Genomic DNA, 121,896 nt, shown 5'->3' with positions numbered 1-121,896 from the left:
CGAAGGGGTCGGTCCTTGTGAGTGTATAGATAGGTCAGTATGTGTTTATGTATGTGAGTGTATAGATAGGGCAGTATAGATTTGTGTGTGCTGGGTTCAGTTGGAAGAACTTAATGGACTTTCATGGAATTCATGATGCACAAAATAACACATAATGCATTGTTATGTGTCCAAGCCTTAGTTCTTGTTTTTCAGGTTAATAACCTCTTATTAACCTCTAAGGGTCAAAATAGTTATTATCGATCAATGAATGAAAATTAATGTTTTGTAGCCAATACAGTACATTTTGCAGAGTATAAAAATTAGCAAAAAAACAGGTATTTATAAAAATTATACTTTATTGCTTTCCTTTTAAAAAAAATACAGCAATATACACAAGATTTTTAAAAATTCAACTCTTTTTGGAAAGATATCACCACTGTTCATCTACCAGTAGAAAGCAATGGAACAATATTCACATGTATGTGATTTTATTACAGTGCTATGTATTACTGGGCCAAATTATTATTGGCACCCGCCCCACAGCTTAAGCAGAGGCTGGAGAAGCAGAGCTGTCAATCATTGTCCTTGAGCTCTTTTAGAACTGTAACTCCCATCATCATCACGTGGAAGTACAATACGGTACTCCCATCTCCTACCTAGACTAATAATGAGATTCTGTGTATGTCCATTGCACACTAGAAGTGGCAGCATAGCATTAAAACGTGAAACTGATTATAGATTAGTATTGGGAATCCAAGTCTAATGCAAGGCAGATACCGAGAGAGGCTTTGTCAGGTCCAAGACAAATCAATGACAAATTAAGTTTGATACAATGGGGCTGATTTACAAATGTGTTAAATTAAACAAGGGCTATTGCCAATAGCAACCAATCAGCAATCAGATCTGAGCAGTCTACAATGAAAGCAAATACCTGATTTGTTACTAGTGGCACTTACACAAGTTAGCACCTGTGTTTATAAATGAATAATACTGTAGGTGCAAAATTGCCATAGTGCAGATACCAGCAGTTGGAAAATGAGAGAGAAGGAGATCTAGTTGGTTGCAATGGATTACTTAAACATTGCAATGGTATACTTAAACATTGCATCTGGCATCTGCACTAGGACCACCCTTTGTAGTCATGTTGTATGATCATTTATAAAAGTGTTAAATGTATAACAATAAGGTCTTGGCTACTAAGACAGCCCCTTGTAACCACTACATAAAGCTGACATTTTTGCTTCCTCCTAGAGGTAATACTAAAACATATTCAGCTTTTCAGTCAATAAGCAAATGTAATGTATAAAGAACCAATCTCGGCAGCAACAAAGGTGCTTCTCTCCTGACCTATCCCATTTAACTTCAGACAGTACATCAGGACACTGCAGTGATTTCTTCAATGATTACCAAACAAGTCACGTTGCTTTAAATTTATTTATACTAGATATACCATGACCTGGATGAATGAAAATCTTCATAGACATTTCTTTAATGCCTGTCCAGCAGCCATTGTACAAGAAATTCTCCCTGGCCTTCCTCAGTCAGACTGATCTCCAAGAAGATTTATTACCACTATAGTAATGAGAGAAGTCCCCAATCTCAAGGTTGGTCTTTCCTTTTGCTCTTCTGGATATTCTAATTAAAACAACGTCCATTCCTTTTAAAACATCACTTCTTCAGAGCTGCCATAGTCACTTTCTGCCATATTAGTGGCCTGGTAGTTTAGAGGTGGCATGGGTGGTGGGCTACAGTTTGCATAGGAAGGCTGAGCTACACTAAGGCGCACACTAAGACGCCGGTAGCCATCATCAGGCTTATGAGTTAAGCACTCAGATTTGAGAAGCTGAGAAGGATAGTAGCTGATTGCAGTATACTGGTCTAGGCAGTGAGGAGGCTGAGGGAGAAAATCATCTAGGGTGCTGTTGCTGTAACAAGCAGGTATGGGGGATCTCTTGTTGATGGACTCCAGTGGAAATGGAAAGCCCCCATACAGATTGTCAGACTCTGTTTCCTTGGGAAGTGGAGGGACTGGAGGGGCTGAACTGTGCTTAGAAAGAGTATGTGTGCTCTGAACAGAATCATAGGCTTTGAATCCTTGTCCATTTGCAGGTGAATAGCTGCATGGCCAGTATGGATTATCCCCAGTGCTACCTGCAATACAACAGACAGAAAATACAGGCGATCAGTAAGATTATCAAACCAGGCTCTTTCTATAAGAACTATCAGTTTATAGAGTTCTCAGTTATATCTGGACAATCAGGGCTAGTCTTAGGCTAATCACACCGATTGGGCCATCTATGTAGTTTAATCTGCATTTGATCTTGAATTTTTGGTGTTTTTTTTAAATTGTTTAGCTCTTTGTTTATCAGCTCTCCAGTTTGGAAGACAACAGCTATTTGGTTGCTTTGGTCCCTAGCAGGGGTTTATAGATGCTCCCTCTAAAGGTTTTCACCTCTTGATGGCTGTACGCATTTCTTGAAAAGACTGGGCAGAACAGTTACAGAGACCCCCCAAGAAAATGTTTCATCCTTCTTGGCATGTTGGTAGGCTACCCTAGCAATGATGTTTTACAATGCTCATGTAGGGCAAAATTACACTGTATTCACCTCTCTGGGCTACAGTTTTGTTATTCTCCTTGAAGTAATTCTGAAGTAGTGTACTATAACTAGGCATCTCTTTTGCTAGTATGTCCCTAGTGTAAGTGTGTTATTTCAAGCTATGAAAATGTTTCTCAAGCAGTGAGGGGTTGCAAAGCTAGTTATTCCATTGCTATGTTTAGAGAAAGGGTCATGCTCCCAGACTGTAGTATGTAGACTGAGTGACAGGAATGTTCCTTGCCTGAACAGGAATTTTGGTCAAAGGTGGACATAAGCATTGCGTTTGGCACCTTAACAATAATGGTATTGATAATGAATGCAAGAATATGTCTCTTTTATGTTTTGCCTGTTGACTAGTGAATAAGAGTTAGGGGCAGATTTATTGTTTAGTGTAAGAAAACAGCAGCAAAATTCGGCACACATCACCAGGCTTCGCCATATAAAAAATGGCGAAAAATCAGCGTAATTTTTATGTGTTATTCCTTCTGCTGGAACTTAAAAAAACGTAAAATCAGTGTAAAATCTGGCATCTGTACGGCAAATTTCTCCATTTATTTTACACTGCTTTTTACAGCGTTTTTCAGCAAATTTCATCTTACACAGCATAATAAATATTAAATATATTATTGTCCAGACTGGGGACCCTACCTCCAGTACTTCTCGAGGAGGTAAAGGGGTGCATGTAGCAGTGCCAGCTGAATGTGGCAGCAAAATGTGTGAAATGTTTGAAGCACAATGTGCTTACTACATTAAAGGAGCCAAAATTCCAGTTTAAAAAAAACGGAATTTGGCTCTTACAGGTATCTGTAGCTTTTTGGCCAGAGAGCAAAAGTTCAGTGCTGCTTTAATTAGTGTAATGCTCCCCAATTATAATCCTTTACTTGTAATAATTAAAGACTTTTTCACTGTCTAATAATGACAGCAAAATCATCCATGACATTCCAAAAGCTAAAAGCGAGAATAGTTTTCAGTAGGCTCTATAGTGCAAAGCATTCCAAGCCTTCAGAGGGGAGTAAGTGGTAACAAACTGGCTATTGCACAACAACAGCCACTAGATGTCAGTAGTAAGTGTGCAGTGTTTCTTTTCTACTTGTCTGGATCTAACCAGAATTCAAAAGGTAAGGGTAGATTTAAAAACCATTAAGTATCAATGCTTTGTATTTGATGAAGGTTAAAGAGATTTGTAAGTGTCATCTTCACCACTCATGCAGAAGGATACACAATAATACATGGGGTGGGGGTCAGGGGATATTTTCTGGGTTTTCAATATGAAGAGACTGTAGGAACCATGGGGATGATTTGCTATGAGATATCTTAGAAAGGAAAGGTACTTACTGTCTTCACAGTCCCAGTGGTTCTTGGCAATGGATTCATTATCCGAGCTTGATGGAGGTGCTGGAGGTAGATTAGGGGCCACGCTGCAAACAGCTGGTTCTCGGCCACCTTGTGGCTTGCAAAATGTGAGAAGCTCTGGGATTGGCTGACGCCGTGGTTGCCCCTCTGCATCCAACTGGGTACGACCTAAAGCACTGAGGATGTTGAGTTCCAAATGAGGCACAGGTGTACCGACTCCTATGTCTCTGGACAAATGGTGCTTTAGATCTGGGTCCTCATGAGGGGCAGGCTTATGTTTCACATTTTTCTGACATATGCGCTTTCTGAACACCACAAAGAGCCCAACAAGAAACAAAACAGCAAGGAGTCCTCCAAGAATTTCAACAATCTCCTGGGGTCCAGACACCAAAATATATCTGCTGTTTGTAGTAGGGGTCACACTCTCTTCGCAACTGCTGTGGTTGCACTGATAATTGGGTTGGCAGGAAGTGTCCAAGCAGTCTTTAATTCCAACTTCACACCTTGACATAATGAGAAAGAGACACAAGTAAAACATTATTAAATAGAGATGCTGTAGGACATTTTAAGTAAAGAAGCTCTCATCTATCTCCATCAATTTCTTTTTTAGGTGCTCCCTATTTCCTTAGTTAAAGGAATACCTTATTTTATAACCTTTTATGCATAATGGGCCTTCTTATGCTGTAGCTTCCAGCTGTGGAATGTATCAGTGTTTGCAGATGACACAAAACTCTGCAGACCAGTCAATTCTATCCAGGATGTGACATCCTTTGCAGATGACACAAAACTCTGCAGACCAGTCAATTCTATCCAGGATGTGACATCCTTTGCAGATGACACAAAACTCTGCAGACCAGTCAATTCTATCCAGGATGTGACATCCTTGCAGCAGGATCTTGACCAACTGGCAATCTGGACGGCAAAGTGGCAGATGAGATTTAATGTGGATAAATGTAATGTCATGCACCTGGGATGTAAAAATATGCAAGCCACTTATACCCTTAATGGGACTGCACTAGGCAAATCCATAATGGAGAAGTTCACAAAGGCCCAAACAGCCTCCAGCAGGCCCAATAAATAATGACTGTCTATTGCATCTTACAGCAGCCGCCGAATCTACAGGTCCAGGTCTGGTTTTATTTCACAGGTAGGAGGGAAACAGATGCTGAAAAGAAGCAATGGCATAGCCAGAAGTTACTGGAGTAATACCAATAGTGCCGATTGGCTACTGGCATTACAGTTTTAAATGTGTGCAAACTGCATCTAGCATTTTCATAGTGGGGGTTGCATTACCTCAACAACGTTTAAATAGCAATTGGCACATTGGGTACAAGTCTGGTGGGCCTACACAACCCACTATGGAAGGTATCTCCAGCATTTCCCCAGTTCAGTTAAATGCCATCCATCAGAAGAGGCAGGATTGATACATTGGCAATAATGTGGAAGTGCAGGAATGCTTTTGGTTGCAAGTACCTTAATGAATTACATCAATATGCCCTTTGCATCGTGTCCATTTTAGAGCACCGCATTTGTAAATTACCTCTTCTGTTTTTGCCCTAATTAGAAGTACATAGAAGATACTTTAAAGGAACAGTAACTCCAAAAAATGAAAGAGCTTTAAAGTAATAAAAATATAATGCACTGTTGCCCTGCACTGGTAAAACTGGTGTGTTTGCTACAGTTACACTACTAAAATTTATATAATAAGCTGCTGTGTAGCCCCGGGGGCAGCCATTCAAGCTGGAAAAAAGGAGAAAAGGCACAGGTTATATAGCAGATAACAGACAAGTTCTGTAAAATACAATAGTGTTTTATCTGTTATCTGCTATGTGCCTGTGCCTTTTCTCCTCTGAATGGCTGCCTCCGTGGCTACATAGCAGCTTATTTATATAAATTATAGTAGACTTTCTGAAGTAAACACACAACTTTTACCAGTGCAGGGCAGCAGCACATTACATTTTAGTTACTTTTATACACTTTCATTTTTTGGTGTTACTGTTCCTTTAAAAAAGGATTGAGAAGCTGATAATATGGAACCTTCTAAATAGTACTTAGCTGTTTTTGTCTCCCTGACTACAGAGTAACACTGAGAATAAAGGAAGCTTCAGTACTCAATTCATGCCTGCACTAGACATTTACTTTCCTTTATATGCTCCTGGTTCTATTTTATGAAAATTAGACAACAAGAATTCCCATCCCAGAGCATGATGTGCTATCTGTTATGGTACATTGGATAATTAGCCTTATTTTATTACCTTTGTGTACTCTGCATATACATTTTAGCCATGTATTTACTATAATGTAATCACTAATTAGTGATTAGACATAATATTTGCTGTCTGGTCCTGCTGTTTCAGGTACATTTCCAGTACTAACAGAGAACAATACAGTTTGTATATTTAAAAGAGAAGGAAAGGCTAGTAAAGAGCTAATCTCAAGCTGCAGGCATACCTTCAGTTGTCTCAATAGTGCCCTTAAGTCTCCCCATTTTTCACCTGTTCACAATATCAGAAGCCAAACAGGAAGAAAAAACACTGAGCTGTGTAAAGAAAGTTCCCATAATGCCTCACTCCTGCACAGACACCCAGACCAAGTGAACATGCTCAGTTAGTAAGACTATGAGGAAGCTTCCTGCTGATTGGCTCAGATCCACATTCCTAAGGGGTCCTCTTAGAATGAGTTCTTAGCATTCTTGAGGGAGGGGGGAGCAGGAGAGAGCAGAGAGCAGAAAGCTGCGTGTCTCTGGCAGAGGAATTACAGACACAAGAAATCTTTTTTCAGAGAAGTCAGTGCAGCATTTCTGTGAGTGCTTATGGCTGTATTTACATAAAACTTTCTGATAAAGCTTACTTACTGTAGTTTTTACCTTTCTTTCTCCTTTAAAAACAAATCTGTCTGGGATACTCAGGCTTTCAGCTGTCACTGTCACTAAAGACCCTTAAAAATGTAAATGCAGCCTGTAGGTATAGGAGTGAGATTTTCAGAGGTGACCCCCCCAGATAATTTAAATACAGAATACTAATAATGCATGGAAATATGCATTCTGGGAGCAGAATTTATATATACGGATCATAATAAATAGTGCCCTTCCTATGAAATAGTGTTTTACTCTGATTATTATTTGACTTATTTGCATTTTTGTCATAGGATATTTTAATAGGAGAATAGATATCTATTTTTCATTTAAAGAATATGATTAGTGACTAAGCTTGCAGTTTGAGCATTGTCCAAGTTGTCATTTTCTCAGGCTGAATGCCGGAAGCCCAATATCTATTCCTATAGCAGTCCTATTTTTACTAATTCCTATAAGATGCTATCAGGGATGTGGGTTAGTGAGCCAGGAGCCATGGACTTTTAAAACTTTGAGCGGGGCTAACAGAAAATCACCTGCAAATCAGGTTCTAAGCATGGCATTTCTGCATTAGACAAAAGTTTGATACTGACATAAATGGTCAATAAACCCATTACCTTCCTTTATAAAAAAAAACTGTACCTGGCATTACACCTGTGTGTTAGGCTTACTGTGCTCAGGGACAAGTGTAAATTAGCAGCTAGGAGTGTAATAGACATTATTGAGGCTTCTTTATACTATCAGATTACTTATCCGCTTTAGACTGTATTACCTGTGGAACAGCAGATAGATCCATGCACATTTGTGGTGTTAACAGCATTAGAGGAACCAGTTGATAACTCAGTTGCTGTCTTTTTCACAATCCCTTTTAATTTTAAGCATGAGCTATATTATCTCTCCCATCAGTGTTGTTGTTCTGTGATGTTTTATGGAGCATTTGGCACAGGCGAGTGGTCAAAAAGGTGTACTGCAGGTCACATTGGGATCTTTGATCTATAGTAACTGATTTTAATCTATAATCTGGACAATTTAGCCATTAAAGTCTGGTGCCTTGACAAATGTCAGCCCATATAAGGCTACCCGTATGCAGAGCATAGATGTTGTAGTAGTGATCATTTCTCAAGGATACAGATAATTTTTCATAGGGAAGAATGGGAAACAATTCAAGTAGTTACAGACACTTGAGACGGGATCTACTTGAGGACCTTTCCACTCTCCAAAAACCCATGACAGCACCCAAATAGATTGGCCCTACTTGAAGTGGCAATAGCTGTGATGGTGTTACTGTTAAGTTCATAGTCTTTGTGAATTGTCTAACTGATTAATTCTCATCCTGATCTAGTCTGGTGTGAATACAGCATGAAAACCGTCTTTTTGCATGGTGAAGCTGAGATTGCCTTAAAGAACCCACCACCTATTTGTTCTAATTTCGGTTTTAGGAGCTTCATCCCAAACCACCATTTCATTTGCTAGGTTGTAAGATAAGTAGTCACTTGGAGTGTGTTTGCTTAACTGTGTAAGTTATGCCCATATTGCATATAAGGTTTGCCATTACCTCATGATGATTGCACTTTCCAACATTTTTTAATGATTCTTAACACCGAATATTGACAATATCCCTAATTCACACCAGTCAGTTAGCTACAAGCATGCCCCCATATTTCTCCTGAACCCTGCTCAATTTTGTATGAGCCCACTCATATTCAGGTCCACAAATTATGACAGTCTCTAAACATAGACAATTGTGATAGATAATCTTACATAATTCTCTCACCAAACTGCTAATGTAGACGGAAAGATGTGTTCCAAACTACAGAAAAAAAGCAACTGTGAGCTTGAGAGAAAATTGTGAGTTTTCCTTACCTGTCTCCAGTATGTCCTAATGGGCAACTACACATGTATCCATTGGACATGGGGGTACAAGCCCTACTGTGCAAGCAATGAGAATGGTTGCAGGGGTCTGTTCCTTGATCACTGAATAGAGAATGACTGAGGCATGAGTAACCTGGGGTGGAAGGGGAGAGCCAGTTACTGAATGTGTCCATACAGTGTTTAACTAGCAGGAAATAACAAATTTCTGGCACCAGTTTTACATATTTTTAAATAATGATTGTGAATTGACACCATTGCTCTGTGCCCACACATAGGGTTTTAGCAGGGGTCTATACAAAGATATCAGTTTGTACTAATATATATATATTTTTTTATTTGGATATATATATATACAAATCCTACCTCACAAACAGCAAAATAATACAAAATAATATTACCCTGTAAGAATGAGCAGAAATGCTATGGGCATTCTCTGTCAATGCCTTTAGACCTCAACCTCAACATTCCATATCCATTCTATGGTCTCACCTCCATAAGGCAACTCTGCACATATTCTGTCAGATGGGCAAGGATTCTTGGTACAGACTCCATGTTGCTCACAGCATGGTACAATGCCTTTCTTACTCACAGGCTGTCCAAGACTTGAAAGGGTCTGTCCATTAATACTGATGTCATCCACACAACCTTGGAATCCGTTGGATACATAGTCTGATTCTTGGATGACTCCACCAATAAACAGATTTAGCAATGTCGACTGGGCAGGACAGGGTTGGATAGGTTGCCTGGTGTCATTATCATCAAGTCTGAGCAGGACAAATGGTCCAGTTACCTCCAGTAGTACATTGTGCCAATATCCATCATTTAATGTTACTTCTGAGACCAATTCCTGGATGACATTGTCTATACATTGCTGTTTGAAATGTAGAGCCCCATTATGCAGCTGTAGGGTAAATCATAAAGGTGTGTTTGAGTAATTTATTATGGGATGCAAAATTTTACATTACAAAGATCAAGCTGAGACCACTTTTAAGTAATGCTTAAATTCTACAAAATTCAAGAATTTTGGTAGAAGTCTAGAAGTCTAAGGGTTTAATTGGCTTGCCAAAGTACCAGTATCTCCCAGTGAGCCTGAAACCAAGGGCAAGTCCCCTCTTTTCTTATTTTAACCATAACAGCTGATGTGACCATAGGGTTGAATCACTAAAGGTCGATAAGTTTTATCGCACTTTTTTTGCGTTAACATTGACGTGAAAAAAATGCGCGATTCGCGAAAGTATTATCGCATGCATTAAATCGCATATTGCGTGCGTTAATTTATTCGCAACCGCATGCGTTCATTTTATTTATTCAAGTATGTGTTGGGCCTAGAGTGATGCAGCCTCCAGTTTGCAGGGAAATGGTCATTTTCATAAAAGTAGCTTTTTTTCGCACGCGGCGACTATTTGTGCGTGATGCATTGATTACCACGCGTTTCGTCAAATACCGCACGAAAATAGTCTTCGCGACTTAAATAACGCAAGCAGCATCGCATCTAAATTAACGCAAGTATGCTTTTAGTGAATCGTGAGTCAAGACGCAAAAAATTAGATGCAATAAAATTTTTAACGCATGCTATAAATAGTGCACGGTTTAACGCACTTTAGTGAATCAACCCTCTTGTGCCTTAAAGGAGACATATTGGATAAATGGTAAAAACCCTAATTTTGTAGGCAATTATGAATAATATACGGTGTTGGTTTCACTTTGTGCTAAAAATTAATCCTATCTGTAAAAATGGCCCCTTTATTGGAGCTCCCTATAGATCCTATCACTTCTGTGTCAGAGTTTGAAATGAGGGGTGGGCGTGTCCTAACGGTCCCTGCCAGAAGCACAGTAGGAGGGGGAGAGCCAATCACAGCCCTGCACTCACACAAGCACAGACAGGCTTCAGTTCCCTATCAGGTCAGCCTAGCTGCTGATTGGTTCCTATCCTACAGTGCAGTGTACGGAGGGCCGCCGGCTCCCCAGCTCATCCAGAGAATTCAGCCAGCAGGAAGTGAAACGGATGGGCGGGGCTAGTGGGGTTTTGGGCAAATTTCTCAATAAATCCGAAACACAACTCTTTTAGCACAATATATCTAGAGGAGTACAATTCCCTGGTACATTGTTAATTTTTATAGGATATGTCTCCTTTAACACAACATTTGTTTTTATCTCTTCTGCTCTTATTGCTAAAGCTGGCCATGCAACATCTACCAATGTATGGCCAGCTCAAGTCTCTCAATGTGCTCTCCAGGCAGTAAATGTATGGGAACCTGTAACATAAAAGACAAATGCCTTCAATGTGATAGGTTCCCATATACACTGCTCAAAAAAATAAAGGGAACAAAAATAAGACATCCTAGATCTGAATGAATGAAATATTCTTATTAAATACTTCATTCTTTACATAGTTGAATGTGCTGACAACAAAATCACACAAAACTTATCAATAGAAATCAAATTTATCAACCCATGGAGGTATGGATTTGGAGTCACACTCAAAATTAAAGTGGAAAAAAAACACTACAGGCTGATCCAACTTTGACGTAATGTCCTTAAAACACATCAAAGTGAGCTCCTCATACCACAGAATCCTTGATTTGGACGCAAATGAAACATAGACCAATTATCAATAGCCCTACGCCGAGGCACTCATTGGCAATCTGGGACACTTATACTGCCCTATACAAACTGCACTCGCCTCATACCCCAGTATCGCCATTATTTAAGCACCCGCAATTTATACCGGGACAGCAATCTTGCTCATTTCAATGGTGGAGGGATCAAAACCTTAGGAGAGTTGGAAACTTGCTTACTGTGAGAGGCCCCTTCACAATTGACTACTTGAAAGAGAACTATAAGCTCCCAAATTCGGAATACTTCCGGGCATCCCAATTACTTCACTTTGTATCACAATGTTGGAAACAAAACACATCTCAATCCACAAAACAAACTTATTTTGAGAAATGGTGTACAGACGGTATCACAATCTTATATCAACACATTAACTCCCCTAAAGAACTACTAAACATTCAATATATCAAGTCATGGAACAAAGAACTAAATAAAACTCTCGGGGAATCCGACGAAGAAACTATGGGAAAATATACGGAAAAGCTCAAATAACACAATTTTATTGGAAGCAGGCTACAAAGTTCTTTTCCGATGGTATCTTACTCCTAAGAAACTATCACATATTTATCCTAACACTAGTGAGAATTGTTTTAGGGGGTGCTCTACACCAGGGACCATGGCCCATATATGGTGGACATGTCCACAAGCAATTAGATACTGGATACGGGTATACAACATGATATTTGCTGTTCTAAATGTTAATCTGCAAAAAGACCCATACGAGGCACTAATGGGAGCACCAGTTCAAGGGGTGACCAGCACACAACAGAGATTAATCAACCAAATATTTTTAGCTGCAAGGCAAGTCCTAGCAAGATCCTGGAAGTCCCCATCTATTAACAATAACTTACTTAAACCCAAGATTGATTGGATATTTACAAATGAAAAGCTAACTAGTATTGCATTAGATAAATACCCACTGTTTCTTAAAATTTGACAACCATGGATTGAATATAGGTTTGGAGGAACCCTTTCTACTTCGATATTATCTGCCTAATAATTAGTAGTGAAATGTTTTTAAGTTGAACTATGTTTAACACTATACTCCTCTGTTATTAACTACCCCTTTGTTTTCCCTGTTCTTCTCTGATATCGTTCAACATATCGGGTTCTATTAACATTAGGAGACATATTCGTTATTGTCACTCGCTGGACCTAATATAATGTTTTGTGATAAGAAAAAAAAAAAAAAGACCGCAACGTAGAGTACAGCAAAATTATGTAACATCATGACATTATTTCCTGAATGTTAACAATTGAAAAAAAATGCAACCTTATGTATGTAACGTAACATGTTTAACTGATTGCTATGAAACAATAAAAAAAAAATTAATGATAAAAAAAAAATAAGTCAAAGTGAGGCTCAGAAGTGTGTGTGGCCTCCACATGCCTGTATGACCTCCCTAAAACACCTGGGCATGCTCCTGATGAGGTGGCAGATGGTCTCCTCTCAGACCTGGACTAAAGCATCCACCAACTCCTGGACGGTCTGTGGCGCAATGTGGCGTTGGTGGATGGAGCGAGAAATGATGTCCCAGATGTGCTCAATTGGATTCAGGTCTGGGGAACGGGCGGGCCAGTCCATAGCATCAATGCCTTCATCTTGTAGGAACTGCGGACACACTCCAGCCACATGAGGTCTAGCATTGTCTTGCAGTAGGAGGAACCCAGGGCCAACCGCACCAGCATATGGTCTCACAAGGCCAAAGAAATGCCACCCCACACCACACATCATGCTGGAGGATGTTGCAGGCAGCAGAACGTTCTCCACGGCGTCTCTAGACTCTGTCACATCTGTCACATGTGCTCAGTGTGAACCTGCTTTCATCTGTGAAGAGCACAGGGCGCAAGTGGCGAATTTGCCAATCTTGGTGTTCTCTGGCAAATGCCAAACGTCCTGCACGGTGTTGGGCTTTAAGCACAACCCCCACCTGTGGCCGTCGGGCCCTCATACCACCCTCATGTAGTCTGTTTCTGACCGTTTGAGCAGACACATGCACATTTGTGGCCCGCTGGAGGTCATTTTGCAGGGCTCTGGCAGTGCTCCTCCTTGCACAAAGGTAGTGGTCCTGCTGCTGGGTTGTTGCCCTCCAATGGCTTCCTCAACGTCTCCTGATGTACTGGCCTGTCCCCTGGTAGTGCCTCCATGCTCTGGACACTACGCTGACAGACACAGCAAATCTTCTTGCTACAGCTTGCATTGATGTGCCATCCTGGATGAGCTGCACTACCTGAGCCATTTGTGTGGGTTGTAGACTCCGTCTCATGCTACCACTAGAGTGAAAGCACCGCCAGCATTCAAAAGTGACCAAAACATCAGTCAGAAAGCATAGGAACTGAGAAGTGGTCTGTGGTCACCATCTGCAGAACCACTCCTTTATTGGGGATGTCTTGCTGATTGCCTATAATTTCCACCTGTTGTCTATTCCATTGTTGCTACCTAACGAGTACAGGGCGGATATTTTCAGCAAACAGAAAAATTCCGCCCTACGCCTCCTACTTGTGCCTGCACCCGAATGAATGGGATACGTTTGGGTGCAGGCACATGTAGTGGAAATACGCATAAAAACGCAAGAGTTTGAAAGTGGACAGTTTGATTTTACAGAAGTGTGATTGACTTGGAGTTACATTGTGTTGTTTAAGTGTTCCCTTTATTATTTTGAGCAGTGTATTTACTGCCATGTATCTTGTGATTGAGACACTTTCCTTGACCCTAAATATGTGTACAAAATACCTTCCGCAACAGAGAAACAGTAATTTAATGTAATAGGGACCTTAGATTGTAAGCTCCTCTGTCAAAGGGACTGATGTCAATGTATAATCCAGTAAAGTGATCTAAAATATGTTGGCACTATATAAATAAAAGATAATAATGATAATAATAACAGAAGTAAATACATTTACACAAAAAGACATGATTATATAATTTTTTATTGTATGTAGATACCGAGAAATAAAAAGTAATTTTAAAAAAATGTCAACCCAGCCTTCAGCCAGCATAATAAATAGGTTTATAATAACCTGACAGAGAGAGAAATCTATAATTGCACATGAGCATGAATTACAGATCAAACCGCTTAAACCTGTTTCTGTTGAGTGTTCTATTCGCACTGAATTAGAAGAACAGCCTTATATTGGCTAATACACACAGAACCCAATCTGACTCAGTAAGTGTCTATATTGAAGCAAATCTGCACCTTGCTTGAAGGACAACTAGTATATATAATTTAAAAAAAAAAACTTTAGTTTCTATTGTCTCCTTCCAACTTAAAGGGGACCTGTCACCCTAAGAAATAACTCCAATTTATTTTCTATATTCTTAGTTAAGCAAAATAAAATTTACTTACTCTATATAAACAAAATAAATCTTGTTTCCTTCCATCTTGGAATTACACAATCACAGCAAACAGGCAGCAGCCATTTTGTGGACACTGTTATGAAGGCAAGCCTTGTATCATGCCAAAATCTTTTTTCTGTGCCAGAATGGGGGACCAGGTGCCCAGGCCCATGCACTCGTTTCACAATTAGATGATGAGGAGGGAGGGGGAATCTGAGATGTGCAGTGACATCTAGGTAGTGCTAAATGGAAAGCTAAAGTTATTGTCTGCCCCGCCTCTATGCCTAAGGCATAGAGGCGGGGCAAGCAATATATGATTGACAGCTGGGATTTTTAAATTCCTTTTATAATGGGTTTGGATGTGTTAATATAAAAAATAATTTGGGTTTCATGTTTAATTTGAAAAGGACTTTTACTATACAACTTTTTATGTCTGGGTGACAGGTCCACTTTAAAAAAAGGACACGGCAAAGCATATACAGTATATAATAATGCTACCAAGTTATCGTTCATATGGTTTCAACTGGTAGCCTTTTAATTGACTTGTTTAAACTCCTCTGACAGCATTCTTGTTATGGCATTTCGATCAATCTTAAGATTCTCAGAAAAAGTGTTTTTTTTAATTGTTATTTTTATAGCAGAGCTTAATTTATTTTCCCTCTAGGCATGATGAGGGAACATACCTTCTCTGCATATGTGCATTGATGCATATGAATGGGAGCTGCTATGATGAGGCCACTAAATACCTTTAGTAGCCAATACATTTACATCGGATGAAGCAAGCTGCATGTTTTTTTGCCGACTCACATAATATTACAGGTATGGGATCTGTTATCCGGAATCCTATTATCCAGAAAGCTCCAAATTACGCAAAGTCTTTCTCCCATAGACTCCATTTTAATCAAATAATTCAGATTTTTAAAACTGATGTAGGGACCCATAGGGTTAAGCTCCCTATGGCTTTATCCCCTACCTCTTCACACCTTTACTGTTATTGGGCAAAGCCCTTCTACTCAGGTTCAGTTATGTAACTCTATCCCTTATAGGTTTAAACCGGTTGACCACTCCCCTTGCTGACTGATATAGTGTCTAGCAAGGAGGAGTGGCTTCCTCTTTTGGCTGCATGTTGTGTCCCAAGCAGAGCTCCATCTGAGCCTGGGAGCAGACTGTAGGCCCCAGAAGCCGTTGTGCCCTAGAGGACATTTTGCCTCTAGTGAAAGTCGGGAACAGGGCCCCATGAATGAGGATAAGCAAGCGCAGCAGATTTATTAATAACACTCTCTAGGAGAAGTGAGCATAGTCAGCTCTAGCTAGAAAGGGCAGCCATTATCCCCACCAAAGGAGTGATTAGATCCAGGAGTAGTTCTCCTATCCGGCAATGTTGCCTCAGTGCAGGGCCACGGAGTAGAGATAGTGACAGGCAGGATAACCCCTGATCCTACTCACCCGTAGGACTCATCCACTAGAGGTTATCAACCTGAAGGAGTCCCTACTACTTGGACTACCTCCCAAGGGGTACCGGTTGATAAGGTGTGTATCCCGGCCCAGACTCTACCAAGAGGCCCACCTCTTGGTAGAGTCTGGGCCGGGATACACACCTTATCAACCAGTACCCCTTGGGAGATAGTAAAAAGGTGCATACTCTGTCTTCTGCATCAGAGCGTATTTCAATTGTAGCATCTATACTGCTTGTGCTTGTGAGTATATGATTACCCTGATTTCACCACTGCTTGTCTTGGACAATAAATCTGTATCATAGTTCACCATAAGAACCTCTCTGGCGTCCATTTATATCATCCACACCACACAACCTCAGCAAGTTGTAGTTCAACTACACCCTCAGCTCCTATTCAGTTTCTCCCACATAGCGGAGGCCCCGCCTAAGAATTAAGGGTCGCATGTAACACATGCTCTACACTACGCCTGGGTTTGGCCAATCTAAGCCAAAATAGTGTTACACTGATTTCCTGTTTCTCTGTAATAATAAAACAGTACCTTGTATTTGATCCCAACTAAGATATATATTAATCCTTATTGGATGCAAAACAAACCTAATGCATTTCATTAACATTTTATTGATTTTTTAGTAGACTTAAGGTATGGAGATCCAAAGACCCCTAATCCTGAATCCTTGGTCCCGAGCATTCTGGATAATGGGTTCTATACCTGTATATCTTTATTTGCAGTTTTCTTTTTGGTTTTAGATTTAGATATTGACATTTGACTGCACATTTGTTGTCCCTCTGCTTTATTTCTCTAAATTTACAGTTTTAACCTTTACATTAACGTTCTACATTAGGATTTATATGCAAAGTGCAGGGCAGGGTACAAAGTGCAAAAGGCAAAGTGCCCCCTAATGTCATTCAGATGATAGGGAGTGACTTATGGCAAGTGGTGAGGACCAGTTCCGTCTGCTGAAATCAGAATTTTCTCATAGGCTGGTCGTACACAGGCCAATATAAGCTACCTGTTCAGCCCCTCCAAACCAAGTTGTAGGTTATTGGCCTGCGTATGGTGGCTTTCATTATTATACATTAATCTTTAGGGCAAAGTATTAAACTAAGAAACTTCAGGGCAGTGGCCTTTAAAATGCAGATAATTAATTCCAATATTGAATGGAATAATAAAGCAAATATATTTATCCCTGTAAGGGCAATGGCACATACAGTGATTCTAGCCTTTAGCACAAATAAACACTCCAAATTTAGAATTGCTGCCCTTCAGTGTATCTGTTTGGCATTGTGAATAATTGACAATGAATGTGCAACCCACATCCTGACAGATGTTCTAAACTACTACAGGTATGGGATCCCTTATCCGGAAACCCGATATCCAGAAAGCTGAAAATTACGGAAAGCCTGTCTCCAATAGACCCCATTTTAATCAAATAATTCAGATTTTTAAAATGTATTTTCTTTTTTCTCTGTAAAAATAAAACAGTGCCCAACTAAGATATAATTAATCCTTACTGGATGTAAAATAATCCTATTGGGTTTAATTAATGTTTTATATATTTCTTAGTAGACTTAAGGTATGAAGATCCAAATTACGGAAAGACCCCTTATCCGGAATACCCTTGGTCCCAAGCATTCTGGATAACAGGTCCTATACCTGTACTAAATATTGAATGACAAGGGATACTGGGAATTGTAGTTCACTGTAGCAGGGATGCCAACAATGACTTCCTAGAGATACCTGTGTGGGTATCAACAATAAACAAATGCAAATAGATACTCAGGCTCAATATTGCTTAAGATATATATATTTGGTACACTATTTTAAAGAACAGAGAAAGAAAAATCCTGTTCCATTTTGAACTGTTCACTTCTCACCTAACAAATGTACGACATTCCTGATTAGAATAAAGGGACAAGTCTCAACTTCCCGTGCTGCAGAGACTTAGGGCAATACGCCCTGCTCCAACCTGCTGATCCGTACATCCTTGCTTCATGGGCACAAGAGCATAGCTTCCTAAAACCATGACAGACCCATAGGATCCCCCCATGGCAAAAAACATTACTGGTTATGGACTCAAATGATTAAAAATCCTATTTGTTTAAATAGTCAGAATGAAAAATGCAGCGATTAGCAAGGGACAGATGCTACTTTCAATAGCATTTATATTTACAAATAACTTGAAAGCCATTGAAAATGTATAATTAATGTGTATTGGAAAGTTGCTTAGAATGACATTTTCTTTCATTCAGATCAGGTTGTTAAAAGAATACTGTCATGGGAAAGCGTGTTTTTTTCAAAACACATCAGTTAATAGAGCTTCTCCAGTAGATTCCTGCATTGAAATCCATTTTTTTAAAAGCGCAAACAGGGTGCCACAGCCATGTGCTCTGATAAACTTCTTTCACACTTTCTGCTGCGCTGCAAGTTGGAGTGATATCACTCCCCCACCCAGCAGCTGAACAGCATAACACTCAAAAGTAAGAAATCCAAGTCCGACTTGGGACTCCTCCAGTTACATGGGAGTAGGAGAAACAATAGCTTAGCTGAAAGCAGTTTTAAGGTGTAAGCGCTGGCTCCTTCTGAAAGTGATGAGCGAAATTTTTTGGCAGACATTGATACGCTCTGAATTTCGTGATTCACCATTGGCGTATTGTTTGATGAAACAGGCGTGAAAATTAACTGCAGAAAAATTTGCAGCGCACCAAAAAAAATTGACACGTCAATAAAGATGGTTGCGCATATAATTTTTTGCCACACATCATTTTCCGTGTTTCGAGATTAGCTCATCAATAATGGCGCCTGCACACACCAATATTACAGCTATAAAAAAATTACATTTCTTGGTTTAAGAACAACATTTTAAATGGTAGAATTAATTATTTGCTATGTAAAGAGTGTAATTTAGAAATTAAAAGTACAGCATAAAAATCATTACAGAATCCCTTTAAACAGTCCCTTGGGCTGCCTTTGTGCAAGAATACTGACCCTGCTGATCTACCTAAAAACAACAAAAGTAATTTCAAATATGTGCATTTCTGACAACTCATAAAAACATTAAGACCAATATTTATATACATTGCAAAAAATAAGTGAACTTTTCCTTTAATTAGACCTGGTGAGGGAACAGATTTCAGAAGTGCAGCCAGAGGTAAAAAATAAAAGATAATAGATGAGCTCTGCAAACTTGGCACCGGCTTTTACAAGAGGAATTTGGCAGAAGCAACAGCGGTGCTGGGAGGGGCTCGGCATTTTATTACAGTACATGGAAGTATCATTATTACTCTAGCGCTTGGCTCATATTAGAGAAATTGGAAGCCATCTCTACTGGGCCCTGAAACTATTGAAAATAGGGTAAATCATAAGACGGGAATGTCCCACCTGTGACTCTTGAAAGGTTGCCATACTGCACCTTCACTGTTTAAGGGCTCATTTATGTTGGATACCGCATTTGAGTTGCATAAATTTCCCTGCAGGCTGTTGCATGTAAAACCCAGATCATTAAAAGGTGCCCTTGGCTCTTGCCTCCAGTTACAAACTGAGCACAGTTGCACCTATTGATGCAGAGGAGCCCTGGAGCTACTACCAGCTTTGGACAATGTGTTACCTTTAGGGTTCCCTCAGTACCCTCTGTAAATAGGCACATGCGTTACTCTCATGGTGAACACCAGAAATGCCGCCAAACAGACTTGGGGAACTTTTAGCACATATGTGGGAAGTGCAAGTGCAATTGCGTTTATTTTGACAGAATGCCACCTTGCACCGAAGCAAAGCTGGAATTCTGAGGGAAGACTGCTGCATTATGGGAAAAAATATAGTGAAATAATATTAGAAAATAGCAGTTTTCTAACTGCACTGCAGTTGTAAATGACCCCTATAGTTTTTCAACTCTTTAGGATGGTGCAAGTGGCAAATTAAGTGCTATCAAGACTGGAGGAAAAGAGTTTTTAAAACCAGCATAGAGAGGTTTTATTTATTGTGAAGGCAGTCTGCTTATATGGATTTATGTGCCAATTATACTAGTCAATAAAACACATAGCAACATTGCCAGTGACAGATTTACATAAAGGCTTTTCATGTAATCATCTGGGGCCCTTAAAGCCAATGGGACCCAGCACCAAGAGGGTGGATCTAAGTAGAGCCAGAGCTCACCTGGGCAGGACTGGGGTAGAGTCAAGGTAGAGCATGGGAAAAAAGAATAATACATCCTCCTCTGACTCCAGGCCATGTATGGGGCCAAAAACAACAGACTGAGTCTCTCCTGACAGGTCTGCCCTTATTATGAACTGATCATTGGCCCAGGGGCTAAATGATTGAATTAGCCCTATTTTGGCCCACCTCCTGGGTGGTCATATCAGGCAAAGATCTTAGAGACCTAGTCAAATGAGTAGATCTTTATATGTATCTTATGTTGCTAGACATAAAGTTAATTTCACAAATGTTAGAAACTTGAGCAACATGCACACATTTAACTCACTAGGGACATTCATTAGCACCTTACTCTCTTTCTGACACAATCTAGTGATTACTTGTCAACTATTTCTTTCCTTTCCCTAGCCCCACATACCTGTTGTACTTATGGGCTACACCCATGAAGACTGTGGGTGCTGAGTTTAAGGAAAAATAGGCATTACTTGTGTATAGTGTAAAAGACACACATAGGGGAACTGGTGACCAGTGGACATCAGAGGGAAATGGGTAGGTGGTTGCATTTCAAATATCCATGGCAGACAATGGTTGCAGAAAGAACAGGAAATATAAGACTGAAGTTTTAACTGCCTAAATAGGGCAACAGTTCCCAAGGAGACTGGATGCTTGAAATCTTAAATATGTTCAAAGTCCATTGGCAAATCTAGCTACTAAGGGAAAGTTCCTTCATCTTACCAGAGTACAGATTACATAGTGTGCCTAAAGATGTTTTTATGTTTATTATGAATATTCAGTATACTCGGTTCTTACCTTTAGCTCAAACATAGCTGACCCATTGGCGAAAATTATCACAGAGTCAGACTGATGAGTTTTAAGACGAAATTGAATCCTCCAGTTCCAGCCAAATTCACTGATGTGTTGCACAAAACTGTCACTGTCAAATTTTAATGCTGGGCCTACTGGCAGAACAATTAAAGAATTGGTTTAAAGCACCATAAAACATTAACACAGTTTTAAATAAAATTTAAGGTCATTTCTGGACTGTCCTATAAGTTGGTCTCCTTTATATGCAGACTTGAATGTCAGACTTTTTATTACTACATATGGATATCCCAATCTATTAATTTCAAAAGCAGCACTTTTCTGAAAAATGAAAGAATCACTATAATTTATCCCCAGATATATATATATATATTTGTATATATATTTGTTTAGATATGTCAATGTAAAAGATGAAGTTTCAGTGCGTACCATTGCAAGTGCAGGCTTGTTGCAGAGTGTGTCTGGGTGTTATAACACTGAGTCTGGCAGTACTGTAAGATGATAACACTGTGGGATCTAGATGTATCAACTCCTGGCAGGTACGGTTTTGGCACTGAAGATCTTGGCAAGGCAGGTAAAACATCTTCATGACTTGTAAACCAAGTGACTGAACTAAATCGTGAGTCGATTTAGTAATTTTTTCAGCAAGAACAAGTGGATTGTTGTCAGAGCTTTGGCCCACTCCTGCCAACAAAAGAAGGTCCAAATAAGATGCGTCTTCATCCTTCTGGAGGCTGGCCATCTGAATTTGCTGTCGATCCACTTTAAGCAAATTTCCAATAAACCTCTGCAAACTGCGCCAGTGGTCTCCAATAAACTCTTCTGGGGATAAGTCCTTGAACCGCAGAACAAGTGATAATTTGAGGGCCTCCTCGCTAAAGCACCACACGTAGATAGAGACTGGAGCCGAGGTGGAAAAAGTGCCATCACTGACTGTGACATTCAAATTGTAATATCCCTGGTTAAGACTTTGAAGAGCCATAATCTTTCCATCAGCATGTCCCACAGAAAATAGACGCTTTTTACTTTCCTCTGCAGCCAAGCTGAACATAAGAGTATCATGTGGGTCCTGATCTGTGGCATGTAGCTTGCCTAGAACGCTGCCGTGGAAAACTCTCTCGCTGGTGGTTATTAATATTTCCAAGGGTAGAACTACAGGAGAGTAATGGCTTTGATCAATTACTTGGATGCTGGTGAAGGTGGTGGAAAAAAGGTGAGGGATTCCATTGTCTGCTACCTGGAAACCAAGAATTCCACAGAAAGATTTATTAGTGTTGCATGTAGATTAAGTGTATAGTAGGCGTTAAAAACAAAAAAGGCGTTTGAAACTTAAAAGGCACTATACAAGGGATTGCACTCGGGAGACTGTAAGTACCCAGTGGCAATATGAGTTGCAGTATGATTGCTGGTGTTACTCAGTGTGCATCTTGCCGCATGTATGTGGTCCTGGAGCAGCAGTTCCATGCAGCATTTACTTGTGAGAGATGCAGGTGGGTTTTCCTCTTGGAATCTGAGGTGCAGAATCTAAGGGGGGAACTGGCAGCACTGAGGGCAGCTGCAAGCATGGGGGAGAACAGGAGGCTCACTGAGCAACCACTGGCAGGGGCCGGTGTAGTGGGGGGTGGAGAAGGGACAGTGGAGGTTAATGAGGGAGACAAATTTGTAACAGTTAAGAGGGGAAGTAGGGGACACAAGGGTAGGGGGGCTGGTTCACAGCTTGTACAATCCAACAGATTTGCCGCTTTAGGTGAAGATGCTGGGGAAGACAGCTCTGAGCTGGCATGTATGGAGCGGGCTGACTCTCAGAGCACCCTGGGAGCCGGCACCTCTAATACAGGTGGGGGGAATAGTGCTAGGAAGGGAAGGCAGGCTATAGTTGTAGGGGATTCAATTATTAGAAAGGTGGATAGGGTAATTTGTCGCAAAGACCCTACATGCCGAACTGTGTGTTGCTTGCCTGGTGCTAGGGTTCGGCATGTGGTGGAACGAGTGGACAGATTGTTGGGAGGGGCTGGGGAAGACCCGGCGGTCTTGGTACACATAGGTACCAATGACAAAGTTAGAGGAGGGGGGGAAGTCCTCAAGAACGATTTTAAAAAGCTAGGTGCAAAGTTGAGGGCGAGGACTTCCAAGGTAATTTTCTCAGAGATATTACCTGTGCCACGAGCAACATTAAGAAGGCAGCGGGAGCTTAGGGAGATTAATGCGTGGCTGAGAGATTGGTGCAGGGAGGAGGGCTTTGGGTTTCTCCAGAACTGGGCTGATTTCTCAATCGGCTACAAGCTCTTTGCCAGGGATGGGCTGCACCTCAATGATGATGGGGCAGCTGCTTTGGGGGAAAAGATGGCTAGAGGGTTGGAGGAGATTTTAAACTAGGAGTGGGGGGGGAGGGTGCAGAGGGAAATTCTGTGGTAGACAGGATAGATGAGGTAGTGGGCATAGTAAAGGAAAATGGGGGAGGAGACTTGCTTCGGGATACTGATAATGGCAGGGAGGCCCATAAGTTGTTTACACGTCATTCTCACGCCGGAACCAGTATTAAATGTATGTTTACCAATGCAAGGAGTCTGACTGGTAAAATGGGAGAGTTGGAGGTACTGGCGTTGGAGCGGAAATATGATGTGATTGGAGTTGCTGAAACTTGGTTGAATGAGTCTCATGACTGGGCAGTTAATATTGGGGGGTATACATTGTTTCGGAGGGACAGGGGCAATAGAAAAGGAGGAGGAGTGTGTCTGTTCATTAAGCAGGAATTAAAAGCAAATATTAGGGAGGAAGTGATGGGGTTAACAGAGGGAGCTGAATCCTTATGGGTTGAGCTTCTCACAGATAGTAAAGAATCTACCAAACTAATTGTAGGGGTATGCTATAGACCCCCTAATGTAAGCGAAGAGGAGGAGGCCCAGCTCCTGTTGCAAATAGAAAAGGCTACTAGTTTGGGGCAAGTGATAATAATGGGGGATTTTAATTACCCTGATATTGACTGGGGCAATAGTACTGCCAGGACAGTAAATGGGAACAAGTTTATAAACTTGCTGCATGACAACTTTATGTCACAGGTTGTTGAGGAGCCAACCAGGAACCATGCTATACTAGATCTAGTGATCTCTAATGTCCCAGAACGTATAGCAAATGTGCAAGTGGTTGAACCCCTGGGTAATAGTGACCATAATGTTATTTCATTTAATGTTTGGTGCAGGAAACAAATTTACACGGGGGCAACAAAGACAATGAATTTTAGGAAGGCAAATTTTAGCTCCTTAAGGGCAGCGCTTCAGGGCATAGATTGGGGCATTATGTTTTCTGATAAAAACACAGAGCAGAAATGGTTGTCATTTAAAATGATATTAAATCATTACTGTTCTCAATTTATTCCATTAATAAGAAAAAGTAGAAGTGTTAAGAATCACCCTATGTGGCTTAACTCTGAGGTAAAGAAGTTAATAGGGAGAAAAAGGAAAGCTTTTAAGAAATATAAGTCAGAGGGGACAGTAGCTGCGTTTAATGATTATAAATACTATAACAAGTGTTGTAAAACAGCAATCCGGAAGGCAAAGATAGAAAATGAGGAGCGCATCGCGGCCGAGGCCAAGACTAACCCCAAAAAGTTTTTTAAGTATATTAATAGTAAAAAGATGCAGGTTGAGGGTGTGGCCCCATTGAGTTATAATAACAATATGGTTACAGCGGATACAGAAAAGGCAGATGTGCTTAACCAGTTCTTTTCTTCTGTGTATACAGTAGAGGAGCCAGTGGGCCAAGTCCCACCCAATAGCTGCACTGTTGCCTCAGCTCCAACTACACAGTGGTTGGCACAGGATATGGTGCTTAAAGGGTTACACACGATAAATGTAAACAAGGCACCTGGGCCAGATGGCATACACCCTCGGGTACTGAGAGAGCTAGGGGCAGAATTGCAGTGGCCCTTGTTTCTGATATTCTCAGACTCTCTTTCATCAGGTATGGTACCTAGGGATTGGAAGAAGGCGAATGTCATTTCCCATATTTAAAAAGGGAGTAAGATCTCAGCCTGGCAATTATAGGCCTGTAAGTTTGACATCCGTGGTGGGCAAGTTATTTGAAGGCTTGTTAAGGGATCACATTCAAAATTATGTAGTGGAGAATGCCATTATGAGCAGTAATCAGCATGGCTTTATGAAGGACAGGTCATGTCAGACCAATTTAATTGCTTTTTATGATGAGGTAAGTAAGAAGCTGGACAGTGGGGATGCAGTAGATATAATCTATTTAGATTTTGCCAAAGCATTTGATACCGTTCCCCACAAACGACTGCTTTCTAAACTAAGGTCTATTGGTCTTAGTGAAGCCGTTTGCACATGGATAGAAAACTGGCTACAGAATCGGGTACAGAGGGTGGTTGTTAATGGTACATTCTCTACTTGGAATAAGGTCCTCAGTGGGGTCCCTCAGGGTTCTGTACTGGGTCCACTTTTGTTTAATTTGTTCATAAATGACTTAGGGGAGGGTATTATGAGTAATGTATCAGTGTTTGCAGATGACACAAAACTCTGCAGACCAGTCAATTCTATCCAGGATGTGACATCCCTGCAGCAGGATCTTGACCAACTGGCAATCTGGGCAGCTAAGTGGCAGATGAGATTTAATGTGGATAAATGTAAGGTCATGCACCTGGGATGTAAAAATATGCAAGCCCCGTATACCCTTAATGGGACTGCACTAGGCAAATCCATAATGGAGAAGGACCTTGGAGTCCTTGTAGATAATAAACTTGGCTGTAGCAAGCAATGCCAGGCAGCAGCTGCAAGGGCAAACAAGGTTTTGAGCTGTATTAAAAGGGGTATAGATTCACGGGAGGAGGGGGTTATTCTTCCCCTTTACAGAGCGCTGGTAAGGCCCCATCTAGAATATGCTGTTCAGTTTTGGTCTCCAGTGCTCAAACGGGACATTATTGAGTTAGAGAGGGTCCAGAGAAGGGCAACTAAGCTGGTAAAGGGTATGGAAAGTCTCAGTTATGAAGAAAGACTGGCCAAGTTGGGTCTGTTTACACTGGAGAAGAGGCGCTTAAGAGGTGACATGATAACTATGTATAAATATATAAAGGGATCATATAATAACCTTTCTAATGTTTTATTTACCAGTAGGTCCTTCCAACGGACACGAGGGCACCCACTCCGTTTAGAAGAAGGGAGGTTCCATTTAAACATTCGGAAAGGATTTTTTACAGTGAGAGCTGTGAGGTTCTGGAATTCCCTCCCCGAATCAGTCGTGCTGGCTGATACATTATATAACTTTAAGAAGGGGCTGGATGGATTCTTAGCAAGTGAGGGAATACAGGGTTATGGGAGATAGCTCTTAGTACTAGTTGATCCAGGGACTGGTCCGATTGCCATCTTGGAGTCAGGAAGGAATTTTTTCCCCTCTGTGGCAAATTAGAGAGGCTTCAGATGGGGTTTTTTGCCTTCCTCTGGATCAACTAGTAGTTAGGCAGGTTATATATAGGCATTATGGTTGAACTTGATGGACGTATGTCTTTTTTCAACCCAACTTACTATGTTACTATGTTACTATGTAGTGGACTATGATACATATTTATCTCATTGCTATTGTACAGAAATCTGCTGACAATCTAGTTAGATATTACTACATGTGTTTTAGCACTGCCATAAGCCTCAGCTGTTTTTGGATTAGTAAAGCTAAACACCAAAAGGCAGCAGAATTGTTTTTGGTCTGATTATTCATTTAATCAGACCAACACCAGCTCACAGAAGTTCCATTTGAACTTTTAGAGTACAGTTGAAATGTATACAGATGTACTAAAGAAACTACTACAAATGCCCCATCTCCCCTTTTACTGTACACATTGTAAATGAAATTTACAATTTCTGAAAAAAGAGATGTTATACTGAATTACTGCCAGTCTGCCAAGACTGGCGTGCCCCCATTGATATCAATGTAGAATAGACCTACATCACCTACATTAGCTAACTGCAGAAAACTAATGACTGTCACATGCTTTTGTTAGACTTTAATTTTGTGCATCTCCACTTAACACTACAGTGAAGCCAAACATGTACTTTAAATACAATAAATTACCTGGATTTCCAGGAGATACTTCTCTTTGGTTACTCTATTTGGAACAACAGTGTTAAACAAGACACCATCAGGACTAATCTTAAACATACTGCCCTCATTTCCTCCTACAATCTGGAAGTGGAAGGGAGGGCCGTTCTTGGGAGAATCGTTATCTGTTACGATGAGTTTCACCAATGTGGTGCCAATAGGGGCACTGTCCTGTGTAAAAGAACCAATGATGGAATAAAATGTAAGAAAAACCATTCAGTACTCCTATTATTAATATTCATTCATGTAAGTGTTAAATATGCATTACTGACAGCAAAAAAGCCAAGACACCTAGGTATCCTTGCCTTCACTTATTCATTAAAATATTTTTCAGGGTCAATATGTGCTTATCTCCATCTTGGGATACTTGTGTTAGTATTTTGCACCATGGTTGTATACGGCCATGTTGCTTGGAGAAGAACTTAATTATAATGACTTGTTAGTATTAGCATCTCCATAAAAAACACATGAGCAACCTCTCCATACCTGAATGACTAGGCTATAGTTGCTCTGTGAAAATATAGGAGGATTGTCATTCACATCAGACAAGTAGACCCGGGCTGACACTTCATTAAAATGAGCTGGTCGACCATTGTCTGTAGCACGGACTACCAGGTGGTAACTGGACCTCTGCAAGAAAAAGGAATAGCAAAAGCTTCTGTAAATATCAAGAATTCACAAAAAATAGATACAATAACTTTTGTTCAAATCTAGATATGCTACCTTGCATTTTCATTTGTATTATTCCACACAAGGCACTATATTACATCCAGAATCTTTAGTCTGCAACTATTTACCCAAGAGAATAATGAACACTGTTAAAGGTAGTAACCAAGAGTTCAGTAGTAAATAATTGTATGGCAATTGTAGCTTACAAATATAATAAAAATATTCTACAAACCATTCAGTAAGTACTTTTTTCAGATAAAGTCAGAGCATACTCTGACCTAGGAATTCTGACCTAGGGCTTTATAACATGATTTATATGAAATATGTGGGACTAAAGGTGGCCATACACGGGCCGACTATAGCTGCCGATATCGGTCCCTTGGACTGATTCGGCAACTAATCGGCCCGTGTATGGGCAGGGCAGAGCGGCCTGGCCGACCGATATCTGGCCTGAAATTGGCCAGATCTCGATCGGCCAGGTTAGAAAATCCGGTCAGATCGGGGACCGCATCGGCTCGTTGATGCGGTCCCCGATCCGACTGCCCCATTGCCGCCCACATAATCCAATCGTTTGGCCCCAGGGCCAAACGATCGGATTATTTTTTTTTTTACCTAAATGCTCCCCGATATCGCCCACCCGTAGGTGGGGATATCGGGGGAAGATCCGCTCGCTTGGCGACATCGCCAAGCGAGCGGATCTGCTCGTGTATGGCCACCTTTACAGAAATGTATTTCTTATTAGTGCATAGTCAAAATGTATATAAACATGACAGCATAAACCTTACCTGCTCTCTGTCCAAAAGGCTTAAGACTCTAATCTCCCCATGTTCTGGGTGTATTGAGAAATGTCCCAATGGATCTCCTTTCATTATGGTATATGTTATTTTATTGTTGTAAGGCCCATCCTGATCAAAGGCTAACACCTGTAAAAGGCAACCAAGTTTAAATATGATTTTAAAGTAAATATATATAAACATTTTTCATTTCAAAATCTTCAGCCACTTTATTGAGCAGTAGACGTATATTCTGGTTTCTTGTTATAATCATTTGGCTTCCAGAAATCTGAATGATCTGGGTACAGAATTCATTTAGTTCAACCGTCCTCATTGCAAGGACGGATAATATGGTGTTAATCATTAGGTCCTTCTTCCATTTGTGATCTTACAGCAGTGGTTCCCAAACTATGAGGCTTGGCTGGGTGCATGGGGTCTGGTCTAGCTGACAGTTATAGATTTGGGGAAAATGCCCATAAGTTTCCTAAACACTCCTAAAAGGCCATCTTTAAGATAAATTGGAGTAAGATGTGGGGTGAACACTTTGATTTAGAGTGAGCAATATTTTTAGATGTCTAACAAGATGCAATCTTGTTAAGAGCTAAGACAGGCCTGGTCAAATTATGAACCTCAAAGTAATGCTTGAACCAAGGTCCAACAACCACTGTCCCAAAAAATTCAGAAATATTGGGCTTCTGACAAACATAGTTCTTTATCACTTCTTTAACAGCTGCTGAAACCTAACGTTTTTAGTTTCTTACCACAAGAACAAAATCTCCCACCACAACATCCTCCCTTATCTCTGCATCATAATCCTCCTGGCTGAATCTAGGTTCCTGGTCATTAACATCAGAAACATTAATAATCACAACGGTGACATCACTAAGTGGAGGATAGTCATCACTTGTGGCTTCTATTGACAGATAGTACTGATGATCCATTTCAAAGTCCAAATTCTTGTTCAAGTATAAAATACCTGCATAAAGAAAGGACAAAGTTGTAATTCAACAAAAACTTTTAATTATCTGTAAAATATTTCCTTATTACAGATGCTTTCTTATGTCATTAACTATTATGGGTGCATGGTGATCATGGTGGTCACTTGTTATGTATTGTCACTAGTGATGAGCGAATCTGTCCGGTTTTGGTTCGCCGTAAAATTTGCAAAACGACAAGAAAATTGGCAAAACGGCAAAAAATTCGCTAAACTTGTTTGTTGCAGGACTTTTTTGTCGCTGGTGTCTTTTTGTCACTCGCGTCTTTTTTTTTTTACGCGACTGTGCTTATTTTGACCCAACAGCGCCCAATTACTAATTGTCACCATGGTTTTTCATTTACAAGATGAAGTAATGATTTTAGTTTGCAAAAGTATGAATTACCATACATATGTGATTGAATAATGTAGTACAGATGAAAACCTGGGTTGTAATTATCTATTAGCCTGAGCTGTGGGTGCCTAACTCCGTGATGGTTTTAATCGTTTGAATCAAAGTGATATTTTATGGAAGGATGTTCCTGTGCTCCGTCTACAATTTATCTATATTTCTGCCTGGATCGGGGGCGTGTCTGAGACATTGCAGCACGGAGCACATAGTTGCAGTTCAACCCATCTGGTGAGTGCTCCCCTGTTTTGCTATTTCATAGCCTGGGCTATAGCCTGACACCTCTATCATAATAGAATAATTCAATAGAGAATAATCCTCAATTCAACTAATAGCTTGATTCCTATTCATTTGAATAGGCACTATTTTTAAATTGACATTTAAAAATGAAATCCAAGCAATTAAAATACAAAGCCAACTTTTGATTTAAAAGTAAATTACATTTATATAAACAGTATGCCACCGTTTTACATTTAGATAGACCTTTAGTGTTACCTGTGTCTGGAGCAAGACGGAAAATTCCCTTTTCATTTCCATTCAAGATTTCATATTTAATTCCTACAATATCTTCCCTGCTTTGAGTGAGATCTGCTAGATTTAACAGTTCTGACCCCACTGCTTTGTCCTCTGGAACATCTATCATTTTCTCGGGGCTCCCGAAAACTGAACGACTCAGAGAGGCTACAAACACAGTAATGTCTGTGCAAGTTGAGAGTGGGCGGGGGAATCCGCGATCTAATGCACAAGCTTTTAGGTAAATGACAGTGTCCTCCATATCCTCAAGAGGCCTTTCTAAACGAATAATCCCAGTAGCTTCCTCAATTGAAAAGAGGCCATTGGCAGAGTTCGGAAGAGCGTACACAACTTCTGCATTTAATCCTGAAATCCAGAATAGACATATGTGTAACACTGTAGAAAGCAGTTAATAACACATTATTTTCATTCGATACAGGCTAATAAGTCATCCGTGGCATCTGTATAATCAGTGCTTAAAAACAACATATAGGTTCCAACATATTGGAATTTACCCTTGCCTGCAGGGGTAAAAGCATTGGATAAGGGGCTCAGTTATGGTGAGATTTAGGGTAAGTTACTAAGCTCCATAGCAAAATTGTCAACATAAAATTGTCTAGATGTTGGAACTCCACTAGGAGTACAGTCCTACTGAAACCAACCAATTTGCAGGATCTACATCTCCTCATATAAGGAGAAGCAACATGGAGTTTAGTATTATTTTTTAGTTTAGTTTATGAAGACCTATATAATTTATAATATGTGGTGAAGAATGAAAGCCAACCACATCCTTTACCACATTTGTCTGACATGATTGAAGACATCCTCGACATTGAGTCCTAATTTAGTGCAAATGTAAAAAATAATAAAAAATCACTGTGCCATAAAAGATATTTAGTATATATAGACACCTATATAAAAATGTAATTCATCTCTTTACCTTCGTCAGGATCCCTGGCAGAGACCACAACAATTGGAGTTTTCACTGTAGTGTTGTCAAACACTGTCACAGAGTAGTATTCCATAGAAAAAGTAGGGCTATTGTCATTTAAATCCTGAAGGTTTAAGATTACATCCACTTGACAGGACAATCCTCCACCATCAGTGGCTTTTGCAACAAGTTTGTATGATGACCTCTGTTCCCTGTCCAAAGGTGTCAGTGTTGTCAGCTCCCCTATGAAAGAAGGGGAAACAAATCGTACTCAGTAAAATATGAACGCAATGTTTTTTAACTATGGATTTTAAATAGAATTTTTAACTAAGGCCACAAGCAGTGCTGGGCTGCTATCAGGAGATAGTGGATTTTCTCAAGACAAAGGATGATGGCGTATCCTAATGGAATCTCCTCCATCAGTGTATTTCACCTAGAAAAGCTCACTTTGGTGCTTTCAGGCAGTTTGTATTATAGTCAAAGGGAGGTGACTGGGGTTGTTTTGGGTACCAGGTGAGATATGCTGGTGGAGAAGACAATCCATGGGCCTTCAGCAAAAATTCATGTATTGATATAAATATATTTGTATAATTTTGTTTTGGTAGACAAATGTACAGTATTTACAGGCACAACCTAATCTACATGCCTGTACTGGCCTGTTGGTACTTGCAGGTATCTCTGACCTGAAAAATCCACACTAGAAAGAAATAATTTTCTAACAGCAAGATTACGGTTGTGTTTCAATAACAGAGGAACCATTATAGAGGAAACACCATTTAAACTGCTGTTGGAAGCAGAAAGATCATGAGGGGCCAATAATTGAAGGAGAAGAGTAATAAAAAATAAAATCTTGTATATGCATCTGCAAACCATGTGAACCATTGGGAACAAAAGTGCAGTGTTGTTAGAAAGAATGTACTTTTTATTTTTCATCCAGTGACCCAGAATTCTTCAATATGTAATGCTTTCAACATTCCTTACTGTCTACCACAGGAAGCAATGTGAGTACCCATAGACGTCAGGATTATAAAATGCATAGGAAGATGTAGATCCCAGAAAATTACAGAAAATTAAATCACTTATTTTTCCCAAGAAAAGTAGCAGCAGTAGTAGTACTGCTGCTACTTTTCCTGGGAAAAATAAGTGATTTAATTTTCTGTATAGCACAGCACTTAGCTGCCAAAGATCCTGCTGTCCTTCCTAGGAGGCCCAAATTAGTAGACTTAAGGTGGCCATACACGTAGCAATAACAATCTTTTGTGCAACCATTGGTTGCAGGAAAGATCTTTCCCACCCTCCATTGACGTTCAGGGCTGAATTGTCAGTTATGGAGGTAGAAACAATAGAAATTCTACCTCCACCTACCGATTCAGCCCTTAACATAGATTATGCTCGGGCACCTTCAATGGTGCCTGATCAAAATCTTTTAATCTGCCCGATAGATGAGATGACCGATATCCACAGCCTTTGTGATATTGGTCGTTTCGTCAAGCCACCATACATGCACCGAATATCATACGAAACAAGGTTTCCTATGATAATATCGGTGCATGTATGGCCAGCTTAAAGGTAGATCCCAAAGGTCAGTTATGATTGGATATGAAATAAGACTGAAAATGTTAATGCCTTAGATGCCAGAAAACATCTAGCCTCTCAGTGAAAACCTTGGTAACAAAGATTATGATCAGCAGCTACAGCCAAGGCACTAAAAGTGGACAAATAATATAGTTCTCTTAGTTGTGCAAGAGTTGATGCACTACAATTTTGTTCTTTGCATCATAAGTTAAAGTCTCTGCTAGAAAAGGAAAGCAATGAGTGACTGCACTGGTGCATATAAGCACCTATGTTTGTAAATCAACCCTATAAAGAGAGAAGATGTAAAACTACACAGTAATAACAAATAAGAAACAAAGTATTTCTGTTGACTATAACTGCACATGACAACGTACCTGTATTAGGATCTAGTCGGAACAGGTTATCCCCAAGACCATAAAGTGCGTAGGATAATTGTGCATTATTTGCAACATCAGAATCCTTGGCTGATATTTTTGTGATAAACAGACCCGGAGGTGCATCTTCGGAAACTGTTGCTGTGTAAAGCATCTGATAAGAGTATAATTATCTTAATCATTTTGCATTTTATCTGTTCATCCGAAAAAGAATGTGACTTTTTAACTGGTGGTGATGAACGAGCTGTTATACAGATGTCTACCAGCTTTCTCCTCTCCATGAGAAGGAACACAACCATATTATCAAGCATGAAACAGCATAATTAGCAGAATTATGTGTAAAATCTATGCAAAACCTGTGTAAACAGGACCTTGGAGGGTCTCAGTGAAAGAATAAAGTTTGGGCCACCCAAAAAATGTGAAAATGTTCCTGAAAAATTACTCCTAAAACATTTTTTTAATGCCTTGAATAAAAAAAAAATCTATTTAATTGCCCTCTCCCACACTGTTAGCTGCTGTTATTCTACAATGGAGCAACTACATGAAAATATAAGGACGTTGTCCTTATATTTTCATGTAGTTGCTCCATTGTAGAATGCTTCTTCTTGTGTTGTGTTACTCTGTCATTACCAAATTAGTACCTAATCACCTGTTGAATTAGTACCTGTTGAAAGGTGAAAAGGTATTGTAACCCCTGGTTGGGGAAGTGCACATTGAGTATCTAGTGGGGACTTGGGGAGGGCATCTATACTAGGGAGACATTAAAAACTCAGCAGCTATCAGTACATGAGATTTACCCAAAATGTATTTTGCTTTGTATGTACACAAGGCCTTCTAGACACTCTGCCTGGATGTGACTCTCCAAGACATTTTATGATCCCCAAATCTCTTCATTGTCTACATAAACTTTGTTTGATATCATCTGAGTCCATTCCTTGATCATGTGGTATGGCCAATAATCAGCCAGCTATACTGACAGTAGTAGATTTCTAGTCTATGAAGGGTTTCAGCTTTCTAAAAAAGATCAAATCATGATTTATTATGAAACTCAATTTGCTTTTATTCATTTTATATAAAGTGTCTATTTCCAAGTCCAACAGAGGTGTACATGGATGTGAGTCAGCTACAGCTCAATTCCCCTGTACTGTAGAAACTTGCTTTTACGCATATAAAAATGATAATATCTTCCTGAGTATAAAGCTAGTATATTTCCATGACTCTAGGCAATGCTAATTACGAAATGGAATAGCCTTCAGTAACAGTCAGTGAATGTGCCCAACCTGGATTGTTTTACAAATGAACAACCTTTATAGTATGTTTAAGTTAATACATGCATTGTCTGCACATCCTACACACTGTTCTGCATTTCAGACAATTCCCTGTAGAGCTGCAAAACCTGATATTCTATATAACCTTATGTTATTTGTATCCCTTGGCACTGTAGAATATTCATCTATGTGTAATTGTTGCATGATTGTCTATTCAGCTCCAAATTTGATCCATCCACCTACCTGCAGGCACTCAGGGCTGTTATCATTGATGTCAAGCACAGTTATTTCAACGCCAACAGTAGCTTGGAATTTGCCGTCTGATGCAGTTACTTGCAGGAGGTGTTTCTCTTCTTCCTCCCGGTCCAAAGGCTTCTTAGTCTGAATAACCCACTGGTCTCCAGCTTTATCAATACTAAACTGGCCCAAAGAGTCTCCGTCTGTTTATTAAAAGTAAGAATTTATATAAAATTGAGATATAAATGTTTTCGCAATTCAGGGACTCCTGACAAATTATTTTGTCAATTCAGATTATTTTATGTTGTAAAATGCCACATTTTGCATAAGAGTATAAACATATTATTAATGCCATTTCATTTGTGTTTGTGTTATAACTCAACAACAGTACAGGGTTTAGGAAAACAAATGAACACCAACCCAGATTAGAAATCTTAGAAACATCCTATGAGATGTAATAGGTAACCCCTATAATAAATAGGGAATGTCCAACCCTGAACAATATTAGGAATGCAAATGATAAGGTCTCACCTGTGATATAACATGTCACTTTTCTGTTGTTCTCAGATATGTCTTTGTCCCAGATTATGAGGGTAGTTACAATTTGTCCTGGTTCACTGTTCTCAGTTACGGATCCCTTGTAAACTTGAGAGGTGAAATATGGGGGGTTATCATTATCATCAGTCACTGTCACTTCCACAAGGGCCTCTGAAGATAGCTGTATTTTCCTGCCATGGTCTGATGCCACCACATAAAAACGATAGACTTCTTGTTTTTCACAGTCTAACTCTTTTAATGTTGTGATCCATCCATTATCACTGTCAATGGTGAAGAACTGCTGGATTTCTGCTGAATCAGATTTTAGGCTATAAGTGACCATCCCATCACTTCCTGTATCCTGGTCATTGGCAGTAACCTGTATTACAGTGCTTCCAGAGGGCATGTTCTCAGCCATGGAAGCTTTATATAGATCTGCCTCAAAAAAAGGCTGGTTGTCATTAATATCCTTTACCTGTATGCTTACAGGCACTATTGATAATAACTGTTTTCCTTGGTAAGAGCAATTAGCCTGCACATCAATTAGATACCATTTAGTTTTTTCATGATCAACACCTTTTTTTATAATTAGGGCTCCTGTGTGCTTATCCAGAGAAAATACACCATCTTTGTTGCTTTCTGGAGTTGTTCCTTCCACAAGGCTATAGATGATTGGCTCTACAGCCAATGCTTTTACGAGACCCACCTCTGAACCCATAGGCAAGTCTTCAGGTGCTAAAAAACTATATAGAGGTTCAGAAAACCTAGGTAGAGGAACTTCTGTTGGCACTATCTGTAGATGAACAGGGACAAGTGAGCTCCAGTGTGGAGGCGCGCCATCTTTTGCTATGACAATAAAATTTATAACTTGGTTTTCTAATCCTAGAATGCTTTCCTTAGCTGTGACAACACCACTTGTGGGATTTATCTGAAATAAATCTTCATCAGATGTGTCAAGTGAATAAGTGACATCTGCATTTAGTCCTTCATCTGCATCAAAGGCAACTACTTTAATTATAGGTGTACCTTTATTAAGGTTTGACTGTACAGACAGTGTATACTCTGTTGCTTTAAACTGAGGTGGATTGTCATTCTCATCAGTCAATATTATTTTTACTGTGCAGAAGGCTGCCCTACCTCCTCCATCCTTGGCCATGATTTTAATAGCTATAACCCTCTCTGTGGAATTCTCACGGTCAAGTTTAGCCAGTGTAGCTATATGTCCTTTACTATCAATTGAGAACTTCTCAGAGGCCAGCTTATTTATTATTGTGTATTGTACAATTCCATAGGGACCATCGTCATAATCTACTGCCAGCACTTCAATTACTGCTGTGCCTGCATCTGCATTTTCTGCCAGTTCAACTTCATACATGTCTTGCTGAAATGAAGGGCTATGCTTATTGGCATGGGTGATATTAATATACACCGGAACACTGGCCCTAAAGACTCCATCTGACACTGAGACTAGAAGGTAGTATGATTGATTTATACTGTTCTTACAAAGGTTAGACCTAGATATTACACCAGAGGTTCTATTTATGTTGAAATGTCGATGGTTGTTGCCAGATTGAATTAGATACTCTAGCTTACCAGCATCTGTACTATCTTTGTCAAGAGCCTGGACTTTTATAATCATGTGGCCACAATTTGCAAGTTCACTAACATTGGCTTCATATAGAGGCTGACTAAACTCTGGAGGATTGTCGTTCACATCAGAAACATTAACAATGACTAGAGCATCTGCATGTAGAGGTGGATTTCCATGATCTATTGCCCTGACTTTAAACTGAAATTGCTGTCTTGATTCATAATCCAACTCTTGAGTTGTTGTTATTTCACCTGTTTTGGATTCGATATGAAAGAATTCAAGAGCATCATCTGTGTTATTTCCTAAAATGTGGTATGATACTTTTTGGTTTTGTCCAGAATCTTGATCAGTAGCTCCCACCTGAATAACTGGTCTGTGCGGAGGCAATTTTTCCATAACTTGACTGAGGTAAACCAATTTAGAGAAGACTGGAGCATGATCATTTACATCCTCAACCTCTACTGAGACTCTAGATTCGGAATATAATCCCATAGCTGTGTCAGTGGCTCTGACTGTTAATATATGTTTTGTTTTGCTCTCATAATCAAGTGGACCTGCAATACTAAGAGCGCCAGTTTTAAAGTCAATGTTAAACAGAACTAAAACCTCATTTTCCACTATATTGTAAATGACACGAAAGCCCTCTGGACTGCGGGCCTGTATGTGTAAAATAGGAGTGTAAACTGGAATGTTTTCTGGAACTGTTACTTTATAGTAAAGACTCTGGAATATAGGATGGGATTTATTTTTAACAATAATTACTACTTCCTCTTCTGCATGGAAAGGAGGTTGCCCATGATCTATTACTCCTACTTTCACAATATATTGATTCAAGGCTTCAAAGTCAAAAGGCTGCTTCAAAACAATATCTCCCAAATTTGGGTCAATCCTAAAATACTTATATTCCTCTGTTAACCAGTATGTTAATTCACTGTTTTTTCCAGAATCTTTGTCTATGGCGGTAACCTGAAAAATAACATCGCCAGGCTCCAGTCCATCCTCAACTATAATGTAGTATGGGGTGTTTATGAATTCTGGTTGATTATCATTGACATCTTCCACTTGAACTTCTACCTTAGTTTGAGAAAGTCGGGGTGGACTCCTGCTATCCTGTACCTCGATTACAACATCAAATTTCTCCTGCACTTCTCTGTCAAAGCCTAAACCCTTTGTCTGCAGGACACCAGAAGATCTGCTTATCTGAAAGTAATTTGTATATGTAAGAACTGAAAAATAAAGTGGCTCATTGAGATAAATACCCACCACACCTACAACAGTCAAAACCTGGACTTGAGCATCATTTTCAAAAACCTGAGCCTTGTAATTCTGATCAAATTTTATGCTGCTATCTTGTATCTCCGTTACGTTAATTTTTACCAAGGTTGTATCATAGTACAATCCATCTGATGCCTTTACTGTAAGTTCACAGTATGCATTCAGAAGGGAAGGATTATTCAAAGTCAGCAGTCCAGTGTTTTGCTCAACAAAAAAAGCATTATCCTCATTGCCTTCAGGGATACTGTATGTTACCATGGAATCTTCATCCTTGGCTTCTACATGGAGGATCTCCATGCTCTGGTAAGCTGGTAAATAAACATTCAACTCATAGATGTCTCTTAGGAATCTAGGTGGGGAATCATTAATATCATACACCTGAATAGTGACTTTTGCAGGTGTTGCTGCAAATAAACTTGGCAAGCCTCCATCATGTACATGTACAATAAAATTAAATTCCTTGGTAAGTTCATAATCAATTTCAGCAGCTGTGAAAATAGTTCCCATATTTGGATCAATCTGGAAATATTTGAGAACTTCTGGATCTATGATCTGGTAGGTAAGTAAAGCATTAGACTCAGTGTCATTATCAGAAGCTCGAATGATCAAAGGAGTAAGGTCTAGTTTAGTGACCATGCTTCCAACTATCGCATCTTCACTGATCTGTCCGGTATACATAATTTGGGAAAATACAGGCGCATTATCATTCTCATCAATAATATAGATAAAAACTGTGGTTTCGCTGTATAAACCCAGTGAACTGTTACCACGCACTTTGAGTTGGTAGGAAGATGTGGTTTCAAAGTCCAATTTCTTCAGGCTGGAAATAATGCCAGAGTAGCAGTTAATGTAAAAAGCACCCTCTGTATTGCCATCTCTGATTTCATAATTGATAGAGGACCAGCTTGTTGCGGATACCATGGTAACAAAAGAACCTATGGGCATTAGTTCAGTTATCTCAACCACATACTCAGCAGACACAAATTTAGGAGGTGAGGCATCAGAAGGCTTGATATAAACATTAACTGTGGTTGTGTCCTGAAACTGTGGTATTCCTTGGTCAATTGCCACTACATTCATTATAAATTGGTTCTTTGAAGGGTGCTCCAGTGCTTTTGCTACAGATATCACACCAGAAGTTGAATCAATTGTAAAATATCCCTCTGTGTTACCTGTTGGGAAAAACAAAAAAGTTTATCTCTTCTTCAAAGATGGCAATAGCAACCACAACATCTATCTATGTGTTCATTTAGATGCAGTCTATGAAAAATATTACACTCACACTAAGCAATATGGAAGCATTAATTATGTAATTAATTTGTGTAAATATGAAAGAAGAAATCACATGTACACAGAATAATATATAGATTCATACTTTAGTGTGTTTAAACAGAAAATGCATGAAACATACTTCTATTATGGAGACTTTTGATCATTTCTGTTAACTGTGAATCAATAGTTGCCTCACCTGACTGAATAGAGTAGTGGATCTTGGCATTGATCCCTTGGTCCAAGTCAGTGGCCCTGGCTTGCACTACTTCTGTTGTGATAGGAGCAGAGTTGGACAGGCTTACTTCATATACGGATCGAATGAAACAAGGGGGGTGGTCATTACTGTCTTGTACATGAATAATGACCCGGACAAAATTTCTTTTAATTGGGATGTCTTGATCTCGTACCTGAAGGTCAACAAAAAGAAGGACTTATGACCTTTAAAGAACCTGGTACCTCAGCACAATCTACATTTATTTTTCGCATATGCTTTTATATGCATTGCAACAAATATGGCTTCTTTGTGAGCAGAATAACATTTGCTTCTTAGAAATAAAAATTTCTCTGTCACTACCCTCCTTACTTTCATAAATTGTTTTAAGCCTACCATGACAGTCAAGATATGCATGGGAATGGTTTCGTAGTCCAAAGCCTCAGTGGTGAACAGGATGCCGCTGTTTGGATCAAGACGGAACATTTTTGAGCTCCTAGGATCAGCACTACCCTGGATGGTATAGATTAGCTTGTTTCCACTGTCCTTATCTGTTGCACTGATCTTAAGTATATCATCTCCAAGTGGTACATCTTCAAAGACTTGCACCTCATAATGGCTTTCCAGAAATTCCGGGCGGTGGCAGTTAAAGGGGACCACATCAATGTACACCTGTAACAAGATGGACTTTTATTTGGTTCTTCCTTATCTTTACTCCAGACTTGATTTCAACTACCCACTGAGAATGTCAATAGTGTATGTTTTAAGGGCTCTGGCACACGAGGGAGATTAGTCACCCCAAATCTCCCTTGTTATGACATCCCACCGGCGCAAATGTAAATCGCCGGTGGGATGGCATACGCGGCAGCGCAATCGCGCTCACGAGGCAACTTCGGCAATTTCCGCAAATCACGCTGCCGTGCGATTTACATTTTCGCCGGTGGGATGTCATATCGGGGAGATTAGTCGCCCGCAACAAGGGAGATTTGTCGCAGGCGACTAATCTCCCCGTGTACCAGAGGCCCTAATATATGAAGAGTTATTTATAACAAAGTAAGAAAGAAAGAGTTGTTGAAAATTATTTGAGAAGTCAAGGAATAATATAAAAGTGGAAGAAGAAGAAGACATAAGGAAATACTAAATGGAAAAACAAGAAAAAAATTGTTAAAGAAAGAAAAAGTTAGTACAAGAAATAAGCAAAGAAGAATGTTTTCTACAAAGTGGCTTACCTGTGTGGTAACAGCACTAGGTCCATCTGTTACCTCAACAGTGAGAATGTAATTGGATTTCTTGCTTGCTTGCAAAGGTTGGGCTATTACCAATCCCCCTGTTGTCTTATCTATGTCAAAGTCCAGTTCATCATCACCACCTGGAGAAAGAAATTGGAGAGGTAATTTCGTTTTTTCTTGTTTCAACAATGGGACCTTCGTGAACATCCATTTCTAAACAGAAAGCATTGAGCCTGTTTGCAACTTGAGTATGCATGTACCAATTACCTGCTGATCCATCTGCAGGCCATATTCTGTAAGCTATACCAGGTGTGTTCTGGCCACACAGGCTGAAAACATTATGGGGCCCATGTCACTTCTGACTCACCAATGGAAGCAGTTGGAAAGATCCAAGTCCATCAATTTCAATCCTTTACTCTATTTTTTGAACGTTTTGTTGTTCTGTTTTTGCAACCAATACAAATAATACCTTTTATATTTCTTAGTCTATGCCCTTAGCACCCAGATAAATAAAAGAGAAGATCATTTGGAAATTGTCTAAGAATATCACAGTTGACAAAAAAATACATACTGACAAAAAGAATACATATTCTATGTAAATATTTTTTAAAATTTTTAAATGTCTGCAGGGGAATTAAAAGAAGAGCAGTTAAGCTAGGGCCCTATGAATGTGCCTCTGCTGCCTTCTTTAACTGTGGCTTGGCATTGCAGAACTAAAAATGGTGAGTAAACAAGCACATAGGACGGACCAGCTAAAATGTAAATCGCAGGTGGGATGGCATACGCGGCGCTGTGATTTGCCAAAGTTGCCTTGAGAGGAAACTTAGGGTGACTTAGGCAAATTGCGGCACCACGTATACCATCCCACCGGCGATTTACATTCTAGCCAGTGGGATGGCATTGTGGGGAGATTAGTTGCCCGCAACAACGAAGATTTATAGTGGGGTGGGGTGTCATTGCCCTAAAAAGTGAGTTCCATCGACAAGTTGCTCGTCTTTTCCTAACAAGCGATTACTAGAGATTTCCACAATGAAGCGGTTCTATTTCCCACAAATCCAGGTATCGTATTCCCCGTCCACAATTAAAAATTACATTCAGTGCAATGGGGAAATGGCAGCGACTTCCCACTCAGTGGGTTTTACTTTCAGTGATTCCAATAGTTTTGAATGACAATGCTTTCTTTGTAAAATTGCTTGAAAAAGGGTCTCATAGCAATTCGGAGAAAAAAGCGTTTTAATGTAGTATCGTCGGTTTAATTACTGCGGATTTATATTCTTCTCTATGTAGAGGCAAAACAAGCGACTTGTCGCTGGAACTCGCTTTTTTAAAATCGCAGGGACTAATCTCTCTGTGGGACACTAGCCTAAAGGGTTTTGAAATGGTTTTACACCATGCTATGGTTTAAACAAAAACAATTCAGCAGTTCGTCATGAATAATTAGGAATGTTACAGGTAATATGGCAACTCCCAAATTCTATGTAAATGGTGCCTTACTTCTCCTGCACACCTGTGGCACCCCAGGTAAACCCTGAAAAGCATGTTGGTATGAAATTGAAACTGAAATAAACGTGCACGTTAATTAAACTGGTGTAAAAATTAAATGGGATAATTACAAATGGGAAATTATGTGATGATAGTTTTCCTTTGAACAATGACCTCAGTGACTGACCCTCAGTAAAACTTCTCTTTAACTTAACTGGACTGCAAAACAGATGGAGCTGACTGGCCCTAAAGCAGGGCCACCTGTATGCGATAGCTATTCAACATGCCTTTCATTTATCAAATTCCAAACATTTTCTCTAAATGGATTTAAAAAGATACAAGACTGCTTTATGGTGTCTATGCTGCTGCTTTGTGCTTGGCAAGCTCTTCTTACACATAAAAAACTCCCTATAGTTCCAAAAATGTGCAGGACCGTCAAAATATATTCATCCCCAGTGTGTTGCTAGAACCAGGTTTGGAGGACACCATTGTTAGGCAATGGTTTGGGGGCTCTGGATTCTCTGTCAGAAACCACATATGTTCCCCCACCATTAGGCTCAATGTGGGTCCCATGACACTGCACTCATTGTACTGTGGATACTACTTGTTTAACCTCAAATCTCACCCAAGCCCCTAAGCTTGGCTTCCAGGTATATCTAGAAGAACAGTAAATAAGTTTTCACCCCAAATCTCACCCAACTTAAACTGTATGATGCTCAACAGCAAGAGGGGTGGAGTGCAACTACTCAATGGAAGCCCAGTCTATGGTATCCAACAGCCCTGACCTGCTGTAAAATACTATTTATTGGGCCTGTGGGGGGCCTTTGTGTACTTAAAATGCCAAGGCCTATTTTGAATCTCAGTCCAGACATGGTAGCCCAGACCATACTTTTAGGCTGAAAAATGATGTGATATCCTGAATATTAATGTAATTAATTAATATAATAGGCCATATTGAAAATACATATACCTTGCCTATTACGGAGAAACAATTGAGCCTGAAACAGAAAGGGCAGGATATGCATAGGACATAGGCATACACAAGTATACCCATTGCTGTGCAACAGTAAGCACAGACAGGTACAACATGCAATGTGCTTTTTGAAATTATTATAGATAATTATAGATAATATAAGTATAAGTAGGTCCTAATTGTATTATGGGACAAACAAGAAGATATTGTGGTCCTTCAGTTATTCATTAGGTTATATACATGCAGAAGGGCTTTGTTCTCACTCTTACCTGTGATTTGAAACCAGACCTGATTATTTATGGACTCTGTGCCAATTAAGCCCACCATGTGGTTCACTGGATCTGTTTCCATGACTTGGAAGTTATAGCTAGGCTCATCAAATCCAAGGGGCTCTTCTAAAGGGTCAGGCTTTGGGATCCACTCAATGTGGAGTCGCACAGTAGAAGAACGAGCAGGGCTGCCACCATCTGCTGCTTTTACCTGTTGTTGTTAACAGCATAGGGAAAAAATTCATAACATAAAGTATTTAATCAAACAGAAAAAGTCCGAAAGTAGAACATTATACTCTCTGGTACTACTAGCTAAAAGTTCTCATTCTTACCGTCAGTATTGTGTATTCTCCAGCAGGAAAGGGTCCTTTAGAGGAAATGACACCAGTAGAAGGCTGAATGGTAAACATATCTCCTGTAGCCTCAGTAATGCTGTATGTTACTTTTGCATTTATTCCCTTGTCCCTGTCCATAGCTACAAGCCGGTAGACTGGGGCAGGATCAGGGCAGAGAGGCCTTTCTGGAAGCTGAACTGTGAAAAGCTTCTGAAGGAACATTGGGGGATTGTCATTCACATCAAGCACTTGTATGACCACACGGGAAGTGGACTGTAGCGGAGGCATCCCATTATCAGACACCGTAACCTACAGAACATATTATGAGTCTGTTAAATTGTTCACAATTATTTTAAAGAGATCCAAACAAAATAAATATTTTAGTAGGGCTACAGGTAACCCATTATATGATGTATGTTTAAAGAGAAACAAGTCAAAATACTTGAATAGGCTGTATGAGGTCCTCTAACTAGAGGCCCTGGCACCATATGCATATAATTTAAATAGCCACAATAATCCACCTAGGGATTCTTGGATTATTTTATGACATTGTACTATTATAAATTATAATTCAAACCCCCAAATACCAGTGATTAGAAAATGTGACCTACTGGACTGCATTATACTATACTGTGTTCTAAAAGAAATATAAGATCATTTAGATCACTTTGACAGCAATTCAGAAAATTCAACATTCCAGGATTAAATAAGAGAAAGGAGGGCATTAATCAGGGTGTATGGGGGTTCAGCTGTAGTGGGCCCAATTATTGGAGGGGCCCTGGAAAACAGGTCTTGCAGGGTTCAGTTCAGGCATAAGGGCTCCAAATATGGTGCTCCAGAGGAAAAAATAGATTGTAATGGCAAAAAGTGCTTGTACATTTTAGCTTTACTTGCTGGGCTACCACAGAATGCCTTGGGCAAAGCACACAAAATCATCTCTGCCGTGGCCCTTATATAGCATTATCTTATTACTGAGGAAGAACAGCATATCAGACATAAATAAATAATTGCTTTGTTGAACAAGCAATTTGTATTTTTGACTGCCCATGTCCAGATCTTCCAGCTCAATCTCTTGAAAGCCCCAAGGATACAAAGGGCATATGTAACCAACTGAATGCTATCTCAACTGAGCAATAAATCACCTAGTCAGTATACATTGCTGAATAGTTACAATATCCTTTGATGTAGGTGCTGAGCAACCTCCTACCAGACTGTAATAAACCATTTCATTTAGACAAGAAATAATTAACCCACTGCAAGTCTACAATTATAGAGTCACTGCTTCAGGGAACACTATAGATGTAGACAAACTAGAAGGGTAAGCACAAACCTCAAGGGTATGTTCCTCTTTATTTTCCCGATTCAACTGTTTTGCTGTTGTAGAGATCAAGCCTAGATGAACAAACACAACTTCTGTTAACACCATGTATAATAAAGTATTCACATTGAGGACAGGACTTGCCAGCCCACTGAGCATTGTGGCTACATTATCAGATGGCAGATAGTCACCCTGTCTGGGAATGAAGCTCAGGATAGTGAAATCGCAGTAACAAGATGTATAAGAGATAAGCATTGTAAATAAAATACTTCTAATTACTTGGCTTTGCAAAGACTTTGGTAGGGATTTGTAGTTGGAAAGGTTTTTTTTTATTCAACACTTGTTATTGAGTTTACAAATTAAAACAAGATAAACAGGGTTGACATCTGAGTTGCATTGTTTATACAGTAGTAGTTTCAAGTATGGCAAGACTTATAAGTGGATTATTTTGTTTTTGTGCATAGTTTTATAGATAGTTCATAAACAAATCCTGGGGTTGATTATGAGTTAGTAATGCAAGACACCGTGGTCGTACGGAGACACTAAGCATCTTATGGTGAGCATTTATGCGTGATTAATTTTCAGTGTGGGGGGTTTTCGAGCCGTGGACCCCAAACTTTATCATATTTGTCTGGATGCCCTTTGTTCTTGTAGGTGATTTCTCTATAGGGGAGTGCTTGGTTTACAAGTGTCTTCCAGCCATTTAAGGTTGGGGATTCTGATGATAACCATTTGCTTGTTATGTGTTTGCGGGCTAAATAGAGAAGTTCAGCTATTGCTGTTCTTTTGTATGTACTGGGATATAAGTGTTCAAGGATGGCCAGCAAGCATACCTTAGGGTCGAGTGGTACTGGGGATGCAGGGCCGCCATCAGAAATCACGGGGCCCCTCACAACAAAATTTTTGGGCCCCCCTCCTCTCACGCCCCCAATGGCCCCTCCCCCAGTGACCCCTCCCATCAACACAAACGACACACAGACTTTGGTAGCCAGGGCCCCCCTAAAACATTTGTGGCCAGGGGTTACATTTTGCATTGGTGCCAGAACAGGTGCCACTTAAAACATTGCTAGCCAGCCCAGGGCCCCCTAAAACATTGGTGGTCCTCCCCCAAATACTATAGCTGCTCCCGCTGCTTCCTCCACTCCCCCCCGCATCCTTCATCTCCCCCCCGGTACCTGCTTCCTCCAGGGCCCCCCAAGCATCCTCCAGCTCCCCCCAGCATCCTGCTGCTTTCTCCAGGGCCCCCCCCAAAGCAATCTCCAGCTCCCCCCAAGCATCCTTCAACTCCCCCCCAAGCATCCTCCAGCTCCCGCCCAAGCATCCTCCAGCTCCCGCCCAAGCATCCTCCAGTTCCCCCACCCAGCATCCTCCTGCTTCCCCCAGGGCGCCCCCAAGCTTCCTCCAGCTCCCCCCCCAGCATCCTCCTGCCCCTCCTGAAGCATCCTTCAGCTCCCCCCTCCTGCGCCGGCGACGTCCTCCGCTATATCCTGCTGCTACCCGCTCCATCTGCGCTTATATAAGGTTGCTCCCCGTACGTGTGACGTCACTACGCACGTGGCGCAACCTTATAGAAGCGCTGATGTAGCAGGGAACGCCAGGACATAACGGAGTATGCCAGCAGTGAGAGGGCCCGGAATTGATTAAAGGGGGCCCGAGCTAGGAAAACTCTAGCACGGCCGGGACGACTGTACCCCGTGCCCCCCTGATGGTGGCCCTGTCCCCCCATCATTGTCCCATAGGAACTTGCCCCTTCTGCCTACCCCCAGTTCTGCTTGAATCCTCTGCCCACTTGGGTCTCTGCCTCATTCCCTCCAACTCACCCCCTTGCAGCCAAATGCCCCCATCCCCAGCGCTACATACAGAGACCTCATTGTTGTGTGAAATACATAAATATTTACACCTTAAACCAAAACATTGAATCAAATTAAAAAATGTGTTTATTGTGCATAAAACATGGCTGGAAATTATTTTTAAAAATTGTATACACAAGAGGCAAAGGGGGACTTTCTGAATAGAGCGTGCAATTTAATAGTAAATAAAAGCATTTGTAGCGATCATTAAATTGATGTTTAATGTTAGGTTTATAATAATAAATACAAATTGCTAATGGGCTCCCCCCAGCATCCTTCAGCTCCCCCCCTTCTGTGCCGGCCCCCTGCGCCGGCTTCGGCGACGTCCTCCGCTATGTCCTGCTGCTACCCGCTCCACCTGCGCTTATATAAGGTTGCACCCCGTACGTGTGACGTCACTACGCACGTGGCGCAACCTTATATAATCGCTCATGTAGCGGGGAACACCAGGACATAACGGAGGAGTGAGAGGGCCCGGAATTGATTAAAGGGGGCCCGAGCTAGGAAAACTCTAGCGCAGCCGGGCCCCCTTTAAAGGCCGGGCCCGGGACGACTGTACCCCCTGTGCCCCCCTGATGGCGGCCCTGTGGGGATCCCATCACATCATGGATAAATTGAGTTATTTGTTTCCAGTAATCTATGAGGGTTGGGAAGGTCCTTATTAAGTGATAAAAGTGGGGATAATCTAAGTGGCATCTGGGGCATGTTGTGTCTGTGGTTCGTCGGAAGTGTTGGAGGGTTAAGGGTGTTAAATATGCTCTATGCAGGATATAGGCTTGGATTGTTCGTTCCCTTGCGTATGGAGAGGCATGTTTAGGGGACTCTAGGGCTTCTTCTTCCTTCTTCTTCTCTTGATCAATCTGTTTTCTTGCCAGGCTGTTTTGGAGAAGTCGGTGTGTGTGATAATGTTCGGGTTTAGGAGTGTACTGTATAGTTTGGATATCATGCCTTTGACATATCCTGCTTAAATGATAGTGATGTAGGGTTGAGTTTCAAGGGTTGGGTATCCTGAGGGGTATTGTGTTGAGAGGGTGTGCCGTAGTTGTAAGTATCAAAATAAGTAGTGATTAGGGATATTGTATTCTTGTTTTAATTGTTTAAATGATTTAACGGTGTTGTGGTTGAGGACTTGACCCAAGCACCAGGTGCCTTTCTCTTTCCAGAGCACGGTGTCTTGCATTGTACAGCATTCAGGTAAGGAGCGATTTTCCCATATTGGAGTGTAGTGTTCTATCACTCCTGTATGGTGAGGTACCAGTTTGTCCCATATTCAGAGGTGCCTGGGTCATAAGTGTGTTGGTTTGTCTGGGGATGGGACAGCCCGAGTGGCCTTTAAGTAGGTAGTAGACTCTGTCTCTAGTGGGTACTGGGCCAGTAAACCCCATCTCCTCAATTATTGTAAGTGCTCGGTCTAGGGAGTGGGTGGTGTCTTTCAAGAGTAGGATCATATCGTCAGCATATAGACCAATTTTGGGCGGAGGAGTATAACAGTTTGACCCATGTCACAAATTCTATACCACTGCCTATTTGTTCCAATACAGTCCAAAGGAACTTCCATTCTACGGAGTCAAAGGCCTTGGCTGCGTCCAGTGAGCCAAGGCCTCGTCCTCTGTTTTTTCGTAATGTGCCTGGATGATCTCATAGACCCTGCGTTTATTGAGTGCCGTAGATTTTCCAGGCATAAAGCCTGTTTGGTCAGGGTGTACGATCTTAAGTATTACTGAGGATAGTCTGTTTGCTAAGATTTTTGCTAGGACTTTAACCTCTGTGTTTAACAGGGAGATGGGTCGGAAGGAGCTGCAGTCTAGTGTGTCTTTCCCTGACTTAGGGCGTTTCTGACATAAAGGGTAGTAGGGCGCCCTGAATTTTAGCTGCATTATATGTCTCTAATAAATTGGGGGCCATGTAGCATTGCTCTGTGTGCTGAGGTAAATTTGGGGATTTGTATCTCAGATAGGAAGGATTGCGTTTCTGTCTGTGAGAAAGGGGAGTTGGTACTGTATAGCTGTTGATAGTACCGTTGGAAATGTGCATTAATCTGCTGTGGGTTTGTTCGTATCTGTCCTGTCTCATCCTTGATTTGAGTGATCACTGGGGGTGTATTGTTTGCTTTGGCTATCTTTGCTTAGTAGCTTACTTTGCTTACTGTATGGTCTCCGTGTTCCAGGAAATTTTGCTTTGCAAAGAATAGATTGCGTTTGGCTTTTTACGTCGTTCTACGACAAATACCGTTGAGAAGGCCTCCCTGCTGAAAGTGTTTATTCCAGGAACGCCTCTGGCTGGGCGCCCTCTGCACGTTCCGGTAGGCCTACGAGGCTGATGTTGCTGCGTCGCATGCGATTTTCTTGGTCGTCTGCGTGGGCTTGCGTGGCAGTAAGTTTGGCTATCGTACACTGCTGTTTGCATAGGGGAGATGATATCCTCTACTGTGCTGAGTCTGGTCTCCGTCTCAGTCACACGGGCCCGGATATCTTGGTGGAGTAGAGAAATGTCTATCTTCACCTCGTCTATTTTCGTTGTGAAGCTAGTTGTGAGTGTGGCAGTAACTGTATTTTGACAATTTGCTATAGCTTCCAGTATGGTGCTTAGTTCAGTTGTTTGGGCCGAGGGTGTGGTGTCTTGCTTGCCAATGTCTGGAATGGCGGGAGTTCCAGAGTTTTCGCTTTCGCCGCCATCTTGGTCCAGCCGTCGGACTTTTTCAAGTTTATGTCTTTATCCTGCTGGCGCTTAGGTGGTGCCATGTTTTGGATGCGGAAAAGGTTTTAAATGGGAATGCTCTGCAGAAATGCTATGTACTCCAATGTATGTGCTGACATGGTACAATAGCTTTCTACATGAAAAAAATTGTGCCCACAATCAAGAAATTGCAAGTACTTGCACTTTCTGCTAACTTGGTTTCATTTCTATACCCGTGCCTTATTATCAGTGCTATTTTATGTTTAGTATATCATTTTGAAACATGGAGATTTTAAAGGTCTTTCATGGCCAGATCTGCTTGTTTGGCAGGGTCACTAAAGAAGTGGATCTGGGCTTGATGTGTCCACCCACATTTGGGGCCTACAGAGACTGACAGTCAAAGATCAAATCAACATGATTATGTGCAGTTGAGAAAGTCTTTCAGTTAGCCCAATACACAGGAAGATAAGTTGCTGACTGAACTGAAAATCTGCCTGTGTACAGCCTTCCACGCTGAAATCTGCTCTGTCTGTGCACTAACAGGCCCTTATGCACAGTAATTTTAGTAGAAAAGGAAGCAGACCTGCAAACAGACAATGTAGAAAAGCTGGCAGAGAAAATACTTGTGTGTCGTGGCTCTAAATGCCACAGAAAAAACAGGAGTATTGTAAAATAGGGTTTATAATCTTTGGTTTGAATTTGTCTACTCCAGCATAAAAATTATCTCAGAAAAAACATTTGGAGACACAATTTTTTTTTTTTTTTATATCCGCCTTCACTATACCAAGGCCTGTTGTTTCTTGTAAGAAAGATTAGGAAATACATAGCCAGTCATCCTCAGAGTACTACAGAATCCAACACAGAAGGTTGCCTTTCCAAGAAAGGACTTGGGTGACTGAACATTTATTGGCTCTCTTTACTCTTCATATAGAGCCTGAGAAAAGATTATAGGTGGGGCATCAGCATTCCATTTTGCACTGGTCATTCTTGACTGGTAAGGAAAGAGGCACTAATTCACAAAAGTGAAAAATAGTCACAGTTCCTTTTATGCAGGCCTTGAAAGCACACAGCTGTGTGGGAGGAGAGCTTTATGCCTACAGCAACAGTGAATAGCTGATCTCTGCATTGTTAGACCTGCTGTCATGTTGGGACAGGTAGAAGGAAGATCAGCTGTGTGTTTTGTTATTTGTTAAGCAGAACATTTTCACCAGAGGTTGTTGTGCTGTCCTGCTTATGTGTTTAGGTAATGCAGCCAAGATTATTTAGTTTAACCTGTTTATCAGAGGTGGGGTCACTAGTGCCATATAAAAATTACCCAAGCAATATGGCGCTATGCAAACTAAAAATAAAACATAATTCCCAAGCAGAATGTATAGAAAAGCAAAAGTTGAGCACATCAGTTAAAACTAGAAAGGGAAGTTTGAGAAAAAACTTCATGTTGGTTTGAAAAACGTAAAGTCACTGAATGAAATCTGATCTGTTGTTGGCCCAGCCCACATTTTCTAACCTTGCACCACAGTTATATTGTAAAAACCAATGTTTGGGGACCCTGGTTTTAATAGTGTCTTAATGGCAGCAATTTAAATTTCCCCACTAAAAATCAACGAGTGACATCTGATTGGGGGTTGGTAGCTCAGTCTTCTTTTTCTAACCTGGACCTGCAGTTACCCAGTGACTCACTCTGTAAAATTTAGGTACCCTAGGATTAATAGTTATAGAACGGCAGCAGTTTACATTTAAACCAATAAAAATAAATTGTGATTGGTGGTTGGTGGGTTTGCCCACTTTTTCTAACCTTGAGTCAAAGTCACCCAGTGACAAACAGTGGGCACCCTGGCATAAATAGTGTGAGAATTACAACATTTTAAATTTAAACCAATAAAATTCAATGGATGAAATGTGATTGGCTGTTAGTGGCCCAACCCACTTTTCCTATTTTTGAACTGCACTGACCAACTGCAGTGACCAACTTTGCATTAGTTGGGGACTCAGGTATAACAATTGTGGGACAGACCGCATTTTACACTTCACCATTGAAAGTAAATAGGTGAAATGTGATTGGCTGTTGGTGACTCCACCCACTTTTCCTAACCCTGAATACGTGGTCAGCCAGTCACTGCAAAGGTTGAGGCCCCTGACATAAATGGTGTGAGAAAGGCAGCATTTTAAATTTATATAAAAAAAATTCAATAGATGGAGACTGGCTGTTGGTGGCTCCACCCACCTTTTAAAACCTAAAACTGCAGTCCCCTTGTGACTCTGGTGTTAATACTGTGAGAATGGCAGCAGGTTGAATTTCCCCATTTAAAATCAATAGGTAAAATCTGGTTGGCTGTTGGTAACTTCATCCACTTTTTCTAACTGTGAACCACAGTTTCCTGGTGACTAGCTCTGCAAAGTTTGGGGACCTTAGTATTAATATTTAAAGAATATCAGCAGTTTAAATTTAAACATATGAAGTCTATAGGTGTAATCTGATTAGCTGTTGTTGGCCCCGCCCACTTTTCTAAACTTGGAATGTAGTCACCCAGTGACAAACGGTGCAAAGTTTTTGGACCATGAAATTAAACATGTGAGAATGGCAGCAGTTAAAATTTCCCAACTGAAAACAATGAAAGAAATGTAATTGGCTTTTGGCGGCCCCGTCCACTTTTTCTAACCTTGAGTATGTAGTCACCCAGTGACTGACTGTGTAAAGTTTGGGAACCCTGGCAAATTCAAAATGTGAAAGCTGATTGGCTGTTGGTGGCTCTGCTCACTTTTCAAAACTAACACAGCAGTCCCCTAGTGACCAACTGTGAAAAGTTTGGGGAGTTCAAGTTTAGGGAGTTCATGTTCAAGTTTAGGTAGTGTAGCCTCAAAGCTGTAAGATTGGCAGCAGTTTCAATTTCCCCATTAAAGTCAATAGGTGAAATTTGATTGGCTGTTGTTGGCCCCTCCCACTTTAGGTCATCCAACAAATTTCGCTGTTGCATTTGGGGTGACCCCATGATTAAGTTATTCAAGTTTGGGGGGTGTAGCTTCAAAGCTGTAAGAGCAGCAGCAGTTTGGAAATTGTCCCTGTCAAAGTCAATGGGAAAATTGGGGTGTTCAGTGCGGTGCCACAAAAAGACAGGGTATGGGATCGCTTAGAAAAGCACAAGCAACATACTCCTCTATAGGGCGAAGAAGTGGAGAGTTTGGGTGTTGTACCCCTAAAACTGTAGGAGGAGCAGCGTTTAGAAAATGGGGGGCGCTAAGAAGAAGAAAAAGCATAGAATATGTTGAAGAACAGTATGTTGAGTTTTTCAACCTTGGCATCAAACCAATTGTTTTGACTCTTAAAGGTGATATAAACCCTCTATAAAACTCTTCCTTTTCAGCTACAGGTGCACCTGTTTCCTACTCTTCTATTACACTTTATATTTTTCAAGGTAGGTGACTCAAATTTAATTACAGATACACATGGGTTTCTCGTTAGAATTCTGTCTACCAGTGATACATTAGGCACCTTATCCTTAGAGATACTGATACCAGGAATGAAACCTTTTTTACATCTTTCATAACATTGTCTTTGCATGAGCTTTATAATTTTGCCATAAACATATTTCCTGAGGCTTTTTCATTGCCTACCTGATTCCCCATGTTCCTCTATGAGGGGGCTGCCATATTTGTGCAGCAGGAGTCTGTATACATTATTGTATACATACAAGCTATAACTGACAGGCTGAGAAGGGACAGTCAGGTTGGAAAAACAGTCAGGTTTAGGAACTTCAAGTAACAATTACTCACAAAAGCAGCCCTATCAGTGAAAAATGATCAACATGAACTATAGGTAACTTTTTATGTAGATTCATATTTTAAAAAGTAGTTTTATCGTGTCAGTATTACTTTAAGACCGATAAAAGTTCCTAACTTGCCTCCATAAGAATGCATGCACCCTCCCAACATCATGCTCACCTAATATCTGGCCAAAAACAAGCCAGTTATCTACAAGACTGGCTAGAAGATCCTAAAGGACTAGCATTGGTAAAAAAAACATAATGGGGGTTCTAGGAAAACCTGTTACGATAGGACAAAATCAACATGTTGTCATCTTCTAACAGGTCCCCCTAGACCGGTACAATAAGTTGGTGGAGCCAAACGATTGAATTAGAATGACAGGTATAGGCATCCATCAGTTTGGGCACTGCATCAACGAACCGATGCGGTCCCTGATCCGACTAAAAATCAAACCTGCCCGATCGAGATGTCAGTCGGGCAAGCCCGTCGTTAGTGCCCATGCACGGGCCAATAAGCTGCCGAATCGGCCTACGGGACCAATATCAGCAGCTAGAATTTTGGGTTTAAGCCCAAAGGGAAATTAAAATGTAGTTTTGCTTGTATACTACACTAATCAAACTTCATTGTGCAGAGAGGTATTGGCACTGAAGAGTGGTGCTTTAAAAATTCAGAAGTAATGTTGATGGACTACAACTGCCAATATGCACAACACAAAGATTTAATAGTAAATGTTAAAAGTGATTTAAAATAACAGATACAAATGGCTAATATTTATCATATATGCTCCATGCTCCTTGCACAAAGCAACGTTGGGTATGTTCTTTCATTAAAGAGATACTGACACCATAAATCATTCATAATATTATCTTTGCATGGTATTTATGAGTTTGCCTTTAAAGTATTTGCCTGATGTTCCTCTATGAGGGGGCTGCAATGTGCAGCAGTAGTCTAACCTTTTAGTATTTAGTGTGAGTCTTTTGAAATGTGGAATATATATAAATGGAGCCCTCTCTGTTGCATTTAGCCCAGGCAATTAATGCCATCATCTATTTATTGATCAGCATTTGCATGCCTCATGTAGAACACATTCTTCACACTTACTGCTCTGAATCATGCATGTCATTTTCCTTTGGGCCTTTTATTTTCCTGAAGGCTCATGCTTGTTTTTGTGTTCCTAGGGTCAAAACAAAAACTGAAAATCGAGAAATAGATATTTCCTACAAATATATTTTGTCCAACAAGTCCAAAATACACCTACACCTCTGCAATGCAGCATTTCCTCTAGAATCCTAGCATACTAGTGGGTGTTCTGCTAAAGTGTTTTCTGAAAGTTGCACTTGATTTACCAATGTGGGCACAAATTAAGCACAGTTGTGTGTGGTGTAAATAACAACACTAGCATACTTTTTACTGCTAAGCATGTATAAGTATAAGTCCATGGCTTATTTGCATCTAGGGGCCCTGTTGATTCAAGCAGGCTGACCTGGTGCATTGGCACGAAGTACAATGTATAAGTACCTTGGTGAAGTACATTTGTGTATGTATGTATAATTTTATTTATAAAGTGCCACAAGGGTACGCAGCGCTGTACAATCTTACAATATACAAAATTACACACAGGGAGGACAAGTGTTATAATAAATAAATACAATAAATATATATAAATGCAGAGGGAATAAGTGCCATGTGGTAAGAGACACAGTAGGAAGGAGGTTCCTGCCCCGTAGAGCTTACAATCTAAGTGGTTGGGTAACATACAGGCACAAATTGGAATGTAAGAGTGCACCAGGAACATGCAGGGAGACCAGTGAAGAAATGTAGTGAAGGAGCAGAGGAGTGAAGAGCTTTGAATGTTAGCAGAAGGATTTTGTAAGCTATCCTTTGTTTAACAGGCAACCATGCAAGAGAGCTTAAGTGAGGCTGAACAGGTTCCCTCTTTGGAGAGAGCAGGAGTATCCTGGCAGCAGAGTTTAAGACTGATTGCAGGGGAGAGAGGTGGGAGTCTGGGAGGCTGGTTAGTAGGAGATGGCAGTAATCTAAACGGGATAGGATAAGGGCATGTATTAGTGTTTTAGCTGTTACTTGTGAAAGAAAGGGGCGTATCTTGGCAATATTGTGGAGGAAAAAACAGCAGGTTTTGGCATTGTTATTAATATGGTTAGAGAAGGAGAGTGACTGGTCAAAGATAACCCCAAGGCAGCGTGCAGAATTAACAGGGTTTATGGTCATGCCATCAATAGTAATGGTGAAAGGAGGAGAAGGGCTAGGTTTGGGCAGGAGGACCATGAGCTCTGTTTTAGCTAGGTTAAGTTTGAGGTGGCGTTGGTTCATCCAGGAGGAGATAGCCAGGAGGCAGTTAGCAATCTGGGTTTGAACATCAGTGGTTAGTGCAGGGGTGTCTAAATATATCTGGATGTCATCTGCATATAAGTGATATTTAAGACCAAAAGAAGAAATAAGGTCTCCTAAAGAGAGAGTGTACAGGGAGAACAGCAAAGGACAACATTTTGTACCAATTTTTTTTTTTCAGACGAAAACACCTAAGAAGAAGCACTGCTAATAATGCAATTTGCTAATGAACCATAATAGTTCAACACTGTAATTAAAGTGATACTCCTAAAACAATGCTGCAGAACCTGGATAGGTGTGTCCCAGCAAGCTGAAAGTGATGAGCTAGTGGATCTGTGAGGGGTAGGGAAGCAAGGGAGAATGGTAATGGGAAAACTGCTAGTTAGATCAGTGACAGGTTAGGTAAAATAACATTATGATTCACCTTTTACCCAAAAAAGATCTAATGGAAATTCAGTTTCAGGGTCTTTTATATATAATTTATTAATCATTACTCATTCATATATCCCCAAAATATTCCACAGCCTTTACAGAGATTCTGCATTATTTCCAGTCCTTGACCTAGTGGAGCTTAAAGTCTCTAGACCCTATCTCATTCACACACACACACACACACTGTGGTTAATTAAACGAGAAACCAATTAAACTGCTTCTATATTTTAAAATACTGGAGGCATGAGGAGATCATACAAACTACTTACAGATACAGCCTTGGCTGAAACCAAGCTCTCTGACCCGAGTGCTTTTATACAGGTGAATAACCTCATATTTTACAATGGGGTATTTTTTTTTTTTTTGGTCGTTTTTATAATACACGTGACACACGTGACACAAATTACAACTGATGACATCACCATGCACTGTTTATAAACATATATTTTTCAGGATATTCATGGCTCAGTATTGTATTAATATTGTCATTGTCATTGACATCACTCATGACAACATTAAGCTATCATTTTTAACATCACAAAGACATTCTAAGGTTTACTTATCCATGCAAGAAGACAAGATGAAGTATTAATATTTGGTAGTAGGAGTTATTTACTCCACCCCAGTCTCTCAGTACTAATTAATATTTTGCAAAGCTGCCTATTGGATTAGTAATAATCATTATTAGGTAAATTAGGTGACATCATTTTGTATTTATTTGTATTATAAATATTTGAATCAGGAAAATAGTGAAACTGACATGATTAATATGGCCCTTGGTTGCCGCTCAGTATAGTGGAACATGGGACACATCTTCTAAAGAATATTGGGCCTCAGTGATGATCTGTTTTATACAAGGCCAACAAAAACACCTTTTAGCTCTGACATGTTAGGCTGTGCTCCACTGAGCATGTTTATCAGTCCCTGCATGAGTGGAGCTAAAAATCCAAGGAATCTATCACACACACTTGGGGCATGTTTATTAAAATTTGTATTTGTGTCATTTAAGTGTTTTTTTTCTACCATGACTAAGCTCAATCTGAATACACAGTTACAGAATAATTAACGATGTGGGGGCAGCCTGAAACCCTGACATATGAATAAAGGAGGGCATAATAGAAAGATAAGCAATAAAAAGTAACAATAACAATAAAACTGTAGCCCCACAGAGCAATAGTTTTTTGGCTGCCGGGGTCAGTGACCCCATTTGAAAGCTGGAAAGAGTCAGCAGAAGAAGGCAAATAATTAAAAAGACTATAAAAATGTCCATTCTATGAAATATTAAAAGTTAACTTAAAGCTGTATAATAAAAGTCCTTTGCAAATTAAACATGAAACTTAAAATTCTTTGTTTATTAAGCCATCTGTATCTGTAATAAATGTATTTAAAAATCTGGGATAGGGTAGGCAATATTTGACTGACATCTTAGATTTTTAATTACACTTACTTTTACTTTACATTTAGCACTTTCTAGATGTCACCGAGATGGTGCATATACAGGATTTTGGTGTTTTACAAAACTTGCTCAAATAACACTGCCCACAAAATGGTGCCTGTCTCCTTGCTGTGATTGTGAAGGAAGACCGAAGGAAATTGAAATAATGTATATAGTGTAAGTAAAGATTGGACGGCCTGGCCACTGACTGTGTGGGCAACTTTGATCAAATTATTTTAGTCCCTCTCATCTTGAAATCAGTATAAATTTTCTCTCTTTTCATATATGTCACGTGAATGAGCTCAGGAGTCAGCAGCAAGAATGTGCACCTTATGAACAAAAGCCTGAAGGATTTGTGAGATGGATACTTCTGGCAAGTTGGGTCTCGTCTGCCGGATAGGGTAGTTGCTGAACAGAAATCCAACCTGCTGTGTATTTAGTAAAAGGCCTGGAATTTGTCAATGAACAAATAGCAAGTTTAGCACTCACTAAAGTCCTTAGGGTTAATTTATGAAGCATCCGGATGCAAGTGCTAAAACAACATTTTGCCTTTGCCTGTTCTGTGACAAATGTGTAATATATACATGGATTACAGAATTTATAGTAGAGGGTGAAAAATGAAGCAATTTCATTTTTAAAACCTAAATTTCAGTAAAATTTTAAAAAAGGAGCATTTAAAGCAGTGTTCCCCAACCAGTGGTTTGTGATCAACATGTTGCTCCCCAACCCCTTGGATATTGCTCCTAGTGGCCTCACAGTAGGTGATCATTTTTTAATTTCAAGCTTGGAGGCAAGTGTTGGTTGCATAAAACCCAGTGTAAAGCCAAACAGAGCCTTCTATAGGCTCCCAGTCCACACAGGGGCTACCAGATAGCCAATATAGCTCTTATTTGCACCCCCAGGAACTTTTTCCATGCTTTTTCCATGCCAAGTTGGGTCTGGTGACATGATAACTATGTATAAATATATAAGGGGATCATATAATAACCTTTCTAATGCTTTATTTACCAGTAGGTCCTTCCAACGGACACGAGGGCACCCACTCCATTTAGAAGAAGGGAGGTTCCATTTAAATATTCGGAAAGGATTTTTTACAGTGAGAGCTGTGAAGTTGTGGAATTCCCTCCCCGAATCAGTCGTGCTGGCTGATACATTATATAACTTTAAGAAGGGGCTGGATGGATTCTTAGCAAGTGAGGGAAGATAGCTCTTAGTACTAGTTGATCCAGGGACTGGTCCGATTGCCATCTTGGAGTCAGGAAGGAATTTTTTCCCCTCTGCGGCAAATTAGAGAGGCTTCAGATGGGGTTTTTTGCCTTCCTCTGGATCAACTAGTAGTTAGGCAGGTTATATATAGGCATTATGGTTGAACTTGATGGACGTATGTCTTTTTTCAACCCAACTTACTATGTTACTATGTTTGTGTTGCTCCCCAACACTTTTTCCATTTGAATGTGGCTCATGGGTATAAAAGGTTGGGGATCCCTGATTTAAAGCTACTAAAAAAGTCATTATTTGCATCATAATATAGGAAAGCAATACATTTCATATAAGTTCACTATAAGTTGTGTTTTTCTCCATAACTGGGGTGACACACAGAGCTACTAGTAGCACCTACTTGCCACAGCTACTAAAATACCCTGTCATAGACAATACTGAGAACTGCCTCTGCTAAAACACATGAAGAGACAATTATCAGTAAATGATCAGCATTGTCTTTTTTTGTAGGCGAGACAAGTAGCTGCTACCAATATCTCTGTGTGTCTTCACCCTAATTGTGGTTGCTAGGTGGAGCTACGCCTGGCTCAAAAAGACATCTGCACATAATTCTTTTGACACAAGTGACAATAACAAAGGCTGCTGTGGGAACCCTAGAGCTACCACCGCCCGTGGAGGTGCTCCAATAGGAGGTGTGATGTGCCAAACAGTACTGAACACAAAGTGCAAAGAGAGAACTACATGGAGCAATTTTTTATCAGAATGCAAGTGCAAAGAGAGAACTAAATGGAGAAATTTCATCAGGTCAGCAGGAAAGCAACACTAAAATATGTTTTATAATGTCTACCCCACAATACAGCATACTTTAGCCATATGGCACACAATCTGCTCTAAGCCAGGCTGGATATCTAAATACCGTCCCTTAGCACCCCTATTTCAAAACCCGAATTTTGTACCGGGCCTAGAACCAAAACAATTCCAATGGTGGATAGATAAAGGACTTACTCATATTCATCATTATATATTACATAATAAAGTCATTAGCTGGACGGTATTGCAAGATAGATATAGCATATCCGACCGAGAATTATATAGATATACACAAATAAAACATTTTCTAACGTCCTTACAAAAGAAATTTTCTTTCACGACACATACTTTCCTGTCTACACTGACCCCTCATGAAAGGATCACTTAGTTTCTTATATAGACAAAGCACTAATACTCAATCTATGAGTTCCCTAAAGTATGTAAAGAGCTGGAACACAGAGCTGTCGCTTACATTAAACGAACAAGATTGGCAAAAAATTATCGCAAACACTATGCATAATTCCATAAATGTTTTAGCACAAGAAACAGCATATAAAGTGTTGAGTAGATGGTATTTAGTTCCAAGCCTTAAGGCAAAATGGATCTCTGGTGCAAACCCGAACTGCTATAGGGGGTGTAATAACCCAGGAACAATGGCGCACATATTCTGGTACTGTGGTACAGCACAGCGTTTATGGATCAGGGTCTACCATCTGATCTATACAGTTACAAGTTATAACATTACAAGTTAGCATACCCAAAAGACCCGAGGAGGCTCTCCTGAATAAGACAATACGTACAGTTTCTAGAGAACAACGTATTAACGTGATAGCAAAAGCTTGGTTATCCCCCCATTTGTCCTTCCCAGAGGTAAAGACAAGAATAGATACAGTTTTAATCATGGAAAAGCTGACTAGTATACTACTGGACAGACAGGACCAATTTGTAAAGGTATGGGATCCATGGATCAAATACAGATATCCAAATGGGTTTGGTAATTCCGCGTTAACCTATTAAAATATGTTTAACTAAATAAGTTCTGTTAAGTAGTTTGGACGGACAAAGTATATATAACATAAGCTAGAGCAGTGGCAAGGCAGCAAATTTAAATCTGGATTTTTCCTTTCCCCCTTTCCTTCCCCAGTTATAAACTTTCCTACTTTAAACCCTCTACCTCTTGCCCCTTCCTTCTTCCCCACTTTCTATAATTTTATCTACTTTATATTACATATACTAACAGATAACTGAAAGGATTATACGAAATAAATATTAAGAGAAACAAAAATATATGGTAAATGTGAATTTGTAATACTAATACTAATGCTGTATAGGTGGAAATGTATATGTAACTGATGCTTTTCTTTTCCTTCTGTATATGTTTAAAAAATGAAATCCTTTCATAAAAAACTATTGAAAGTAAAAAAATATGTTTTATAAAGTAATTTATGAAATAAATATGTACAAGTGAAACATAAAGGCTCATATGAGTTGGTTTTTCTGTAAGGCATTGCAAACCTGTGTATAAAAAGGGACATATTTCTTGCTGGAGGCTCTGAAACACAATTTAGAGTAATGGGAAGGAACATGCTTTGGCAAATGTTAATGTTTTGCATTAAAAGTTGGTGATGGGTTAAACCCGTATGCATGCTGGAAGTTCATGTTAAAATGAATCTATCGACATGCTCCAGACATTGATACTCATTCTTTTGCTTTCTAAATGAAAAGAAAGTAAATGGAACATTTTAGTCACGAAAAGTGATCACATGCATGTTTGCAGAAGAGGTTCTTGGGCAAACTGTACAAGTAATGTATGTTTTAGCAGTATAAAGGGTTGTCTGCTGAAGGAAGGTTATGGAATGTTGTGACAGATGACAAAGTGATAACAGATTCCCATCAAAATAATAGCACACTAAACAGTTATCCTGTTCATTGAATGACATTCTATGACAAAAACAACCAAAAAATACAGGGACTTGCTGTGAAAATGTGTGGATATCCAGGGAATAGAAATCAGTAGGAAATCAGTAGAAGCTGGAGCATCACTCGCTGACAATATTTCTCAGCTACGGTTACACCTTTGCCCTACTTGCAGCCCTTCCCAGTGGGAAATGATAAATAATCATGGTGTGATGACGAACAAGGATGCTAAAAGTGGATGTAAACCAATAAAACCCTCCAATTGCTCTTCCCATTTATCCAAAGAAACAACCCAAGTTGCTAGAGAATTCTCCAATACTAAATCTTCTTACTGGTGCTATATCACCAGTCATGCTGGTCTTTAACTTACATAGTAAGTTGGGTTGAAAAAAGACATACGTCCATCAAGTTCAACCATAATGCCTATATATAACCTGCCTAACTACTAGTTGATCCAGAGGAAGGCAAAAAACCCCATCTGAAGCCTCTCTAATTTGCCGCAGAGGGGAAAAAATTCCTTCCTGACTCCAAGATGGCAATCGGACCAGTCCCTGGATCAACTAGTACTAAGGGCTATCTCCCATAACCCTGTATTCCCTCACTTGTACTGAGAGCTATCCCCCCTACCCCTGTATTCCCTCACTTGTACTGAGAGCTATCCCCCATAACCCTGTATTCCCTCACTTGCTAAGAATCCATCCAGCCCCTTCTTAAAGTTATATAATGTATCAGCCAGCACGACTGATTCGGGGAGAGAATTCCAGAACTTCACAGCTCTCACTGTAAAAAATCCTTTCCGAATATTTAAATGGAACCTCCCTTCTTCTAAACGAAGTGGGTGCCCTCGTGTCCGTTGGAAGGACCTACTGGTAAATAAAACATTACAAAGATTATTATATGATCCCCTTATATATTTATACATAGTTATCATGTCACCTCTTAACCGCCTCTTCTCCAGTGTAAACAGACCCAACTTCGCCAGTCTTTCTTCATAACTGAGACTTTCCATACCCTTTACCAGCTTAGTTGCCCTTCTCTGGACCCTCTCTAACTCAATAATGTCCCGTTTGAGCACTGGAGACCAAAACTGAACAGCATATTCTAGATGGGGCCTTACCAGCGCTCTGTAAAGGGGAAGAATAACCCCCTCCTCCCGTGAATCTATACCCCTTTTAATACAGCTCAAAACCTTGTTTGCCCTTGCAGCTGCTGCCTGGCATTGCTTGCTACAGCCAAGTTTATTATCTACAAGGACTCCAAGGTCCTTCTCCATTAGGGATTTGCCTAGTGCAGTCCCATTAAGGGTATACGGGGCTTGCATATTTTTACATCCCAGGTGCATGACCTTACATTTATCCACATTAAATCTCATCTGCCACTTAGCTGCCCAGATTGCCAGTTGGTCAAGATCCTGCTGCAGGGATGTCACATCCTGGATAGAATTGACTGGTCTGCAGAGTTTTGTGTCATCTGCAAACACTGATACATTACTCATAATACCCTCCCCTAAGTCATTTATGAACAAATTAAACAAAAGTGGACCCAGTACAGAACCCTGAGGGACCCCACTGAGAACCTTACTCCAAGTAGAGAATGTGCCATTAACAACCACCCTCTGTACCCGATCCTGTAGCCAGTTTTCTATCCATGTGCAAACGACTTCACTAAGACCAATAGACCTTAGCTTAGAAAGCAGTCGTTTGTGGGGAACGGTATCAAATGCTTTGGCAAAATCCAAATAGATTATATCTACTGCATCCCCACTGTCCAGCTTCTTACTTACCTCATCATAAAAAGCAATTAAATTGGTCTGACATGACCTGTCCTTCATAAAGCCATGCTGATTACTGCTCATAATGGCATTCTCCACTACATAATTTTGAATGTGATCCCTTAACAAGCCTTCAAATAACTTGCCCACCACGGATGTCAAATTTACAGGCCTATAATTGCCAGGCTGAGATCTTACTCCCTTTTTAAATATGGGAATGACATTCGCCTTCTTCCAATCCCTAGGTACCATACCTGATGAAAGAGAGTCTGAGAATATCAGAAACAAGGGCCACTGCAATTCTGCCCCTAGCTCTCTCAGTACCCGAGGGTGTATTCCATCTGGCCCAGGTGCCTTGTTTACATTTATCGTGTGTAACCCTTTAAGCACCATATCCTGTGCCAACCACTGTGTAGTTGGAGCTGAGGCAACAGTGCAGCTATTGGGTGGGACTTGGCCCACTGGCTCCTCTACTGTATACACAGAAGAAAAGAACTGGTTAAGCACATCTGCCTTTTCTGTATCCGCTGTAACCATATTGTTATTATAACTCAATGGGGCCACACCCTCAACCTGCATCTTTTTACTATTAATATACGTAAAAAACTTTTTGGGGTTAGTCTTGGCCTGGGCCGCGATGCGCTCCTCATTTTCTATCTTTGCCTTCCGGATTGCTGTTTTACAACACTTGTTATAGTGTTTATATTCATTAAACGCAGCTACTGTCCCCTCTGACTTATATTTCTTAAAAGCTTTCCTTTTTTTCCCTATTAACTTCTTTACCTCAGAGTTAAGCCACATAGGTTGATTCTTAACACTTCCACTTTTTCTTATTAATGGAATAAATTGAGAACAGTAATGATTTAATATCACTTTAAATGACAACCATTTCTGCTCTGTGTTTTTATCAGAAAACATAATGCCCCAATCTATGCCCTGAAGCGCTGCCCTTAAGGAGCTAAAATTTGCCTTCCTAAAATTCAGTGTCTTTGTTGCCCCCGTGTAAATTTGTTTCCTGCACCAAACATCAAATGAAATAACATTATGGTCACTATTACCCAGGGGTTCAACCACTTGCACATTTGCTATACGTTCTGGGTCATTAGAGATCACTAGATCTAGTATAGCATGGTTCCTGGTTGGCTCCTCAACAACTTGTGACATAAAGTTGTCATGCAGCAAGTTTATAAACTTGTTCCCATTTACTGTCCTGGCAGTACTATTGCCCCAGTCAATTTCAGGGTAATTAAAATCCCCCATTATTATCACTTGCCCCAAACTAGCTGCCTTTTCTATTTGCAACAGGAGCTGGGCCTCCTCCTCTTCGCTTACATTAGGGGGTCTATAGCATACCCCTACAATTAGTTTGGTAGATTCTTTACTATCTGTGAGAAGCTCCAGCCATAAGGATTCAGCTCCCTCTGTTACCCCCATCACTTCCTCCTTAATATTTGCTTTTAATTCCTGCTTAATGAACAGACACACTCCTCCTCCTTTTCTATTGCCCCTGTCCCTCCGAAACAATGTATACCCCCCAACAATGTATAAAAAGATTAAAAAGATTACTGGGCAGTTTTACACTATAAGCAAATATCAGAAGGACGGACATAATGCTGTTTAGGTACTAGAAAATTCTTTGAAAGGTTTGAGCTCCAATCACCGAAACAATGAATATAGAGTTGGGTGTAGCAAAGGTAGGATTTTCGCTGAAGGATCCTTTTGCATTTGTTAGGCTGCTGGCACTAGAATACTGGGAAAACATTTTATTGAACAAATATATTCTTGCAGTTAGGCCCCATACTTTCTTATTCAAATACACTGCACAGCACATACTACCTCATGCCTAAACATTATGCAACAGTCCACATACCAGTCCTCACAAGCCTTACAGATCCCTCAAGACCACAAAAAATAATTATAAATACATCTTTTGTTCTGCAGAAAATCTTTAATTGGAAAAAAACAGATAGATGGATCAGGCTCTAATTAAGGGTATCTTGCATTAGCAAAGTGTCAGTCAATGCCAAGCTCTCTTGTGTTTTCATTACATCAGTTGGTCTCCAAGCAGGAATGTGCAGAGCATAATTAGTTAAAGGAGAACTGTCAAACCTGCATTAAGATCTTGCATAGAGCCAAGTAACGTAGTGTATTGATTTAAAAGAGTTTTAAACCAGTGCTCATTAAAGGCAAAACTACCTTGATAATCCGTATAATATCTTTTATTCATTTATCTTAAATAGGATATAAACTAGGAGGCTGTAGTTGAGTGTGTGCACAGAATATTCATAAGACAAATTTGCATGAAACTTCTACTGGGCCAACTTTAGGGAAGGGAAAGTGAATATATGTGTATATATTGATACATTGATGAAATAAATCCTTCATATTCAAAAAGAAATTGACCCCTTTTGTGGTGCCACCCCTAAATTTACCAGCATTACTGTGTCTTGAACTAGGGACACTGGGCAGTGGGAGAAATGTTGAAGATTAGAAGGATTAGAAGAATATAGAAGGAAGAAAGTAGGAGGGGAAGGTTGTCCTTATAATGATCCCATGCCTCTATCTTAATGTTAGGCAAGCAAAACAAAATACAAGTTGTAATTACCATAGCAAAAAACAAGAAATTTATGAGGGTTTTCATATTCTGGGTTGTGGTGGAAAGTGCCCCAGTGCTTAACTGGGAATGTAACATTTTCAACAAAATAACTAATCTACCAATATATAAAAACAGTTGCAAGACTAAAATTTTAGGGCAAAAAGCAAAGACAAGTGGTCTATGAAAACAGAATGCCAGCTCTGATGAACTTTAAAAGCCATCTGTCCTCATGTGTGTTTTTCACATTCATAAAGTTTTTATTTTCTTTGCAGATATTCATGAGATAAACAGGACACTGAAGGGTTACTATGTTACTATGTAATAGTGCTGATAAGTTCAGTAGCTTATTCCTTTGTTTGCCAAGCAGTATAGAAATATATGTTTACAGTATATGCTTATGAAGCAGAGGGTAGACATACACTAACAGATATTGGACCAAACCAGACTGATTGCATTATAGCAGGGTCCATCAGTACCTTATGGGGTATTCACCCAATCAAATTTCTAAACTTGCCCAATATATATCAGTCAGGGGATCAGTCATATAGCATTAGATCACGAAATCTGTCTGATCATCAGCAAGACATCTGTCTGGCAGGCCTTAAGCTAACTCCTTATTTTGACTGTCAACTCAGTTTCTCTATCAAATCCACATATAATTTGCCTTGATGCTGCTCCACTATTACTGCAGAAACAAGTCAAAGTCCTATGTACCACAAAGTTTTCTACTATTGGCCTAGCACTGATGGGGCCCTTGGAAGGAGCTTTGTACCTAATTGTGATCTGTAAAGGAGTATATATTGTGAACTTCACTCCTTGCCATTGTGATACAGAGAAAATGTTTACATGTAAGGGAAGAAAATCAATACTTTTTCAACCCATTCTGAATACATACCTGTAGATGGATTCAGTGCAAAGAATCCTTGACTATTCCCGTTGGAGAACTGAAAAGAATTTTTGCCAGCAGAAACAGAGTCTGAGTCAAAAGCATTTAGTTGTAGCACAGAGACATCAGGAGGTGAATTCTCAGTTACTGAAGCATAGAACACAGCCTGGGAGAGCTGAGGCATGTTATCATTAATATCAGTAACTTCAATGTAAACTTCAGCAACTGAGGTCAGAGGAATGGACCCCAGGTCTGTGGCATAGACCGTTAGCCAGTAATGAGAAACTGATTCTCTGTCCAGAGGAGCTTCAGTCCTGAGTGCACCTAAAATGAGAGAGTTTTAGTATTAATAAGTTCTGACTATGGCTGTACAGATGAGGCCACCTTAATTTAAAAACATTACCCATGCAATCACAAAATTTTCAAAGCATTTGAGAATACAGATGGTGGCTGGACAAATAAAACCCCAAAACATACAACTGACCTGTTTCTTCATTGATGCTGAAGACAGAGAGATCAGAGCCATCCCTTATTAAATATCGTACCTCTCCATCTTTCCCTTTGTCTTCATCCCGAGCAGTAATGGAAAGCACTTGAGTTCCTGGTGGAGAGTTCTCTTGCACTGACCCATGAAACACAAAGGAGTTAAAGTATGGAGTGTGTAGATTCTCATTCACATCCAACACCTCTAACTCAACATGACAAACTGTAGAATGAGAAAATGGGTATCCAACATCTGTAGCTCTCACAGTTAAGTTGTAAAAAGACCTTTTCTCAAAGTCCAGTTCTTTCTGTAGAGTTAAAGCACCTGTTAATTTATCTATTTGAAATATCCCATTCTCATCATTTATAAGAGAATAGGAGACTTCTCCATTGGGACCAACATCCAAGTCTAGTGCTTCCACAAAGTATAGTGTAGTCCCTAAAGGAATATCTTCTGGAGCCTTCACATTTGCTGTCACGGGCCTGCATAGTGGAGTATTGTCATTGACATCTTCCAAAGATACAACAACATCAGTAACAGAAAATAGTTGCCTGCCATTTTTAGGCTGATCTCTGGCTTCTATTTTAAGTTTATATGATGCCAATGTCTCTCTGTCTAAGGTGTTTTTGACTGTTATCTCTCCTGTGAGACCATCAATTCCAAACTTGTCTGTAGGTGTCAGAATTGAATATATTACTTTGCCATTGTCGTCTATGTCAGGGTCATCTGCTCTTACCTTAAGAACAGAGGTACCTATTTTAGAATCCTCTGGTATTGCAACACAATATCCTAATGAAGGAAAAATGGGTGCATTATCATTGGCATCCAGCAAGTTCACAGCTAAAATCTTCCAAGAAGACTTCTGCGGTACTCCAAGATCATATACTGTAGCATTGAGAATATAGGAAGCCGTTCTTTCTCTGTCCAATGGTGAGGACACCATTAACTTCCCTGTTTCCATGTCAATTACAAAACAACCATCATCATTCCCTTCAGAAATCACATAAACAAGGTGACCGTTAAATCCAGTATCAGTATCAGTGGCAAATAGTTGAATGATCAAAGAATACATTGGAGTGTCTTCAGCAACATCAATAGATGCTGGAAAACTGTCATCAAATTGTGGTGTGCAGCTGTTTATAAGGTAGACATTTAAGGGTGTGTCTTCCTCCTGGCTCTGGTCTTGTAAATGCCTATCAAGTGTATCAATGATAGTTGCAGCTATTTTATTTACCACTCCTGTGTCTTCACATTTTACAGAAACAGACAAACTCTTACTAGATAATGTGATATTAACTACAGTAGGCAATGCATAATTTTCACCATCATTGGCAGTGACGATAAGAGAGTAAATAGAACTTAGCTCAGATGAACCATAAAAAGAATCCCTAACAGTAATGACTCCTGAGGTAGGATCTATTTTGAATTTCTGTTGCTCATTGCCAGACACAATCTCATATTGGATATTCTGAAGTTCATCAATGTCAACAGCAGAGAGGGCAACCACTTTTTCTCCTATAGAGATGTCTCTTGGAATGTGTATATTGCAGTTCACTTGCTCAAACATTGGAGAGTTGTCATTTAGATTGTTCAGGATGAGAGATATAAACACCTCACTTTGTTGACGGAAAGGTGACCCCAAGTCTGATGCCCAAACTCGCAGGCGATACCACCTTTGAGTTAACTCATAGTCAAGCATCCTTTTATTGGTTATTACACCTGTGAATTGATTGATTTCAAATGGGGCACCTTTGGGGCTTGCAAGAGTATAGGTGATATTACCGTTATTTCCTAAATCAGCATCAGAGGCACTAACCTGTAAAATTCTTGATCCTACAGGGATATTTTCATTGAACGTTCCATGATATGAAGACTTTGTAAATACGGGAGCATGATTATTACAGTCTATGAGATCAACAATAACTGTGGATGTAATTTGTCCATGAAGTGCAATCACCTCCAACTGAAACTGAGACTGATCTTTAACATCCATATGGCTATTGGTAACAATTAAACCAGTTTTGGGGAATATTTTAAATGTATCTGTAGGAGCCTTAAAGTGATATTCCACTGTTGGAATGGCAGGAATAATTTTCAACAAAATAACATGACTTCCAGGAGGGACACATTCACTAACCTGGACTTTGTAAAGTTCCTGCTCAAACTTTGCTAAAGCATATCTCCAAGGGGGTATATAAATGGTTTCCACTGGTGAATAGATTGGTGGTTTGCTCTTGTCTTTTGCTCGAAGACTGAGATTAAAGCCTTGCTGGTTTTGCATCCAGTTAATCTGGGCAGTAGAGATTATTGTGAATTCATTTTTCCCTAAGTAAGAACGCACCACCTTAAAATATTTGAATGGGTCTCCAGCAACAATCTCCAAAGAATCTATGCTACATTCAGAATGTGCCTGGTCCATAATGACTGTGGCATACAGGAGCCTGTCTGATGAATCTGGCATAGCTGTTGTTACAGATGCAATAAAGGGAGGTTTTTTGACTGCAGGCTCCACTAGGACTTCCAGAGAAGCTACATTCCCAAACCCATCTCCAAATGAGAGCTTCTTCATGCGGTCAACTACTAAAATTTGAAGACTGTGATGAGATTTTTCTCTTGCATTCAATCTCCCAGTCAATATGACAATACCACTTGTTGGATGAATGCAGAAAAATGGATTCTTGGTACTGAAAGTATAAAAAAACATTGCGTTTTGTCCCAAATCAGCATCTGTGGCACTTATTTTACCAACAACTGTTTTGAGAGCAGCATCTTCTCTGACTTTAAATTGATAGGCTGATTTTGATAGGAGTGGCTTTAAGTCATTTGTGTCCAAAACTTGAATGATGACTTTAACCCGTGCTTCATACAGTAAAGACTTCTCTGAGGCATGGATTATAAGATGATATTTGTCTTTATCCTCTCTGTTTAGAAGTGCTGAATTACCGCTCCGTATTCTTATGCGCAAAAAGCAGAAGTCTCCAACCACCACATCCTCTGTTTTAAACAAGCCGGTGGCATCCCCTGATACAATTCGATATTTTATTGTCCATTGAAGATCTTTTAGATAAATGCCCATTTTTACTTTGCTAACCACATAGGTTTTTGGGGCTGAATTTTCATAGATGGTTGCATGGTACACACTTTGGGTAAAGTTGAAAGGAGGAGAATCTTCATTGCTTGGACTTTCTTGGCAAGTTGAATATTGTAACAGTATGACAAGTAGAAGGATTCCTCTGCTGGTAAAACCCACCATGGCGTGCATTCTCCCTAGAAAAGAGATCATAAAGCATTATTTACATACTAATTTAAAACTACAGTTAGGAGGGTATCCAATAGGGCAGTGCTGTCCAACTGGTGGCCCGCGACCCCCCTCTGTGTGGCCCTCTACCTGTCTGGCTGCTTTGATATCTTATCTTTGTGTAAGATTTAAATGGTATCAGTACTGAGATTAACTGGCCCCCTGCATGGTTCACACTTTATTTCAGGCTGTAATCCCCCTGTTTTGTTTAAAAATGTAATCCCCTGTTTTGTTCACACCTTTGAAACCCCGCATTGTTCACCCTCCACATTGTTCACACCTTAGGCTAAAACTGTAATCACCCACATTGTTCACCTCTTCAAACCTCAGACAGCAGTAGAAACCCACAAATAAACCCTGCACACTATAAAAAGAACATATACTAATGTCACTGCATGCTGCCTGTGTGTGCCATACTCTGCCTGTCCTATACTGCCTGTGTGTGCCATACACACAGGCAGCATAGGGCAGGCAGAGTATGGCATACACAGGCAGGATAGGGCAGGCAGAATATGGCCCACACAGACAGCATAGGGCAGGCAGAGTTTGGTATGCACAGGCAGGGTAGGGCAGGCAGAATATGGCACACACAGGCAGCATAGGGCAGGCAGAGTATGGCACACACAGGCAGGGTAGGGCAGGCAGAGTATGGCAGGTTTTTGCTGTACTACCACCATTAATATGAGTATGGTCATGCAATAACATGGGTGTGGTTTCAAGTGGGTGTGGTTTAAAAAAGGGGAGTGGTCAAAACTGGCTTCCATTATTGGCCCTCTACCATGTAGGATGGAAAAATTCCGGCCCTCCTTAACACAGAAGTTGGACAGCACTGCAATAGGGTATCCAGTAGGTAAAGACAAAAAAAGCATTAGATCATCAAATTAACTGATTACTTTGGGTTTATGGAAATATACAGAAGACCCAGGATGGTGGCATCTAAAGAGAGTGTACCCTATGCCCACATTTTACTGAGCATTAATGTGCCTCTATTTCAAGATTAGAAGTGAAGTCATTGCATCCAGCACTTATATATGCTAAGTCAAACACCTAATAAGATTTTATTTAGATTGGCTTTGAAATACATTTCTGGAACCATAAGCTAACTTACAATAGAAATTGTTTTTCTATAACCATGTTCTACGTAAAATCATTGCACAAAAGAACAACATAGAATTTGTAATTAACAAGTCAGAGTTTCTTTGGATCTGGATAGACACTGTGACCCCTCTTTTTCATACCATCTCTTTCTTAAAAGACCAGGTGTGTGCTTTTCCAAGCAATAGGCAGCTTCATACTTTGAAGAAGTATACTACTGGATTTGCATGCCAAGAATAGGTGTGGGCAGAGTGGATCATCAGTCTGGACATGTATTGCGATTGTCCATACTGATTCCATGATGCCCATAGAACATACATGCCAACATTCTAAGCTGGCCCTTCAGGTAATGCCCGCCACTTCTAAGATCTGCAAGTTAGTAGGCGTTATCATTATATATTTCAATGTTCCTTATATGTTCACCTGCTTGCACCAGACACTGCTTATCCACTATTAAATATGAATATCATTTCTTTGACTTTGGCTTTTAAAGGCATTTTTGGGAGCTGCTATATTACCCCAAGATCCCCCTGATGTCCTGCAGAAAATGCAACTTTCTCTTTATGGATATTCCTGTATTAATTTTTCCTTTGCAGTGCTTATTTTTTTTGATCAGAGCTAAGCCCTCCTATTCCATTTATTTGAAGTGCCCTTTGATGTGACAATGGAAATATAATTGCTTAATGTATATAATAACAGCAAAGTGGGAGATCTCTGTGAATGACCTAAGTGAAAGGCTAAAAGTGCCGTCAGTTATACAACAATCTATAAGAAGTGTTTTCTGTGTTGTAGAAAGTACTGTTTAAATGAAGCAGGGGAAAGGGTTCCCGTAATAATTGGCCTTGAAATTATAAAAGCCCCATTATCCTATTATTCATCAAGTGACTACTTGCCCTTAGGTTTGAAAACAATAATGGTTAAAAGATTTCTTTTCCTTCATTTTAAATAGTGATGAATAGTGTGCAAGTGTTTCAGCAATGGATGCACTGGCACCTAGTGCATTGGATGTTAACCCTTTTATTAACAATGCATACCAAATAGTGTGCTTTGAAACATGCTTAGAGTGTACCAAAACAGGCATCCATATTGTCCATGGTTCCTGCAATTATTCTGAAATTCTGAGAAAAAATGCTTGTAACCAAAAAGAAATGTGAACTCCTACAAGAGAAAACAGGCTGGCTGCAGGTCCATAGGGTCACCCATTTACTGCCATCATATGTCCACCTATAGCTTTCAAAGTTTGCATGCTGGCCTGATATAGCCCCATCCCACTACATTTTTAAAAAAATTAAAGAGGTAGTAGAAAAAAGTGCAGCCCCAAGGCTCCCTTACACAGAAGACAAGTTGTGCAGCTTTTGTTTTCATTAACATCATTTTTTTCTGACCATCAAATAATGTTTCCCTTTATTGTGAGCCTGCCTGCCTGTGCAAGCCCAGTGTACAACAATGTCAAAAAAGGTACTTGTTATGTATTATTGAGTGCTCAAGCTTATGCATTCATCATATTAAAGGGGACAAGAACTCTACTGGGTTTTCCAGAAACTCTAACATACACACAGCTGGAAACCCCTTAGTCTAATCCCTTACTCTTGGCCCCTTGAGAATACTTTTATCTTAACTTAAAGTAACTAAATAGCATGACAATATTATTGTTCTTTAATAAAATGTGGAAAATCTTGACTAGACTTGATCTTACTGACCCAGTATACAACAAGATGGTTTTCTCCAAGGGTCAATATCTGACTCTATGAAACAGTACCCCATGCATTCCTAGGATAGATTCACTGGACCCCTGTAATTACTACAGATCAAATAGAATATCTGAAGGGGTTAATATCACTGTCCAGCAGTTCCAATGAGAGGAGATGGGACTTTCTCCCCAGAAGCCATAGTTAATTGCCCCAACTTCAGAATTTCCATGTTTTTTTGACAGTCAAAATTTCAGGTATGTTAGGTATGTACATAGTCCACTTTGAAGTGCCTACTGGGAAGGCTACTCTTTGGTCAGGGCTTCCCTTAGTGACAGATATTGGAAAACATAAGTCATTTAACCATTGTTCCAAAAACACATATATGATGGAAAATAAATGCTTGCCTTTAATCCCAGTGTTTAAATCAACATCCCACATTTTACCCTTATTGACCTCTGACCTGGGCTTTCCGGGGTATGTAGGACAGCAGCTAGGCAATTGGCCTAACCTAACCCTAATTGGCCTTAAGTTTAAGCCCTCTAGACACTCCTTTAAAAACCCCCAGGAGGGAGGCCTCAATGCCCCAAATAAAGGTAAATTAACAAAAGCAACATGTATTTTTGAGAGTGTTAGAAATGTTTAAATGGAAAATAGCATTGTCATTGTGACAGCATGCATGAGGCAGTCCACAAAAGCAGGACTGGCACAGGGATGCAAGCAAGCATGGGATAAAACACCTATAGTTGGGTACACAACATGTTGGAGGCATGCCCATGACGAAAGGGCATGTTCCCAAAATGTTGTGTATCCAGCTTTGACACAATCAAGTGCAAGAGATTTTTCCTGTACATACTTGCATCCATATTCCAGTCCTGCTTTTTGTGGAGTTTCTCAAAAAGGGGGTGCCAATATCTTGCAGCAATGTGCGCCAGATTATAATTGGGAACGGTATGCAGGGAGTGCCTGGGCACAATACTGCTACTTGAAAGCAGTTTTTCCATGTCTAATTTCTAATTGCATTTTCTATTCCCCAGAAGGCTTTTATTCTATTTATTCTACATTATTATTCTGTGGTGTAGGATTCTTATTTCCATGTAAGGGGATGTTATGGACAGCGAATCTCAGAATGTAGCCCATATTCTTTTGTGCTCATCCAGAATTTCTATTCTCTATTTAAATTTCGCATCAGAACTTTCAGTGTGAATTTGGCCAGCTTAATAATGAAACCAATAAAAATGGCATTGTTGTACTCCTATCAGGCCCGGGTTTGTGGAAAGGCCACAAAGGCCCGGGCCTAGGGCGGCAAAAATTGGGGGGCGGCATGCCGCCCCGCCGCACCAAAATATTAAAGTTTATTGCGCATACGGAGCAATGGGGACCTCTCCCCCACTGCTCTGTATGCGATTGAAAAGGGCTGCGCATGCGCAATCGCGAGTTCGCGCATGCGCGGGGGGAGGTTCGCCGTTCGCGCATGTGCGGGGGGTGTTCGCTGTTCACGCATGCGCAGGGGGGCGCGACAGAGAGGGGGCGGCCTCGGGGCGCCCGCCCAACAAATCCGGCCCTGACTCCTATTACCCTTTAATAGCCATACGACGGATTTCTAATGGGGGCACTGCGGCGGGAAGCATGCCGCCCTAGGCCCAGCCTTTGTGGCCTCGCCATAAAGCTGGGCCTGACTGTACATTGGTTTACACTGGTTGTAATTGTTACAGGATTAACAAAGTTGCTTTTGCCCTGGAGAAATCTGATAATGGTTCTAAATAACCTTGGAAACACCATCCCCTACTACAATTAGTACTATTAGTAGGCTATTATCCCCACTGCTACTATAGGCACCATCTCCCCCTACTATACCTGCTATCCCACAGCCACAGTCCCTTCCCAGAGGCTATTATCTCCACTGCTACTATAGGCACCATCTCTCCCTACTATACCTGCTATCTCACAACCACAGTCCCTTGCCAGGGGCAAAAAGGCACCCCTGATGACTTTAAAAGCATATCATTTACTTTAAAAGAAATTCCATATTTAAACTGAAAATGTCTTCACCTCTGTAAAAATGCAAAACAATGTGATGTGTGGGGGATATAAGAGGGGGCAGCATTAGGAAGAACAGCACAGAGTGGGGGACAGAATCACCCCTGCCTACACAGACACAATTATGTGCTCTACTACTATGCACCAACTGTGATGCCTAAACAGTCAAATAGGTTCAACTGAAAATCGCCACAAAACGGACACAAAACTGAATGTATGTTGATGTTATTTGAAAAGGTACTTGCCTCTGTACATGCAATCTACTGTAAGCATCAATGCCCACACCTAACCATCTCTGGACATTAACAGCTTGGGTCCATAGGCGCAGATGACCTGTGTCATTTTTAACCAATACTATTGCTGACTAAGCATGACTGATTTGTTCAGGTTGAAACATGAAATAAACACGTTGTTACAGTCTATATATTTAGGAGCCCGAAACTACCTGGAATAACCCCTTAGGTAGAGCAGTAGAGCCCTGCCGGCCCCTTTTGGGGCCCCGGACTTTCTGCAACGGGATAGACAGGGATCCTACTTACGGTCAAGGTTATTCTCCAAAACGCAGTGCAAAAAAGGTTTAGACGAATTCAGAGTCAAGGTCAGGCAAGGGTCAATGGCAGGCAGCAAGGATCGTAAACCAAAAGGCAAGCGAGAAGTCAAAACCAGATAATCAAACACAAAATAGCTTAGCAAGGTACCAGAAATACAGAACCAGCTTGGGCAATGAAAACAAGCAAGGAAACCGCTTTTAGGGTTTGAATTTGGCGCCAAAGTGACGTCAGCGCGTCCGCTGACGTCATCGCGTCCGCTGACGTCATCGCACAGTGCCAGGAGAATATAAAGCTATAGCGCATACGCGTGCACAGGAGGAGACCGCGGGCCGGTCTCCCAGTACTCCTTACACACGTATTCTGAGACTAGTTAATAGCATGAGCACAGAAATACATGTAAACACTCTTAAAGAGCTTGTCACTGTTCAGACTAATTATAACATGCTTAAAGGAGAAGGAAAGGCTAATAAAGAGTTAATCTCAAGCTGCAGGCATACCTTCAGTTGTCTCAATAGTGCCCTTAAGTCTCCCCATATTTCTCCCGTTCAGATAATCAGAAGCCAAACAGGAAGAAAAAATGCTGAGCTGTGTAAAGAAAGTTCCCATAATGCCTCTCTCCTGCACAGACACCCAGACCAAGTGAACATTCTCAGTTACTTAGCAGCACTGGATTTGTGATCTGGGCACCCCAAGGCCGGCCCTGTTGGTCGCCCCCCCCCCCCGTGTGCTTGCGTGAACTCCACCTCCCGCGTGCGGCAGCGAGTACAGGTGCTCATTGCTCCGTATGGGAGCAAAATTTTAAAATTTTGTTGCGGCAGGGCGGCATGTCGCCCCTAAACTTCTGCCGCCCTAGGCCCGGGCCTTAGTGGCCTCTCCACAAATCCGGACCTGTTAGATTATGGGGCAGATTTACTAAGACACGAACGCTCTGAGCGTCTTTTTCGCCGCACGCACGACTTTTCCGTACGCTTGCGAGAAAAAATCGGAAAGGTTTTCCCGCTGTTTACAATCGTTCGGTACGAAAACTTTGTGACTTTCAGATAGCCAATACAATATTATCATTACTAATACGTTTTTTTTGTAAGCATTTTCATGATATTTGCAATCTTCAGAAATTATTGTATCCAATCCGAATTTATCCCATTCGGGATTCGAACTCGCGTTTTCATGAATGTGCCCCTAAGGGTCAGCTTCCTGCTGATTGGCTCAGATCCACATTCCTAAGGTGGGGGAGTGAGTTCTTAGCATTCGTGAGGGAGGGGCAAAGTTGGACTGGGGGTGCAGGGCCCACCGGGGCTCCCGCCCCAGGGGCCCTGTAGGTGCCCCCGTCGGCAGTGTCCCCTAACCCCCCCAGGGGCCCCCCTCTAACCCCCCAGCAGGGCCCCCACCCGATGTCCTCCCCGAGTGCGTATAAATTTAATGCGCATGGGGAGGAACAGTCGGGCAGGGGGAGTGCCGGCAAGGGTCGGACTGGGCCACTGGGGCCCACCAGGATTTTTCCCGGTGTCCTGGCGGCCCAGTCTGACTCTGGGGAGGGGGGAGCAGGAGAGAGGACACAGCAGAGAGCTGCGTGTCTCTGGCACATGAATTACAGACACAAGAAATCTTTTCACAGAGAAGTCAGTGCAGCATTTCTGTGAGTGCTTATGGCTGTATTTACATAGACCTTTCTGATAAAGCTTACTTAGTTTTTACCTTTCTTTCTCCTTTAAAACCCCTCCATATTTGCAGTAGCGCTTACCCACAAAATTGCCCAAACACACAAGACAATAGTGCTTTCCGCAAAAGGCACTCAATCAGAATGCTGTTAAATTTACGTATGCATATAGCCTTTAGTGGCTTAAATGGAAAGTGTACCCTGTTAAGCCGCATTTGAAAATTCAGAGTCCTGCCGTAGGTTCCAGTATTCAAAGAAAGTACTCGTCAACAGGTAACAGGCCCCGTGCTGGCTGTACAACTTTCAAATTCAATCCAAATAACCTGGAGAGTACTCATGTTCTTCAGTGCAACAGTGTAATTTCTTGAGATATCACTGCACAAATGCAGTGATATCTCAATAAATTACCCTGTTAAGCATTTACATTCACTATATTTCCTATTAATGTATTATGTTATAATTCTAATGTATAATTTTCCTATATATCTTTTAAAATAAGCCCCCAAAGTTAGTACCATGAGTGAAACCTGTAAACTTGGACCAATGTTAATAATACTTAAATCCATAATAAGAACTTATAAGCCCAAAGAAGTATTTTTAATAGCTATAAATAAGTTACTTATTAGAATAGAACCTAAGCCTCCATAAATTACTGCATCTGTCCTTAGAAAATCATTCTTCATCATGTATCCAAGATGACAAATAATTATGCCCCAATAAGGGCTGAAAGTATGTTTTGCAGGGGAACTTTTCTTATGCTGCCTGTGCTTAACAAATACATATGAAGCCCCATTATTGTTGTGTCTGAGTGCTTCATTTGTTTGTGATGTGTTGTTTTACCCGTTTTGTACTGTGCAATTGAATACAACAGGCAGAGACAAGCTGCGCCATCTTCTTTGTTGGCTCTCTGACTTCTTGACCTTTGAATTGATCCTTTGCACATTAGCCATAGGGGTAAGGCCAGAGGAAAAGCATTTACAGGGGCCTCCCTACATTCTTCTGTTCACTTAATGTCAATATTACACAAGAGAGATGTCCACAGGGCACAAGTGACTACACGTTTGGCTTGTCAGTTCTCTAAGGGCCTGTCAAAAATGCCGGTTGCACAGAAAAGCTATTCAAAAGATAGATTAGGACTTGAAAACATTGAAGTTTTTATTTTTTTTTTAAGTACATAAAGGGTCTGCATGTTTCGGATGAAGTTTCCTCAAGACAACAAAGGCAACACCACATCGTTAGTAAGATAAAATATAGTATTTATTCCTTAATAAAAATGTTATTTCATCTCCTAGCTCAATATTTATTTGTAGGCTTAGGCAAATGGCAGGGAATAACATAACTTTATATTGTCCCCTTTCCTACAATAGTGTTTGTTAACCTTTATTCTCAGAAACTTTTTCTTGCCCCCCTTTTTGTTAACCTTGTTTCTCAAGGGACATTTCCTTGTCCCTTTTCCTAGAACAGGGTTTGTTAGCCTTTGGTTTATATGCTTTATATTAATGACTATTTTCTATTTTAGGAGAACCTTTCACTGTATTCAGAATAGGGGACACATTTTTTAGGTTAAGAAAACCTGTCTTTGAACATTGTTGTCCACCTTTGTCAGTTAGGATGGCATACAAAGAAACTGAGCTTTGGGGCAATCAAATCAAGTTTAGTTGGAATAAAATTCTCTTGTGAAACCACATGGACAGCTGAACCGCGCCAGGCCCAGCATGCCAGGCAATCTGTGGATTCTGGCAAATTCCAGAGGGGCTGCTGTAAGATGCCATAGACAGTGGCTATTTACTGGGCTGCTGGGGGTTTGGGCCTCAATGTACTTGAAATGCCAGGGCCTATTTTGAAACCCAGTCCTGGCCTGAAGACTGCTAGACCATCACTATTCACCAAAAGGCTTGGGTGCATTATAGCATGCTCAGGGGAGTGCTAATAGTTGTCAGGAGAAAGAACTCCTTTGACCTTTATGTATGATTAACAGGAGTTAATTAGTACAATTATTATTGATACTGTAACATTTTTTTCTGAGCATGATGATTTTGTGGTGAACTTGCCCTTTGCTTCCAGTCCAACACCATCCACACAATTTTAACTAGCATGCCCAACTGCACCCAATACTTTTGTCTAAAACAGTGCTATTCACATGTCCATGTAGCTATTCAATAAAAATGTAATTGCCACAGAACTCTGTTTATGCTTCTTGTTCAACATTATCCACACAATGGTAACCAGCCAAACTGCACCCATGCCTTTTGATAGAGAGTGATGGTCTAGGATAGTGCTGTTTAGGTGTCAATGATTCTCTTCATGGGAATTTTATTGTCACTACACTGCCCTAAGGATGCACTGATTTATTGTATGCTATTCTAATTTTAACATATGTGAACCCTTGATGTTGGACACATCATATATTGGCCCTTGATCGGCCCAAGGAAGGCCTGCAGTTGAAATGGAAGAAACTGTGCATCATACATTCAAGTGATATATCTATATATACACACTATTTCTACTTGTTGGGTCTTGTGTGCCTCTTATAATAAGTGTTTTGTTAGAGGCATGAACCACTTCTTGTGATCACTCGTTCCAGAAGTCTGTGTGTATGTTCTTAAAAACAGTCTTCACTCACTTATACATCTTTACGTCTGAATGTATCACATAGTATAACTAAATCAACAAAGTCTAAGCACACCTAAATAGAGATGGGAATATGCACAGGAGCAGAACTATAAAAACAACAGCCTTAGCTGTTTCTTGGGTGCCCTAAAGTGCTGAAGACTCCAAATAAATCTTAAAGGGATACTGTCATCACATAATTACGCCCTTTTATAATAATAACATTTTTCACATGTTTTAAAAGTGGTGTTTTATTTTTTGTTACATTGGTTCAGATTTCATGTACTTATGTTTTTATATCCCTCACTTTGAATAATCAACCCTGTGCAAAGGAGTGTTTCACGTTTTGTAATGGTTTGTGTTCTTATTTTGTGTTTGTATTTGCTTGCATTACCGTGGGGGCCTATGCTTTTGGACCCTTTTCACAAGTACTCTTGTAAGCATTCCTCAGATTTAGATGAAGCACTTGCAATTTTTTCTGACACAGATATTTATTAGGCTTTGAATATGAGACAACATGGAGCTTCATGATCAAATGGAAACTAAAAAAGAGTGACATTTTGTGACCACCATTTGCTTCTGTTTTTTGGGTCCCACTTGCAGTAGATGGTGCTAGGGAGCCTAAAGTAGAAGGAGAAGTATCAGAAGAGCTAGGATTAGCTAGTGTGAGTGTAGATCATGTTTTAGCTGACACTAGGGGGCTGATTTACTAAGACACGATTTCGAATCCGAATTGGAAAAATTCCGATTGGAAACGAACATTTTGCGACTTTTTCGTATTTTTTGCGATTTTTGCGAAAAAACGCGAGTTTTTCGTAGCCATTACGAAAGTTGCGCAAAGTCGCGATTTTTTCGTATCGTTAAAACTTGTGCGCAAAGTCATGCCTTTTTCGTAGCGTTAAAACTTAAAAGGCGCGACTTTGCGCGCAAGTTTTAACGCTACGAAAAAATCGCGACTTTGCGCAACTTTCGTAATCGCTACGAAAAACTCGCGTTTTTTCGCAAAAATCGTAAAGACGCGGAAAAAATCGCAAAAAATACGAAAAAATCGCAAAATACTGATCATTACAAAAAAAACGCAATCGGACGCATTCGGCCCGTTCGTGGGTTAGTAAATGTGCCCCTAGGTGTAAGATTCCAAGTAACAGAGCACTCAGATACTTTCCCAAGGTAAGCAGAAGGGTTAGTACCCTGGGGTATCACCCTCCACCATAGGGACTCAAGTGGTTAGTTGGAACTTGCCTGTTTGGGAAGGGAAAAAGCTGACAGCATTTTGGCTTAAAGAGGCAGAATTAGAGTCTTCATGGAGGAAGGACTACCTTTCTTCTAAGCACTTTGTTCCTGTATACAGCTTCATTATTTTGTATTCAAAAGTGCTCTTTAGTCAATTGAGCTTATATGTTCTAACATAAGGATATGATTTTCCCCCAGGGCACTGGTTGCTTACATACATTTTTTATTGTATGGCCTTCATTAATCCTAGTACAATCATGCAGAACATATTTTTCATTGGGTGTTGTGAATTAATAATGAGGCAACTCTGCCCTATATATAAAGTCATGGGAATAGAATGTGCAGCTGCACTTCAGTTATTTAAGAATAAAACATGAGTAAAGCAGGCACAGTTTTGCTGATAGATACCTCATTGCTGTTAATCTGAAGCTATTGGCACTGTCCAAGAGATGGTGCTGGAGAAATTAGCTAAACAATACCTGGTGGGCTGTGCACAGAGGGGTCCACATATAAGAACATGCTGTGGGCTAGGCACATAGTTAGGGCCCAGTGGAGCTGCAGTTTTGGATACCAAGAGTGGGGAGTTGTGTTCCTCAACTTGTTCGATTCTAGGATACAGGGTCATAGGCTGAACCTCTTACTTGATATATAAATAAAAGGGCCTCATTAACTTTGATTTGCCCTGACCCAGCAACTACTAAAGTAGTTTTAGCTTCATTGTGCTGATTGCTAGATAAACATCTAGTGGGTATGGTCCAGCTTGTAGGACAAAATAACCAGATTTCTTGTGCTATAATGAAGTAGTTAGCTTTCATGTATAAAGCACCCACATAATAAGCTGCACTTTAAATAGAGGCTGTTTAATCATTTACAATGGTTCCTGGCATAGGTGGAATTTGCAAAGTTAGTTCCTTACCACAAGCCCATAGAATCAATCTCATCAAAAGCCAAGTATATTTTTGCATGGTAAAAGAATTTAGAACACCTGGAAAAAAACATAAAAATCCCATAATGCCCTGGTCAGAATTAAACCCAGAACTTTCAATACAAAGATTCCACAAGTGTTCTAAACCATGGGTTACCCCAGGGGTCCCCAACCTCGTGAGCCACAGTCAAATGTAAAAAGACTTAGAGAGCAACACAAGCATCATAAAAGTTCATGGAGGTGCCAAAAAAGGTCTAAGATTGGCTATTATGTAGCCTCTATGCACACTGTCAGCTTACAGGGGGCTTTATTTGGTAGTAAATCTTGCCATCAAGTCAGGAATTAAAAAATAACTTCTTGGTTTGGGGGCACTGATTGCACTGCAATAATAGAATTTTTTATATTTCTATTTTTCTATATAGGCAACCAAGGCAACGTCCCATCAGCTACCGCCCTTGGGTGTCTCTATAGGAAATATGGCCCTGCAAGTCTGTTATTCAATACACCTCAAACTTGCTATAACATGCTACATAAAATGAAAAGGGCATATCTTCCTGCATTTCAGTTTTAACCATGAACATGAGTAGGTAACCACGTGCTTCATTTAGTTTGATAAAACTGCAATTCCTATTGTTATTTCAACAGACATTTATGGTAGTTGTCATAGTTTAAAAAAAGAATTGTTTAGTCACTATTGTCCCGTCCCTGCCTTAGAGCTTTTCCAGTGCCTAAATGCGCATCTGTCTGGGTACAAATTTTTCAGAATAGCTTTGTAGCTATTAAGTGCTGAGAAAGCATAATTTTTTTTTATCTCTGATGCATCATTGTCTTGTCAACTGGTTAGCATAAAGCAATACTTGCTAGTCCAGTTTTCTGGGACGCTAAAATCAGGGTGAGAAAATGTGCTGCTCTGTCTGAGAATGGCATCTGCCAATGACAGTGAAAGTTTTCACTTATTATATTGTGCACATAAAACTCAGCAAAATGAAAGTTAATGTTAAAGCAATGTTCCAATATACATGATTTAAATATGTTCAGTTATATTAATTGTATTTGTAAATGTAATTGTAATTTAAAGCAGTATCTGACTGCAGTGGATACAAACATACATACAAGTGTGGGTTCTCTAAAATGGAAGCAGTGGAGAGTACATATTGTACTTGCATCCAAACATGTTCCTACGCATGGTTGCCAATTCATCCATCCTGCCTCTTCTGATGACTGGCATGCAACTATGCCTCTGGCCTAGGGATCCAGGTTTAGGATGGTATTAACTCCAGGGTACCCACAGTGGATTGCATGAATAAGCACACCAGACCTGCTCAGTTGAATGGATGCAAATGACGATTGAAAAACCCCTACTCTGAACATAACTTGCAACCAGTCTATGTCTAAAGGCTGCAACTGTGTCTGCAACTTGCATCTTAGGTACTAATATGCTGGAATTATGGAGAAAAACACTCAATTATAGGTAAAAACATGCTCATAATTTCACACTGTAGTTGCATCCATAAATGATCCAATACGTGTCCCACTGAAACAATATTGTACTAATCAGCTCCTTCTTTACAGGTCTGTTAATGACAGAAAAGGTGGTGTGGGAATTGGAGTCTTTATTCGAGGAGAATTGGTTGATGCAATATTATTTCAATATGGTGGCTGCCTTTCCTGAGGACATTGCTTGGGTCAAGCTTTTTAATTCTTCCAAGCTGCTTTTACAGTGACACCAATTACAACAACACAGTGGAAAGCCCCTTTAACGCTTAACCCAGATTTCTCCCTAGGTGGAATAACTAAAGGAATGTAAGCAAAAAGATGTGTCTACCTGTTTCAGGTATTATTAGTTAGATGCTCTTTTATTATGCAGTGCTATTACAACCCTCTCTGTGACCTTTCCCAGTAGCAAGAAATCTAAATGCTTCCTATGCAGCCCTCTCCTTGAGGAAGTCTCGCACACACGCCTTCTTTTACAAACTATAAAAGAATGTTTCCCTAAGCTTCTTTGTTTCTGTCCAGACTGGAACTACCAAGGCCACTGTGAGGCTCTAGGGCAGGAAATAAAGAGGAGGCTGATTCATAATATAAATACAAATCAAGCATCACGTTTAAGCCTTAATGAAAGAATTATGGGCTAGAATCATTGAGTCAGTATTGCTGATTATTTGGAGTATTTTGATAGTTTTAAACCCTCTCTAAGCTTGTCTCTGCAGTTCCAGTTAACACTACCAACCAGCAGGTAGCATTTTCTGGTGTGCTGTTTGAAAGCAACCAACTTATTGGTCACAATGGGTATTAACTTGATACTAGTATTGTAGCTGAAGTAGTGTCCTATGGCAGAAGAATGTTGCATTGTTACTCAGCCTTGTATCCAACTGATTTAGTGCTTTTTTAATGTCTCCTAATGTAAAATGCTGATAATACACATATAAAGTACATCTTCAGGGCAATGCAAGGGGCCCTCGACAGAGTACACAGTGAGCAGCAGTAAAAACAGCGGGATAGAAGCTAGATCAGAGCAAGATATCAATAGTAGAACAAGATTATTACAGTTGGGCAAGATGGTGACAGTAAACTTTATATTGATGATAAGTCTGGAGCCTATCAGTTATTGTTATATAAACCACAGCATCCAACTGACCATAGGTTACTGGGGGGTAGTGGGGGGGGGGGGGCGGCTGGAGAAGTGGCGGGGAGGCTCATTGTAAAAGACAGTTAGTATGTAATTTGGGATGAATGACTATTGGCTCTCCTAGATTCTTCTCATAGCCTATCTTTGGAGGTCAAATATGGTACAATTTATATGAAAACTTACAAGATATTTTTGGATCTGTGTATGAATGACTGATAAACCAATATTTTCCTGTACACTTGAGCTAAGGGAGACTTGAACTGAAAAAGTCTTGACAGCCAGTGTCATAGATTATGCAGTCCTACTGTAAATAAATATTGCTGTTTTGCCCTGGACTGAGGTCCTCTAAAGATATCCCTGTACATGACTGTGTTTGAAAAATTTGCTAAAGACCTTCATTAATGTTCACTGAGAAATGAATGCTGAGCACATTTAGCACTACATTGCTGCATTTATTTATCAAACAAGAGATAAGAATGCTCTTGCCTATTAGCTCTCCGTATTGTAAAGCTGTCACTTGCCCCTGACCACATTCTCCCAGCAGTTCTTCTGCTGCAACCTGTGAGCACATGCCTCCCTTCTAAAGCTGGAAACAAATAATTAGGCTTGCAGATAATCAGTCTAGGCTAGGGTAACCAAGGCACTAAAGGAATTGCAAGGCTATTATATAGGGTCAAGGAATCTGAGCAAAAATGTGTGAATTGTCTTTGTAATGCCCTGACATGAAGTGCTTCCATAAACCGAGAAAGCTGAATGGCATTCAAACATGGTTGATTCAGTTAGTTGACTAGGTCAATAAACTTGTGTTTTCTTGTTCATTTTAGCCTGATTTCACCATATAACTGGTGAGCAAATCAGGCGTATCAGATTTTGTAGACCCAATCTTTGATTAGATTACATTGAGGGCTCTGCAGACCCACTGGTGTAGCATGCAACGCTAGTTGCTGTCAAGAATTGAGAAGAAGCACTATGGATGCAGTAGCATTATTATAAAACACTTTGCCACTCATATATCAAAATTGTCCAACTACCTGTTGAGCAGAGCAGGGCCAAGAAATACAGGTGCCAAAGGCCACACAATCCCGACCTTGCCCTTCTGACACTGCCCACCGCCACTGTCAGCATACAGCCTCATTGTCTACTCATTTGCCACCAACCCTCCAGCTTTCATTCTGAAGCGCAGAGTTCTTGTTTTTGTGTTTTGTTTTTTGCCAGCTTTAAAGGCAAATTTGCTTTCTGTTTGCCTCTTGTTATGCTTGCAGCAGATGCTTTAATGGCAGACACTAGTCATAGTCTCACTAAGAGAACACTGCAGATCAAAGCACAATAATGGCATTGCACAAGTTCAGTTACCTTCCTTTACCATTAATACTATTGGCCCCAAACATTGTGTTTACTTGCAAGGCTAAAAAAATATCAACCATGTGGCAACCATAATTGCACAAAGCTTATCCCTTTGTAGTACGCAATTGTAATAATATGATTAGTGTTAGAAAAAAGTAAAGCTGCACAGATAACACAATTAGTACCAGCATATTCAGCAGGCCTGAACTTGAGAGTGTAATTAAATAGGGGGATTCTATGTGAGTCAGGCATACCAAGTCATATTGTGAAGGTTCGTGGCTTGCTCCTGGTAATGTATCAGAGCCAGGTAAGATTTCAAAACTCGTTTTTTTTAAAAATAATATATGATATATATATATATATATATATACGTATATATATTGGAAATAACCTGGAATTCAGTTTGGTATTCTTTCAGAAATAAGGTTCTACGGTTGCCATAGAATCATAATACTAATAATAAAAATAAAATGAATGTGTCTTGTACACAAGATATTGGATGAGTTTGTTAAGCTATTAACAAATGGCAAAGCATGTATACCTCCAATATTACTATGAGCCCCTTAATTGGCAAGTTATACTTTTAGGGCTGTGGCAGAAGGGGAGATTAGTCGTCCCCGAAATCCCCCCCGATATGCCATCCCACCGGCTTGAATGTAAATCGCCGGTGGGATGGCATATGCGGCGCCGCGATTTCGGGAGATCGCATATGCCATCCCACCAGCGATTTACATTCAAGCCGGTGGGGCTTGAATGTAAATCACCGGTGGGATGGCATATGCGGCGCCGCGATTTCGGGAAATCGCAGAAGTTTCCTCTTAAGACAACTTCCGCTATTTTGGGAAATCGTGGCGCCACATATGCCATCCCCTTGCCTGTGACAAGGGAGATTTGTCTCGCGGCGACTAATCTCCCCGTCTGCCACGTCGCTTAATTTGGCCATACACATTGCAATAACTATACTTCCTGTGACCATTGGGTGCAAGAAAGATTGTTTGTCCTCTCCACTAACAATAAGAGCTGAATGGTAAGATATGCAATAGAATATACAATAGATATAGTATGCAAAAAAGATTGTTTGTCCACTCCACTAATGTTATGAGCTGAATCGTCAGATATGCAATAGAATATTACAACTATCTGATGATTTAGCATTAACCTACTGCTGATGTTTGGGCAACTTCAAAGGCGCTCAATCTAAATTTTACACCAGGGCCAATTAACAAGACGACCAATATCTAAGGCTTTGCCAATATTAGTCGCCTCATCAACCCTCATCACATATCATACAAAACCTGTTTTCGTAAGATAATATTGGTGCATGTATGGGCACCTTTAGGGCTCTGGCACACAGGGAGATTAGTCGCGGTGCCGCGATTTCCCCGAAATCGAGGAAGTTGTCTTGGTGCTGGGTATGCCATCCCACCGGCGATTTACATTCTCGCTGGTGGGATGGCATTTCGGGGAGATTAGTCGCCCGCGACAAGGGAGATTTGTCGCTGGCGACTAATCTCCCAGTGTGCCAGAGCCCTTAGTGCTTAGAGGGTTATCTGGGAATTATAGGAGATGTAGGTTAGCAGAAGGAGTTGTTGCAGGTTGGTACTCACTATAGACACATCCATCATGAAGATTTACAATCTTAAAAGAGCTGCTATCAAATAACAACAAAGGGATTTACTGTACATTCCAAGTATTATACTATTAGATACAAGATCCATCTGTTTCATTTGGTTCTGACAGCTGGAGTGACAGGATAAAATTTAGGTTAATATCAACCTTTGCCCTTAATGACAATGAAATCTGGGGAAGAAAGAGTTTTCAACAGCATTCATATATATACACACATATCAACTGCATGGTGATCCTAGCTTCATTGAGAGTAACATATGCAACCTACATGCAAATTGCAGCTCTCAAAGGGCAATTGTACACAGGGCAATTGCCAGCATTGTTCAGCCCATTCAATTTCTACTTTGGACAGGAGAGTGCTTTGCCTTTTCCATCTGTTGACCTGGACCCTGCCAGTGTGCTCGCAGGCCAGCCTATTATCTCTCACACAAATATTTGCCTGGGCCACTATTGCTCTGGTAGGGTCAAGAAAATGTAAGGTTAGAAGATACCTTTTATTGGCCACCTGAGTAAGTAAAAATTGCAAGCTTTTGAGATGATAGTATTACATCTCTTCTTCAGGCTTAAACGTTACCTTAATGTAACATCAATAAAAGGTATCATCTAACCTTACATTTTTTGCAGTTTTTCAATGGCTAACATGGTACAACATCTTACTACCACGGTAGGGTCCAGGCCATTAAATCAATAGTCAATAGAGGGAATTCCAAAAGCTTTGCACCAAGCTGGAAACTGCACAGCACAATGCTGTCAATTGCCCTGTACGCCATTCAAGGAGGGACTGGCGCGAAATCAGGAAAAAACCCGGTGGCCCTGCTGACCCAGCCCTCTCCTCTCACCCACCAGGAACTGCATGCATCAATGCTCCGACCCAGATCACAGACTGGGGCATGGTACTGGGTGAGGGGGAGCAGGTGCTCACATCTGAGATGGGGGGCCCCCAGATGCAGCTATGGTGGGCCCTTGACACCCCAGTCTGACACTGATGCAGGGGTTGAATTTTGGGCACTGACAATTTTAAATCTCTAACAATGTGCAAAGGTGAAACATGCCTGCTCTGGGCCCCCACTCTAAAACATAATCAATGCACCCAGTTCATGCAATTGTGTGCCTGTGCTCCGTTGGTAACTGGGAGACTAGAAAGAGGTTACAGTGCATAACTAGCTGTTACACCACTGAGACAATTTTATAATATTCTTTAGAAATTAATCAGGAATTTGTTTTCATTATTCGGCCAGCAGCAGGCAAATCTAAGCATATTGCTGATTGCCTGCTGTGGGATACTGAAATAAGGCAAAAGTGTTGGTATATGAATGTTACTATAGTATGTATCCCAATGCACAAAATGGGCAACAATTGCTTTGTACTGATCCTGCCTGATGTTTGAGCTTGATAGAATACCTACTTAATGGCATCTCTTTTAAATACAATATTTTACTTTATTGTCCCATTGTATTCAATAGGCTATGCCGGGTCTGAGATGGTGCAATAATAATGTAATCTATGGCTTTATTCGGGTGATCTCAATACATGTATGTTGTTTCACACGTAAGGGCTACAAGAGAACCACATATTTCATGCCAACCTTTGCACCCTTTTTTAGCGAAAAAATTAAAAATTATATAGATAGCCTATTTTTTCTGATGAACACTATGTAAACTGTTTGTTATTCGACAGCATGCATTACTCAGCATGCATATATATATATATATATACTGTATATATACATATATATGTGTGTGTTAAAAAAAATAAACAAGATCCTATGTTTGTATTGTACTTTATATATTCAGAATTAAGCATCTCCCAGCTCCTAGACATGCAAGGTTGTGTCTTTAAACTGGCTGTGTCCAGCCTAACATTACAAAGGATGGGTATTTGCATGTCCTTTGATCCTATGCCCTTTGATAGTATTTGCCTAATCTAGATTTACTTTATTTAGTCCAGCAGTTTTTAAATTAACTCCTTTCCTGAATGCAGGACATGCCCCTGGGCTAAAGAATTACATTTTCGGTGGGAAACCATTCTGAGGATGGTTTCTGAGTCAAATTACTTTGTTTGGGGCTTGTTCCTATTGATTCTAATTTTCAAAATAAAGCTAAAAAGGTTTATTTACAAAAGGTTGTCATTAGTGATGATTCGCCATAAAATTCGCAAAACGATAATAAAATTAGTGAAACGACGAAAAATCAGCAGAACGCATTTGTGGCGTTACTTTTTTGTCGCCCGTGTCTTATTTTTGTCGCCCGCGTCTTATTTTTGTCGCCCTTTTCTTGACGCCACTGTGATTTTTTTTGACACGTGACAAATTTTTTCACAGGAATTTTCACGGAAGTTTCGCAAAAGAATTTGCCAATGGCAAAATGTGGAAATTCGCTGCGAATCCATGCCTGGCGAAAAAATGTGCTCATCGCTAGTTTTCATTAAGTGATAGAAAGTTAAGAACAGACAACACTATGTACATTATGCTGAATTAATGTTTAAACCTGCCTGATATTGAGGAAGTTGAAGAGGGCAGATAAGCTGCTGACTCAGTCTGAAGGGGCCAAAGTGGCATCTTAAAAAATGCCTTCACCAGCCATAAAGTGAATTTCCAGTGGCCCCCTTAATCTATCTGTGGGCCATCAGCCTAAATTTGCTGTCCATTGTGATAATCTATATAGGTAAACCCTGCCCTAATACACTGGGAAAGTGGGGTAATAATTGAAAGGCTAACGTCAGACAATGGCCTGTGCTGCCCCTATTCATTATAATGTATCCATCCTGTCACCACTGGATTTCGGGCTGAACTAGTATACTCAAACAAGAGTAGCATGGGCTGTCTTTTGACTTTTTTCCACCAATGCACTTTTTCCACTTTATCTGACATTCGCCACATTCCAGGCGAAGACTGCATGGTTAGAGTAAGACTGTGGGAGCAAGTTAATTAAAGCAGATAAATATATATTGGTATGCAAACTGTATGGGACTCACACACAGCACTATGCAAATTAAATTGGCTTATAACAACCCGGAGATTATGTAATGAATGTGATAGCATCTCTTGCACATTTAATGCTGGATTAATTATTCTCTGTGGATCCCCAAGTACTCTATTGTGTATAAGACTATAACAAGGAGCAACATTTAATGCAGGTAAGTAATTGTGTGGGTGAGATAACAAATGCTAACAATTAATGCTACAATAGCCCAGAAACCAGCGGATGGAAGATGGCACAGGCATAATTCTGCAGAAGCCGTGTTAATAGCCGTATAAGACTAGAATATGGTGTTCCATTCGATTTAAAGGCAGTATAAGATGAAAATGTGAGCAACAATAACATGTATTAACTATAATATCTATAAACAGGGCAACTCTGTGTCTATGAAGATTTTCATTCAGGGCAACTCTGTCTTCTTTTCTTTTTTTTTCCTTTGTTATTGAGCATCCCTGGTTTCTTCGAAAGATTTTCTAGGTGTATTATTGCTATTCCCTAGTTGCATAGTCTATAAAAAGGGGAGGGAACCAATAGTTGCTTTCACCTGGACTCAGCTTCGGAAAGTGGGTGTAGGTTCTTGAGTGTCTGAGATACATGGTCTCAGTGCTGGAAGAGAAGTTTAAGCCTTCAGGAAGACCATCACCAAGTGACCAGGGACCCCATAAATGAAAATAATACAGTGTTAAAGAACACTCTAGGAATGTTAAGGTGGTCGCACATTTGCTAACCCTTGTGGTACTCAAACTAGTCAGCCTGAGGCCTGAATGGATGGATAACCATGCAAGGGGCCACCTTAATATTGTTATTATTTTCTATTGTTTTCTTTGTTCTGCAGAAAATAACAAGGATCTGTGATTCCCCTTCCTGTTAGCCAGCCAACAGATATTTTCTGCCAGGCCAGGTAATCCTTGATCCATCAGGACTGCAGGATTAGCTGGCTAAACTGCACCCAATTAGCCATATGTGCCAAGATTAATAGGTAGTATTGTTGAAATCAGCCAAACTACTCGCTCAAATCTGGATATGTACATCCAGCTTAAGGCAGCTTGTGCTCCACTAAGGAGAACTACTCTGGGGTTAGTAATTCCCAGGTGACACCCACCTTGAATAGGGGCCACAGGGGAGATTGATCCAGGATAGTGTCCTTTTCTGCGGCTAACATGAGAGTATCCAGTTACTGAATATTACACATTTACCCTATCATGCTTCCCTACCTAAATTATGCGTGGGTGTTTGAGCACATTGATTCTTCCTGCCATCATTTATTGTACGGCAAATATTTGTTCATCTTTTGTAGAATGGAAATACCTCTTATTCTTTATTTGGCTGTGTAATAAACCCATTGGTCATGGTTAAGAACCACTGGTGCCCATGTTGTAGTGCAATCTTTGAAGTGCACACACTTCAAAGTCAGTGCAGAAACCCTTCCTTCACTCCTACAGTGATATATATATATATATATACTGTATATGTATACTTCAGTCTCCATGCTATAGTTATTCATCCCAAATTTCATTCCTTATTAAGAATATGTAATCATCCAGGCAAAACTGGGAGCAAAATGAAACATTTACTAGGTACACAATGAAATATTATATATATTTTTAATTTACACACGCACACCTCCCCTACCAGAACTAATTCACTCTTTGTTAGCAATACAAATTTGTATGCACTTCCCGATGACAGCATGTTGAGTACAAGACCACATTTTCCACACGAAAGGAAATTATATGTTTAAAAACCCATATAATGAGCAAGTCAGCAGACAAGAACAAATGCACGGGGTAGATAAAAGGTGTTAAACACAGATGAAAACAGCAATGGGGGAACTTCAAACCTGCACAGATTGTGACTCAATAATAAATTAAGTTTGTAAGCTGTTAAAATAGCCCCTAACAGATAGCATTTACAGCAATATTATCATTTAAGTCACACTTTTAATTCTCTGGTGGTTGTAACCATTTATTACAAAAGGTAGCCATACAGGTAGGAATTACGATCTTTCCTGCAACATGATTTTTAGTTTCCCCCACTGATGTTCAGGACTGAATCGTCAGATCCGGAGGTAGAAATAATAGGAATTCTACCTCCATCTGCCGATTCAGCCCTTAATGCAGATTTTGATCTGGCGCCTTTTACAAAACGAGGTTAGCCAGCTAAACAAATTAATACCCATGTGGCTCTTATTGTTGCCTTATCACTGCAGTTGGCTAGCATCAGAGAGCTACAGATCTGGTTGGTTAGCTACAGATTATTTTTAGAGAGCATTTGCAAAGACTGGATGTAAGGGGGTTGTCAGGATAGCAGAGGTAATGAGAATGCCTCTTCTCTGGGCTAGATCTAAAAGGAATCCCAAAAGACTCCATTAACCAAGCCCCCAATTCAAGCTGTACTCTTGCTCTTCTTGATCTTTGTTCTATAAATTGGGGCCTGGTAGGAATAGAAGCCCCAGGGTAGGTAGCTGACCCTGATATATGTATGCTTAGCATAAATCTCAGTCCTTAGTGCCATGACAAATAGGACTATCACAGATAGGGAGATCTATCGTCCATAGGAAATCTCTTCTCCTGAGGGCAATAAAGCACCTCTGTCAGGGCACCTTAGGAAAAGGTAGCCATAAAGGGTTATATATAAAATAGAGATAGTAGCTTGTAGGGATTGGGTCAAACATTCTAAAACAGTTTTTAGATGGTGCACAGTTTAGTAATATGTGTGAAAAACAGATCATGCATCATGAGGGTCCCAACAAAGGTTTTCTGGTGAGGCCATAACAACTGGCTTCTCTACTGCAGACACAAGACCATTTTGATCTACTGATTTTGAGGTTACATTTGCTCAATTAAGGCCTACAATTAATAAGCACTTAAAATCCCAGCAGTAACAAAAATATAATAATAATTGTATATATAAAACACTCTGGAATTCAATGAAACCTGGTTCTTAAATGTCTATAAAACATTTCTGCTTAATAAGCAATTCTACTGAAAAACATAATACAACTAGATTTCAGCAACTGAAATAAAGATTCTCATGGCTAGACAGATAGCTGAGTGCATCTGAGTACCTGTGTTTTTGGGCTACTTAAAAATGTAACCCTTTAAAATACTAGAGAGAATGCTTGCTAAGGCAGGTTTCCATGCCACTACTTCACCTAGAATTACAGATACACACAGCAATACATTAAGAGATATAAACCTTAAAGTAGGCACCTTTAGGTCTATGGCATTCCACAGAATACACATGGGAAATAAATCAACTTATTGGTTAGTCCGACTAGTAGAAAGGCTTTTTTTAGTAGTATTAATAAATGGTGTTATGGAGTCCGGGTTCCCATATCCTTGTCCTATTGAGTTAAAGGGGGTCAGTGCTTGTGTGGTTGAGCTACTTGCTGATAAGAGAACTTGGAGAAAGAAAACAATGCATAATGAGGGGATTATCTGTTCTGCTTATTGACACAAGCCAAGTTTAGTAAGACCCCAGCACACGTGACCCCTTCAATAGAAATGCCTATACTTTGCCTTTCCAGGTGTATTTCTTCTAGCCCCTACTCCTTTCCACTGCTCAAGGTTTTTATTATGCCCTTTGAATATATGAAAGGTTTTTACTGATCAAATTTCCCCACAACATACATTGCTCCCAAGGCCAAGATAAAGGAGAATTTACACACTGATCTGTATAATGACATCTTAATTGAACCATTCAAAGGGAATTTATCTTGCTGCCAGACTTCAGGCCTTGTAATAAAACATCCCACTGGGGTGATTAGTTATTATTACTCTGCTATTCATTTCCAAAGTATACGATAACAGGTAATAGTGGTGTTGATTCAACCAGATATAATTCTTTTAATGCTTGAGACTAAAATGCAGAATCTCATTGTGCCGGGGAAGTCAATTTTGGGCCAATTGTTGTTGTTAAACTTTAGGTCCCATGTTATGAATGATAATGCAGTTTAGCAACAGTTGGGGGCTGCTTCTAGGAACAAATAGGGGCAATAAAAGCTGTTGTCCTGTCCACTCCAGACATAGTTAAGGGCCGTGACAGACGGGGAGATTAGTTGCCCGCGACAAATCTCCCCAAAATGCCATCCCACCGGCTAGAATGTAAATCGCCGGTGGGATGGCATACGCGGTGCAGCGATTTACTTACTGAATACTGGGAAATAAATATGGCACTGCATACCTATGATAAATGACCCTATAATGTCTACAATGTCGAGTTCTGTTGCATTTGGGGTTCAGTTAAGCTCACATAGCATTTCTCCATTAGTGTATTTCATGCAGTGGGAAAACGCTCTGATAGTCCCCTTGCCTCCCGCCATTGATATAAATGAAACCCACCCGTCATGAAAGGCAGCTTCCATTCATTTCAATGATAGAGAGGTGACAAAGTTACCTCTGCGTGTTGCAATACATCTGCAGAGAAACACTTTGCTTTGTTAAATGAGGGCGGGGGTGGGCAACAGGAGAGTTTTATCAAGGGTTTATATACCCTTTAACATTTTATAACTCCTTGGTTTGTCTGTTGCTTTCACCTATGCATTTCCCATTGCCCCTGCCCTTCTATCCCTTTTTTATCCCTTTGAAACATGTCATTTTGCACAAATTTTTCAGCATTTTCTAGTCTGTTAATGATAAAATACATATTCCTCTTAAATGAAAGGCAGTGTTGTGACTTTTTCTAACATTTATGTTTCCAAACATTAATGAAGAATGAGAAATGTGGAACAGCAAGGTTTTTTTGGCTGTGTCTCGGCCAGTAGAAGAGTAATTTGCCTACTTAAGCCAAATCATACAACTTTCATGTTGGAACATTCCAACTGTAGCAGACTCAGGGGTATAAAGACCACAAATGTTACTGCTAATCTTTAATTTCAGTATAGTCTGAAAAAAATCTGATTTAGTCAGTGTATTGGGTCCCTGCAAATGCCCAGGACACACTTTCCCTTATTACTTAATAAACCAGCAGATCTGTAGGTTCAGTGCAATTTAACTATTTATTCTGACTTTTTAAATAAATAAGGTAACATTCAAGTTTTTTAAAATTTCGTTGTTATACAAAGTAGAAAAAAATACAAAAATTACACAAATGTGAATTTTGATATAAAAAAAAAGCCCCCAGTAATATTTGGTCAGGTTGATAAATGAGCAGATCTTTGAGTACATGTATTGAGAATCTGATGTGGGCATTTTTTGCATTTTTAATGTTTTAGAAAAATATGTTTTGTAAGGTCCTCTCTTTGCTTCAGAGGTGATTCAAATCAATATGTTTGAGCTCTTCTCAAGGAAAAATGTTTAAATACAATTTTGTGCTTACATGCATCGTACAAACTGTGCAAAAGACTTCTGCAACTCCAACCAGCTTGACTTTATACTCTATCATTATCTCCTAGAGTTGTCATGTCAGCTAATAATCCTGATAGCGTACCAATCTTTTCATTGCATCCTCTCATAAATTCTCTGTCTTAAAATCTCCACACCATGTTATATGTTCCATCCTATAACTGATTTAGCACCTTTACCTCTCCTATGACAATGATAGGGTTCTTCTAATGTGATACAAGTAGATATTTAAGTCTCTCTAAATGCTCAGTCATACTAAGTGTTTTTATCTACCAAAGGGTTTGCTTTCCTAATTCTCAAGGGTTCTCAAGGAAACTTAAAAAAGGTCCCGATAGGGACTGTCATGTTGGCTTTATATGCTTACATGAATCACTTTCATTCCTGGAGTTGCTGTTCTATATATATTTTCGCATCCATTGGTACATCTAATACAAATCCCCTACTTGAGGCAAGGGCATATGGAAACATCTTAAAATAAGGCAGTGTTTCTTCACCTATTGGGGACCCAGATTTCCAAGAGTTAGCTTTGCGGCCCACACATTGGTTTTAAATACAAAAATTTAATTGTATAACAGGGAATGCTAAAACAAAATAGGGACCAATTTTAGTTACTATGTCTTATATGTAAGTGCAAAAGTGATTGTTTGGTAAATACATTCTTTAATGACATTTTGATCACTTAAAATTACTGATTAAGCTTCATAACTCCTGCTTTGTTCAACCAATATGATAACATATATGCTATATATATGTATATATATCACCAAAATGTTAGTCCCCGTGGAGCTTGCATTCTAAGGTCCCTATTCACACAATCCCAGGATTAATTACAACAGGAGCCAATTACACTGCCTGTATGTTTTTGGATTGTAGAAGAAAACCCACACAAACACAGGAAGTACATACAAACACCTTGCAGTTATTGTTTTTATATGCACAGCCACAAATATGCAGATAAATAAAAATAGCATACAAAAAACAATAAACTTTAATTAGAATATATATAAAAGAATACAAATAACAGGCCCCTTTCTTTCAATATTAAATATGATCCTCTATAGATGGTTCCCCATTTCACCTAATTGTCTTCAGCAGCTGGTGACTGTGTGTGAATGGGCAAGCTGAATTTGTGCTCAGTGGGTGTCCATTTGCTAGACAGTAAACTAATTTGCTCAGTGGCTTCATTGTCCCTATGCTTAGCAGTGCAAGAATCTCTGAGGCAGCATAGAACCCGGCTAAGCATCTGATTAGCAAGTGCATACATGTTCCCTTAACAGGGAACATAATATAATTTAAATCACCATTGCTGGAGGATTGCAGGATATACCAGTACGTGTTGCCATGCCATGGATGCAGATACCATTTATGTACTATTGAGTTTATTACACAACCAAGAACCTTTCCAGATACTACAGCTATCGACTTTATACTTGGCGCCCAACAAGCACACAAGATGATGTCTGACCAAGCTGCCAGGATTGTATAAACCTGAATGATCAGCCATTTACACAAAGAGAGCACACACATTCTAAGGCACCTTATAGAACCTAGGGTTCTTGAATAGATATACCAATATAAATGCAAGTTCTGACGGATGGTCTTATTGGAACAACTTATACTCTTGCATGCCAAGTCAGTCCAACAATAGCACAAAGCCATTGGAACAAAGAAGACACAAGCAGCCGATGGCACCCTATGAAACACCATGGAACTTAAGGTCCTTAAATAGACACAAAACTAATATCAATGCAGTTTCTAATGGATGCTGAGATGATAGTATGATAGTATGAATTTGTTCTAGTCATGTTCTAACTAGCTGGACTAAACTGACATAAAGACTACGAGACTAGCACAGCAGTTAACACTATATTCACTTTGTTCCTTGTGCTAGCAGAAACATCACTTTTTACAATGCACTGAAGTAGAAAGGGTGCGGATAAACTTACCTGCTAGGGTGCTGTCCTTTCCTTGGAGGAACTCACTCAGAACATTTGTGTATCCAATAGAGGGTTCCTGTCTACCCTAAAGTTCAGGGAAGTCCAGTGTTCCATATTCCTCCTGTATGGAATTCTGCTTTGTAGTAAGAGCAAGTGCCCGCATTAATACCTGCCCCAGGTGGAGACAGAAGTGCACGCTAGAAAGAAAAAAGAGGTGTGACTTGAAAGCACGGCTCTTGTCAGACAGGCTGGGGGAGAGAAGAAAGAGGAGGCGGAGGAGGAGGGAGCTTCTCTCCCCCAAGGTGAAGGATTGTGACAGTGCCAAATTCTAGATCTGCATGCTGATAGGTATATTCACTGCTGTAATTAGAGTGGGGGGAGCAGGAGGCATTGTGACTCTCGCAAACCCACTTTTCTCACTTTGGATTTGGTAGTTTTAAAATATAAAGGAAGCAGAACATTTTTCAGTTCATCCTGTTGTCCCTGTTGTCAGTGTACCTATTGCATCAATCCATAGGTGATTTGTTGTCATGTACAGCAAACTGCACTAAAATGTCCTTTAATTTCCAGTGTCAGAATGCAAAACATCTCCCTGTTGGCTCAGCTGCTGGGGATTGTGAGAGATAGGGGCTGATTTACTTGCCCACGAACGGGTTGAAATGAGTCTGATTGCGTTTTTTTCGTAATGATCGGTATTTTGCGATTTTTTCGTATGTTTTGCGATTTTTTCGGATTCTTTACGAATTTTTCGTTACCAATACGATTTTTGCATAAAACGCGAGTTTTTCGTATCCATTACGAAAGTTGCGTAAAAAGTTGCGCTTTTTTCGTAGCGTTAAAACTTACGCGAAAAGTTGCGCATTTTTCGTAGCGTTAAAACTTAAAAGGTGCAAAGTTTCGCGTAAGTTTTAACGCTACGAAAAAAGCGCAACTTTTTGCGCAAGTTTTAACGCTACGAAAAAAGCGCAACTTTTTACGCAACTTTCGTAATGGATACGAAAAACTCGCGTTTTATGCAAAAATCGTATTGGTAACGAAAAATTTGTAAAGAAGCCGAAAAAATCGCAAAACATACGAAAAAGTCGCAAAATGTTCGTTTTCAAGTCGGAACTTTTCCAATTCGGGTCGGATTCGTGGGTTAGTAAATCAGCCCCTTAGAGTTCCACAAAAGATAATTCAAACCATTGTAGGAACCTTGGAATCACTAGCACCCTGGCATCGATAAACACACTATTCAGAACAGCCTGGTGAACGCATAGTACTAAGTACAAGTGCACAGAAGTACTCTTTATGAATGGTGTCAAATTTAATTTGTGTCCATTTTTGCTCTTTGCGGTTGCATTTGTAAATGAGTCTTTTTGTCATCTTATTAAACTGATTCAGTTGTAAGCTTCAGAGGGACAGGCATGATCTAAAAGTGCTGTTTAACACATTAGTGCTATATCAATTCAGCATTATCAATATAAAAAGATAAATGTTCAGATATGGCACAGGTGGTAGTGGTCAAAATGTCCCCTATACCTGCTGCAGGCCCCTTTGCAAAATGCAATCACAGGGTCTTGAAGAACTGCACCACCTCTTTCAGGTGACCCTGCAATGCATGGCAATAATATGATTACCAATACAAGTGGTAGAGATTAATCCTTCACTTACAGTATGTCATGGTGCCCAAATATGCTTCTATAGAGTCCACAATTTCCCACAAATAGTATGAGTATTTCCCAGTTCCATTGAGCTGGAATCTAAGGTTTTAATTCCTTGATGCTACCAATGTCGTTGCTTGTTTATACACAAAGAATAGTCTATTGCCATAATGACTTAGCTGACCCCACCTGCCAGTGATTGATCACCATAAAAGAAATGTTGTGACACATTAACGGAATAACAAAAGAGAAAGAAATATGGAATGGCATGAGCTTACTTTCTACAAACTGGTATCTCCTGTTTCCTGTAGTGCTGACAAATAATAATTCAGATATCATTACACTGATGGTTTTAAACAGTTATTAAACAGTGTACTGTATACTGTAACTGTATACCAGTATCAGTGGGGAAACTAGAAGTGACTGAACAGTCGGTTTTAAGGTCCCCATTACCGATAATACAGGTATGGGACCCATTATCCAGAATGCTCGTGACCTGGGGTTTTCCAGATAAGGGGTCTTTCCGTGATTCGGATCTCCTACCTTAAGTTTGCTAAAAAAATTATTTAAACAGTAATTACATAGCTACATAGTTACATAGTAAGTTGGGTTGAAAAAAGACACACGTCCATCATGTTCAACCATAATGACTATATATAACCTGCCTAACTTCTAGTTGATTCAGAGGAAGGCAAAAAATCCCATCTGAAGCCTTTCTAATTTGCCGCAGAGAGGAAAAAATTCCTTTCTGACTCCAAGATGGCAATCGGACCAGTCCCTGTATCAACTTGTACTAAGAGCTATCTCCCATAGCCCTGTATTCCCTCACTTGCTAAGAATCCATCCAGCCCCTTTTTAAAGTTATATAATATATCAGCCAGTACGACTGATTCGGGGAGGGAATTCCACAACTTCACAGCTCTCACAGTAAAAAATCCTTTCCAAATATTTAAATGGAACCTCCCTTCTTCTAAACGGAGTGGGTGCCCTCGTGTCTCCGTTGGAAGGACCTACTGGTAAATAAAACATTAGAAAGGTTATTATATGATCCCCTTATATATTTATACATAGTTATCATGTCACCTCTTAAGCGCCACTTCTCCAGTGTAAACAGACCCAACTTGGCCAGTCTTTCTTCATAACTGAGACTTTCCATACCCTTTACCAGCTTAGTTGCCCTTCTCTGGACCCTCTCTAATTCAATAATGTCCCGTTTGACCACTGGAGACCAAAACTGAACAGCATATTCTAGATGGGGCCTTACCAGCGCTCTGTAAAGGGGAAGAATAACCCCCTCCTCCCGTGAATCTATACCCCTTTTAATACAGCTCAAAACCTTGTTTGCCCTTGCAGCTGCTGCCTGACATTGCTTGCTACAGCCAAGTTTATTATCTACCAGGACTCCAATGTCCTTCTCCATTATGTATTTGCCTAGTGCAGTCCCATTAAGGGTATAAGTGGCTTGCATATTTTTACATCCCAGGTGCATGACCTTACATTTATCCACATTAAATCTCATCTGCCACTTAGCCGCCCAGATTGGCAGTTAGTCAAGATCCTGCTGCAAGGATGCCACATCCTGGATAGAATTGACTGGTCTGCAGAGTTTTGTGTCATCTGCAAACACTGATATATTACTTATAATACCCTCCCCTAAGTCATTTATGAACAAGTTAAATAAAAGTCGACCCAGTACAGAACCCTGAGGGACCCCACTGAGAACCTTATTCCAATTAGAGAATGTACCATTAACAACCACCCTCCGTACCCGATCCTGTAGCCAGTTTTCTATCCATGTGCAAACGACTTCACTAAGACCAATAGACCTTAGTTTAGAAAGCAGTCGTCTGTGGGGAACGGTATCAAATGCTTTGGTAAAATCCAAATAGATTATATCTACTGGATCACTACTGTCCAGATTCTTACTTACCTCATCATAAAAAGCAATTAAATTGGTCTGACATGACCTGTCCTTCATAAAGCCATGCTGATTCCTGCTCATAATGGAATTCTCCAGTACATAATTTTGTATGTGATCCCTAAACAAGCCTTCAAATAACTTGCCCACCACAGATGTCAAACTTACAGGCCTATAATTGCCAGGCTGAGATCTTACTCCCTTTTTAAATATAGGAATGACATTCGCCTTCTTCCAATCCCTAGGTACCATACCTGATGAAAGCGGGTCTGAGAATATCAGAAACAAGGGCCACTGTAATTCTGACCCTAGCTCTCTCAGTATCCGAGGGTGTATTCCATCTGGCCCAGGTTCCTTGTTTACATTTATCTAGTGTAACCCTTTAAGCACCATATCCTGTGTCAACCACTGTGTAGTTGGAGCTGAGGCAACAGTGCAGCTATTGGGTGGGACTTGGCGCACTGGCTCCTCCACTGTATACACAGAAGAAAAGAACTGGTTAAGCACAACTGCTTTTTGGGGTTAGTCTTGGCCCCTGCCGCAATGCGCTCCTCATTTTCTATCTTTGCCCTCCAGATTGCTGTTTTACAACACTTGTTATAGTGTTTATATTCATTAAACGCAGCTACTGTCCCTTCTGACTTAAGGAACTTAACTTAACTTCACTGCCCTTAAGGAGCTAAAATTTGCCTTCCTAAAATTCAGTTGTCACTGTGTAAATTTGTTTCCTGCACCAAACATCAAATGAAATAACATTATGATCACCATTACCCAGGGGTTCAACCACTTGCACATTTGCTATACGTTCTGGGCCATTAGAGATCACTAGATCCAATATAGCATGGTTCCTGGTTGGCTCCTCAACAACCTGTGACATAAAGTTGTCATGCAGCAAGTTTATAAACTTGTTCCCATTTACTGTCCTGGCAGTACTATGGCTCCAGTCAATATCAGGATAATTAAAATCCCCCATTATTATCACTTGCCCCAAACTAGCAGCCTTTTCTATTTGCAACAGGAGCTGAGCCTCCTCCTCCTCACTTACATTAGGGGGTCTATAGCATACCCCTACAATTAATTTGGTAGATTCTTTACTATCTGTGAGAAGCTCCAGCCATAAGGATTCAGCTCCCTCTGTTACCCCCATCACTTCCTCTTTAATATTTGCTTTTATTTCCTGCTTAACGAACAGACACACTCCTCCTCCTTTTCTATTGCCCCTGTCCCTCTGAAACAATGTATAACCCCAAATATTAACTGCCCAGTCATGCGACTCATTCAACCAAGTTTCAGCAACGCCAATCATATCATATTTCCGCTCCAACGCCAGTACCTCCAGCTCTCCCATTTTATCAGTCAGACTCCTTGCATTGGTAAACATACATTTAATACTGGTACCGGCGTGAGAATGACATGTAAACAACTTATGGGCCTCCCTGCCATTATCAGTATCCCAAAGCAAGTCTCCTCCCCCATTTTCCCTTACTATGCCCACTACCTCATCTATCCTGTCTACCAAAGAATTACCAACTGCACCCTCACCCCCCCCCCCCCCACTCCTAGTTTAAAATCTCCTTCAACCAACTAGCCATCTTTTCCCCCAAAGCAGCTGCCCCATCATCATTGAGGTGCAGGCCATCCCTGGCAAAGAGCCTGTAGCCGATTAAGAAATCAGCCCAGTTCTCGAGAAACCCAAAGCCCTCCTCCCTGCACCAATCTCTCAGCCACGCATTAATCTCCCTAAGCTCCTGCTGCCTTCTTAACGTTGCTCGTGGCACAGGTAATATCTCTGAGAAAATTACCTTGGAAGTCCTCACCCTCAACTTCTCGCCTAGCTTTTTAAAATCCTTCTTGAGGACTTCCCCCCCTCCTCTAACTTTGTCATTGGTACCTATGTGTACCAAGACCGCCGGGTCTTCCCCAGCCCCTCCCAACAATTTGTCCACTCGTTCCACCACATGCCGAACCCTAGCACCAGGCAAGCAACACATAGTTCGGCATGTAGGGTCTTTGCGAAAAATTACCCTATCCACCCTTCTAATAATTGAATCCCCTACAACTATAGCCTGCCTTCCCTTCCTAGTACTACTCCCCCCACCTGTATTAGAGGTGCCGGCTCCCAGGGTGCTCTGAGAGTCAGCCTGCTCCATACATGCTAGCTCAGAGCTGTCTTCCCCAGCATCTTCACCTAAAGCGGCAAATCTGCTGGTTTGTACAAGCTGTGACGCAGCCCCCCTACCCTTGCGTCCCCTACTTCCCCTCTTAACTGTTACAAACCTGTCTCCCTCATTAACCTCCACTGTCCCTTCTCCACCCCCCACTACACCTGCCCCTGCCAGTGGTTGCTCAGTGAGCCTCCTGTTCTCCCCCATGTTTGCAGCTGCCCTCAGTGCTGCCAGTTACCCCCTTAGATTCTGCACCTCAGATTCCAAGAGAAAAACCCACCTGCATCTCTCACAAGTAAATGCTGCATGGAACTGCTGCTCCAGGACCACATACATGCGACAAGATGCACACTGAATAACACCGGCAATCATACTGGAACTCATATTGCCACTGGGTACTTACAGTCTCCCGAGTGCAATCCATTGTATAATGCCATTTTAGATTTAACTCTTTTACTGCCAACGACGTATGTGACACGTCATGTGCCGCCGCTGCAGAGAGCTTCTATCCATGACAGCCCCCCTGGGCAACATGCCAGGGGGGCTGTCATGAGGGTCCTGCGAGACGATCGCTCGCAGGACCCTCCAGGAAGCAGCAGACGCGATCGCATCGCGTCTGCTGCTTCCTGCTTCCTATTTCCCCCAGGAGCGCCGGCCCACTGAAGAGGAGGCGATCAGGTCTTCAGGACAGGTAAGGACTTTTTTTTTTTTCTTGCATTTACACACTTACATACATTTATACACACTTACATACATTTACACACACTTACATCACACATTTTAGCAGTTTTGTTTTTTTTTCATTTTTCACACTTTTATACACTTATTTACACTCATATACACACTTACACACTATAACACAACTTTTACACATGTACACACATGTATACACAAACACTTTGGGATTTTTTTTGTTTTGTTTTTTTGGGTTTTTTTTTTTCATTTTGCCACTTTCTTTTACCTAAAAACTGTTTATTTTGACAGTGTGACTATTGGATCAGATATTCTGACCACTAATTACACTGTCATGTGACTTATTTTGTTGTTTCACTGATTTGCACAATTTTTGTGGTTTTATCGCATTTTATCCCTGTATAAGTGTTCCTAATCTGTTTTTAGTGTAGCTTTAGGTGTAACTTTGGTGTACAAAAATAACTTTGCCTATTTGGAATTCATCACAAATATATGGTTTCCTGGGTGTCTGTGTATAGTTAGGGGGGGTTACTGCACATAATACGCTGTCAGGGGGCTCTGTGTGCAAAAGCTGAGTTGGCAGGCGAGAAATCCTTATGCGCTATTTTAATTTTGGGGTCAGTACAAACCGCAGACTTTGGTATATCTATGCATATTTGGCATCAAACTGTTCAGTAGGCCTCTGGTGTTCCTATTTGGGGTGACTTGCCTTTGTACGCAAGAAATTGTGTGAGATAAATGCGGCAAATTGCAACATTTTTAGGCGATTTTCTGAAATGTCATAAAAACCAATAACTTTAGGAAAGCTTTGCAGATTGGTACTTTGGTGTAGAAAGGACTCTTTACCCTTGTTGGATTTGTCAGAATGTGTACTTTCCAAAAATATATGGTTTTGTGGGGGTCTCTGTATAGTTAGGGGAAGTTTCGGCACATAATACACTGACAGGGGGCTCTGTGTGCAAAAGCTGAGCTGGCAGGCCAGAAATCCTTATGCGCTATTTTCATTTTGGGGTCAGTACATACCGCAGACTTTGGTATATCTATGCATATTTGGCATCAAACTGTTCAGTAGGCCTCTGGTGTTCCTATTTGGGGTGACTTGCCTTTGTATGCAAGAAATTGTGTGAGATAAATGCGGCAAATTGCAACATTTTTAGGTGATTTTCTGAAATGTCATAAAAACCAATAACTTTAGGAAAGCTTTGCAGATTGGTACTTTGGTGTAAAAAGGACTCTTTACCCTTGTTGGATTTGTCAGAATGTGTACTTTCCAAAAATATATGGTTTTGTTGGGGTCTCTGTATAGTTAGGGGAAGTTTCAGCACATAATAAACTGACAGGGGGCTCTGTGTGCAAAAGCTGAGCTGGCAGGCGAGAAATCCTTATGCACTATTTTCATTTTGGGGTCAGTACATAGAGATGTAGCGAACAGTTTGCCGGAGAACTAATTCGCACGAAAATCGGGTGTTCGCAAGTTCGCAAGTTCGCGAACTTTTAGCGATGTTCGCAATTTTAGGTTCGCCTTAGCTGGAGCCAAATTTTGACCTCTCACCCCAGAGCCAGCAGATACATGGCAGCCAATCAGGCAGCTCTCCCTCCTGGACCACCCCCGGACCACTCCCTTCAACCGAAGCCCAGCAGCCATTTTACATTCTGCCTGTGTGTGCTTGATGTGTTAGCATAGGGAAAGAGCTGTGCAGGGGTTTGAGGGACAGTTTAGGTAGCTTTGCTGACTAGTAATCTACTTTCTACTACTCTGTATGTAGCTGCTGTGGGCAGCTGTCCTGCTGATCTCATCTGCTGTAACCCAATAGTCCTTGTAAGGACTGCTTTTATTTTCTGATTACTGTTACTCTTCTTTTCATTGTGTACTGCAGCTCCGTCTGTGTGTGTTGGAGACAGGTGTGCTGCTCCTAGTAGTGCACTAACCACCAACCACACATTCACAACATTTTTTTTTATTTGTGTTTTTTTACTTTGCTACTGTAATTTATAGAGCCGAGTGCTATTAGTCTAGCTGTGTTGGGGACTGGTGTGCTGCTCCTAGTAGTTCACCCCCAGCACCAACCAGAGATCACTTTTTTTTATTATTAATTTTTTTTTATTTATTTAACTTACTGTTCTTTAATGTGTCCAGTGCTGTTTGCTGTTGTTCATAGTAGTGCACCAAACACGTTACACATAGTAGTGACATTGCATTGCAATAAAATCACCTGAGTGACGGTTTTCCACCAGCAATAATATATTCCGTATCCACTACTGCGGCGTTATGTCTTTGCGTGTGAACCGGCTGTAACCTTTACGCGACTTGATTGGCATGTAGATGCCGGACGTTTTAAGCAGTTTATTACACAAGTTTAGAAATGTAGTGTGATTTCTGCCCTTTACAGCACAAAACGCAATGCTGTGTCAACAACGTATTTTTTCAGAGAAATTTTTGCCCTTGATCCCCCTCCTGCATGCCACTGTCCAGGTCGTGGCACCCTTTAAACAACTTTAAAATCAGTTTTCTGGCCAGAAATGGCTTTTCTAGTTTTTAAAGTTCGCCATCCCATTGAAGTCTATGGGGTTCGCAAAGTTCGCAAAAGTTCGCACTTTTTGACGGAAGTTCGCGAACGGGTTCGCAAACTTTTTTTGTGAGGTTCGCTACATCTCTATCAGTACATACCGCAGACTTTGGTATATCTATGCATATTGGGCATCAAACTGTTCAGTAGACCATAGGTGTTCCTATTTGGGGTGATTTGCCTTTATCTGATCTTTATCAAGAAATTGTGAGAGATAAATGCGGCAAATTGCAACATTTTTATGCGATTTTCTAAATGTCATATAAATCTGCAAACTTAGGAAAGCTTTACAGTTTGGTACTTTGGAGCAAAAAGAAATGTTTACCCACTCTGGGGTGAGTGTACTTTTTTTGTAGCATTATCCCACATAAAGGATGTAAATGTGTTGATTTTGCAGGAGCTGAAATGATACATCATATGGGGGTATGTTCCCATTGGGGCCCCTACATGCCACATACTTAGGTAAACCTATACATATCAGGCATCAAACTGTTCAGTGGACCCCTGGCGTTCAAATTTAGGGTGTTTTATCTTGGTACCTAACACTATGTAGGAGATAAGATGCTGCGAAGTGGAAGCTTTGAGGGGATTTTTGGAAATGTCATCAAAATTGCTAACTTTAGAAAAGCTGTGTGGCTTGGTACTTTGGAGTAGAAAGACATGGGTACCCATTTTAAGTTCGGGGGAATGTGTACTTTCCAAAAATATATGACTTTCTGGGGTGAGCGTACTTTTTACTAGTTTTATCCCACATAAATGATGTAAATGTGTTGATTTTGCTGGAGCTGAAATAACAGAAATGATTGATCATATGGGGGTATGTTCACATTGGGGCCTCTACATGCCACATACTTAGGTAAACCTATACATATTGGGCATCAAACTGTTCAGTGGACCCCTGGCGTTCAAATTCGGGGTGTTTTATCTTGGTACCTAATGCTATGTGGGAGATAAGATGCTGCAAACTGGAAGCTTTGAGGGGATTTTTGGAAATGACATCAAAATTGCTAACTTTAGAAAAGCTGTGCGGCTTGGTACTTTGGAGTAGAAAGACATGGGTACCCATTTTAAATTCGGGGGAATGTGTACTTTCCAAAAATATATGACTTTCTGGAGTGAGCGTACTTTTTACTAGCTTTATCCCACATATAACGATGTAAATGTGTTGATTTTGCAGGAGCTGAAATGACAGAAATGATAGATCATATGGGGGTATGTTCACATTGGGGCCCCTACATGCCACATACTTAGGTAAACCTATATGTATTGGGCATCAAACTGTTCAGTGGACCCCTGGCGTTCATATTTAGGGTGTTTTATTTGGTTACTTTATGACCTGTAGGAGATAAGATACTATAGGCTGGAAGCTTTGAAGCAATTTTTTTTAAAAATCAGTCATAACAGGATTCTGGGAAGAAATTCCTTAAGGCTTCTAGAAAAGTCCCATTTACATGGGTTTATCCTATAGGCTAAAGCTCACCCACTGGGTTTAAAGCAGAAGCCAGGATAATAGCTGATCAGATTCCCAACTACAGACCGGTTTCACCCTTCTTGGGGCTCATCAGTGTAGTGCAGGGTTTTCTGATCAGCTTAGGTAGAGCCAGGAGTGGGGATTCACGAACAAGCTAAGGATTGAGGAGACCGCCTCATACGTATGCAAATAAGTCATAACAGGATTCTGGGAAGAAATTCCTTAAGGCCTATAGGATAAACCCATGTAAATGGGACAAGCCCATGTAAATGGGACTTTTCTAGGAGCCTTAAGTAATTTCTTCCCAGAATCCTGTTATGACTTATTTGCATACATATGAGGCAGTCTCCTCAATCCTCTTAGCTTGTTCGTTAAAAAAATCACAAATTTTGATAAAAACCAATAACTTTAGGAAAGCATTGCGACTTGATAGTTTGGAGTAGACAGACAGTTGTGCCTATTCTGTATTCCCCAGAATCTGCTCTTTCCAAAAATGTACAATTTTCTGGGATAAACCTTCTGTTAGTGGAAATTTTGTCCTTGAAATCTAAAGTATGCAGCTTTCTGGAGCAGTGCTTTGGAAATTTGGTAGGGTACTGCTGGGAGTTTTTGACCTATACAAGTGACAAATCTCCATAAAACTATATATATTTGGTATTGGCACGTTCAGGAGACATGGGACTTTGCAAATCAGTTGTATATTCATGCATAAAATAATTTTTGTTTCTAGTATGTGTGTTTTGTATTATGGAAAATTAGATTTTTTTTGCATTTTTAGACATTTAGAAGCCTATATCTTGTTACAGAATTGGAATTACACAAAAAATTCTACCATATTTTGAAAGCTTAGGTTGTTCTGAAAAAAACGATATATTGTTTTCCTGGGTAAACTAAAAGTCCCCCCGAGGAAAGGCCCCTAAAGTGAAACAGTGAAAAATGTTCAAAAACTGTCTGGCAATACAAGTTCCGCTTTGACCAAAACAGCTGGCAGTAAAAGGGTTAAACGCCTTTTTGTTTTTAACGCCTGCTAAACACTTAATTCACATGCAACACTTAGATCACATGCAACACTCGCTGTGCAACACCTGACCAATACTGATTTTGCCAGCTGCCATTCAGTTGCAATTAAACCAACTAGGATTGTTTTGGCTCCAATAAGGATTAATTATATCTTAGTTGGAATCAAGTACAAGGTACTGTTTTATTATTACAGGAAAAAGAAAAACATTTTTAAAAATGTGAATTATTTGATTAAAATGGAGTCTATGGCCTTTCTGTAATTCGGAACTTTCTGGATAATGGGTTTCTGGATAAGGGGTCCGATACACTGTGGTGTGATGGAATTCTCAGACATAAAGCATTGCAGAACTGCTGTCATTCTCACCCTTTCATTTCTTCTAACCATATTGCTTTACTAAATGTTTTACATTGTTTTCAGACACAGATTCCTTGCATTAGAGTCCTGTGCTTAACCAATTTTTGAAACCCAACCCAGACCGGCGTCATAAACCCACAACCTGCTTGAAGCCGCAACTGCCGTATACACATCCTGATCCACAACATGCATCAGGAAACAGGAAGTGCTGTTGCTGAGGACCGGATGTGACATCGCCAGAAGTGGGTGAGGTAGAAAAAAAGCATAAAAACGTTTAATGGAGCAAAATATTGATAATATATAAGATAAGGAATAAAGATAGAACCCTCAACCCAACCCACGACTTGTAGATCTACATCTATACACATATCTGATATATCTACCCGCAACCTGCAGGGTACCTACTCTTTTTTGGGTAATCTGCTGATACCCAGCCCACTGCAGTACTCTACCATGCGTCTCATTCTTGTTGGCCAACAGGCTGGGCTCACCAATCACAGATGTTGGATCCTCCACATGAGTTTTTGCAAGTGAATGGCAGCCTGCAAAATCAGTATTGGTCGGGTGTTTTTTACCAGTTGATAATCAACCAGGTGCGCCATTAGCCTTCAGCTTTTTTAGAGGGAATGTTCTATTGCTTGGGGACTTTTGTTTTACAGCCCCATTGTCTCAGTGATGAGATTCCTTCTTTTCTGCCTTCACCTCCAGTAAACCTGACACCCTGGACCCACTCTAAGTAACTGGATATAGGTAGTGCATAATGGTATATGTTTCTCCTAGGTTGGGTTCCTCTAGGGTCTAAACTCACTGGATAATGCACTGGTACTCTGGTAGGCTTGCCTGATACTGCTACTGGGTTCCTACACCAAAAACTAAATTCCTAGATTCACACCTGTCATTTTCTCAGTATTAGTCCCAGTGACAAGTACCTATAAACTCTGAGTATCAATGGTACCAGTGTGAGTGAGGTTTAACCCAGGCAATTAAAAAGGAATTAAGATCAGTGCCAGCTGCAATCACCAGTAATTTTGTGCTGCTGAACATTAATATAAACCTAATTTTTCTGACTCATCCCATTCTACAGAACATATACAGCCCTGTTTGCATTCCCGCCTCATTTAAATAAGACAAGAAAACAAACATATGTAGACATATTAGAAAGAAAGCTATTATGAACATAATGATGTAATGGAACTGCATTTATAGGGCAGCTGAGCTAAAGTCTGCCTATCCCTGATTATAGGTTCCACAATGTCAGCAAAAATCCTTCAGGATATTTATATTTAAATTTTTGCTACATAGGTTTTATTGTTTATTGTCTTACAGCAGATTGGTAAAATAACATTTCTTGAAAATAAAATAACATTTCTTGAATTATGTGAATTACTAAACAATAAGAAAAAATGGTTTTGTTAGGGGAATTCAAAAAAGGAATTGATCCTGTCTAAATGTAATTCAAATCCAGCTCAAAGTTTTGGACATCACAGGATCATCTAAAATGTAGAAATGGTTTGACCAATATAGAGTACAGTTTTAAGAACCTCTATCCTATTAAATAGGGAACACTAACAAGTGGAAAAAAACTGGTTTGGACTAGCTTGCCAGAGCACCAAACTCAATCAATTCTCATAACCCTTTCTTACTCCCACCACAGACCTTTCTAATGCCTACAACATTTGGCAATATCCACATTTATATGGGCACACTATGTCAAGTTCACTGGCATGGGCCCAAGGAGGCCCAGCCTAACAGTGATGAAATACATTCCAGGGCAAGAGGTTTTGCCATATTAGGATTCATATCCAGGGAGGCTGATCAGCAGTTTTCCCTGGACTGCACTGCAAAACATTAGTGCTGGAATCTGTACTACAAAATCCAATGAACAACAGCAGATTGTTCTTTATTGACATCTTGTCCTACTATCACCATCTAGCCTTACTGTAGCTTAACATTTCTGCTGCAATTGCTTCTGTATTTGGCCCCATTATGTGCTGGAGCTTTGGTTTGGATCCCTTAAAGACAGAAATGGTGTTGCATAACCTATTTATTAGAAATATATGCAGCTCTAGTGCCTAACCCTACTGCTACATACTTTTTCCAGAGACTTGAAGCCAATCCACCTTCACTTTATAATAATGTTAGTTGTATATAATGAATCTACGGTATTATTCTTTGTAGCAAAGGGGGTTATGACTAAATCAGAGACTTAAAAGCTCATATTTCACATCCTTTCCTGTATCTCTCAGTTGCTGTATATATTGACCTTGCAAGATCTTTTTTTAATCAATACAAAGTATATTATGTTTAGCCAGAATAAAGTCATAAAGCATAAAAATCTGTCAGTACTATCTGTTGATTCAATATAGAAATGTGTTGCACTAGTTCTCCATGTCTGATTCTGTCCCAGTTAAATACATTTTACTTGGCAAGGGTGCCATTTCTTTTGTCTTTCTGGACCCTTAATAGGAAAGTTGACCCCACAGTCTTGTTGCATGGCTATCAATTAGTCCATGGACACGATATACAAAGAAGTATGAGTATCCATGTGTCTATGACAGCTTCTAGTAACGTGAATAAACACTAATATACAGTAAAAACTGAAGTGGGAAAAGGTTTTTTGTTGCAAAGATAGTCATCTGAACAAGATTGTTGGAAGATATCCCAGGCTGGTGTCTGAATGTCTAGTGCCCTGGGGTGTTTGGGAAGTGAGGATTTCTTAAAGGATATAAAGGTAGTGTAGAGCAGAGATGGAGAGGCACAATTTGCTCTTTCTAAGCCTGGAGGCCAATATAAAGTACCTGTCCAAACAGGACTATACCACTTCACCACCACCACTATACACCCTTCTATCAAGGCTCCTAACCCCTCGACTATAGCTTTCGACCCTCAGTAATGTGTCCATTTGACTTTGGGTGGCTTCCTAATACTCAATACTTAACAAAGGAATTCTGAGTTTCTACCAACTGTCTTATCTGCAGTAAGTCCCAAGAGCCTCTACACCTTGCCTAGACCTTGTTTATTGACATCTCATGTTGCTTCAGAAGAGATCCAGTCTTAATAAGGGCTCACTTACCTGCCAGTTTCATGAATAAATTAGATGCTAAAAAGCAGCCAGTTTGGTAAAAATCTGCTGAGACACACCAGAGAATTTTTCCAATATGTCTAAAAATCTATACACAGTACAACTGCAGAGAGTAAATACTGTATAACCATATAAGGCAACTAAAATCATAACTCAGTAGACATTATATTATGATATTATAGCTATTATATTTAAACATGGGAGACTGAAGGGTTCAACTCACGCCTAGTTTGAGTCAGGAAAATGAAACTGGCAGTGATAGAAGCTGGTTGGCCTTGGAGTGGGCACCAATCATCAGCAGGCCTAAAATCACAAAGTTCCTCTTTGGGCAAGCTAAGCCTGTTAGAGTGGCCAGTCCCTTACTTATGTGGAGGACCCAGACAGTTTAAATGCTGGGCACTATAGAAGACAGTACAAGGCTCTATCCTTTAGTAGTACTAGCCAAACTTACTGTTGGCCAGGGCATTTCATGAATGGAAGCGTGAAAATTTGCAACTGTCCCTAGAAATTATGCAGTTGCTAAAGTGCCTTCATCTTGTCCAGCTTATTAGCTATTGTAATGTATGGATAATACCACAGCCATGCCAACACCCATGTGTTTTCAAACAAGGGTAAAGGAATGAATAATAATATTGATTTAAATGGAACAGAAATAGAAAACCTGTTACTCTTCAGGTTTGCCAAACTCCCTGCTTAACAAACATATGTAAGGTGACCTAGTGCTAAGCTTACTGGGAGTTGTAGTGCATGCCCCACAAGCTGCCTGGTATATGCAGTAATTGTTTTCTTCAGCCTCACCCAACAATTTCATATAGAATGCTAGAAGATATCATTTAAACTGGTAAATTACTTGGAAACCTGCACAACCTGAAACAAGATCTGTATCTATTTTCTTAATGTGATCTTTGCTGAAAATGTATTTAGTGCACAGGTGAAAGAACAGTTAGCAAGGATAGGAGACAATCAGACACACGGTAGCAAACAAAAAATACAAAGAGAATATTGCCAGATGTTTCACGCCAAACAGCAAATACTTTCTCTATGCAAGTTGCATTTTTTTGCATTATAAGAAAGCTGCACCCAGGGAGGACTGGTCCATTATTTATTACTATGAGGGGATGTAAGTTGTACATTAACAAAAACTGTTAATGACTAACCAAAACTGTTAGTCTTCATATTGCTCTGCTGTTGAAACTCTTGCCCTATTAAAACAGTGCCTACCTACCTACTAGCTTGCCCGAGGTAGTTACCTATTTCAGTCCTAGAAACTTTTTTTCCCGTCATGATTCTCAATCATATTCCCCCTGGATCCAGCAGTGCAGACATTTTTTTCTGCCAGTTTGTCCTGCCTACCACCCACCACTTATTTTATGTTGCCTGGAAGTGTCATTTGTTAGAACATAAGTAAATTGTCCTTTCATGTTGTTGTGTGTAATCAGCTGTTGCCAACATGTAATGGAGGTATAAGGCTTGTGTCTATGTCCTGTTGCCTAGTAGTAGAATGTAATTTGCATGCAGGACAAGAAAGAGTTTTACCTTAATTGTTACTCAATAACACCCAGTGCAATTCATATGGCTTTTGGCTATGAGACCAACCCTTCATTTATTCCTTAGCATTCTCTTTATCTATTTGAGATCCCTTTTTTAAAACTGACAAATCTTAAAATTATCTGTAATTAAAGGTATACCGCCACAAAAGTAGATTTCATTTGTGCCTGGAAGCAATGAATTTGTATAGTGGTACATGTTTTTCTGCTTGCATGGAGTGCACTTTCTGTTGTGTGACTGTTTTACATTTCTAATTTGAAAGTAAATGAAATCTTGCTTAAAGGGGATATAAACACATATTTCGGTAATATTTTAAAGTATGTTGGGATTTGTAGTCAATTAGCAATCTAGCAAAGTGTGGTTGGCCAGTGCAATAAAGTAGTGTTTAATGTCCCATTAATAAAGACCTTGCCCATTCTTTGTAGTTGTGCAGACCCTTTACATACTCTGGATCTTTAGCTTCCTCTAGCCATCCATAGGAGGCGTCCAATAATTATAGATGCAGATTAATTATCCAATGAGAAACCTACCAGAACTATATCTCTTTGCCATCTAACATGCTGACATTACCATACAATAGGGTTGACTCACTAAAAGTCGATATTTCGAGCGCTATTTATAGCATGCGTTAAAAATTTTATTTTGTCTAATTTTTCATGTCTTAACGCACAATTCACTAAAAGTATATCTGCGTGAATTTAGACGCGATGCTGTTTGCGTTATTTAAGTCGCGAAGAGTATTTTCGTGTGGTATTGAACGCAACATGCGCTAATTAACGCTGTGCGCTAATTAACGCAGCTCACTACTTGTCGCGCGCACTAATTAACACACACGCCATATTAGCCATACACACCATTACGTTCGTAAAACTATTTTTTTTTTAAATCACCATTTATCTGCAAACTGGAGGCTGCATCACTCTGGGGCCAACACATACTTGAATAAATCACACTGCAAAGTCCTTATTGTGTTGCCAAAAGCTCATGAACTGTACTTTTCTATAATTACCGCCTGCCCCAAGTAGGTGTTAATTTTTGCACAAACTAATGCGATATTTAGTGTGTCTAAGTGTTTGTAAATCATGCATTAGTATTATTTCTGCGCGAGAATTAAGGCAATGTGGTAAAATTAACGCATGTGGTTGCGCGCTAATTAACGCACGTGATACGCGACTTAACACATGCGATAATACTTTAGAGAATCACACAGGTTTTTTTGCGTGTATTTTAATGCAAAAAACCATGCAGTGCATTATGGCGCTTCAGTGAATCAACCCTAATTTTTGCTTGCCAATATTACACTGCAATCTAACTAGAAAAAGAGGATGTAATGGTCACGAGTGAGAGGTAAGATGGTAAGGAAAGAGATGCAGGAGAATATAGGTAGTAATAGGCTTGCCATTAATTACCCTAACTGGCAAGAAGATTTAGACTCATCTGTGGAATAGAACCACTAAATATTTATTGTAGGACAAATAGAAATGATGCTATGCAGGACAGTTATGCCGAAGAATTTGCATTCACAACCAGGTGGCTTTCATTCATAAAAGTGGAAGGGCCTAAGGGGCCCTTAGCAGAGACATACATAGTTACATAGTTACATAGTTACATAGGGTTGAAAAAAGACCAGAGTCCATCAAGTTCAACCCATCCAAGTAAACCCAGCACGCACAACCTATACTTACCAATCTATACACTCACATACATAAACTATATATACAACCACTAATACTAACTGTAGATATTAGTATCACAATAGCCTTGGATATTCTGCTTGTTCAAAAACTTATCCAGGCCCCTCTTAAAGGCATTGAAGGAACAGTAACACCAAAAAATGAAAGTGTTTTAAAGTAATTGAAATATAATGTACTGTGGCTCTTGCACTGGTAAAACTGGGGTGTTTGCTTCAGGAACACTACTATAGTTTATATAAATAAGCTGCCACAGGGGCAGCCATTCAAGCTGGAAAAAAAGGAGAAAAGGCACAGGTTACATAGCAGATAACAGATAAGACACCATTGTATTCTACAGGGTTTATCTGTTAGCTGCTATATAACCTGTGCCTTTTCTTCTTTTGAATGGCAGCCTCCATGGCTACACACCAGGGTTTATATAAACTCTAGTAATGTTTCTGAAGCAAACACAAAACTTTTACCAGTGCAGGGCAGCAGTACATTATAGTTTAATTTCTTTGAAATATATACATTTTTTGGTGTTACTGTTCCTTTAACAGAATCTGCCATTACCACATCTCTAGGAAGGGCATTCCACAACCTCACTGCCCTCACTGTGAAAAACCACCTATGCTGCTTTAAATGGAAGCTCCGTTCCTATAATCTAAAGGGGTGACCCCTGGTGCGTTAATCGTTTTATGGGAAAAAAGAACATCCCCTATCTGCCTATAATCCCCTCTAATGTACTTGTACAGAGTAATCATGTCTCCTCGCAAGCGCCTCTTTTCCAGAGAAAACATCCCCAACTTCGACAGTCTAACCTCATAGCTTAAATCTTCCATCCCCTTTACCAGTTTAATGGCACGTCTCTGCACTCCAGCTCATTAATATCCTTCTTAAGGACTGGAGCCCAAAACTGCACTGCATACTCAAGGTGAGGTCTTACCAGGGACCTATAAAGAGGCAAAATTATGTTTTCATCCCTTGAGTCAATGCCCTTTTTTATACAAGACAGCACTTTATTTGCTTTAGTAGCCACAGAATGACACTGCCTGGAATTAGACAACTTGTTATCTACAAAAACCCCTAGATCCTTCTCCATTAAGGATACCCCCAACATGCTACCATTCAGTAGATAGTTTGCGTTTATATTATTTCTACCAAAGTGCGTAACTTTGTACTTGTCAACATTGAACCTAATTTTCCAGTTTGCTGCCCAGTTTTCCAATTTTGTCAAATCGCTCTGCAAAGTGGCAGCATCCTACATGGAACTTATAGTTTTGCACAATTTTTTGTGTCAGAAAAAATAGATACAGTACTCTCTATGCCCACCTCCAGGTCATTAATAAACAAGTTAAAAAGCAAAGGACCAAGGACTGACCCCTGCGGAACTCCACTAACCACACTGGTCCAATTAGAAAATGTTCCATTTGTAATCTATCCTTCAGCCAGTTCTCTATCCAATTACAAATATTATGTTCTAGGCCAATATTCCTCAATTTGATAATTAATCAAATGCTTTAGCAAAGTCCAAGTAGATGACATCAACTGCCATTCCAGCATCAAAGTTCCTGCTCACCTCCTCATAAAAGGCGACAAAATTAGTTTGGCAAGAGACTATTACAAGCTACGAGTTGCTGGTGGCTGAGTGAACATTCAACAATTCAACAAAACCCACGGGGAGTGAAACCTTTATTGCAAGAAAATCAAATGGAATGTATTCAGTAATAGCAGTTGGGATATGATGTGAGACAAATGCTAATTGGCTATTCTGGATATATATGGAAACCTGTAACAGGATTATTGTTGGTTTCATGTGTGTCTGGTTTTAAAGGGATCACCTTGCAAGAGCCAAAGGGAGACTGAATATATTTTAGACTGCCATAATTTGCCATCTCACCCTTTGAAATTTTCATACACATAAATGAATATTGTGCATGAGTAGTTCAGCTAGTATATATATATAAATATATGCAAAGATCTGCAGTGGATATTGGGCATCTAAGGCAGAATGCACATCAATTCATTGATAGTGTGTGTTTCAGTGTGTTGATTTCCAACAAAGTCCATGTTTAAAGGGCATCACTTAGTTGTATATAATCACAGTTTTGGTTGTAAATGCATGTCTCTGATTGCTTCTTATTGGGATGATACATTGCAGTAGTGACAACGATAGCCCTGTATACATGCTCCACATATGGATCATAAGGGAACAGGCCTCAGAGCCACTGAGTTCTAGATCAGCTGAATCATCCCAGTTGATCCCTTCACTACCACAGGCTACATCTTTCTGATCTGTGTTCCAATCACTGATCCTAGGTTACCTAGAAGACCTTGATGTCACCAGATGAGTGGATATATGATTGCTTGAGTCCTGCACCAATGATTGGATCCATATAGGCCCATGCAGACATGTTAGGAGAGATTCAAAGTTCTCATTGTTTCAAGTGGGCAGATAATGGTCAAGCACACCCTCAAGTGTCCCCCATACATTGTCCAACTGCAGACTTGTTCTGGAAGGGCCAAGACTGCATCTTTAATAGCTCCATGTATAGACAGCTTAAGCTGGACAACAGTGTCTGTTATATAATGCAGCTATGGAAAAGAAAAGCTTATTAAGGTCTAAAGCTGGCCATACATGCGCTTATATTATCGTATCTGTTTCTTTTCACCCTCTATACATCCGATATAACTCATCTGCAGAAGTTTTCTGACAACTCTGTGGTTGTTGGGTGTATAAAGGAGGGTGATACCTCTGAGTACCGGTCTGTTGTGGATGACTTTGTTTCCTGGTGTGAGCGTAATTATTTACAATTGAACATCAGGAAAACGAGAGAGATGGTCGTAGACTTTAGGAGAAGCAAGACCCAGGTGACTCCTATATCTATCAAAGGGGAGATAGTGGACATGGTCTCTGATTATAAATATCTGGGAGTCCATCTGGACAATAAACTTGATTGGTCACTCAACACAATGGCACTTTACAAGAAAGGACAGAGTCGGTTGTATTTTCTTCGAAGGCTCAGGTCCTTTAACGTCTGTAACACTATGCTGCGGATGTTCTATGAAGCTGTTGTGGTGAGTGTCACTTTTTACGCTGTGGTCTGTTGGGGGGGTAACATTAGGGTGTCTGATAAGAATAAACTAGACAAGCTTATCAAAAAGGCCGGATCTGTGTTAGGAATGGAGCTTGACTCTCTGTGGATGTAGTAGCAAAGAGAAGGATTTTATCTAAAGTATTATCCATTGTGAATAATCCTTCTCATCCGCTATACAGTGTTTTTGCTGAGCAGAGGAGTAGTTTTAGCCAGAGACTGATTACTTTTAAGTGTTCCGCAGAGCGCCACAGGGTATCCTTTCTCCCAACGGCTATAAAAATTTACAACTCTTCTCTGTAACTTATATACATATGTATGTGGATTTTCTCACTGATTACTGTACAACAGGACATTGATACTTGCCCATATAAATAATATGTACTACTGTACAACAGGATATGTTTTATGAAGGTTTTTTATGTATTTATTCCTGTGCAATACCCATAAGTGGTCTCCTACTAGTTGGTATTTATTGTTTTATGAAGGTTTTTTATTTATTTATTATCTCCTTTTGGATATACTGTGAGCACCTGTAACCGAGCATAAGTAATTTCCCTTTGGGATTAATAAAGTTATTTAATTGATTGATTTGATTGATTGATTTGATTGATTGATTTGATTGATTGTATGAAACCTCGTTTCATACAATATTCGGTGCGTGTATGGCAGCTCGACGAGACACCCGATATCTCAAAGGCTATAGATATCTCATTGATCGGGCTGGTTAAAAATTTTGGATTGGGCACCATTGAAGGTGCCTGAGCAAAATCTACATTTAGGGCTGAATCAGCAGGTGGAGGTAAAATTCCTATTGTTTCTACCTCCATATCTGACGATTTAGCCCTGAATGTCAGTGGGGGAAATGAACAATCCCTGCGTCGAAAGATCGTAATTGCTACATGTATGGCCACCTTAAGATACCATTTACAGAGTATCAGAGGACATAGCACATTTTTACATGTGGCAACCTGTGAAAAAGATGATCACAGGAAGATTGACTGCCCTGCTGAGAATCCTTTGCAGCCCATCACTTGTCAAGAATATCTGCCTTTTGGACCTACATCACAATGTTAACATTTGACAGCTGTTAAAGATCATTGAGTTAGAGAGGAATTCAGAACAAGTGAATTTAACTTTCATCACCAGGCAATAAATATGCAAATACTCCCAGCTAAGCATTTCCATGAAAGTGATAATAAATGAACTAATGAGTGCTGGAGCATTGAGATTATGGTGAATCATTTTTATATACAAGGAGGGAACCATATCTAAAAGCACAGTTAGTACAGAGCCAATGAGGACGAGTACAGATAATTAAAATGTTCTTTCTATTTTTTGCGTTTTCTCATTTATAAAGATTTCAGAAACATTGTAGAATTTTAAAATAATCCTCCTATGAGAATCCCAGCTGATCTGTATGAATCTGGCTCTGTGTTCTTTGTGCATATATATATACCCCCTTTTTCAACATTGGTTTGATGAAAGAGTTTGTGCTGAACATACTTTTTGCCTATACTTTTAATTAGGAAATATCTATGGTTTCTGTTTTGAAAATTAAACTATAATTTTATTATACTTCCTGATCCCAAATAGAAAAGTCAAACAAACTATTAGTCCAGAAAGAAGTCTCTGTATAATGAGCTACTATTTATCTAAACAGTAACAGGCTGTTGCTGTGGAAGTCTGCCTTTGCAAAAAATTTCCCAGTGTAGTGCAAGAAATACCAAAAAAAATTAGCATTTCCCAATTAAAACAATAGGCAAAAAGTATATTCAGCACACACTGATGTTGAAAAGATGTTGAACCAATATTGAAAAAAGGGGGTATACTGTCCCTTACAGTACAATTTCCTAGTACTGAACAAGTCTGTCCTTCCTCCCCATGTTTGATTACAGTGTCTTATAATGATAAGAGCAAGATGGCTGACATAGTGCTGGGAATCAGCATTCTCACTGGTCAATGCTCTTGCATCTGTAATTAAGTTCTTGGTCAATTCTGTAGAGAACTAAGGACACAGTAGGGCAGCTTTATGGGTGGGTTTAGGGTCCCTTTAAACTGTGCATACAACTGACTCTATTGCACCCCCTTGCCCTCCAAAGTAGGCATGCCAAACCTAATTACTAGTGATGGGCAAATCTGTTCCGTTTTGCTTTGCCGCAAAAATCTTT

At 40.2% G+C, this 121,896-nt stretch overlaps 1 protein-coding gene across 4 annotated transcripts; it reads right to left on the bottom strand.

Moving 5' to 3' along the window:
• Positions 1-320: 320 nt before the first annotated feature.
• On the bottom strand, positions 321-98,737 carry fat2 (FAT atypical cadherin 2). 4 transcript variants are annotated; one of them, XM_018092823.2, is made up of 24 exons: positions 98,505-98,734; positions 67,537-70,803; positions 67,062-67,376; positions 45,363-45,424; positions 44,030-44,341; positions 43,698-43,908; positions 40,974-41,113; positions 40,141-40,416; positions 39,730-39,940; positions 35,390-39,433; positions 34,865-35,061; positions 33,354-33,507; positions 31,414-31,647; positions 30,456-30,839; positions 29,340-29,554; positions 28,591-28,728; positions 27,623-27,766; positions 27,110-27,307; positions 21,464-22,271; positions 21,023-21,171; positions 9,145-9,556; positions 8,647-8,788; positions 3,915-4,435; positions 321-2,133 (listed from the first exon to the last, which is right to left on the bottom strand). In XM_018092823.2, the coding sequence occupies exons 2-24, from the start codon at positions 70,796-70,798 to the stop codon at positions 1,643-1,645; spliced, it is 13,020 nt and encodes a 4,339-aa protein (XP_017948312.1). In that variant the 5' UTR covers positions 70,799-70,803; positions 98,505-98,734; the 3' UTR covers positions 321-1,642. The 4 variants fall into 4 exon arrangements, with proteins under 4 accessions (XP_017948312.1, XP_017948313.1, XP_017948315.1 ...); XM_018092824.2 differs by having other exon boundaries at positions 21,023-21,168; XM_031898702.1 differs by lacking the exons at positions 321-2,133; positions 3,915-4,435 and adding an exon at positions 6,751-6,889 and having other exon boundaries at positions 98,505-98,736.
• Positions 98,738-121,896: the final 23,159 nt, after the last annotated feature.

The sequence above is a fragment of the Xenopus tropicalis genome, chromosome 3, assembly GCF_000004195.4.
Source record: "Xenopus tropicalis strain Nigerian chromosome 3, UCB_Xtro_10.0, whole genome shotgun sequence".
Classification (NCBI taxonomy): Eukaryota; Metazoa; Chordata; class Amphibia; order Anura; family Pipidae; genus Xenopus; species Xenopus tropicalis.
The sequence above is the reverse complement of the archived record's forward strand: the minus strand, read 5'-3'. Positions and strand labels throughout refer to the sequence as shown.

Coding starts and splice junctions, on each gene's coding strand:
- fat2 (XM_018092823.2), bottom strand. CDS start 70,798: ATGCACGCCATGGTGGGTTTTACCAGCAGAGGAATCCTTCTACTTGTC. Junction 40,417..40,973: donor CTAGTGCTGTTACCACACAG/GTAAGCCACTTT, acceptor ATCTTGTTACAG/GTGTACATTGATGTGGTCCC. Junction 8,789..9,144: donor TGCAGAGTTGCCTTATGGAG/GTGAGACCATAG, acceptor CTTCCACCCCAG/GTTACTCATGCCTCAGTCAT.